Source organism: Carettochelys insculpta, chromosome 17 (genome assembly GCF_033958435.1).
Source record: "Carettochelys insculpta isolate YL-2023 chromosome 17, ASM3395843v1, whole genome shotgun sequence".
Taxonomy (NCBI): Eukaryota; Metazoa; Chordata; order Testudines; family Carettochelyidae; genus Carettochelys; species Carettochelys insculpta.
In genome coordinates, this window is record NC_134153.1 from 24897268 (window position 1) to 25041446 (window position 144179).

The 144179-nt window shown below is 44.5% G+C and overlaps 3 protein-coding genes and 1 pseudogene across 8 annotated transcripts in view; all 4 read right to left on the reverse strand.

The window, feature by feature from the left end:
• Positions 1 to 486: 486 nt before the first annotated feature.
• On the reverse strand, positions 487 to 65329 carry NCOA6 (nuclear receptor coactivator 6). 6 transcript variants are annotated; one of them, XM_075011874.1, is made up of 17 exons: positions 65203 to 65329; positions 55599 to 55713; positions 53946 to 54088; positions 51010 to 51090; positions 50091 to 50369; positions 47649 to 47804; positions 46054 to 46176; positions 43969 to 44097; positions 41051 to 41869; positions 37728 to 37874; positions 35620 to 36739; positions 30129 to 30250; positions 24378 to 27311; positions 20645 to 20713; positions 17181 to 17217; positions 5056 to 5204; positions 487 to 623 (listed from the first exon to the last, which is right to left on the reverse strand). In XM_075011874.1, exons 5-17 carry the CDS (start codon positions 50323 to 50325, stop codon positions 577 to 579), a joined length of 6087 nt encoding a protein of 2028 aa, XP_074867975.1. In that variant the 5' UTR covers positions 50326 to 50369; positions 51010 to 51090; positions 53946 to 54088; positions 55599 to 55713; positions 65203 to 65329; the 3' UTR covers positions 487 to 576. The 6 variants fall into 6 exon arrangements, with proteins under 6 accessions (XP_074867975.1, XP_074867973.1, XP_074867972.1 ...); XM_075011872.1 differs by lacking the exon at positions 53946 to 54088; XM_075011871.1 differs by lacking the exon at positions 53946 to 54088 and having other exon boundaries at positions 51010 to 51142.
• A 6676-nt stretch (positions 65330 to 72005) lies between these two features.
• GGT7 (gamma-glutamyltransferase 7) lies at positions 72006 to 126296 on the reverse strand. The gene is made up of 15 exons (XM_075011495.1): positions 125830 to 126296; positions 114959 to 115185; positions 112352 to 112503; positions 104389 to 104506; positions 103135 to 103202; positions 102044 to 102117; positions 98881 to 99074; positions 93406 to 93493; positions 91412 to 91539; positions 86850 to 86929; positions 85020 to 85172; positions 84371 to 84488; positions 83081 to 83218; positions 80501 to 80600; positions 72006 to 75259 (listed from the first exon to the last, which is right to left on the reverse strand). The coding sequence occupies exons 1-15, from the start codon at positions 126020 to 126022 to the stop codon at positions 75096 to 75098; spliced, it is 1995 nt and encodes a 664-aa protein (XP_074867596.1). The 5' UTR covers positions 126023 to 126296; the 3' UTR covers positions 72006 to 75095.
• On the reverse strand, positions 99427 to 100412 carry LOC142022214 (serine protease HTRA2, mitochondrial-like; annotated as a pseudogene).
• A 15286-nt stretch (positions 126297 to 141582) lies between the features above and the next one.
• RAB5IF (RAB5 interacting factor) overlaps positions 141583 to 144179 on the reverse strand; it is a 7892-nt gene continuing 5295 nt past the window's right edge. Inside the window, exons 3-4 of the mRNA XM_075011956.1 lie at positions 143798 to 143927; positions 141583 to 142005 (exon numbers count right to left, since the gene is read on the reverse strand). Of these exons, the coding sequence (XP_074868057.1) occupies positions 141964 to 142005; positions 143798 to 143927 (172 nt within the window). The 3' untranslated portion in view covers positions 141583 to 141963. The remainder of the gene's footprint in view (positions 142006 to 143797; positions 143928 to 144179) is intronic.

Sequence of the window (144179 nt, forward strand, 5' to 3'; positions counted from 1 at the left end):
TGCTAAGAATAATACAACCCACATTACAGGACAATAACATTTATTTCGAGCATTAGGGATTCCACATTATACAAACCCTTCAATTCATATGTATCTCACTGGTCCTTTTCTACAACAAATACATCAGATCTACTTTATTAAAAAAATTATTTACATTTCCAAAACAAGACAGGGGTTACTTGTAACCCTCTTACTGCTATTCACATACAGTACTTAACAGCACAATACATCATTTTAATAGCTAAAAATGACAACCCTGTAATCTAATTTTTTTTTTTTTTTTTTTATGAAAAATGAAAATTTAGAAATAAGTTTACAACTGCCTTCCCCCGCTCCTCCCCTGCTTTTCTTACAACATATTAGGTTAATGTGCTCACTTCTGGACTTCATCTTACAATAACCCAATTTTTATATCCATTTATTTGTTTCTAGGAAAAAACCTTGCATTTACTGGGAACAGTATATTAAGATGACTTACTGTACAAAATTTTATTCTTTTAATAAAAAAATCACAGCTCAAAATTGCTATTGGTAAATTCACACTCATTTACAAGTCTTGTGTTTCCATGCAGTAATTTACTTGGATTTTCTTCTTTTTGACTGCATTGCACTGGCATTCGTTTCTGAAATTAGAAGAAAAAACCTGTGGATGCTAAGCTAGTAAGTTGTTCAGGAGAGGCCCGCAAATCGCCTTTTTATATTTTAAAAAAAAACATACTGCAGGGGAGGGGAATTCAGACTGTGAGCTCCACAGGGCAGGGATTATTTCTCAATTTAGTTTGTGCAGCACTTAACACAATGGGTCCCTGATCTCGAACAAGGCCTTCAGGGACACTGGACAATCCCAAATAACGATAAAATCTCAGCAGCTTCTCTTACAAGGATGCGGGCAAAGAGCTTCCATGCTCACAGGGGTATTTGAAGGTTTAACATCTGCAAAGCTCTGAGATCCTTGGTTGAAACGTGCTGTGCAAGCCCTATGACTACATCAGCAACGAGGGGTCCTGTGGCACCTTATAGACTAACAGAAATGTATGAGCATAAGCTTTCGTGGGCAAGACCCACTTCGCTCATACATTTCTGTATGACTACATTAGCTCCAGTTACGATTCTGACATCTTACAATGGACTGCCATAAAAACCAACACTAGTCTTGAAGGACCTGAACGTGTGCAGTGCTTAGCTGCAAGGGATGGGGGAGACCCCTGGATTTTGGAATGTCTTTTAAATGCAGAATCTCGGCCTGTTTAACCTAACAGAACAAAGACTGTGTGGAGATGTTTGCTTTCTAGAAATACATCAGAGGACTAAATACCAGGGAGGGAAAGTTGTTAAACTTAAGGGTCAATGAGGACATAAGAACAAATGGACATAAACGGTCCTTCAACAAGCTTAGGTTTGCAATTAGAAGTTTCTAACCATCAGAGGAGTGAAACTCTAAAACACCCGTCCACAGGGAGTAGCGGGCGGCAAAAAGTTATTTGTTTCAAGGCGTCGGTTTGGTTAATTTTTTTTTTGGGGGGTGGGGGGTGAGTATGATGAGTGGCATATGGCCCATCCATGACTGTTAGCAAATATCTTCCATGGCTAGAAATGGGACTCTACATGGGTAGGGCTCTGAGTCCCCAGTAGGACCTCATCCACCCATTCTTCCCCAATCCCTGATGTGGCAGTCAACAAGATCCAGCAGCTAGAGAATTGTTTCCCAGGCGTCTGACTTTTGGATCTTGCTGAAATGCTCACGATCCAACTGACTGCCATATCCAAGCCCAAGAGGTAATATCCCTATGTTTCAGACTGGTAGAAACCCTGGAGGGATTGCCCTTCCTCTGCAGGATGAGACACTGGTCACCAGCTGGTTTGAACTAGCTTACATGGTGGATTCCTGGCAACTAGAAGCTTTTAAATCATGATTTGAGGTGGACAGTAACTCAGCCAGAGGTTATTGCTATATCACGAGGGTGAAATTCTATGGTCCGCAATGGATTAGATGATCAAGATGGTCCCCTGTGGTCTTAAAGTCTATGAGTCTGTAACACACAGTGACAAATTCGTGCCCATGAAATGTTATTGCAGTAAACATGAATAAATTACAAAATGTCATTAATCAAAAGTGACAATGAAGGCTGCAGACAAGCAGGTTCCAATGGTTCTCAACAGTGTAAATTCAGCAATGCTACTCAGAACTGAGCTGCACAAACCAGCAAGATTTATACCAACTAGAATTTTTTGCTCCTAGAAATCCCTACCTGTCAGTTGAGTTTAGCTCATGCCACATTCACCTCCTTCAGCCACAAACAATACTAGCTGTTGGGTTTGTTTTCTGTGCATATTACATAGGATTCCTGGTGTTTGGCAAAACAAATGGCAAACTTCCACCATTATATGGAACACTGTTACACCACTTTTGAAAACATATTGTCTAATGTCTTCTGAACACTACCAGAACTTTAATACCTGTCACACTACCAAAAACTACAAACAACCGTGTGTCTTGCATGCCCCGATCACTTAAAACTGACTCACAGTTTGCCGACTTCTACAACTATACTTAGGCTGCTTCTTCCTTGCTGCATTTCAGCAAGGGCATTCCACACATGAACTGGTCTGTAAAAGTTACAGCCCTCTCTTCATTTAAATCCTTCCAGACGGGAGACTTACACAATGCCTGCAAGAACTGGCTCAGTCATCAGCAGACTTCTCTTCCAAAATATCTTTTATTCCATCTTACTGTCCATGAGTCTGTTTAGACAACAAGCACGACTCTCCTATCCCTCACTGTACAGTCTGAAGTCAGTTTGCATGTTTCTTAGAGTATGTATCATGTTTTTATTTACTTACTAGGTGTCTCCAAGTACACATTCCCAAATGCATCTAAAATACTATTTTTTTTAAAAGAAAGTTCTCATTCCCTATTAAAAAGGGAGAACAGATAGGAGTATGCACAAATGACAAACTGTTTCAGGATCCATCTGCTATCCAGCAAGCTGCACCACGCACAGTGGTTTTTCCTCTCAAAAAAAAAAAAAAAATTTTTTTTCATTTTTGTCTTTGGTCCTAAACTTGCCCCAGTCACCAAAACGGGTAAAAGGAAATCAAGTCCTACATACAACTTGGTAAGCTGGACTTCAATTCTGTGGCAGCTGCTGTATTTTATTATAACAGTTTAAATGTTTTTTTTAAATGTTTATTTTATTAACAGGAAAATGAGTAGTGCAACAAATGAGTGTTTATTCTCATACTAACCCCCATTTATTTTATGCTAGTCCCACATTTTCTGTTTTCAAAATGATATAGTTTTGTCCATCTTTAGGTTTCAGAATTAACACAATATAAGGAATGGGGCAGGTTATATCTCCCCAGGCCATTGTTTCGGGCTACCTCAAACTCATGAAGACATCATTTGTTAAAAGCATCAAAGATAAATAATTCTTAAAATAAAAGATGAGATTCTGAAGCACAATTCTATTACAGGAAGTGAATTTCACAGCCATAGAACTGCAGAATACATAGACACCTCAATTCAATTTCTGATACTCATTACAGTAGCTGGATGCATTCCTCAGAACACTTTGAAGGTAAAAACAAACATTTTTAACTTTCTGAGTATAGGAAAAGTTGCTGAATTTCATTTGATTAATTTCATGTTATAAATCTGTATTATGTTTTATAGATTATCGTTCAAGTAGTGGCTAAAATTAGTACCTCTGGACATTCTCTCTACTGCATTACATGAATCTTATTAGAATTAGAATTTTACTAACATTAGAATTCTGCTAACATTAAATCAGTCTTCACTTAAAAGTTAGGTCAAAGTAAGTTTGTCAGGGTATGAAAAAAAAATACCTTGACAGCTATGCTGACCTAATTCCAGTGGAGATGCTCCTATGTTACTAGAAGGATGTTTAGATCAACATATTGCCTTGTCCACACTTAAAACTTAGGTCAACCTAGCTTCCTCACTCAGGGCTGCAAAAGTGACCTGTGAAATGTAATTAGGTCAACCTGTCCCCTACTTTATACACAGGTTGGCTGACAGGAGAATTATTCCCTCAAACTGCCTACAGCCTGTGGATTTACTACAGCAACGGATAAATCCCCTCCATCGCTGTAGTAAGTATAGACCCACCTATAGCTACTGTCATTTGGGAGTGTGATGCTCCTAAACAGACGGGAAAACTCTGAAGGTAGTTGGCAGCTACCCAAAGTATTCTCCCATGGCTGTAACAGCCCCTGTGCCGGCTTGTTCCAAGTTCTGCTCCTGACCCGACTCGACCCACCCCCCGCCAATCACCAAGGTAAAATCCAGCTCAGACTCTCAGCTCTGGCATCTTGTCTCTAATTTCTGCTCTGACTGATTCTGGCTCCACCCATGCCCCAGTCACTGACACCATGCTCTCAGCTAGAGAACATGTATGTGCCCCACAAATGCTGTATACCCCGTTCCAGACCACAGCCCTTAGAGAAATCAGACATTCTAGCAACTGCTGATGCCATGGGTTAACACCTGTAACTTTAGTGTTTCACACACTCGTGGACAGAAAGCTGAGGATCTGTGTGCAAGCATACAGCAGGCTAAGACGGTCACACCAGGGAGTTTGTCAAGCGTGTCTGAGCAGCATAACAAGATTATTTGGATTTGCAAAAGCTGATCTCACACATGAAGACATAAGCATTTTTCTCAGTTCAGACTTCAGGAAAAATGTCACTTCCTTGCTTGACCACAGTTCTTTCAGTGTCTACCCATTACTGCCCAAAGTACCATAAGAGAACTAAGACTTTTTTTTTTTTTTGAGTACTGTGTTAAGTAGTGCAGAAAACAGTGGTAAATTTGCACACAACAGATTAGTTTAACATACAGAACTATGTAAACCTCATCACTCCAGCCGGTTTCTAACTCATCACTACTAACTACAGGTTTAGGCGCATCAGCTGCATACAATATTTACAGGATGTAAACCATAGGCAGGGTGCACTTATTCAAATACCATTATTATTTTGGAAACTACTCCACTTCCTGCCCACTCCACGGTAAAGATGGCTACACACTTTTACCTTTTGCAGTGCTAGAGGCAGATGACGGCCTGGAGGACCTCTTGCGCTGTCCATTCTCTACAGGCTCCTGTGGAACAGCAGACTCCTCTGTTCTTGAATTTCTTCTGCTTGGCGTTTTAGACTTTTCACAACTCTCTTTTGTCTCATTACTGAAAGTGGGACAAAATATTTCTGGTGAAGTGCAGGAGTTTTTTTTTAAATGCAATTCATTAGATAAGCACACTGGCACTAAATTCTGGACTCTTAGCACTGAAGATATGAAAAGCTAGGGACACAGGAAAAAAGTATATGCAATATTCAAAGAAATTAGGCACATTTTAAATGGACAGCAGATATCACCTTTACTGAAGCCAAGGAAATGCCACGGGTTACGTAAGAAACTGCTATAAGAAAATACAGAACTGAAGTCACAGATGAAGACAAGAGGACTTGTGGTTTTTAAAAAAGTGTTGTCAACTATTTTGAACTAAAAAGCTTCACTAATCTTCCTAAATAATTTAACCCCAGACCAAAATATACTTTATTAAGGTACATTTAATGCTTTAAAAGTATAAACTTAAAGAGCAGTTTTGCCATGAAAAGTTATTCTGCAATGGTATTGTGGCCTCTACATTTTTATCTCACACCAGATTAGCCGTGCTTAATTTACATGTGAAACTGTTTTCTTCTCATTTCTACCAGCCTTGCAAACTCACCTGGTGCTTTGGGAGTTAAGCTTCTTCTCATACATGAACAGTAGTAAATTTCATTGTTACACACTGTTGTTGCAGCTATATTGGTCACAAAATACTTGAGACACAAGATGCAGGAGACAATATCTTTTATTGCACCAAATTCTGTTGGTGAGACAGGCAAGCTTTTGAACAACACAGAGAGCCCTTCCTGAGGTCTGGGAAAGGTATTCAGTGTCCCATCTAAGTACAGAGTTGAACAGATAGCTCAGCATGAGTAGTTACGACATACTCTAAAGGTGAGGTGGCCTGTTAACACTCCTTTTGACAGGACAAAAAAGGGGACTGGTGGGCTGCAGGCTGTTAAAATCTATAAAACCAGTGTCTTTATTAAAACCAGCTATCTGTAGTGTCTAGCAAAGTTATGAAATTAAATTCCCAGGCACTTTGTTACCTTTCCCACACCTGAGTAAGAACTTTTAAGCTGTCTAGCTCGAAATGTTTCCTATCACACCAACAAAAACTGGTCCAACGAAAGATACTTCCTTGCCCACTTCATCTTAGCAGCACATTTCAAGAGGTCAAATGAAGCCCCTTGTGACACCTCTGCAACCCTTCTGCAGGTTCACAAGGTAACAAAGGCCACCTCTACACTACGAAATAAAGTCAGACTTGTAACACCAGATTTTATCATGTCTAAGTTGAGTGTCTGCACTTGCTCAAAGTCAACTTAGTGTGGCCCCACTAAAACATCAAAGTTTGACTGCTGCAGCAGTGCATTGTGGGACTATCCCACAGTTTCTTCAGCCCTGTTGCATTCTGGGTTTTTTGCTGGTGCATTATGGGAAAAATGCCTCATGAGTGGTTGTGGGTATGTGAGGTCACCTACCCAGACTGTATTGCCCTCATTCCCCCCAATGTTGAAAAACAGCCATTTTTCAGAAGTCCTTCCCCATGAGAGAAGCCGTTTGAATTGTCCGCATTAATATATGGAGATATACACCTCTCAGAGCTGAAAGGGACCTTGAAAGGTCATCAGTTCCAGGCCTCTGCCCTCACAGCAGGACCTATCACCATCCCTGATCAATCCTTTTCTTTTGAAATTTATCTAACCTGTCCCACATCCTTGAAAGGGCCCCCTCAAGGACTGAACTCGCAATCCTGGATTTACAAGGCCAATGCTCTAACCACTGCGCTAACCCCCATATTACAGAAAGTCTGCTAGTCTCATGGGAGGAAAGGGGGCCAGTGTGCTAGGCACATGGTGCTTTGAGGAAGGGCAGTCCCTGTAAAATATGAAGTGGATAAAACAAGTTTTTCACAGGGAAGAAGCCTTCAACCCGCAAACTCTTTACAATTTCATTGCTTCATGTAGGAAGTGCACACTATCAGTTACACAGATGATTCTCTGTGGCACTGCATAAAGGGCCTGGAGTAATCAACAACCAGGAGGAGGACATATGGGTCCACAAAAGGCAGGAAGAGTCAGTTAAGACGGGGTTGGGGGTGCGTAACACACTATTTTCCTTGGGCTTTCCTGCTAAATCCTGTGCCAGGAAAAAGCCCTCTCTAGTACTGAAACCCCACACATGGCAGGACCTGCCACTGTCTGGAAGCATGCTCTGCACCGCCCATCAGCCAAGCAGTGGGGGGGAGGAGGCTAGCCTGCCAACCGCATGGTGCATGGGGTGGGAGCAGCCCTGTAAAATGTGAAGAGCAGAAAACAAGCTTCTCAGCCTCTCTGGCTAAATCCTGTGAAGGGAAGAAACCCTCTCAAGCACTGAAACCCCACACGACAGGGCACATCACTGTCTGCTAACACAGTCTGCACAGCTCAGCAGTTATGTGGGGTGGAGGGGTCTTGATTTTCACCTGGGACTGCTGAGCATCCCTGGTGTTTACTCAGCACAGATTCATCCACCCATACAGAAATGACATCCTGGCTCTCCTGATGGCTGAACGCTGGGGCTCTTTTGTGACCCTGAGAAATCATGGGTAGATATGAATTACCACACTGGCCAGAAAGAAAACCAACTCAAATTGCTGGGCTTCCTGTTTCCTACTTCCTACATACCTGGAGAGCAGCGGAGGTGAAAGTGGCCAGAACAGACACATTCGGGGCATTGTGGTATATCTCTAGAGGCCAATAAAAACTGATATAAAGTAATGATGTTTCCACACTAGCATTAATTAGACCTTGTAAATTTGAAGTTGGCATTACACCGCATTGGAGGGGTGGGGCAAGAAAGTCAACCTTAGCACCCCTTAAAATTGACCTAATGGTATTTGCCGTGAAGAGTCACACTGTAAAAAAAAATAGAGTTAAATGCTTATGCTCTAGTGTAGACATAGTCTTTGTAAAACTAATTGAACTCCTCTGTTGACAACATACAGGGAGGAAGAGAATTCACTCTGTCCCCTCTTGTGAAGGCTCTACAGAACTGACAAGCATAAAAATGTATTTTAGTCAGTGGTCCCAACCTCAAAGAAAAAAAAAAGCACACAGAGAAGATCTGTAGAGTACAAAGGTTCTATTTTTACAGTCACTTCTAAACGAAGATCCTCATTTCAAGAGAAAAAACTAACAAGTTTGTAGTTTTCACAGCTAATGTCTGAAAGCCAAGAAATTCCAAAACCAAGTTACAAAAATAAAAAGCCACAGAACATGAGTAAGCATGGAAGTGCACAGATAAGGTAACCAGGCAGGCAAGTAAGTAAGTATCCTCCTTTTACAAAGAGGCCTACAAAAGCTAAATGACTGGCTAGATGCCTGGTCTACACTAGAGATCAAAGCTGATGCCCGCTGTGCAATTCTAGCCATGCCATTTGCGCAGCTAGAATAGACATAACAGGACTGACTTTGTTCCCTGGTGTAGATTAGGCCTCTTTGGGCTCGCATAGAGTAAGGGACGTCCACACGTCAGCAAGAAGAACCAGGGTTGACAGCCAAGGTCAGTGAGATTGATTTTGCCGCACGTTCACATACACAGCAAAAATCGATTCCCGAAAGATCGACTGATCGCGGCGCACTGACAGGTAAGCACAGACATACCCTAACACGTAAAACAAGTGTCAACGCCAGGCTTCTCCAAACCCAGATCACTCAGCTATCCATTACATCATTGCTTCCCAAAGTGGGAGTCACAACCCCCAGGTGGGGTAACAAAGAGTTTAGGGAGTTTCACGCAGAGCCAGGATTAGATGATAGGAAGCAGTAACAGTTTGTGGCCCCCACACCACAGAGGCTCCATAAAGCTAATTTGTATCTTTCAGCCCCAGGAAGAGAGGCGTGAGTCCTGAAGTCCTGTGAACCACGAGTCACGAGGGGGCCAAAGCCTGAAGCACAGAATTTAAGGCAGGGGGTTGCAGATTCTTCTGGCACAGAGGGTCACTTTTTTAAAAAAAGAAGTCCAAAGCAGGTCACCAGCGCAAAAAAGTTGTGAACACTGCCCTCTAAGCTAATCCATTAGATTAGCACTCCATGTCTCAGTCCCTTAGTCTATTTCCCCGTCAGTAGATAGTAAAATAGAGTTATTGATAATTATCTACTTCAGAGAAGGGTGATGTATGACTTCTGGTCACAGGCAGAGATGGAAATGGAATGTTGGGGCTCTGACTCCACAGAACTGTAATTAGTGCCCAAGACTGTGATGTCTGAAGTACCACTACAGCCACTTCCCTTGTTAAATTTAAGGAAACCCAAAACATTCAGAGACAAGCTTCCTGAATTGCAAATAACCTTTAGTCTTTGCATGAGACAGGGCTCTTCTGATGCACATGATACTTGTGCACAGTTCTGGGATTCCACTCAGCTGGGAAGGGTTCCTTAACTCCATAAACACGAACTTGCACCACTTCACCGGCAGTCATACAAAAATACACTCTGTCAAAGAAGGTACAAACTTTCTTCTGAGTAACCGATACTGCAGAAGTTATCTTGACTGCTTTTAGATCAATATCCAAGCAAATAAACCACAAGATGGAGTACTAGTATCCCTCACAGACCACCAAATCACATCAGAGAACAGGATGGCCAGCTTCTTTGTACCTATCTATACCATGTAGGAAAAGCAGCCATGTGAGCACAGGCAACTTCAGTTGGGGTATCACACGTTGGAGGTCTGCGGCTGCCGGTGCCTAAACATCCTTCCAACGTCTAAATATTACAAATGAGCGTTTTCTAACTTGGTGTTGCACCCAACACAGGGGACATTTTATACTGGATCTTGTCTTAACTGAGCAGGGGGAACAGATCATACAATTAAAAATTAATGGTTGAGTAGATTCAGGTGACAACCACATTTATAATATGCACACATAATGAAGTGCAGATCAGTAGTACATACACCTGGTATGTGAGCAAGGCCAGTTTCACGAAAACTGAAAACAATTATGAGACAAATCAGCTAGCAGGAAAAATTTAAATCAGAAAAATGTGAATGATAATTTGTAATTCTTTAAGAACACTTTATTAGATGCCCAAAAAGCCACAATCAAGGAAGCAGGCTGTATTGGTTTAAAAAAAGACCTGGTTTAAACAGGAAATGAAAGCACCTACAATTTTTTATAAAAATAAAGGGAAGTTGATAGTAATGAACATAAATCAGAATTTAGGAAATGTAGAAAAACTGCAAAGGACACAAGGAAAAATCCATGGCCAACAGAATGAAGGACAATAGGAAGGTTTTTTTTTGTTTTTGCTTTTAAGTATATTAGAAAGCTGATGTTTTGCCAATATTTAAAAATTGTGAACAAGGTGACATGGATAATTATAGGCCTGTCATTGACATTGATCTCAGACAAGATAATGCAGGATAATGGGGAAGAGAGACAGGAAGTGGGAAAGAAACAGAGGGATGAAGCATACTTGTTGGTTAATCTCATTTGTTCAGAGGGTTATAGCATTAGCCCCCATCTGGAGCTTGGTACACCCAATGGGTCCAACACTGGCAAGGTATACCATTTGCCTTGACTACCATTCATTCTTTTGTATTTAGGAGAGCATGAAAAACGTGATCAGTAGTCTCAGAAGAAGAGGAAGTCATCTTGTGCAGTAATGATGGTTCGTAGATTTGTCTCCCCCATGGGTGCTCCACTCTGGGTATCTGTGCATCCTCACACCAGTGCTCAGAGATTCTTCTATAGCTGTACAAACGTGTTGCTGGCAGACCATGTCGCCGCCTTGCATATATCCATAAGGGGTAAGTTCTTGAGAAAGGTGGTAGTGGAAGACACAGCCTGGGTAGAATGGGCGGTGAGAGCACCTGGAAGCTCCCTTCAGTGAAGTGCATAGCAAGTGTGAATACATTTGGACAGCCATTGAGAAAACATGCAGACTCTTGGACCTAGAAGACTGGTGCCAGGGCCTCATGCAGTCAATATAGAAGGCCAATGCCCGACCATCTGGAGAGCGTGCCACGCCACATGCGCAGGATTGGAGTGCACCTTCAGGAAGAACGCAGGTAAGTGTATACGTTTGTTGATGTGGAATGGAGAGAGAACTTTAGGAAGAAAGTGAGGATGAGGGTGGAGAATGACCCTGCCCTTGGTCAACATGGTATAAAGAGGTTCAGCCATGACAGCAGTAAGTGCCCCAACCCTCCTGGCTGATGTGATGGCCTCTAAAAATGAGACCATCATCAACAGATTATGCCAGGAACATGTTGCCAGAGGTTCAAAGGGTCTATTCATGAGGCAGTGGAGCACATGATTAAGGTCCCAAACAGGGAGCGGAGGACATGCTGTGGGAAGGTGTTTTGCAGACCCATCAGGAAACATTTGGGGACAGCATAGGCAAGAAAGGACCATTTGCCTTGGATTGTGCAGAAGCCCAAGGGGGCCCCCCACATCCCATAAGGGAGGCATCCCTAGTGAGGGTGACAGATGGGGCAGCTGGTGGAACAGCACCCTGGTGAGAATACTGTCTGGACATGTCCACCACTGGAGGGAGGCGAGAACTTGCAGCGGTACAGCCATGGCCCTGAATAGTGGGTCCCTGGCTGGAGCATAACAGATGGCCGGCCACAACTGAAGATGTTGCATAGGAAGCCTGGCCAGTTTGACTGCGTATGTAGTAGTAGCAGCCATGTGCTCCAGGAGCTTGGGGCAGACACACACCATGATGGTGGGGACAGTCGTACCATTATGATGTGACTGCGCAGAACCTGCGATCTCTGGAGGGACAGAGTGACGCTGGGGGTGGTTGTGTCTGTGTGGGCCCAGATGAAGTCTAGGGACCGTGTGGGGTGAAGCGTGCACTTACTGTAGTTTGTGTGGAAGCTGATACTTAACAGGAGGTCCATAGTGACCCGCAGCATGAAAAAGGCCTCCAGGAACAAATGGTCCTTTTATGAAACAGTCATCCAGAAAGTGAAAAATGATGACACCGTGCCAATGCATGTGGGCAGCTGTGACTGCCAGTGTCTTGGAGAAGACCCTGGTCATGGAGGAGAGCTGTAATGGGAGGATGCAATAGTGATAATGGCAGGACGCCACTGTAAACTGGATGAAACGTCTGTGTGCTGGGTGGATCGTGATGTGGAAATAGGCATCTTGTAGGCTGAGAACTGAGAGCCAATCATTTCTGTCCAGTGCTGGAAAAAATGATCACAAGGCACCATCCTGAACAAGCAATAAAGAATGTATTTGTTGAGCCTCCTGAGGTCAAGGAAGGGCCTCCACTCCCTGTTTTTCTTTTGAGTTATGAAGTATGTGTAATAGAACCCCCTACCCTGAAACTGTGGGGACTGGCTTGATGGTGCCCAGACAGAGGAGGTGCTGTACATCTTGCTTAAGGAGAGGCTTGTGAGAAGGGTCCCTGAAGAGGGACAGGGGAAGGGGGTAAGAGGTAAATGGGATAGAATATCTCTGGGACACTACTTCAGGACCCACCTGTCTGAGGTAATGGCAGCCCAGTGGTGCAAAAAAGGGCCAGAGGCAGTGGTGGAATGGATGGTGCTCATACTATGCAACAGCTGAAGCAGAAAGATCTCAGACTCCCGAGCATGCCCTCAAAACTGCTGTTTGGATTGCTGGTGCCATTGCTTCTTGGGCCTTTGCCACTGGGACCAATGCTGCTGGCAAGGTTCAAAATGCTGCTGTAACTGCTCCTGTGGTCTCTGGTAGGGAAAGTAGCAGGCCCGCCTGAATGTGGGGAGCGTATGTTCCCAGTGTGTGCAGTGTGGTGCGAGAATCCTTCAGAGTGAAGAACCTCATCCATTTTCTTAGCAAACAATTGCTGCTAGTCAAAAGGGGAGGTCCTCCACTTCCTGCTACAGGTCCTTGGGGATCCCTGAGAGTTGGAGCCAAGATGCATGCCTCATGACCACAACAGAGGCCGTGATCCTAGCTGCCATGTCTATCGCGGAATGAAGTGTCACATGGGTGCTGATGTACCCCATGTGGATAACATTCACGAGGGCCAGATGCTATTGCTCAGGCAAGGCAGGGACTCACTCCTGCAATTTGGAATAATTTAGATGGTTGCAGTCGGCCAACATTGCCAAATAATTTGCCAACCTTAGGAGCAATATGCCAGATGAATAAAATTCGTGCCCCATGATGTCCCACTTCTTATTTGACTTGTTCTGAGAGGTGGGAAAGGAAGGACTTTGCCTTATTGCAGACGACATCTGTAGTAAGTACAGGCCCAGTATGAGGCCTTAGGCCTGAATTAAAGTAATGGTCAAGGCTTTGCTAACAGAAAGCAAAGTTCAGCTGTGAGCTAAAGGAATGCATTGCTCACAGAAGTTGGCAAGAAGAGGGTTGATGTTGCATAAACATATCTACCTAGCATATTGAAGTATGAACATGGTACCAGAACACCCTACCCTGGAACATTCCACAGATAAGAAAGAACAGGCCAACCCATCCCAATGACAGGGGCAAAAGGGTAATATGACGGATAAAGTTGTTTTGTTCGAACCAACATGTACAAGGTGAGAGGCAGCACCCAACTACGTAGAAGGGTTGTACCTCAATATGTCAGGAGTGATGTGTAAATTGTTTGTACCTGTGTATAAGAATGTACTCCTGGGGTGTGGTCTGGGTCCAGCCAAGGGGGGCAGTGGAAAGTCCTGCCACCGACTGAGCCAAGTCCATTGATTGTGGGTGCATATTTGTAGTATGCCCTGACTTAGACTAATAAGTCTACAGGGAAGTACTATTGTGTCCAATACGGCAATAAACCTGGCCGACGTGCCTTCGCACCTTACTAGACTCTGTGATCACTGGGGGTTCTCTTCGGGTCTGCTGTGTCGGCTATCTGCAGAGCTGGGGCAGTGCACAGAGGGATCCCACGCACGCAGCCGAGTGATACCAACATTGGAGAGAGCAGAGCACCACACTGGTAGCATCTGACAACAACATCCACCACCAATGAGTTTGGATGCAGGTGGTTAAATAAGAACTCTGTGTCCCTGGAGGTCATGAAGCAGTGCTTCTGGACCCTCTTGTTAGTGGGAGGGATGAATGCTGGTGCCTGTCATATGACATTGGTGGGGTCTATAATGGCCTTGTCTATAGGCATCATGATTCTAGAAGGAGGAGGCTGCAGAGTTTGGAGAAGCCTATACTGTTTGACCAGCACCTCCTACAGGTCCTTTTCCTGAGCCTGGGCCACCCGCTGGAATAACTCTTGAAATTCCCTTGCGTCATCTGCAGGGGGAGGCAACACCAAAAATGACCACGTCATTTGACAAAGATGAGGAATGGTGCAGTGGGGATCCATGCTCATCCTCTGACAGGGAATCCTCAGCCCCAGAATGTTGAGATGTGGGTACATCACCAACACAGGAGGTTGCGGTGACAGAGGGCAATCCCTGAACACCATGGACAGTGCCAACAGGGCATGGAAGTGGGGTGACTGTGCCTGCCATGATGACCACAGCAATACCTGCTTGTGAGGGTATGCACAAACTACCATGGGAATAGCTGTGGGTAGGCCACAGTGGGTGGCACATCCTCCCACTTGGAATGCGTAGATCCTGGAGAGCTGTGATGGAAAAAACCCACTCCTGCGGTCAGAACTACCTCTTCCTGGGCAGTTTAACCCCCAAGCCCTATGAAAACCCTGAGCATTGCAACAGACATAGGGATGCAAGTGGCACTGGGGACACTCAGTGAGGTGAGCTGAGTGGTGCCAGTGCTGCTTGGTGGTGGGTCTTCATGGTACCGTTTTGACACAATGCCATGCTCTGGTGCTGGAGGCTCTGGTAAAGCAATGTCCTATGCCGCTTTGGTGCTGACTCCCGTGCCGTGTGAGAATGGGGCAGTGCCATGGCTCTGGATTTGTGGGGTGCTGAGTCTGATGCCTTGTGTGAGCAGCATGGAGACTTGGAGCGCTGCCACTTGCACTCCGGGTTCGGCACCGAGGGCAGGGTCTTGGTTTTAGAGGACCTGGGGTAGAAGCGGTTGAAGCCAGTGTTGCTGAGGATATCAGAGGTGCCGAGTGTTGACGTCTCAGTTCTGAAAGTGGCCTTTTTAGCAAGGCTGGCATAGATGGTGCCAGGAACACCATGGCAGTTTTTTCTGCTGGCACAGCCTGCAAAGGTGGTGCCAGTGGCCAGGTATGTGCCAGCGAGGGGTCTGCTGTTGTGGATGTGGTGCTGACTAAGGTTGAGGATGCACAGAGTCCGTACCATTGGTTTCCTGTGCTGATTCCTCAGTGGAAGGCTGCACCAGCGCCAGTGTTTGGAGGTATTTTCCACAGCGAAAAGTTTTGAGCCTGTTAGCTCAGTCTGCTGTGAGGCCGGAGCACTGCATGCCGGACTGGGTTTGGTGGCCCTCACCCAAGTACTTGATGTAGGAAGTGTGGCTGTCAGAGACTGACATGGCTTCTCTGCACGTTGAGCATCCCTTGAAGCTCAGGGAGCCTGCAATGGTGTTGACATAGTAGCTAATCCTAACACTAACTAAACACTTTTCAACCCCCTTCTTCTTTTGGTTAATTGAACTTAGCACAGGAAAGAAAACTTGGATAAGGGTAGAACAATGTTAAACTATCTAATAACTCTGCTTTGTCTTTCAGGGAGAGAGCAAACCTCTGTCTGCAGCTGAGGACAGTGGAGAAGGAACTGAGAGGCCCATGCGGTGCGTGGGCACCAGACAGTATGAAGAAGCACTGCTGTGCATGGGTGGAAAACCATGGCTGTAGAAGAATCACCGAGTGCCAGTGCAAGAATGCACCAACACCCAGTGTGGAGCATGCATGGGGACACTACTTGAACTATTTCTCTCAAAGGTATAGCAGTATTTCTAACATTAGATGCCCCATGGTCAACTGAAGATCTCCACTATTAGAAGGTGCCCCCCAGAACATCAATAGACTATCATGAAAATTAGGCTTGATTAGATTAACCAGCACCCGTCCATGTACTCTGCCAATATCAGTTTTCAGCAATAAATAAAACTAGGAACCATATACCAAGTTCTTCTGAGGCTGATACACAGGGGAGATACCTTGGCCTGCATCCAAATGAGGTCTCATGGTGACCTCCCTGAGGTGCTCCCTGAGGCTGAGTGCCCGACCTTCCCTGGGCGTGGCTGGGGAAGGACTGATACTGCTCCTGGATGCAATGTGCCCTCTCTCAAGCAGTAGAAGCTGTACTGATGTTCATCACTAAGAAATGAAGGCAGGAGGCACAGATTTTAAATACTTGGGCATAGACCAGTACCAACATGGGGGTATCAGTGGCAGCAGTAGTGGGAACAAACACAGGCCCCCAAACTAGCTATTGTAATCTAAAAATATTAGAAACAACCCCAAAACAATAAAAACAGTACAAATCCATAAAAACTAACTACATACAAGATTGTTGGAGGAAATGTGTCACAAGCAGCCACCAATCATTCCAACCTGCACCATGCAGTGGTGAGAAGGAACTGGAGATGTAATTGGTCCTCTACCCTTTTATCATTATCTTGGATAAAATGATGAGCCAGGTCAGGTACATGCTCAGACCACTCAGCACTATTACTTTTAAATGCTCTGGATTCATTGTGCACATGCATAAACCCTCAGTGAAATACAATAGGGACCACCACTCAAAAAAGAGCAGGTTAATAAATTACTTTAAGCACTGCTTCGGCAGAGTCCCACTTTGGAGAAGTACACACTCACAATCTGGAATTTTATGGATGGCTGTGACCTTTGTTACCATCGAGGGATCCTCACAAAGAGCAGACATTCAGACCTAAGGGTATATAAGGGAGTACTATCCAAAAGCGTAAGGGCACATACGTTTGTGAGTCTTAAAAATGGGACAGAATCCCACCTAAAGAACACATGGGTCAACCCGCCTCTTTAGTAGAGAGAGATGAGGCCAAGGAGAACAAAGAGGCTGTGGCAATGAAGGATTTATTGAAAATTATACGATTAAGGGAAATTCAAAGAGAAACAGACACCCTCCACAGACAGCTATGCCCATTCTGTATTTACAGTTACTATCTACTTACCTTTGGCCAGAAACTATTGCAGCATTTGCTTCAAGTTCTGCAAAAGAAACAGATACATTTCTAACCTGTTGTGGAAGAGTATACATGCTAAACATTAAGCCCCTGGAAGATGCGTGCTTGCTACCAGTAATATACGGGAAAGCTGAACAGACTGTAGGATTCTCTCACATTTCATGGTAATGTTAAAACACATACCAGAAATATACACAGTCACACCTATATTTTAAGAAATCGAGTCTAGATTCAGATATTCGCATTGTAAAATACAATTTTTTTTTTCCTGATGAGTGTGACTTGATCCCACCCTTTACCTCTAAAAACCCAAGCTGTTAGGTATCATTATTTATCTCACATCACTCACCTTAAACTAGGTTGGTAAAATAACAGTCCCTGCTTTAAGACAATTGTTACTCTCAAACTAAGTAACCCTAAAACTAGGAAATCTCATACTAGATCAAACAGTCATCCAGCTAGCCCAGTAACAAATCTCAGACCACTGGCCATCCCAAGCTACATCATCAAAGATACAAGGAACTCTGCAGAAAGCAATTGTACCATAGCCTGCCCACTGAGGCAGGCTTTCCTTAAACTTCATTTGAGTTCGTCTTTGCCTTATGCCATGAAGCCTTATATCCTTTACAAAGAGTTTTTTTGTTTAATCTTGAAAGTATATGTCAAGATATTCTTCTTATAAATATGTACAATTTTTCTGAGTCTTGCTAAGCTTCTGGTCTCAAAAATAGGGGGTGGCTATGAGTTCCATAGTCTTATTGTATAATGTATGGAAAATTACTTCATTTTTCAATTTGACACCTTTTAGTTTTATTGAATGTCCCCTTGTTCTTATGAGAAAGAATGACTAAAAGTTGCTGATTTACTTTTTTCATGCCATTCATTATTTTGTATAGCTTTAGCATGTGCTCCTCTTGAATGTCCCCTCTCTAAGGTAACCATTTTAATTCTTACAAGAGATTTTCCACATCTCTTACCTTCTTGTTGCCAGTCTCTGAATCCGTTCTCTTGCAGCTAACTCTCTCTTGAGACAGTGTACCCAGATCTGAACACAGTAGTCCAGACAAGGACATGCCACTGACTGACAGAATAGTATAATAATTTAATACTAGCAGGGCCCCCTCCTTTGTGGCATTTACCAAGCCGGGGAACCCCAGCAGCGGCGCAGAGCTCTGCTGCCAGCTCCACCCTGGGGACCCAGCCAGGGTGGGATGGTCATATGGATGACTCTCCTCTTATAATAGTATAGATATTTTCAATATTATTCTGCACTCTATCCTTAAGACATCCTAAAATTATCTTCACCTTTTTAAGCCACTGCTGCACAAAGCATTGACAAGCTTTTCCTTTAAGGATGCTTTAACAATGCCTGGTAACTTTTGAATTCAATGCAATTTTGCCATGCGTTGCAAGAATGACAATTATAAAAATATGTTTTAAAAAAAATCTCATTAACGAATAAGGACCACTGGCTTATCAAATTAACCATTTGATTTATATTTGTCCAATCCATAACAACAGAAGAGCAAAACAGAATAATAGCATAGCATATCATATATCATATTCTAAAGAGGTTGGAGAGAGGCTGTTCTCAGTAGTGGTGGATGGCAGAACAAGGAGCAGTGGTCTCAGGCTACAGTGGGGGAGCTGTAGGTTGGATATTAGGAAAAAAATATTTCACTAGGAGGGTGGTGAAGCACTGGAATGTGTTACCTAGGGAGGCCACGGAATCTGCATCCTTGGAGGATTTTAGGTCCCAGATTGACAAAGTTGGCTATTTAGTTGCGGTTGATCCTGCTTTAGGCAGGGGGCTGGACTCGATGACCTCCTGAGGTCCCTTTCAGCCCCAGGATTCTGTGCTACTATAGAGCAGGAGACTGAATTTTGAAAATACTAAACATTTTACTTCCGGGCAGAATTCTATAACCAAGAATAATATGGCACTGTCAAAATCAGAATAGCAGCTTTTTCATGACACCCACACCCCCAAGGGTATGCTTGCCTGTAATGACTTTCCTTCATTTAAGTGGATGTTTCTGAACAAATCAGATCAGTGTTTTCTTCAATCCCATTTGCAATCACACCTCAATTCTGCAAATGCACATGTGCTGAAGTGTACACATATTAAGGATTCCATTGTTTTGAAACACACTCTCTCTCTCTCTCTGCCCCCTCCCCCCCAAAGAACTGGAAGGGACTTTGAGAGGGGATTGAGTCCAGTCCCCTGCCCTGACAGAAGGACCTACTGCCATCCCTGACAGATTTTTTTTTTAAACCTAACCTGCCCCAGACCCTTGGAAGGCCCCCTCAAGGATAGAACTCACAAGGCCAATGCTATCCCGCCCCACTTTTAAATCTAACCTGCCCCAGACCCTTGGTCAATGGCGCTACTCACATGTGTGTTTTTAGAATTAAGGCCTCAGCAAGGTTTGTTTTCAACAGAATGTAGTATGTCTATTATCTTAGATAATAGCAAACTGTTCTTTCCAAAGGCAGCAAGAAAAGTGAATCAGTACACACACTGTCATGGTTTACTAAAAATTAGTAAAAATAAGATTTTAGGGAGAGAATCTCAAAAGGAACCAGGTACCCACCAGCACATTTAGGCCTCTAAGGATGGGGACAGCTTCTCAAGAGCACTTAGTTTCCCTTTAGGCACCTGAATGGATTTCAGAGCTCCTTAGCACCCAAGAGCTGCTATTCAGCACCACTGAAAATCACCACCCTTTCTGAGGCTGAGTGCAGAAGTTTGACCTTTTGACTTCTATGTACAGACGGAATGCCAGTGACACTTTTTACAGTCACTAACAGTCCTACCTACAACAGCTTCATTAACAAATAAAGATGCAGAGCTTTACCGGTTAGGTGGTCATTGGTAGCATTAGCTCATCTTTTATTAATCCACAGGCTTTGATCAAGCTCTCAGGTGCATGAGGGACGGGGCTGAGCACTCACCTTGCGTGCTAATGAAAGTCAGCTCATGTGCCAGTCTTTGGACCCATGCTGGGGGTTGCTGACTCCTGATCTACGTCTCTAAATTGAAGAACTGAGCTTTTTGGAAGATCCAGCCCATCAAAGTTGATGGTTGAGACTTTAGAAGCTGTCCCGTGAGATTTAAATATACCTCTCATTAAAATAAATGGAAAACGTGTCTAAATCCCTATCAGTAATTCGAAAAATCTCAACCTACATTTCAAAAAACAATACAGTCTGCTCACATAAATTAAAATTTAAATTTTAAGGCATTCAAGACAAACCGTTTCAACAGTAGGACCTAATTGCTATCGTACTGATCAACCCCATCCAGCTATGAAACTTTTTCAACAAAATAAAAATACTGAAAAAAATTTTAATAAGGCGAGTGTTTACATTCAGCAGAAGGCAACTGCTCCCCAGAAACACATAATACCGCAAAGGGGCACAAACAATGCACAGGAGTATGCTGAAGTTACCTGTTCTTTGAACAGCACTTTCTTGTGTTGCAACTGGAGTTTCTTTCTGTGTTAAATGTTGTGATGATGCTAAGATAAAAAGGAGGGAAAGGTCAGCATTGATTCATTTTCCTTTCAAAGGCAATTACAGGATTTTTTTTTTTGAGCCTTGCATGTAATTGGTGTAGCACCTATACTGTAATATGGAAATCCCAGGCTTAGTCTACAGTACACTTTACAGTTGACTGCAGATATGCAATTCTAGCTACAGCAATTGTTGCATAGTTAGAATTGATGTATCTGTAAAGTCTGTCATCACTGAGCATTTTTCCTCATTAACCTCCCTTACTCCTCTCAAGAGCAGGAGTGCAGGGGGTTGACCACAGACCCCATAGAGATCAATTTTAAGCATCTTTACTGGATGCACAAAATCAAATTACAGAAGATCAACTCTAATGGGGCTTCCCACAAGTGTAGACAAGCCTGATCGAACTTAATGACTTCTTTTTTCTAGGGCAGAGGGTGGTGGGGAAAGGTGGTACAAAGACCAAGGGGAAACAAAGAAATTCTGCATGTTTTTTAATGAAGAATTTTGGATTTCTCCAATCCATATAGTTTGGTTGATTAGAAAAGTGGTGAAGTTAGACATCACAGGAGATAAAGAACTCACAATTAGAGGATTTTTATGTAGATTTTTAAAAATTCTGATCTTTCTTTGGTTTGAACTATTATGACTCCAAACACCTTATGAAAGAATGTCGGTTAGTGTTCAACACTTACACTTTCAATTAAATTGCAAGGATTCAAAGTATAGTATTCTTTATACTACCAAGTTCAAAACAAGTAGGGGAAAACAAGCCTTGCTAGAAAAAAGCATAATGGGAATACTTCAAAAAGAAAATAAAAACAAAACCATTTAAGTCCCAATTATACAAAAGACTATACCACTTTAGAGACAAAGTTACACATACATTTTCAGAGAAAATTGAAAACTCATTTCTTCCTTTAACTACATGACAAGACTAAATGATCTGCTGTGTTCTTCCTTCAGCAGCTGATACCAGCATCAAAATCTAAAGCAGCACAGAATATGCTCCTAGCTATGCCTCCCTAAGTTGCTGAACTCAGGTGGCAGGATAATGACTATCTTGAACTCAGCTTCATCACATGTAAAAAGGCTTTTGCTTTCACATTTAAAACACTATCACAGAACTGAAAGGAACCTTGAGAGGTATTCAAGTCCAGTCCCCTGCAATCATGGCTAGATCAAAAACCATCTAGATGACCACCCCAACAGATGTTTGTCTAACCTGCTCTTCGAAATGTCCAATGATGGAGATTCCACAACTACCCTTGGCAATTTATTCTAGTGCTTAAACTTCCTGTTCAGGTGGTTTTCCTGCTGTCCAAGCTAAAACTCCCTTGCTGCAGTTTAAGCACATTGCTTCTTGTCCTATCATCAGAGGTTATAGAGAACAATTTTTCTCCCTCCCTCTTGTAACAATCTTTCAGATATTTGAAAACTAATATTCCCTCTTCCAGACTAAACAAAACCTTTAATAGTTTTTCTTGCTTTAGATATTCTCCAATTTGTCCATGTTTTTTCTGAAATGTCACACCCAGAACTGGACAGAGTATTCCAGCTGAGGTCTAATCAGTGCAGAATAGAGCAGAAGAGGAAGTTACTCACTTTGAGGGGCCTGTGCGGTGCAGGAAACTACACCTAATGAAGAACCTCTGATCAGAGGTGCAAGGATGCACCGATACCCAGTGTGGTGCATCCATGAGGACACTACTCGAAGAATTACTTCTCGTGTTTTCTTTACAACACAACACATTCCAGAATGATTTTTTTTTTTTTAAACAAGCGCTGCCCTGGTGTCTCATTTTTAGCTGGGGGTTCACTGTGACCCCTAGACCCCTAGTTGCAGCACTCCTTTGTAGGTAATCATTTCCCATTTTGTGTATGCACACAACTAACTGTTCCTTCCTAAGTGGAGTACTTGGCATTTGTCCTTACTCGGTGTCACCCTGTTTACCTCAGACCATTTCTCTAATTTGTCTGGATTATTTTGAACTTTAATCCTACTCTCCAAAGCACTTGCAACCCCCTCCTAGCTCAGTATCATCAGCAAACTTTGTAAGTACAGTCTCTGTCATTATTTAAAACACTGATGAAACTACTGAATAGAACCAGTCCCAAAACTGATCCCTGCAAAACCCTGCTACTCATTATGCCTTTCTGGCATGACTATGAAACGTTTTCATCACAGCCATTCTCAACGTAATCCAGCTAGTTATGCACCAGTATTATAGATGCTCTATCTGGATTGTATTTCCCTACAGCAAAGTCACTTGGAAAGTAACATAACATTCTTTGCCATTAATATTTTAAAAGATTGACACGTCTAATCTTTGTTAACATTCCACAATGGCTGGGGGGAAGCTGTTAAGACACTTCCAATGATTCAATAAAGCTATCAGTAATACTTCAGGTGAAATTATGGTCCAATACACATCTGTGGAAAGATTCCCATTAAATGTTGTCAGGGTTTCAAATCCTGGCACCCAAATTTCATGATATGAAGTGCTAATCAGAAATGCTTCAGAGTATTTACCTCAGAAGACATTTTATTTCCATTTCATTTTCAAGGGCATTATCAAAATACCAGCAAAAATTAGCTCAAACATCTCACATGTGTTCAGCTGTTTGATAGATAACAGCAACAAGAACAGGTTAAATATCAAAATACTTTCTGTACTCACAGGACATTCACTCACGTTTACATCACATAGCCTGTCTGAAATATGGGTATTTAAACTCTTAAGTGAAAAAAGTATAGTTTTATAACAAGTTGCTGCCCACTGATGGTAATAAATACTTTCCAGAAAGTGCTACAGGACTGCTTTTTTATCCCCCAGAAAGAATTAATATTTTTAGTGAGGGATCCTGTGCTCACGCTGACCGTTGAGTGTTCTTAGCCTCATTTATTTCTTTGGGACAAAAGTTTTACTTCACATGCTCATTTGAAAGAAAAAAATCATTCCAAATAATACAAAAATGCACGCTCATTCTCTAGCAAGAAAATTTCCAATCTACACATAATTTTCCTGGTTGGAGAACTGGTGGAATTAGATGTCACAAGAGATGAAACAGCAATTGTATGTGCACCTTTTATCATCTTTACTTGTGTTCAAATGCAACTTTTTTCCCCTAAGTGAAATTAATCACACAGCACTTGAAATCTCATGTTAAGCATTTTGCTTCATAACAGCATTAAAGGTAAGATATGTTTTTGAGGAAGAAAACGAGTGTTTTAAAACAAATATATCTTTCAGAACTGCTGAAGATAGCAAGAAAAATTACATATTTCACATAATAAAATAATTTTAGAACTGGGAACGTTTTCACAAGCTCAGACTAACAGAACTGAACCCATGAATTTTATGAAAACACTGTTCCAAGAGGTGACTGAGAACAATTCTCTTATGTAAGAATTGAGTTAAATACAGAACAAGAAGCTTATTTCTATGAAAAAGTGTTTTCAGTATAAAAGGTACAAGCACAATTATATCATTCAGATCTATAAAAACAATGCTCTAGGAGCAGCAACTGGGTTATTAACCTTTGTTGAACTGTCTGGGTTTTATTACATTAACTGTAAATACAGATGCCTAAATCTCCACAAATTAACTGAATTTCTGGCTCCTAATTGTGAGAGGTGTGAGAGAACAGTGCACACAGAATACGTACCTATATTCTGTGGCAATCCCTGATGTGCTCCTTTTTCCTCTACTAAGCCAATCCCAATTTGCTCAGCTGGTAAACCACCACGGTTATTATTAGTGCTTGGAGCGGTGGGTGCAAGCTCTGAGATCACAGGAGTGGTTACTACGGACAGTACATTCGTGGGAGGAGTGTTGCTTGATACACTTGGTGATACAGAAGCAGAAATAGTAGCAGCCGTGTTCACACTCAAATTCCCAGGCCCAGAAGTGCTCTGTCTTAGAAGACCGAGTGCTGGAGGTGTCACAGTTCTGTTGTCTAGTTCTACAGGTAACAGATCTGTTCCCAGACTAGTAGGGGCCGATACTTCTAGTCCCTGGCCTTCAATTTCTCCATCCAAAGAATGCTGTTCCTCCCCTTTTTCAAGGGAGCCTGTAACTTTTTTACATGCTTTGGTCAGCAAAAATTGACCAATCTTGTCCACTTTTCCCTTTCCCTTACCAGATGAAACCGGACTTCGCCTGTTTCCAGAAGAACCTGGACTACTTGTTAGAAGAGATGAAGCCATGGTTCCAGACTGTGTCACTGTTACAGAACCCTGCTCAGCAGATACACTAACTTGAGAACTGGACTCATCTGGGTTAAAATCTTTGACTTGTTGAACATGGGGATGTGGAAGAACATTTGAAGATGCCATAGATGGGGGAGAAGGAAGTTGAATAGAAGATGCCAGTGGATTAAGAACCAGTGACCTGCTTGTTGGTATACTAGGGACAGGACTACTAGATGTGCTAGAAGGAGCAGGCCCTGATGAAAATTTTATGTTCTGTGGAATATGCAGAGGACCAACAACAGCAACTGACTGAGGCATTAAATTAGAGTTAGAGGTCAATGGTGCCGCTGGTATTGTACTTGGCTGAGATCCTTTCATAACCTGAATGATTGAAGATGAGTTTATAAAAACTGGTGTAATGAACTGAGGTCGGGTATTAGACTGGACTGCTGATTGTCCCTCAGAAACCATCACTTTGTTACCTACATTGGGCATTGTGACAACAGTGGAAACTAATGTAGGCTGTAAATGAGATGGCAATGGTGTTGATGTGTTAGCAGAAGATGTAATGGGGTTTGAAGTTACAAAAACTGTTATCTGATTGGGTGGTAAAGGAGTTGAAATCGAGGAGGAGCTAACAGGCCTTTGTATTACTGGTGGGACATTTTGTGGAACATTTAAATTAATCTCTCCTAGTTCTTGGTGCACTTGAGTTGAACAAGCTTCATTATTCTGGGACAAAGTTAAGGAACTAGAAGGCTCTTTGCTCGCAGACGAATCCTGAACCGGCGTAACAACACCTATCTTCTTTAGCTCCTCACCAGAAGTTACCATTGCTGGTAATTCAAGATTGGCGAGACCAGGGGCTTTAATGGTTACATTAGGAGCTCCAGAATTATCAAGAAGTTGACTTAAGGAAGTTGGTGCTTCTCTGATAGCCTTATTTTCCTCCAGACTGGGAAGTTTGTTGGTATCTAAAGATGGCACATCTTTTTTTGGTTGTTCTTCAGGGACCAGCATTTTGATTTCTTGGCTGGGAATGCCTTTTAGTTCAATATTAGGCTGGTCTATGTTACCCTGGACAACATGTGCATTCTGACATTCGTTGTCTTGAGAACCATTAAGGCCCTCTTTGCTATCCTCAGGAATGCCAGTCATAACAGATACAGAAATTGCAGGATTCTGAGTATGCAGCATGTTATTTGGAAAGCTTGCTGTCACAGGCGTTGGCAAAGAAGCTGGACCAGCCACCATGTTTCTTTGTAATTCCATGTTTTGCAAAAGTGATGGGTTTGGCTGAGGTGGCAATGCTAATTTAGGTGCTTTTGAATTTTGTCTTCCAGGACTTGGTGTGGTTTTCCTACTAGATCCCGGACTGGATCTTCTGCTATTGCTTGGACTTGCTCGTTTTGTTCCTCCTGTGCTGCTTTGCTTTCCTGAATTGACAACAACAGTATCCAGCTTATGTGACTGTGGAGCAGCAAAACCAGGCTGATTATTAATTGTGAGATTTGATGGGGCTTGTCCAATGGCCTTCAAAGTCGTTGGATTAAGACCCTGCTGATCAAATCCTCTGTTAAGATTAGGCCTTGGAGGCAAAGGAATATTAATCTGGGGAGGAAAGAGACCTGCAATGGAAGCATTAAGTCTCTCTGGAGATAAGCTTATTTCAGATGGTTCTGTGCTAGGTGGGCGGTTATTGGGAGTCTGAGGATAGTATGGTCTGGGGCTTGCCCTGTTTGGGGTTTTAGGTCTTGAAGTTTGAGATGGGGTGGCAACATTTGGGAAATGGTGCGTGAGAGAGCTAGGCAGAGAATTAGACTGTTGTTGAGGACTTGCACCTTGAGAAGCTGAAAGTGGGGAAGGTCCAGGTTTTGGCCCAGTCATCATTAACTGAGTTTGTGAAGCTACTAAGTGAGAGGTCATATTAATTTGTGCCCCTGATGCTTGTGGCCCCTCAGCTCCATTTCCTTCTGGGATAGAAGATACTGATGAAACTTCTCCCAGTGGTGAATTGGAAGGATTCTGTACATTATCTTGGTAAACCATCTTTCGCGCACTATTCCCCAGAGGAGGATTGCCTGGCAAAGAAATTCTTTGTTTATCTGGAGATGGAGGTACTGATCCAGGGCCTTGTAAACTAACCATTACTGGCATATTACCAGTCTGCTGCACTGGCATTCTCTGAGTTTCTGGGTTTAAGGGGCCTCTAGGTTGATGTGGCACAGGAAGCCTGACTGATTTAGCATCCTGCTGCATCATAAGCATCATCATCATTTGTTGCTGTTGCTGCTGGTTCTGTGGCTGTGCCTGGGGTGGTGGTGGTTGCTGCTGCTGCTGCGCATGTTGCATAAGTTGAGGTGGCATCTGCTGAAGAGGTCTTTGTTCAACTGGCTGAGATGGATAACCTAAAAAAAAGACATAAGACCTAAGCCAGTCATTCTTAGAAACTGCAGAAAAAACAGTATGTGTGTGACCAGGTCTAAAACACACACCGATACAAAAATGTTTTAACACAACAGCAGTCTCTTTAATTCATATATATACTTTTATATTCATTCTTAGGTTACAGCTCCCATGCCAAGAGTTATTTCACCAAGGCAAAAATTTTAACACACAGACACCACTGCTACCACCAGTGCCCTGAAGAGACATATATAACGCTATCATTCAATGTACAGCTGACTTTCAGAAACTTGAATTGCAGTGGGCATTTAATTTCATTACAGTGGTGGCTTTTTTTGGGTCTACTTCATTTGAAGAATAAGCCTCTGCAGTGACTTTTATAGCTATGTTTTTGCTGACATGCGCAGAGTTGAACATTGCCTCCCCCCGCCCCCCGTTTCAAAGACATAACAGCAACTGTGGGACTCTGAAGAGAAAACATGAGACTGGAATTTGACAGCTTCAGGAATACATTGCAAAATCCCACACTGTGTCACATAGTCAGGACCACCATTTTTGCTGTTTAAGAGGCAGCATGGTTTAAAATCTGAGAAGTCCTCTAGCTGTAGTCTCTCATATTAGTGGGAGGATAAAACTAAGTATGTCTTTTACTTATACTCGTTATTTCTCCATGGAATCATTTAAGAAATACATCTCAGTCTGACAAGCCTAAGGGGTAGCCATGTTAGCCTGTATCTGAAAAAACAAGTTCTGTGGCACTTTAAAGACTAACTGATTTATCTGGGCATAAGCTTTTGTAGGTCAAACCCACTTCACCAGATGCATCTGATGAAGTGGGTTTTTCCTAGGAAAGTTTATGCCCAAATAAATCTGCTAGTCTTTAAGATGCCTCAGGGCACCTCATTGTTATATCAATTTGTCGACCTTTAGGCCCCAATGTTAACAATCAGATGTCTTCTAAAAAGTCGTATGTGTCCTCATCAATAATATCTTTCAAAAATTAAAATAGACAAAATCTTCTAATTTTAGGCAAAGAGATCAGTCTTTACAAGATAAATGTTCTGACTCTATGCCACATCAACCAGCAAGATTTAAAAACATAAGAACCAAGGGGGAAAACAGGTAAAACAATAAAAGCAAGCCCTAAGAGGAGCTCCAAATCAAATACAAATCTCTTCATTTATGGTACACACAAAACCAGGGTAAAGGATGTCAAGGTATAGGACAAACCATGACAAAAATTCCAACCCAATCCAATCAAATGAGAAAAGTGTAGGAAGAGAGATTTTGGTAGAAAAACGAAAATATTCAAAAAATGGTTTTATTTGCGAAAGAAGTGTTGAGATGGCACTACTGTTTAAAATATACAATGAGAATTTTATTACACCTTTGCAAACTTCATTTAGCAGATATGACCTGATGTGGGCTAAATATGCTCTCAAAGAGCTGATCAATTAATTCCTGGCAATCCTCCTCCCTCCAGTGAAACTCATCCTACAGAGAAACAACGCAAACTAACAGTCATTTAAATGATATTTTGAACACTAAGCGATATGATGTTTTGGAGATAAAATGTGACAAAAAGCTAGTCATTTAAAGTAATGCTATCTGTCCAAATTTTTAAAGAAAAAGGGCAATTAGAGTTAGTTTGTAAAACTAAATTTCACGAGAAAAAACACAAAAAGGAAAGTGAATATTGGCCCAGCAATTATAGTAAATTTCACAGGTTAAAATGTTACCCCTCTATAATCCTATTTAAATAAAAAAGGATACATCAGATATAATGCAGAGCAGAATTTGGCCTTAAGTGTCTATTCAACTACAACTTAAAGCTTTAAATAAAACAAAATTATATAACAAACACCTATTTGCCAGTCCCTGATGTCAGTTAAGAAACAATACTTATCCCCAGATATAACATTCCCATTGTCAAAAGATACCATATACCACACTTGCATATTACAATGGTTTTCCATGCCAGCTGGGACTCAATCAGCAAGGATGCCTGAGTCCCAGCTGGCATGGGGTTCGCCAATGCTCCCCCTGAGGTGGCTCTCTCCAGAGCCACAGTGGGGGGGAAAACGCTGACCCTTAAGGACCCCGTTTGAACTGGGAGGCAGCTGAAATGCTGCTTCCCAGCCCAAACAAGCTGGCGGAGAGTCACCCCCATACCCTGCTGTGGCAAGGGAATGAGGAAGGGAAGAAAGGAGCCTGTTGGAGTTGGGAAGTGGTTTAAATGTCATGTCCTGGCTCCAATGGGCTGGCAGGGAGGGGAATCTTTTTTCAGTGGTTACTCATTTACTCAACATCCCTAGCACAGCACTGAGCAGATTCTGAAAGTGTGTGTGCTCACTGTCTAAGATGGTGTATTCTGTGGTGGACTTGAAACATTAATGCATTTGCTCCTTGTTCAGCTTGTTATATGCACTACTACATCGCAAACCTCTCTAGTAACACCGTAACCATAATAAATGTAAGTGTGATATTTTTGAGCAATCAATTCAGCTGAAAAAAGTGGATGTGACATGGAATTGTCTCACTGAAGTGTGCCTGGGGGAGAGGAAAGATAGCTCAGTGGTTAGAACAATGGCCTTGTAAACCCAGGGTTGTGAGCTCAATCCTGAAGGGGACTTGTAAAGGTTCTGGGGCAAGACAGATTTAAAAAAACCATTGGGGTAGGTCCTGCTGTGAGTGCATGGGACTGGACTCGAACTCTCGGATTCCTTTCCAGTTCTAAAATGTGTGTGCGTGTGTTACTGAAAAGGTTGCTGACCATTGGTATATTACAATAAAGATAGTCATTAAGAACTTGTTATTACCTGGTTGTCTATTTGTGAAATCTGAAAGTTTGGGGCCAGTGTTATCTAAATTTATTCCTTGCTCTCCAGGCAACGGCGGCTGATCAGTCTCCTCCAGGCCAGCTGATCGTGTTTCCGAAGAACTTTAACAGAAATAATCATAATTAATGAACATTCAGTGGTTCCAGAGCCTATGCTACATTTTGTTCAAAATTTGCTTCAATTATTTAGGACTGAGTAATCCCCCCCCCCCCCCCCGCCCTCACTTTTCATTCATAGATCCCAAAGAGCCTTACTTAAGTGAGAAAGCATCCCCATTTCACCGATAGGCAGATATGCACGTAGGTCAAATGACCTGCCCACAATCACACAAAGATAGAGCGGTACAGAGGAAAACTGAACCGATGTGCCCAAAAGGTCCGTCCAAGTGCCTAATAAACAAGATCTAAAGGAGGCAACTTGGTCTAAAGTTCTATTGATCTGTGACACTGTTCTTATCTTCCATATTAAAGTCAGGTGCTGAAAGGAATGCAAATGTGTATTACAAACACTGCATTATATTTGCTTTATTTGAATAGTTCTCTAATACCACAACGAAAGCTATAGCGTAACCACATATGGTTAGAAGAGTAATTTTTTTTAAAAAGGGCCTGCACCTTGACTTCCCTTATTAGACTTGTGACGGACTTGTTCCGTATCTCAGTCCTCTACCAAGACTCCAGAAATAATGACTTGAGATGCTAGGCTTCAGAGCCTATTTATCCAGAATTTAAAGATCTGTGGAGAGTGGATACAGAGGCTCTGCTACTTGGTCCCAAAGGAACGCAACTTATGCATGTTTAAATTCTGCAGAAGCAGTATCAAAACAGTCAGTTTGGCCATTGTATCTAATCTCTTCACAGACACTGACAACAGTCTTTTTCTAACACAGAAAAGAGCCAGATCCATGGAAGTTTCATTCCACCACTATCTGCACACACTCCAAGGGACGGGGTCAGCAAAATTACAGTGCTTAGTGGAAGGATATTTGGCACACCCAAGTCCACTCTAGCTATGCTGTCCTTTATTTCAGTGAAGATTAGGCTAGAGGAAACAAATTATTAGTTACACAAAGAATTACTGAAATATGGATGGTAGAGAGGCAGGATGAAATATTGGTTATTTGAATTTCACTCACACTCATTTGGATTTAAAAAAACAGCAACAGATCCAAAAATCTGAGTCTAATGTTTATGTGGAAATCCTTCACCACAGAGAATCAGTTCAGAAACAAGATTTACCTGCAAAAATCCTATTCTGAGAAATAAGAGGCAGGGTGTGCTTCTCCATAAAGAGAAAGAAGCCAAGGTAATAAAATCAAACTCATTTAGTGCTTTTCATCAGTAGATCTCAAAATACTTTATGAAAGAGCTAACAATTTCTTTATCTCTATTTTATTGGGAATTATTGGGGGACAAATATAGTGGGGTAAAAAAAGACTTGACCAAGATCATCTCTGCCACTGGACTGCTGAATGATCTCCCAAGCTCAGTTCTCTATCCACTAGACCCCTTTGGCCCAGTCTCACTTTGGCTTACTAGGCATTACTCAAATAGAGAGTAGTTTTAAAAAAGTTGAATCAGGACATGCAAAAAGTAACATTGGACATGGCTCTAAAGTGACCCTTTTGTACAAAGGTTCACACTCGCATTTCGTGAGGGTAAAAATCTTTGGTTCTTCCACTCATTCTGGGTCACCAAGACCTCCCCATACCTGTCAACTTGAGTAACTAGGAACATTCCATTCCACCTCCCAGTTTAAAAGCACTCCGACCCTTATCTCAAAATGACAAAACCTTACCAAATGCCCTTTTGCCCCACAGTGCTGATAACACCAGCACCTTAGGTTCTGCAAATCCTAGGGTAAGCCTAAGGTGCAGGATTTACACAATGCCTTGTTTGCATTCTGTTAGTTCACTCTCCCTACACAGGGGAATGCATGCGGAGCTGTAGAGCAGATGTCTAATTAAACATATGCTTAATAATACTAAGCCTATTTTAGAAGTTTGCACTAATGAGCAAAATTTGATATAAAGACCTGACTTTTTTTCTTCTGCTACACCCTTTTAAACTGACCTCTTAAGATTGCAGGTTAACTATTTCTCTCACAATAGATCTTCATTTAAGTGTTCTGCTCACTCATGTACCTATCCTCAATTTTTTATTACCTAGTAAGGCATTTTCATACTATATTTTCAGTTCACAAAACCAATGGCTATTATAACTTTTAGTAACTCAATTATGACAAGCACAATTACCAGAAGAAAAATGAAACCTGAAAAAATTCTAAAGCCCCTCCTTGTGTTCTGGTTAGTATCTGGCATCACAAGGTCCTAGTATATGAAGATTCCCGTAGGTGCCCATGGTAAATATTGCATATAGATAGAAATAATTTTAACATGCTCATCGCAGTAGTACTATTTCTAGTCAAAATTCGCTGCTCCAAATTCCTCCCTATGACTTGTACAGAAACAGCCCTGTAATTTTTAAAGAAAAACTCTTTGAAAAGAGCTTCTTATTCCTGGTGCAAAAAGAGTTAACACAAGCCACATATGTTAAAAATTAAAACTACTTAGAATACTAAGAATTAAAGAATCTGAAGAAGTGAGTTAACTCACGAAAGCTCATACTCTAAACTTTTCTGTTAGTCTATAAGGTGCCACAGGACCCTTTGTTGCTCTACAGATCCAGACTAACACGGCTACCCCTCTGATACTTAAGAATTAAAAGAATCACTGAAAGAACTGCACAGAAAACAAAGCATAAAGCATCGCTAAACAGCATCATATATCCAGATGGAGAGGAAGGGCAGAAAGAAAGAATCCTGAGTAAGACTATGAAGTTTAGCAAAAGCAACAGTTTAGAATAAAAAGGGAGTACAGCAGCATTGTAATATAGCCACACTCTTACAATACTGTTCAATATTAAGCCACCCAAAATTAGAATCAAACTGCTATGCTGTATAAAGGGTTATAAAATAGTAGTTTGTTAAAACCAGGCAATGACATTAAAGTACTACTGCTATAAAAATATAGTATTAAAACAAATACAAACAAGCTGCAAGTAGAATTGTTCATTCCCATTGTCAAAAGAACAAATAGTTTTATGTGGCATCATAAACCCAGCAGACGGCTTTACAAATCCATATACTGATGTCTTCTAGGCTCACAATGAAGCTGGGTGACCATCAAGTGGCAACTGCTGTAAACAAAATACTAACCCTGGTTTTCTTTAAGTATTTTAATTATTAACAATTGTACTTTTCAAAAAGCGTGCCACTCTTTTGTTCTCTTCTACATTATTTTATTGCCGCTGTGGGAAACAAGGCAGGCAACTAAAGTTTTCATTATTTTAAATTACTATGCAATGCAGGTGGGAGCTATTAAACACCTGCTGTACTTTATCTGAAAGGTGGATGAAGTCATACCAACAAATTCCTTTCTTACAGTGAGTAGTTAGCTGTTTGTAAAACATTTGGAAATCTTTAGCTGGAAGGTGATGGATAAAAATGAAACATTCTAATAAGAGAAAAAAAATCAGATCCTTTTCAAGAATGTAATTGATATGACTGAATACATGAATCTTTCTACTAAATGTGTGAAGATACAGTTATTTCTTAAGGCTGTTAAGAATGTTCTCTGCTCCTGGGATAGGGTATTTTTGGGACACAATTCTGCTACAAGCCATCTTTGTGGCAACACTTCAGTTGCTCTGAAGAGCACATCAGGAGGTTGGGCACCATACAAGCAACATACTAGTATATACAGTAAATCATTAAAAAGATACATTGCAAGGGCACACACTCAGTCATTAGAAAATGACAAAATTAAAGTTGACAGTGCAGCTTAATTTGTCCCCCTCGTGCATATGCATAATTATACACTATTCTTTCTACAGGACCCCCGTCTCATTCTTTGCACCTGATGAGCCTGTTTTAAGGCTATATTAGGACTGTGTATTGAAAGAGACTTGTCTGTAGGAGCAATGCTTCATTTGTTAGTGAAGCTAGAAAGCAAGAATGAAGCAGAGAATTGTAGGAAAAGAAAGGATGGTCTCATGGATAAGACAGTTAAATGCTGTCTTGAAGAAACTAATTCTATCCCTTCCTTAGAACTCCTATGTGGTGCTGGGCAAGCCACTTAAACCAATAATTTCTCATAAGTGGTCACTAACTGGGTGCTCCTAAATTTCCGGGTGCATGATTTGCAAATATGGAGTCTAAACTGCAGAAATGGTGAGCACTCATAGCTGCAACTGAAGTCAATGAGAACTGTGCCAATGAAATGCTTTATAGTGCCAAGCTACTGAAAAATTCATGTCCTTACTCTCTCAGTTTGGGCACTCAAAACTAGGGCACCTTAATCAAGGAGTGCCTCAGCGCATGTCCCTGACACAAATACTACGTATGTCAATTTCAAACCCCTGCTCCAAAAAATGGGGGCACTAAACCTTTTTCAAAAAAAGGCTGCCAGAAGTTTATTTTTAACATGAGCAAAACAATGTATTTTTAACTTTGGTCTTGGAAAGGGCAGAAGCATTTTGGCTGAAGTTTTCTAGACATATTTCAGTTAGACATATAGCAAACTTGCCAAATTGTAAGTGCTTAAGCTCAAACTGATATGTGACTCTTAGAACAGAATACATTGGACAGCCTTAACAAGCTTATCAGCCCTGCCTAAAATATGTAGTCAGCCAAATTTTAAGATTTGCTGATCACAATATTTTATAGCTATAAATGAGTGGTTTATTGATTAATGAAGCTCAGTTTCTAAGATGTCTGTTCCACTGTAGTGGAGGAAAATGCACTCAGTAGAACAGCTTCAAGATAGTGATTGTTATTTTAGGTGAACCCCTAATGCTAATTAGGAGCACTCCTGAAAGGGCCCCTCAACCCCTCTCACATTATGGAGATAAACCTATCTCACAGAACTGAAAGGGACCTTGGGAGGTCATCGAGTCCAGTTCCCCACACTGACAGCAGGACCTAGCACAATCCTTAGTTTTTTGTTTTTTTTTTTTAAATCTGTTTGCCACAGACCCCTAAATGACCCCCTCAAGGACTGAGCCCATAACTGTGGGTTTAGCAGGCCAATGCTCAAACCACTGAGCTATGCCTTCCCCTGACTGGGTAATTAGGGATGCTCCCTACAGAGCTGCTGCTTCTGTTGCTATTATAAAACAACTTCTACACCTTCAAGCCCCCTAAACAGTTGAGGGCACTGACAGCAGTCTCACATAGGCCCTTCAACTGGAAAATGCCAACATTTAACCATTGTGAGCGACGCACATAACTGGGATGACGGCAAATTTTTATAACTTCCCCTGCCTACACCTACACCCACCACCCCCAAATGAAGCAGAACTGCAATGGCAGCACTACCATTGCTTCATCATTTAATCAGCTCTCTCAAAAAGAGTTTTATAGCAGCATGCAAAATTCTGTTATTCCTCCCGCATGAGAATGTTTAACCTACTTTGATTGTTCTACTTGCTGATTATTTTTCTTCTTCCTTGGAGGCTTTTTCTTTTTGGGTTTATTGGCATTCTGATTGTTCTGTTTGTTGTTCACACCAAAATGCCCTGCAGATATATCACTTTGTAGCAAATTTACCAACAGTGGACTTGTTAGAGTGACATCTTTATTGACTGGAAAACCAGGATTTTGTCCACAGGAAATCTGATTCCCATTTGGTGGTCCACTAAAGGAGGCATTAAAAGGTAACCCATGTCCAGTAAAATGACTCCCTGAATTATTGTTGTTTCCTTGCATTGCCTGCAAATGGGAAGGTACCATATTGGACTGCTGTATAGGAACTTCAGGTAACATCTGTGTCAAGTTTACATCACTGTTCCCTGTAGTAGCAGAGTCCCCATGTTGCTGAGGCATGTGGGAGCCAGGTACTGTGGGTCTTAAAACCTGTCCTTGAATTCCCATAACCTGAGAAGGATTGCCGTTTACAGAGCTTTGCTGTGCCATCATCTGGCTAGTGAACTGCACCATATTTCCTTGCATATTTGGGGTTGGTCCTCGCATTATTTGAGCTGGCCCCGTCATAACATTAGACTGGTTTTGAGAATTAAATGGTTGTTTATTGCCTTGCATCTGATTGGTCATCATCTGTTCCATCATTGAGTTTTGCTGTAGCAAGACCTGGCCTTGAGGTCCCATCATTTGATTATGTGTTGCCATCATCTGTTGGCCTTGCGGGGGAATCATTTGCTTGGGTGGAGTCATCCGTTGTGGAGAAGGACCAAGATTTTGGTTTTGGGATGATACCATCATTTGGCCTTGAGGCATGAGCTGTGCTCGAGAAAGTATCATTTGGTTTGGAGGGTTTAGAGATCCTTGAGCCTGAATGTTCACCATTTGGGCTTGGGAGGATACAATCTGCTGATGCATTCCCATAAGTTGAGACTGTGTTCCTTGTGGAGGCTGTCCCTGCATATTGCCCATATTAACTTGTGAAACTCCATTAGAACCAGCCTGTGAGTTGTTTATATTTCCATGAATTCCCATTAAACTGGTCTGCATCATATTTGGTGGGCCATGTGGTACCTGTATCTGATTTTGAGGAGGGCCAGATCCTTGACCGCCTTGTAAAATATGAAAATGTAAAATTAAACATTACAAAACTGCATTGCCATTTGACACACCACTTAACTTAATTAAAAGAGAAGCACCCCAATTTACTTTATCATTTATTTTACCAGTGATTTAATGTGTTGGTAAACACATTCACAAATTTCTGCCACACGCTCTGACGCTATGTGCGAAAGTGTTATGGAATTAAAAAAGGACTAGGACTTAATCCAATCCAGTAAAAACATGTTTGCTCCTACATAAATACGCTTCAGATCTTGAAGCTATTCCATAACATGTTTCGTAATAAAGACAGCAACATATGTGGAATTCTGACAAGATGACATTATCAGAACTTGCAGAACTGTGAACATAAGTCAGCCTGGAGGATTATATTTTTCAAGGGATTGATGCATTAAAAAGGAAACTGCCTGTAATCAAAAGAGACAAAAATGTAACTGTCCCTAAACAGAAGTAGAATTAAAAGTTTTCATATTCCAATAAAGTTTTACTAATGTTTATGCAGACATATTTATTCTAAAACAAAGATATTACTGAGTGTTATAAACTACACCAAAGATTCTTCTTGTGGGGACAACATTCCTTATAGATCTTCCCTTTACTACTTCTATACTCAGAGAGACAGCAATGAGGCACAATTTTCTTTCCAGACAAAGAAGGCTGGATGCTGGTACCTCTGGAGCCCATAAGGAACACCACTCTGAGCAACCAACCATGGTTTGTTTGTGGATTGCTGTCGTGGGATTTTTTTTTTTTGTTTGTTTGAGAATGCTGTGCACTCCCTGCCACCTGGAAGCTAAGCATGCTGCCTTTGCAGTATTCCCGGCCCCAGCTAGCAGGTGTCACATAAAAACAGGCAAAGGCAGAATATTTTTACTGTATAAAGCTGCCCACGTTACAGGAGTAAAAGAAAATTACAGAACAATTAAAACAAATACACCAATGTTAAGGAATACAGAGAGAAATACATTTCACACAGACCTGTATGTTGCACATTTTGACTTGTTTGTAGCTGAGGGGCTCCACTATTCACAGATGTACCTGGTGCTGTTGACGGCACCTGACTTTGCATAAAGTTTTGATTAGCTTGCCCTCCAAGAAAGCCAGGCGGGAGGCGCTTGGGCATTCCTTAATAGAAAACAATTATTTATTAGTCAAACGTACTTTCTGTAATTTGGTTGTGTGTGTGCAGACTAACAGAGGAGGTCTTCCCATCCGGTTAGCAAGGACGTTTGGCAAACAGGAACCGACGAAAATCAGAATATTCTAGCAACCCAGTTCGTGACCCATTTTCATTTTAGGAATTTCCAAAAAGGCAATTTAAATTAGACTAAAACACAAAATTATAGCTACTTTGACTTACTGAAACAAATGCTTGTGCTGGTGTATTTGTAATCTTGAGCACAGTTCATAAAGAGCTATCTACCTGAATAAACCTGGTTAAGAAACGACTGTCTTGAACCAAGATGTGATTACATGTGCTGTATTTTCGACATACACTATTATTTATTCACAAAGGAGAGTCAAAAAAACCGAACACAAAACTATTAATACTTCACAGTACTCGAATTTCCTTATTTTTAAGGCTAGTGGGGGGGTTGGGAGAACCTTCTCTTTCCTAATCACACTCGGTCTGCAGTCCACACACATATTAAGTTTGTGGAAACTTCTTGCATTCTTTATTATTGGTTATGAACTCTTTAGAACACTTTGCCTATAAAGCATCATGCACACACTTTTTGTCACTATTTGTGTGCTTGAAGGGAGGGTTTTTTTGTTGTTGTTTTTTAAACACAACCTCTAGCCTCACAAGAAGATATGATTTAGCCACAACTGTTTTCCATTTCTCTCTGTATAGCAAAGTAAGAACACTAATAAAAGGTCTCAGGAACAGATTTGACCATGCTGACAACTGGTCTTTCATCTCCATAGCCAATTATAGTAACAACTGTTTCCTGACTGATCAGGCAACAATATCAACCTTTATACAAAAAAACAGCCAGAAAATTAATATGTATTTTATTTACAGTGAACAGTCTTCCTGCTATGTTACACATAACCTTCAGACTGTGGGAATCAGCAAGTTCTACTAAATGTCGTCATGATCTAATCCCATCGTATGGAATAGTGCAGCACAATGCGGCCCCTGGAGTAACCTAGGAGGGAATTATAACTCAGCAAGTCACAATCTTCTTCCCGATTCCCCTCCAATTCCCGGAGGGAGTTATGGCGCGGAGTTTACACCTGGCACAGCGCACATTCACTGGTGAGCCAGCATAGGTATGCCAGTTGGTGTATTGGGTTAACAGAGCCAAGGCTTTGCCTAGTTCCTGACCCATTCCCTCCCACATTAGTGAGCAGTGGTGTAAATGGCTCTGCAGTGTCCACTTCCTCCTCCTGTGCGTCCTGTGATGGGAGTAGCTGGCACAGAAGGGCATAAAGAAGAGCCTTGCATCTCTATAAGCCTCTGTACCAATAAGCCAGCAAGCCACAATTTGACACTCCGCTCCCACAGTTCTTCACAAATTAGCATTCTAGAACATTTAAATAAATCACATGTATAAATTATATATGTGCAAGTCAATCGTTAATAGCTCATGACATCCAAATTATTGGTCCTGTCTGAGACCCAACTGCAAATTTTGCACACACTTTGAAATTACCTATGGAACTACCGTCAACTCTTAATGGTTAGCAGGAGTTAGTGGTCATTCAGAAATCAAAACACAAATAAAATCTTGAAAAAATTTACTGTATAGTAAACCTAAACTAAAATGCTTATGGTGGTAAATTAAGTAACCATTGGATAAAATGAAGATATGTACATATCTGAATTACCTAGAAAGCAGCAGACATGTGCACGATGCTACATACCATGTAGACAGACCTCTTAACCCATTTCATGATGGGCTTATAATTTAATTCAGGGATAATATAGCAAGAGATAGCTATGAACAAGAAAAAAAAAGGCAGGATCCCCAGTATAAATCAGTAAGGCTTCACTGAAGCCAATAGAAGAACGTAAATTTAACTCACACAAGGATACAATAACTCACACCTCCACTGTCAACAATAATATGATCTGGAAATGCATTCAAATTATGTACACATATTGCTAGTTTACAGGATCTCTGTGAGATGTTTAGTTATTAGAAAGAGTTGGATTTTACATTATTAGGCCATTATAAGAATGGAAAGGACTTATTGGATAAGACTGTAGGAGTGGAGGTTTGTGCGAAGGAAGAAGTGAATGTGAGGAGGAATGTGAAAAAGGAAGGCGGAAAGACCTCACTGTGTGGGATCACAGAACCATTCCAAGTAAAAAGCGATCTGTATCAGAAAGGGTAAAGAATTGCCTGTGAATGCTGAAGATGAGGGAAGTTACAAGACACAGACCCATGAACAGAGAATGAAGAATATGAATCTGACACAGAAGGAAATTAGATGCAAAGTGTGAGGGGATGAGAGACTGATTGGAGCAAAAAGCATGGTACAACCTATTGGCTAGACTTGAGGTGTATGATCTGAATGCCTAGGAAACAAGAGTGGATGGTGCATTAAGAAAAGGACAGATTACTAGAGCAAAAATGAAAGTTTTAGTAGTAGGGACGTAGTTAGATGGATTTTTTTTTAAATTAAAAAAACAGCAGGATTAGTTTGAACGTTGAAGGGAACAGAGAAAGGATGAACTGTGTGCTACCATTCAAGGAAATACTAAAGGAATGTTCAAAGAAAGTCTAGCATGAAACTATCAATGGCTGAAGAGTGGCAAAATCTAGGACGATGCTGTTGAACACAGACAGAAGATAACAAGGAGACAAAAGGCCTTTCAGATTTGCCCAAAAGTAAGTCCTTAGCAACCCTAGTTAGAAACAATCACTGCAGTGATGCCACAGAAGCAAAAAGGATCAAGGCAGAAAATCAAGATGACAGAGGACTAAAATGAGGCAGCATGAGTACACCAACAGGAAGGAAGCAGGCAGGTGGAGAGGCAGATGATCTCAAAAGGAGGTCTGATTTAATAATAATAAAGAAAAAAATACAGCAGCATACCCTGAAAGCAGAATACAGCAGCATACCTTGAAGGCAGAGAGAAAATAATCAAGTGTGAGGAAGTGGGGAGGACAGGGAGAAGATCAGAAGGATACATCAACAGTCTGGACAGTGGGGACAAGTTATGGACATACTCAATGTACAGGGTTTTTAAACTTACTTCTACTTTACATAACTATCTGACAGAAGTTCTAGTAGTCTTTTTATAACAAGTTTTATTTTTGATGACACAAGAAGTCTGAAATTCTTACCTCCTAAGCCAGGATGTAAACCTTGTGGACCTTGGTTTTGTTGCTGCATCACCATGAAGTTGGGAGGAACATTTCCCTGTTGCACCATAGGATTACGACCAGGAGAACTGACAGGCTGTTGAAATCCCTGGGGAAGTGTATTATTCTGAGGAGGCCTTGGTCCCAGCTGCTGCTGTGTTTGGTTAACTGTTGGAGAAGATGCAGGAGATCCCTGCTGGAACGAGGAGGGAGAAGAAGCAGGAGATTTGCTGGTCAAGTGGGGTTGCTGTAGTGGTGTAGGAACCCGGGAGGGTCCTCCCTGAAGATTCTTCATCTGAGGAGCAGTAAATTGACCAGGATTGTTCATCTGAGAAAAGTTTGGGTGAGCCTGAGAGGCTTGCTGACTTCCAAAAGGGTACGGAGGTGGAGGGTGAGAGGGAGTCTGGACTGTTGCTAAGGGTGGCCTTGCTTGAAGTTGTTGCTGCATTTGCCCAGGCAATGGGGCCTTTTTCCATCCCTGGTTTACTGCCAATGTATTCCCCATTGTTCCTTGGCTTGGAGGAGGCTGAAGTGCCCCTGGAGGCAGTTGGTTCCAACCAGGAGGAACTGGAACCTGAGTTGTGGTGGTAAATGAAGGTCGAATGCCCTGTTGAGGCTGCTGATGTTGCTGGGGAGGACGTGGTTGCAGCTGTGGCTGTTGCTGCAGTTGTTGAAAATTAGCTGGGTTCATTTGTCTGTTTACAGCAACTGGCTGCATTGAATGGATCTGAGGTGCTAAAGAGCCAGGAGGATGATTTTGCTGCTGGATAGTTAGTCCAGACAAGAGTGGATCCATTGAATCTATTAAAACAGTAAACAAATGTGACAAATACTATATTGCAATCAAAGATAGTAAACAAGAAAGAGTAAGCTACCTGCTTGCATTTGCTTTTTCCTCTGATCTTGAAGGTCAATGAAATTTCACATTCCGATTTCCTAACATACACAATAACTGGTGCACTAAAAGAAGCCAGAATTTCTGGAAACCTTACGAATGTAAGCCTTACGCATTGTGAAAGGTATAAATATAGCCTTATACCCTCCAAAAACCTGTTCTTCTAGACAAATGTAAGCCTTATATTTACTGAGAGCAAAAAAATCTCCCAGCCATGTAGGGAATGTGCAGTAAGAATAAGAATGAAATAATGTGATCTAATTACACAAATTTCCAAAGAAGTAGATAAAGTTGTCTGTTTAAAAAAAGTTTTGCTTTTCTATTGTGCCTTACATTAAAAGGATTTTACAGGCATTTTATAAAACTGAGCAAGAATAGTCACTGTTTTACAAAACGGCAAATTACTTCACTTCCTGTGCCTCAATAGTACTAAACTCACAACTTGTAGTGGCAGAGAAATCATGCCATCAACTTCAAGTCAACTTGTTTCGAAAATCAAAAAAAAAAGCAGTCAAGTAGCGCTTTAAAGACTAACAAAATAACTTATTAGGTGAGCTTTCGTGGGACAGACCCACTTTACTTCCCAAAGAAGTGTATTGGCTTCTCATTTTACAGCTGCCTCAGTCTACACTTCCTTTTCTTAGCCCTGCCTACCAAAGTGTTCAAGATTGTTCATTTTATTATAGAGTAACATATAATTGCTCCTCAGCATGGGGCCTTATTTTACCACTTCTCTAAGCCCACCAATTGCAATATATAAAGAAACAATTCTATTGCAAAAGGGAAAGGAAGGGAGACTAGTAGGAAGCACACCTGAGGCATGGATTAAAATCAGGCCACCTATTTAGGTGGCTACTTTGTCTTATGTAGCTAACAGCAAAGGTGAAAATATATTAGATGTTTCCAAACACCCCTACCCTGAAGAGTGTACAAAGACAAATCCATGGCTCTAACTGGTATCCTCAGTAATGAAACTAATGGTATCTCTGTATACAAAACAAAAAATATCTGCACACACACCATGTGCAAACAAAAAACCATGGCAGCAAGTCTCAGAACCGAGGTCTACACAGGTGGATTTGCGGGGCTCAGGTTACAGTGATAAAATAACCATGTGGATGTTCTAAGACAGATGGGTCTCAGAGCCCCAGCAGGAAATCAACATTTTTATCTTCAGAGTTGTAGGGCAAACCAAGTTTGTAGACCCAGAATCAGGGATGCAGTGCCGTGTGGGTGTTTTTGCAGTAAAGACATATTTTAAGAACTATAACAGAACGCAAAAACTATATTGTTCTCCGACTCTGAGCAGTGATCTCTCCAGGCAGAGGAGAAACAGTATGGGGAAGCTTTCCTTTCCCAACACAATTAAAAATATTTTAATAGTTCTTTATTAATAAACAATTCTGAAAATGGTTGTCAACATTTGTGTTATTAAAGTATCAGAGAGGTAGCCGTGTTAGTCTGTACCTTCAAAAACAACAAGACGTCCTGTGGCACCTTACAGACTAACAGATCTTTTGGAGCGCAAGCTTTCATGGGCAAAGACCTGCATCATCTGATGAAGCGGGTCTTTGCCCACGAAAGCTTATGCTCCAAAAGATCTGTTAGTCTATAAGGTGCCATAGGACTTCTTATTGTGTTAAAGGTTGTTCTAATGTTTAAAACCTGATACAAGAAACATTTCCAAGTAATGACAAGCGATATGCTAAAGGAAGCCCAAATTTTTAGCAACCTCAAGAATCTACGCCATAAGGTAGCAAGAAAAATCATTGAAGGAGAGGCGTGTTAGAAAAATAGGGGGACAACCCTGAACCAAATTTTGATGACATCTCTCAGTATATCCAACTGTCTGTATGCTGAGGGTAAAAGAATTCAGAAGTACTTTGCAGTAAAAACTGTGGAAAGCAATAACTGTATGCAATGTTGTTTTAATTTTCTATTCTACCAACTTCTGTAGGTGAGGGAAATAAGCTTGTGAGCTATTACTATACATGCCCTTTTTTACCTGACTGTGAAGCAGGTCGAGGTGTCCTGGGCTGCAGCTCTGCATTAGCTCCACTTGCCATGATAGAAGAGGAAACATTTCCACTCTGGGACATCATAACAGTTGCAGGACTGTTCATTCTTATTAGCCCTAGAAAATTAAAAATGTGTCAGATCTTACATGCAGTTGATCACATACTGTAACTAGAATGGAAAACATTTTTTTCAAAAAGAAAAAAGTTAGAATAGCATTACTAATTTTAATTAAATGGAAACATTTCTTTAAACAAAGAACTCGTCTCCAAGACAAACCGGACTTAAGGAAACCTCCACTCATCTTCCTCAGCATATTAGTCTGAAGGTTTCCAAAGTAAGAAAATTCTCACCAAGAATAAAAGGGGGTCTTTATATGAAGAATATTTTGGAATTTTTGACTCTACTACTATTGGCATCTATACCGCTGAAAAAAGTGGTATTGACAATGGCAATATGAAAGCTTCACATGAGAAATCAAACAAGATGCTTACCTATCAGAGTTAGGCACATGACTCAAAAATAGATTACATGAATATTTATCTAGGACAGAAACTTAAGCGGCATAATTTTTTTTTTATTAAGTTTCATTGCACTTTATGAATGTTAAGCTAATATTCTACTGGGATGGAAATATGGTCTCAAACAGGTGGCTACAAATTGACACGGAGTTGTTTAATTGCTTTTTCCAGCAAGATGATCACCCCATTAGTGTATTCAGAAATACCAAAAGATAATTCAAAAACATGATTTCAGATGTGTATATCTGTAAATAAGACATTTACTTTCTCTTTCGTTTTGAATAAGTAGAAAAAAAATCAGTGACATACTAAATCTTAGAGTGAGTGAATTATTAACCAGCAAATATATTTCTCCTTTTATTTCTGGTGAGAAGCATTTCCTACCCTGAAAATTTCAGACTCTAGGATAAGCTGACACTTTTATCCTAAATGTATTCATTATTTTCTCTTAAAAGAAAAAAAAATTACTTCAATTAAAGTTAATTTAACTCAGAAGATCTTTGAAAAATTTGCAGCTGATTTTTGGTAATATTCAGCCAAATGATAATGTAGAATGCATTTTATTCATTCAAAAAGCCGTACAAACATTATCCAAGTATATCTTGTGAACTATTCATAAGTGTTTTCTTTGGTGCAGATCAGAGGCATAAAAGAAAGTGACACAGGCTAGGTGTACATTACAAAAGAAATTCAACTTAAGATATGTAACTCCACCTATGGGAATTGTGTAACTGCAGTCAGTGTACCTTAAATCAAATTTCAGGCATAGCCCCACTGTGGGAGGCCAATGGCAAAAACTCTTCCATTAACTTCCTGGACTTCTTGCAACTATAACTGTGAGGGGTACCGGAGTTAATAGGAGCACCCTCAATGCTTGATTTAGCACTAGATGCTACATGGATGGCTACATTTCTCTTGTCCTAATCCACTTACTTTTAGAACATCTATGAAAGCTCTCCTTTGGTTAAATTTTTAAGAGGTTGTATTAAATTCTATTTAAATGATTTACTTTGTAATTAAATACATCTATTAGAACACTTAATTACTGAACCATTTTTTCTTTTATTTATTCAATATGCTTACCTTCTAGCATGGTAAGACAATACATGGCATACGTGCAGTTTTGTTTAAGCATACAACTTAGATGGGAAACAGTTTTCCATTAGAAGAATCTATTCAATTCAATTGTCGACATGGAGAAAAAAGAGCCATACTAAAGTAGAAGAAGAACTGGGTGAATTCAGCAAAAAGTGTAGTGTGAAAATTTGTGCTACTTTTAATTCAAATTCACTTTTCTGTGCTCATGCATCTTCACCATCTGGACAACCAACTGAAATGTACTAGCACAGATGCTTATGAGAAGTAGTAACATACAACTATTCACATTCTGGATATTTTACATAGGAATGGACACTGACCCCCCAGGAAACTGGTATGCTTGTTGTAGTTACACCTCTGTTACCAACTGTTGCTACAATCAGTGAAGTTACATGAGATTAGTAATAAATTTAGTAGTGAAATAAAACACTAAAATTTAACAAAATTGAACTTACCTTGGCCACCCTGAATAGGAAATCCTGTCTCCATTCGTACTGAATTTCCAGCTCCCAAGGGTCCATTAATCCTCACATCTTGACTTCTATTTTGACCTAAAGCCAAGTTGATGGCACCTTCACCTGGAAGTAATATACAACGTGTGGATTCACTTATATACCCAGGGTGGGAGGTTAAGGGAAAGAAAGGAACCAACCTAGAAAGCAACATTTACAGATGGTATCAAAACCCTCAGGCCAAAAATTTTGACCTGCGGTGTACAGAGTGAAATAGAGGGATATTATTTAACACGTCATACTCTTGCCCACTCGAGTATGTGGTCAATTTATTGAAAATTGCATTGTAGCCTTTAAGAAGCACAGCAGAGAGCATCCTGATATATATCAGAGAGGTACCCGAGTTAGTCTGTACCTTCAAAAACAACAAGAATTCCTGTGGCACCTTATAGACTAACAGGTATTTTGGAACATAAGCTTTCGTGGGCAAAGACCCGCTTCGTCAGACGCATGAGGAGGATTTAAAGAGGGAGTCTCAGAAGAGGGAAGGGCCAGAGCTGACAAGGTCTACTCAGCCAGAGTGGATGTGGCCCATTATCGTCAGTTAATGTGGAGCTGACTTCTCCTCTCGATGTTCACAACTCCACATTAACTGCTGAGAATGGGCCATATCCAGCCTGGCTGAGTAGATACTGTCAGCTCTGGCCCACCCCTCTACTGAGGCTCCCTTTTTAAATCCTCCTCTGAACCCCACCCCCACCATGCATTTGACGAAGTGGGTCTTTGCCAACGAAAGCTTATGCTCCAGAAGATCTGTTAGTCGCTAAAGTGCTACTGGACTTCATCCTGGTATAGAAGTTTTGAAATGCTACTTGCCCCAGGTTTGAACCTTGCATGCTATGCTCTGGGCTTTTCCTTGTACGACCATCCAGGAGTGAAATTTTAATTATGAAAGTCACTGCTTTTAAGAAGAAAGCTTCACCTTAAGCCTCAGACAACAGCATGAACATGCACTTCTTTTTAAACAAAAGATAAGCACAACTCTTCACTAAAAGCGCTATAGCAATGCAGCTGTGCCACTGTAGCATATCTGGTAAAGACTCCATGCAGATAGGAGAGAACTCCTCTTCGGTTGACATACTAAATCCACCACCACGAGAGGTGGTAGCTATGTCAGCAAGAGAAGTTCTCCTGCCAACACAACACTGTCCTCACTGGTGCTTAGGTGGGTGTGAATTACATCCTTTAAGTCACTCAGGAGTGCAAATCATTTCCACCAATGTAACTAGCAGTGCGCATAGAAGTGCACTGTACCTTTGGTACAGTGTTGGTAATGACATTCAGAAACACCTTTTACAGAATTTCAAGCTCTTCAAAGTCACGTAACTTGCTTCTGAAGGAACAAAGTGTTGCTTCAATACAGCTAATGAAAAGTTCGCTGCTTCAGAGAATAAATTAAAACTTTTTTTCTAAACTGAGTTTCGTGGGCAAAAACCCGCTTCATGTCAGTGAAGCCCATTCTCAAGCACAAAAACTGCTTCCAGACTGCAGTTTTAGCACATCCCCAATTTTAGTCATATTAAGCAGATGTAATGTACCTTCAATCTGAACAGACAGAATTCCCAAGTCACGGAGCTGCTGGTTGTTGTTCTGTGCCAGAATTCGGAGGCGCTCTGCTGCTTCTCGGGGAATATTAAATGTAACACGTACACTGTTCCAGGGTTCGACCTTCTGCAATTTTAACCTGTTGGAGTCTTAGTTAAAAGAAAAATAGAATGGAATATTAAGTCCTTTTCAAACAAACATGTAGCAGAACAAAGAGGAAAACGGTGCGATTTGGCTTTCAAAATTGTCAATGGCTGTTCCAGTATGGGGAAATAGGAAAGATCTGCCATACAGGTATGTGCTCATGCTACCGCCAAACCATACCAGTTATTTCCCTTATAAGTCAATCTCATAAAGAGCACACATATGAAAACCAGTACACCACAGCCAACACAGTGAAGTTATCCAAAATTTAAAACTTTATTGTGTAGTCTGGGTTGGAAGGGTGTGACTATATAAAGCAAATGGCTATACAGAGGAGCTCAGTTCCAGACTGAGTCAGGTTTTCATTCCTGTAATCTTCTTCATGATATATGTGGTTCTGAAACTTTATAAAAATGTTTTAAGAGGCCAGGTGAGACTCCCCTGAGGCTTTATCAGGAGTCTCTCTAAAAAACACACATCCTTAGCTTCAACTAAGTTGTGTAACCTCTTTTGATGGTTCTAGTCAATGCATATTTAGAGAGCATATATAATAAACAAAGCTAGTGATGTTGAATCTATTCATTCCTCTCAGTGCAGATCCAAAGTAACAGATGGGAACCAGAATATGTGAAAGACAAATCTGCCTGGATACATTCAGTTACAATTGTATCAAAAAAATGTCATTAAGGAGCACATTAAAATCATCTAACAATTATTCCTAATATAGATTTACAGAGTTATAATTTTAACCTCTTCAAGAAAGTCCCCTTAATTTGACCCTATAGTTGCTATTTCCCAGTCATTTGATATTTTCCACAGTAACAAAAGACTTACTAAATTGGTTAACTTTATTCCTTACTACCATCACTACCCCATGCTGTGTGTCTTGGCATTGTAGCCAAATGTTTATTGTAATAGAAAAAAATCTCTGTTGCCCTCTTTAGTAACCCCGAATATTGCCACAAAGGGTAAATTATTTAATATTTAATTCTCATTGCCACATTGATATAAAGCAGGAGCTGGCAAAATGCAACCCACTGAACACTTGGATCCAACCCGCAGTCCGGGGGATCCTCGGGCAGGTTCCTTGGCTGCTGCAGCTCCATACACACAACTCAAAGTAACCAGTTACGGGGGCCAGTGTCTCCCTACATGGCTCATGCTCCTTCAGACGAGGAGTCTCTGATCGGAAACTGGCCAACGGCGCCTGCAAGGGTAGTGCTTCCAGGTGCATGCAGCAACTAACTCACAGTTACTCTGGCCCCAAGGAGTACATGTGCCAAGGACACACAGCTATGTGGCACCGTGGCAGACAGGAAGCCTGCCTATGGGTCCCATTGGGCTATCAACTGGGAGTCAGCTACAGTAAGTGCCTCCTGGCCAGAGCCTGTATCTGGCATCCCACCCATGCCTACACATCTCTAAAAGCAGAGAATGTTTTAAAGCTCTCTTCAAAGTATTATAGTTAACTGTAACCTATTTCCTTTTGGATGCTTATCTAAAACATGTAACTAATGACCAACAACAAACAAATAGCGTAAAGTCTTGAGCAGTTTTTCCAGACACAAATAATTATCCAGTCTCACTCAGGAATAGCAAAAAGCAGCACTTTACTGGTTTTAAGAACAGCCACTTCGAATGGATGCTATCAGAAGTTTTCACAATTTACACAATTCCTGGATACCTCAGAAAATCTCTGGGTACAGATGGCACATGCAGCAAAATGCTATAAAACAAAAATGCATATAACTTTTGAAAGAAAGTGAAAAAGCTGACAGGGGGATAAGTAAATGGGAGAGAAAATGCTGAATTAGTAATACAATCATAATGCTTTTAAGCAGTGCTTTTTTTTGTGCCAGTACATGCTCGCACCCAGTACTGACACCTCGGTAGCCCCAGTCACAGATCCCCAGCCAGCAGGTAGAACATCCCTTGCAGTCCTGCAATGGGGTGCCAGCTGGGATGCAGAGCCCTGCTGGCAGCCCCAGCAGTGAGGACCCAGGCCTGGGGTTGGTGTCCTGGCAGTCCCAAATCAGGGAGCTGGCTGGCTACCAGTTCTTTCCCTCACCCCCAAAAAAGAGCACTGCTTTTAAGGGGCAAAAAAATTTCAGAGCACGTTTTCCCTCTCTGTGTGCAGAGGAGAAGTACTGTAAAATGTTTTTGAAAAAATAATCCTAATTATTGATCACACTGTAAAGTAGCTTAATTTAGAACAATATTTGTGTTTGTTTATAAAGCAGTAAAGCAAGTCAAGGAAGCAGAAGTTGAACAGTGACAAGAAAGTGAATTACCCATGTGCAAAAGACTAGGTACATTCTTCAATATGAAACCTAGTTTCTGTTTAAAGTCTTTGTCCTCTATATTTCCTTTAAAAGCTACGAAGATGGTGGAATCTTCAGGAATACCGTCCTGTCTGAGGTCATCTTCCTCCAGTTTGGAGTCAAAATCCACCTCCAAGCCTTCCATAGTTGAGGAGAGCAAGGAAGCATAGGTTTCTTTTAATCTATGTAGGTCATCCAAAACCATGGCTATTTTCCAGCAATGCAAGCCAGTCAGACGTTAAAGAGATGCTTTGAAGGAAGGGAAAAAAAAGCATTAAAAAATCAGTGCATCTAAATCATAACCATTTGAGCATTAGAAGTCATGTACTAGAGAAACAAGGACACGCAACTGCTACATAGATCACATTTCTACGTGATCCCAGCATAAGTTATTCTAAAACACTGGTTTAATAGTAATAGTTGGTTGGTTCATTAAAAGATGTTACTTCAACTTCCTTGTCTCTATAAAAGAAAGCAGAAATAGAAGGGATATAGCCCTGAAGCTGCTGAGAGGATCACCAATAGCCCTCTAGCAGCTGACACTGCCCCTCCAACCTGGTGCCTCTGACACTACTAAGACTACCACATACGTTATCTTGAACAGCCACCCAATAAAGGAAACCAAGGATTCAAATCTGGAGGTAACCATTGAGAAAGACTGTCAAGGTGTTTTTGTCAACAAATGTTTTGGGCTGAACACCACACCTTGGAAAAGACTAAATGCAAAAATAAAAGCACCAGATGCCAAACCAGACAAGGCTACAGAGCTATTTGAAACACTGGCAGTTAAAAAATCATAGAACATACAGACAGAATAAACTGACCCACGTTTTCCACTGCAACCATGGAAAGCACACAGAGGCTGCCAAAAAGAATATAAATAACCCACCAGATGACCCCATATCAGGGGCTTCAACACAAACAAGTTGATCTTGAAAATCGCAGCCATCGTAATATCCAGATTGTTGGTCTGCCAGACAAAACAGAAGGGAATTGGTTCACAGAATTCTTCACCACTTGATCTGCAAAGGTAACCAGTTAAAGAATCAACTGCTCTCTCTACCCAGTACCAGAAAAGATAGAGCATCTGGAATTGATACTTATGCACTACTTTGCAACCAAATACTTGTAGACAGACACTGCCAGGAAATGGTAAAATTTAAAAATATTCCCTCATTAGGTAGTTCTCCAGTACTTTTACATGCAGGCAGAAAGAAATGACAAGTTTTTAACCAAGGCAAAGGCAATCTCAGGGATCTGAAATTTAATATGTACTCCTTTATCCAGGAGTTATAGTTACGACTGTAAATTTGTCATGGAAGTCACGGATTCCATGACTTTCTCCGATTTCTATAGCAGCTAATGTGCCTGACCCAGAGAGCCTGAGGAGCTCAGGTAGCCTCTGAGCCAGTAGCATCAGCTGCTGCTGTGGCAGTCTAAGGCCACCACATCCCCCACCCCAGCAACAGCAGGATTTGGGTATGCGAGGGGCAGGAGGCTTGGGACACAAGCTGGAGAAAGGCAGACTCTGGGTGGTGCATACCTCAGGAGGCTCCCTAGAAGCAGCAACATCCCCTCATGCAGCCCCTAGACAGAGGCATATCCAAGGCAGATCTGCACACTGCCTCCGCCTGTAGGCAAAGCCCTCGTGGCTCCCAACCAACAGGAGCTGCAGAGCAGGTGTCTGGGGCAGAGACTGCACAGAACTGAGTGGCTATGCATCCACTTAGGAGCTAAGGCAGGGGTATGTCACTGGTTCCAGGGAAGCAAGGAGCCCAAAGATTTAGTCAGAGGTATAGAGAGGCGGTGCCCCAGTGCCCCAGCATCCATTGCAACCCTGGACCTTCTCTCCCCCAGAATTTAGTCAGGATTCTACAGCAGAAGTCATGGAAGGTGAATTTTAATTACTACCTGTGACCTAACCGTGACTTTTACTAAAAATATCTGTGACTAAAACACAGCCTTGGTCATAATGAAACGTAAAGCAGGTAGCTGATGGCAGAGCAGGCTGCTGTCCGACAGCTCCGGCTGCCATGCTGAGTGCCTGGGGGCCCAACCCCTACTACCATCCTGCACCAAGGTAATCCCTCAGGCCATCCTGAGCCCCACAGGCTAAACTCAATATGGGAGACTATGCTGTACCTAGGATGGTTGGGGTGAGTGCTGCAGGCCCCCACAAAGCCTGGGACTCTGGTTAAACAAGAGCTCCCGTGGACTTCACGTACATCTAAGCATGCAGGTCAAACACTCAGAAAATGAGCACTGCACATACCATACCCATTTGGGAAAAAAGTCTGGTTTAACTGAATTACTAGCATTACATAGGAACTCTGCTAAAGGCAGGGACAGAATCCAGTTCTTCAAAGCAGCACTGCACTTCTGGAACCATGAGACCATCTCTTCTCTTCCTACAGTCCCCTACCTGATTCACTACACACTTCCAGCTTCCGCAGCCAGGCCCACTGATGAGTGCGTGGGGGGGCACAACTGCACTGGGGCTGGGTCATTCTAAAGGGCTGCTATTGAGGCAGCAGGGGCAGCTGAAGCCACAGGCCCTTTAAATTGGAGTTGAAGCCCCACGGCTTGTGGGGAGAGGCCAGGCCCAAGCCCCACTCTTTCCACACAAGGCCCTGCCCCTTCCAGGAGCACAAAGCTAGACCCCCACCCCTGCACCTTACTGAGGGGCCCTGTAATTCTGCCTGTCCCCTTTTTTGCACCAAACAAAGCATGAGGCCTAAAGATAACATCCTCTTTCACTACACAACCTTGATTGCTCCCCAGAACAGAACTATACAAACCCCCGCTGTACACAGCTTCATGTTATACAAGACTCACTTTAAACACAAGTTTCACACAATGTGAAGCTACTGGGCTCTCAGCCTGCCTAGCTTCCCACAGCGGCCTGCAGTGGCAGGCTCACAGCCCCCTCCCCCTGCCTTCCCAGAGCTACCCTAGGGACACAGTATGAGGAGGAGGAGGGACGGCACCTCCAAGCCCCTCCACCAAGCCGTGGGTGCTCCTGGCCCTGGAGCCCCAGTGAAGTGGTAGCTGGCAGCAGCAGGAGCTCCCGGCCTGACCCCGAGCCCCCAAAGGCTTGAATACGGGACAATCTGTCCCTTTTAAAAAATAAGTTGTAATGCCTTTTTCGCATCCAAAATATGGGACTCTACCCTCTACCCAGCACCCCTGCGGCCCCAGCTACAACCCCCGGTCGGGCTCAACCCTCATCCCAACCCCTGCTGCCCAGATCCAAACCCCTGCACGTCCCGTCTCAACTGCACCCTCCTACCCCTCTGCAGCCCTCACCTACCCTAGGCTTAACCCCCTGCCACCTCCCAGGGCCCCAACCCGTCCCCCAAGCCCTCCCTGACTTATGCAAAATTCAAGGTATGCGAGGGTTGCATGGAACTCAACCCTTGTGTACCCTAAGGGATTACCGTACTGTGCACTTAATGAGGCAATGGGCCTGTGGAAAATAGTATGTGACAACATAACTGATGACTTTATCCAAACATATACTCACAAAAGAACTGGATTAAGGAAACACAGACAACTGTAAGTCTATCATTTCTTAACTTTGCAACCTTATTTTGGTATAGCTGTATGTGTGTCATATAATGTGCTCACATACGCAGTTCTGGTTTATACTCGTCTTCCTGGAAGAGAATATAAACCAGCTGTTCTCAACCCACAGCCCAATTAGCCCATAACTGTGAGTATCAGCTTAGTGCTCTTGAAGCAAATAATTTAGGCAAACCCCCCCAACATCCCTTCTTAGCAAATCTCTTTCAATAGGCAACAGGAAAAGGTCTTAGAGGTAATTACAATGATGCAGGCACAGAAACCGTGATGGTGTTCAGTCAGTATTATATGATCTCTGGAACTCATTCCAATCTCAACAGTGGTTTAATCCTCTGATTTCTCTTTCAGTCTCTCCCATTATATCTGAAGCAGCAATCTTTCACAGACTGTGAATCAAACAGACCAAAGGCCTTTTTAGACTGGGGTATTAGAATCTTCAGAAGAATGCTGCAATCCATTGCCTGATCTTAACATGTCCAGATGTGACAGGATTTGTTAAAATTAGAAGCACCACAACAAAAAAACTTCACAGGTGCTAATATAATGTAGTTTGCTAAACCTAAAGGATTGCAGATATTGTTTCCCTTGACGAGGAAAGCCTTTGAGCACACTGAATTGGTGTTTTGAGCTTTTCTTTACATTTGGATTGTGTTCTAAAGACTACATCTATACTGTACCAGAGTGTGGACTACGGGGTGTGAGCTGCTGAGGGCACCAACGGGTGGTGTGTTAACTGCCCTGTGGGGCACTGCTCATGCAAACTAAAAGTACCTGGTTTGCATTAATGTTGTCCTGTTTAAAAGAGAATGAAGATGACGGTTTTGTTAAGGATAAATGTATATACAATTACTGGAGGCTGTAGTCCCGTAATTAGGGCACCCACCTGGAAGGTAAAAGATCAAGGGCCCACTCCCCCTGTTGTAATCACTTTTTCATTATTTAGCCAGAGCGGAACAACTTCAGCATGAGGAGGAGGAGGGGGCTAAGCCCACATCCCACAGTAAGTGATTCCCATTGGCTAGGTTAGGCCAGTTCCCACCTAGCATACTGATTTGTAGATCAAAGTTCTCAAATTCCCCTCTCTACTCTCGCACTGCATACAGAGCCCAGGTGCCTAATCCAGGCTTTGTGGATTGAACTGTTGTTCCTGTGATACTGTAGGTTGTAAACTACAGATTGTAAAAGTAAAATATTCTGATGTTGAAAGTTGTAAGGCCCAAGTCCCTTTGTGGGCCCCACCCTAACTAACCCAGTCTACAAAAACACCACCTTTAAACAAAGGTCTGTAGCATCAAGTGTCCATGATGACACTGGACAGCTTTATTTCAAGCATTTAAGAGATCCAAAGAATGATAAAACACCTAATCTATTAAAACTTTTCTTTCAATACATCGTTTTTGGCACAAGTCCTGTAAAAACTCTGAAAAAACAAACTGCAGTCTGCTGTGAGTTAACATAACATGCAGGCACAGAAAGCAGAGGTGGTGAGGAACCAATGCTGTAATGCACAGAAACCCCTGGGGGCGGCGGGGACAAAAACCAACTCAAGTATATACTACATTTCACTTTAGGGAAAAAAATGTTAACCAGAGTTTCAGGAAGATATATAAACTGTCACCCATTCAACTCTGATCATTGTTTGCCATGGCAACAGGGGCTGGGAACACCATGCAAGCAGCACAGCTCCTCTAACTGAAAGGTGTGTGTAAAGGTACATACTTCATGTTGATCACAACGAACCCTATGTGGCAGACTGAAAAAATAACTCCAGAGAGAGCAGACTCCTGACTTCCAAGTCACCAATGAGACCAAGGGCCTCTGAGGTAATAAGAGGTATTTTGTTTTTAAAGAAAGTAAAATAGGTCGCCAAAGAAAAGCACACATTCTCCTACTTACCAAGATGACCACCCTGCAACTTCCTTAATTTAGGCCATTTATTCAGCTCTTCGCTAACCCCACACTAGGAAGCATTTTTAAACAAGATTATCCTCCTGCAGTTCCTGAGAAAACTCTAAAAGAAAAACAAATAGGGTCCATAAGATAAAAGCAATCTATGAGATACAAATCCATCCCAAAATAATCAGTGTTTCAGTGAATACTTAAAAAAACATTTGCTGGAAAAACCAAATAACTGTTTACCACTTGTATTTACAATACCAAGTATTTATGTAGGTGGTTGGAACAACTATTTGTGCTATCTGAATATAAATGGTTACAATTCACACAAATTAAAACTCAGTAATTATGTCAATTTCATGATAGCCTCTAGGAAAACTCTGTGCCTGCCATTATGGTTTCCCTGGAGCTGCTCACTGGGGGGGTGACCCCAAAAAGAGAAACTGAGGAAAGGGCGGGAAGAGACTAAAAGCTCTGGTAACCAGAGTGTAAACACAAAACAGACTCAGGGATACCATCACACCAAAACAGAAAACCCAAACCTCTCCCCTTCCTAGCTGCTAGTAGCAGAGAGATGAGAATCTCACCAGAACACTGGCCTGGAAATTTGTTAGTGGAGCTCTGGTCTCCCTTCCTATCTTTCCATGTACCTTTGACACTTCCTCTGGTAGACACCTTGTAATTTTTTCAGTCTCCAAATATGTAGAAACATGAATTAAACACTGCAGAAGTTAACATCTTAGCCTTGGAGGTGATGTAATGTTAAACATGAATTAAGACTTGAGTGGCAAAAATCAGTACTACACATACAGTGTCCCCCATTACCTTAAGACAGACAGACCTCTCTAAACCTCAATGTGGATACCAAACTGACCAGCAGAAACAAATGGTTTTTGGTTGAAAGAGGTTATCCTGTACCTAAATTTAATTATGAGATATTGAAATATTAAGATCAGACTCATACCGCCTTCCAACATAGCCATCATCAGGACATTATTATTTGGGGATTTTCTCTCTATTTCTGTAAAATAAAAGAATATTTTAGCAACCATTTACATCTAAAAAAAAAAAAGGGATCTTGGAAAAATTACCTGGATCAGTTACTGAGGGTGCCTCAGAAAGAAAACCTGATCTAAAGGGAACACAGAGCCAGGATTAAACAGCAGCTTAGGTGAAAGATCACAAGCATAAAGGAAGATTTTCTCTAAGTTGCACCATAGGAGGGATGGGCAGAGACACTGCAAGACAGTCAAATAATCTTAAATATCTTCGTATTATAATCATTTGAGAGAAGTGCAGCTGATGTTTAACACTTTATTTTAATACACAGCATCAATATTGGGTGTAACATCACTTGTCAGGAATTTACTATGTAAATGGCATAGGCTGACATGAACTGCTATGAAGTTCCCACAAGATAAGTTTTACACCTCTCCTGTATGCCTACTATTAACAGTATAAGACACCATCCACTCTGCCTACTTTGCCTAAAATACAGGGGAAAGACAAGTTCTTGGCAGCTATACAGCAGTTAATGGATACAATTACAGTTAAAACTATGTGGCAGTAAGTATTAAACAGGCTTGAGAATGGTTTACGCTTTACATGATTCAGCCAACAGCTCTTCCCACAATCCTGAAACAATGGGACCCCTTGATAAATCTTTCCTCCATATTTTTCACAGGGTGCCAAAAGATTGTTAGGTTGTAGGTCAGGGATAGGCAACCACAAACAGTGAGCGGTCTGCATGACGAGCCCTCCTTCACCTCAGTGGACTATAGCAGCCCATGGACTAATGGGGGTCCACCTGTGGCCCTGTAGCCCCATATCTATGTGCTCCCACACACACCTCTCAGGCCCCCAGGTACCAGAGCCCTGCATTTACCCGCTCTTACTTCTCTCCCCGTCAAGACCGGAATGCTGCGAACAGCTGATTCATGTCATTCCAGGTCTGGAAGGCAAGTGGGGGACGAGGGAGAAAATCCAGGGCTCCAGTGCCCCAGTACGTGAGAGATGCCTGGGGGAGGGAGGCAGGCAGGGGGCCCACAGTTGCAGAAGGAGGGCTGCAGGCTGCTCACCACTGATGTAGGTGATCTTGGGTGTGAGGCATATTGACATTAGCACCACAGGCATGACAGAAGAAGAAGAAGAAGGAAGAGATGATGTAACTTCAGAAACAAAGTCCAACTGCAACTAATCACTTACCTAAAAACATTAAATATTTTTATAGGTTAGATCTCAAATAAGGAATATTCCCCAAGCCCTGTCCATTTTTTACAAACTAATCTGAAGCGTCACCATTGTTCTTAGAACTAGCATCCTGTAAGATTTAATACCTGGATGGTAAATTACAATTTTCCAAATTGTTGGTCTCACATGAAAGTGAACATTTCCATTCGGAAACAATATAAAGACAAGTTTCTGTTCCAGACGAACGCCGGAGTTTTATAGTAAGGCAGTATTTCATTAACATATACAAGCATTTTCAGTCATTAAATATACCCAATGAAATAGTCAGATAATCAAAACTACAGGTATTTTTCTGATAATAACCTGTGCTTTAGTTTGATTTTCCAAGTGCAGAACTCATTTTTATTTATGGTGAGACATTCCATAGTTAATGCTGTGAAAAGTTTTCTACTGAAAGGTCACTTTATCCACAACTAAATCAGTTTGGCACAAGATTCTCATAATTACCTCTGCCAGAAAAGCCTTGGCAGTATTTATAAAATTTGGGCATAATCTGACCAGGAATTCATATTTTGAAATAAGTGTTTTAACTGCAAGTCTCCTGCCAACTAAAATCCTGGCTGAAGATCTTCAAATCTAATTTATTCTGCTGTGAAAGTATTCACTGAACAAATCTTCAAAAGTACAGAACTTCTGAAATAATCAATGTTTTATAAGACAAAATATAGCATAAAATACAAACAATTGTAATATCAAAACTTCTGCATGTGACTTTGAAAAATCTGTCAGAATTTTCCATAACAAGTAAGAAGGCGTGTCAATTTTTGTACAATTTTAGATTTCATTTTGAAATATATGTATGTTTAACCTTCACAGTTAAGATTTTTGGGTACCTGAGCCCACACACTGATGTTTTGCATTCTGCAAACAGTTGTGTCTTCTACTGGTTCAGCTTTGTCAAGCAGAAGCAGAGTGAAATTAACAAGACACTTCTTAGGGACACTGTTGCTATTAAGAAAGAAGTGCTCAACAGTGAAGCTGAGAAGAATCATGCCAACTTCATTTTGCTACTATTTGGGAAACCTATGACCAGTAGGAGTGGCAAACACTAAATATATGCATATGGAAGGACCAAAAGATGGAGGGTTAAAAAAATGTTCCATGCTGAAGCCAAGAGACTAGGCAAGGAGCATCAGAGCAGAAAGCTCCCTACAAATGTACAAAAGTCAATATGATCCTAAGAGGAGGAAAAAGTGCGAAGTCTCTTCTAGTAACCAGGGGCATGTCTGAGGACTGAAAAAGGTATGTGGAGGGGGAGCATCAAAGTGAGGATGCTTAAAATGTACCAGTTGCCTATTAGTGCTAGCCAGAAATAGATACCAAAGTCACAATCCTTGTATAGGACCCAGTACAACATTGGTTTTATTGTTCTGAATTATTTTATTTACATTTACCTTAAATTGCATATCCAAGGGTTGGAGGATTTGCATGATGCTTAGTAGGCAGAGTGGAAAATATCTATAGTACTCCCTCACATGCAAATATGGCATCGAATCCAACACAACACCCATGAGCTGTGCTTATTGCCATAATTCAGTAATCAAATTGTATACAGTAAAGGTCACACTGCCTTAGTCTCTCTCTAGCTCTTTGCAAACTCTTCCACTGTTTCATGATTCCCTTCCCATAGCACATCACATGCAAAGCTGTATCAACCTGAAGGTGGTGCAGACTGCAGCAATCCAATCTTCGAGTGGAGGGTAACAACAGCAGCACATTACCCTAGCAGGTATTAATGTTAACTTTTTAAGTTCTAAACAAGTTGGCACCTGGTTAAGTAACAAAATACTCTTCTCCCTTTGTCACATTGACACAAAAGTCAATTGAGACACAATCTGGAGCTCCCTCATGATAAAAAAGGAAATTGTTATTACCAGTCTGATATTCATATGCATTCCCCTTCACTTAAACTCTCGCTATGTCCACCCAGATGTATTCACCTTCCAGTTACTTCACAAAAAACAAAGGAAAACAGTAGAACACTGAAGTGCATTTATCAGGAGTTGCAACTAGAAATTTGGCAATTTATCCATGATAGAATGAGCATGTTTTTGGATTAAAGTAGGATACTGTCAACTGCACAAGTGCCCCAGGTAAAAGAATGGGGGCCTGAAATCCCCATCTACACATACTAACCATAGGGTCCTCATTGAATGAATAAAATAAATAAAAATTGAGCTCTAGTGGACCAATGTGTTGAAAAGTAATTAAAGAATCAAGGATCTCACTTTAAGAACCCTGCCACCAGCCCTCCTGTTAAATCAGATCCTTGGCTGATCTCTCAGTTCCAGCAGCATCACACAAGGAGAGAGACTGATTTTAAAAGATAGTCAGGATCCAAAATTGTTAAGAGGTCACTAAGCTTAAACACAACACCTGGGATTATATCTAAAAAAATAATTACAAACTAGCATGGACAAAGAAGCATTTACCAAAACACACCTTCTGCAAGCAAAGCAGCAGAAATGTAGCACTTTAAAGACTACCAAACTGCAAAAATGCAAGCAGCATTGCTACTCTGGAGATCATAAAAATCAAGAAGGGTGGCAAGCTTAACGCTTGAAAGAAGTCTGATAAAGCAAAAATTTTGAAAGTACATGTTTGGCTACTTCTATTATCTAGACAAAAGCTGGAGGGCAAGAGGCTTGGTTTCCACCTCCATTGACATATTTGTATTGGCCTCAGGTTTATCAGGTCTAGTATGTTTCAGGACAGTCTTTCCCAAATCTTCCCACAGGTCATCAAATAACCTTATGCCTGCACACAGTAACAGGGTATCAGACTCATTTTCAGTGTTGAGTACTATACCATCCAACATCCAATATACTGACATACAGGGGTCCTTGTTATAAGTCCAGGTTATGTTCCTATATAATGTCACTTACAGTGAAATAACTTATAAAGGGGAATCAATACTCAAAAAATAACGCAATTAGATTGAGATACATTCCCTACACATACAGTTCATTATACCTGGTACATACAATGTATCTATAACCCACAGAAAACAATAAATATAAATAAGTAGAAAAAGATAAGCCAGCTCCCTGCCAGTCCCCAACAGGCTCCCTGCTGGCTCCCCATCTGTCCCTGCTGGCACCCTCCAGTTCTCCCAGCTTCCTTCCAGCTCCCCACCGGTCCCCCATGACTTTAGGGCTCACTTCCAGGGCCCTTACACTACAGCGCCTGCCACCTGGCCACCACAAAGCTCCACTAGGTTCCTGGCTTTTTGTCCCTTGGCTCCTAAACGACATAAGTGCAGAACAGTGTGACTTACAATGAATACACTTTCCTGAATTAACGACTTATATGCAAAACAACTTATAGCAAAGCAACTTATAACAAGGACCCCTGTATGTATAAATTCACTGTGATCACAACCTACATAACTAAAAATGAGCGTCTAAAAATGCAGTCTCTCTTGAATAAGATAGAAACAAAAATGTCTTGCCTACTGCACTTCAGACACACACACCAAAAATCTGTACAACACTTTTCCCAAGACAGTCAAGTTGTATTAGAATCTTACAGCCATATTAACCCTTTCATATCCTCAACAGTATGATCCCCTGCCACCACGTATCACATACACAACTCAACTATGATTCAAACCATTACCTAAAATGAAGCAGATTTAGTACAAGATGCCTAATATTATACATTTTTAAAGCCCACAGGTGAACTAGCAAAATACACAAAATAATGTGTTGAACATGCATAGTCAAGGCAAACAGGGCTTAGTGTTGTCATCCTATCTTATTCAGACTTTTACTTCTCTTTCAAAGCTTGCCTGGGCTTTATCCAAAGCAGCACTGAGGTTCCACATTTTCAGATATTTAGGCCATCAAAAGTTTACTCATTTTAGAAATGCCTATCTTTCCAGCATATTTGGTTTGGTTTTGTTTCTTTAAAGTAAGTAAATCAGATTTGGCACTTTCATTAACATAGATTTAGCACTCTCGTTAAGACAAGATTACTTGTAAGCAGCAAGGCTGTTGCAGGCAGTCCCTCCCCTGTAACTTCCACCACAGGGCAAATTTGTCAAATAAAGCATAACTGACCACAGGAGCAGCAACTACGAGTCTCACCACAGGATAAGTCTGAAATCTGCTGAGGGACGCTTATAATTCACAGAGCAATAGTGACTGAGCAGAAGCCAGGGCAAGATGCAGAAACAATGGAAGATTATCTTAATAGCAAAGTACTATCAGGAAAAAATGTCAGGACATTCTAAGTTAATAATAAAAGGAAGCAGAATTGTTCAATGAATAAGGTAGTAACCTAACGAGTCGTGAAATTCCTGTTCTACTCCCAGCTCTGCTATGAATTAGCTGCGTAACTGTAGACAATTAGCTCAAAATAATCAAAAGCAACCATTAATTCTAGGTGCCTAACTTCAGACATCTATATTCCTGAGGTGTTAACACATGCAACACCATGGGAGGTCGAAGTGCTCACCACCACCTTCAAACAAAAACAAGAAAAAAAATAGAGCATATGAGGCTAAATTTGAGCACCCACTAGTTGTTGCTTGCATAATTAGAGGCCACTTTTGAGGCTGATTTCCCCCATCTGTGAAGGAGGAAAAATTATGGCCCTGATTACTTTCAGAAATATCATGTCTGTAAAGCTACAATGAAAAATGCTCAATGTTGGATTAAATGCCATTTTGATAACAGATGCAATCTTTCCTATACCTGTGAAGTTTGGTAAGATTTTCCATTAAAACTAAGTTATGATATTGCAGCTTAATTAAGGTGGGATGGAGATTGTGTGTGTGCAATATGCAATTCCAAAATTCAGACAAAGCTCACAGGGGTAAAGTTAAGCCTGTAATCTTTGCTTTATGTCTAAAGCAGGGGTATGCAGGCTGCTCTCTAAGGACTTCTTTGTGGTTCCAAACTCAATAAATGCAAAACAAAACAAAAAAAACCCTCCTGATTATTTTCAACAAACAGTGAACCTCTAAAAGCCCAGAAGTGAACAATTCACATCTAAACAACAAACAGTGTGCAATCTCAAAACTCTGGATAACTCCCTCTACCATCCCCCAGAGAGAGAAAAGGTTCAGGAGTGAAAGACAGTGTATAGACACACATGTAACGTGTGAGGAAATAGAATGTAAGAAGTGTGTGAGCTTCCTGCAGTAAATATGTATTGCATTACAAATCATTGTGCATGCGCTGTTCTTAAAATAGGGGTTACAAAAAGTATGGTTTGATGTTATTTATTTAGGACCATATCATATTCACATGCACTGAGACTCTTAAATTACTGAGTTTTTTTTTTTTTTAAGCCAAATTGGGGGGAAAAATGGTTTTTTCGCTACTTTGTTTGCCAAACCCTGATCTACAGCATTCTTGTAATTTACTTTTTGCAGTTTACTCTCAAAACCAGAAAAAAAGAGCACAACTGGCCAGGCAAGACACCCCTACGAAATCAGAGAAACCCAGGAAGAACCCACCGTTTTCTAGAGTTAGGTCACTTAACACAGTTGAATAGTAACAAAGAGGAAGCTGTGCTACTCTATACACTACCAAAACAAAAAGCAGGCAAGTAGCACTTTAAAGACTAGCAAAATGGTTTATTAGGTGAGCTTTCGTGGGACAGACCCACTTCTTCAGACCATAGCCAGACCAGAACAGACTCAATATTTAAGGCACAGAGAACCAAAAACAGTAAGCAAGGAGGACAAATCAGAAAAAGATAATCAAGGTGAGCAAATCAGAGTGGACGGGTGGGGGGGAAGGTCAAGAATTAGACTGAGCCAAGTATGCCGACAAGCCCCTATAGTGAGTCACTATATTTGGCATACTTGGCTCAGTCTAATTCCTTGACCTTCCCCCCCCACCCCTCCACTCTCTGATTTGCTCACCTTGATTATCTTTTTCTGATTTGTCCTCCTTGCTTACTGTTTTTGGTTCTCTGTGCCTTAAATATTGAGTCTGTTCTGGTCTGGCTATGGTCTGAAGAAGTGGGTCTGTCCCACGAAAGCTCACCTAATAAACCATTTTGCTAGTCTTTAAAGTGCTACTTGCCTGCTTTTTGTTTTAACACAGTTGAGTTTTTAAAAATAATGCAGACCTCACAAGAGGCCAGAAAGTTGCACTTTTAGTTTATTTTTAAGAAGGGGTGAGGGAGAATGAAAACAAACTCATGAAACATTGCCTGCATTTGTTCAGACATTAGAAATAGGAATGATAGTGGACAAAGTAAGAAAATTACAAGCTCTACAAGTCCCTACACACGACAATGCCAATGACACAACTGAAGGCAGGATTATTCGATCTGAGCATTACAGTCTGTATCAGCTTAGCAACAGTATATTCTTTGGAGTGAACCATCTATCCAATTCAATACCTTCCTCCTGCCGCCCCTTCTGCTCTTCTGATTTGCCAACCTGAATAACAATTTTTGGACCTCTGTACTTTATCTATCGAGTCTGTTCTGGTATGGCTACGATCTGAAGCAGTGGGGCTGTCCCACAAAAGCTAAAGACTAACAAAATAATTTGTTAGGTGGTGAAAGTGCTACACAGCTGCTTTTTTGTTTTGACAGCGTACAGACTGACACAGCTCGCTCCCTCTCTCTGTCACTCCTCTTGAGCTGGGATCGATCCCGTTTAAGGGGTGCCCTGCTCCTAAGTGCCGCTCTAGCAGGCCAGAAGGCAGGCTGGCAAGCCATGCCCACTCCCAAACACAGCAGGCCGGGCTGGCTGCGAAAGCTGTGGAGCTAAGCTCACCCCCTACAGAGAATGCTGGGAAGTGACAAAGGTCTGCAGCTCCCAGGTGGCGCTGGCTCGGACCTGGGAGCTTTGGAGCCGAAGCAAGCGGGCATTGCTCTCGGGGGGGCGGGGGCGGTCTTCTGCCGGCTTCGCTCCGGGAGCGTCATGACAGCAGAGGTGCGGGCGCTGCCGGGGCTCCGGGCCGGCCCCATCTCTGCCTCGGCGCTGCCAGACCCGCTGGGCGCCCCCAGGGAGCTCGGCAGCCAAGCCCCCTGACGCCCCCCGGCGGGAGGGTTCCCGAGGTTCCGCGTCCCCGAGGAGCGGAGGCCCCCGCCCCGCCCCGCCCCGCCCCGCTAGCCGCAGCAGCCCCAGCCAGCATCAGCCGGGCCCGGGCGCAAGAGCGGGACCAGCCCCCCCGCGCCAGGCCAGGCCTCGGGCCCTTCCCCCGGCCCCACGAGCCCTCTTTGGTGGGCCTGGGCGCCCCCGAGCCCGCCCCGTTCTCCGGGTCCGGACGGTCCGGCCCAGCCCCGCTCCGTGCCCGGCCACTGCCCTTCCCGGGCCGGGCCCGCTGCCCCCTCCGGCCCTGTCAGGCCGCCGGCCCCCGGGCGCGCGGCACGGCCCCGCCCTCACCTGGGCAGCCTCCGCCGAGTGCGCAGCGGGCTGAGGCCCCGGTCTTGGGCCCGTCGCACCGGGGGGAGGGGTCGGCCCGCTCCCTGCCCAGCGCCCAGGACACCCACAGCAGCCCGGCCACGGCTCCGCCTCCTCCCGGCCACGTGACCGAGCGAGGGCGCGCCCGAGAAAGGGCAACGCGCGCGCCGCCACGGGCCGCCGAGCCTGCGCCTGGGCGCGGCAGAGACAGCGGCCGAGAGTCAGGCCCCGCCCCCGCCCGGCACCGCTCGGGTACTGCCCGATTCCACCCCCGCCGTCCCGCCGAGCCACAGCCCCAGACCACCCACCCTCCGGCACCACAAGGGCACAGCCCGACCCCTCGCGAGCCCCCCGGGCACAGCCGAGCCCCCGCTCCCGGCACTGCCAGGGCACAGATCAACCCCCCCATTCAGATGCACCAACCCCCACAAGTCCCCATTGCAACATTGCCACAGCACCGCCTGACTCCCTCTGAGAGCGCCTGACACCCCCCAGAGCACAGCCTGAGCCCCTGACACCCCGCCAGGGCACAGCCTGACTCCCTCTGAGAGCGCCTGACACCCCCCAGAGCACAGCCTGAGCCCCTGACACCCCGCCAGGGCACAGCCTGACTCCCTCTGAGAGCCCCTGACACCCCCCAGAGCACAGCCTGAGCCCCTGACACCCCCCAGGGCACAGCCTGACTCCCTCTGAGAGCCCCTGACACCCCCCAGAGCACAACCTGAGCCCCTGACACCCCCCAGAGCACAGCCTGAGCCCCTGACACCCCGCCAGGGCACAGCCTGACTCCCTCTGAGCGCACCTGACACCCCCCAGGGCACAGCCTGACCTCCTGTCCCACTAAGACTGGGGGCACCCCCATGAGGAAAGATCACCTTGCCCCCCACTGAATGTAGAGATACTTGCCGCTGCTGCTGGCACACCTAGTGGGGAAACTTACCACCACCCCTCTCCCCCGAGAGACTGGGATGCTCCCTCCTAAGCAAGACATCTCTTGGGTTGGGGGACCTCCTTCCAGCTACTTGTGAGGGCCCCTCGACCCCCACTGTGGGGAGGAGCAGGAAGGTGTATCATTTCTCTTCTTGAGACAGCATCACCACACAGTACCTGTCACCCACCAGAAAACCCTCCTCCCCCATACACCACCCCATCCCAATCCTCCTTTCCCAAGGGAAGCCTAAAATTATGAGAAATTCCCACCTCAGCCTTTCTGAGAGTCTGCACCCCATTATCCATCCCTTCACTCCCAGGGTACCAGATTTACCAATGAAACTCAAGTTAAAAATTCTGCCCATCCCACAAATGAATGAGACTTGGGAAGGGCACCACTCCTGCTGGACATCCCTAATGACCACACCACACCCCGTAGCAGAATTGTAACTGTAACTACGTAAGAAAATCTCTGTCCCTCTCACTGCCGTAACACAGGTTTTTAATACTGCCCTGAAATGTAACTCCTTTCAGGAGCATCTCCCCTATCCCTGAACTCCAAACCACCGATAATTGCCTCACACCTCATGACTTAGGACGCTCTTGGTTTTATAACCACTTATGCAAGTAAAAGACATCCTGGATCATGCTGCTGGAAAGGAAGACTGAGATCCCTACAGGAAACTTCTAGGTAGTAATATTTGAATACCTATACCATGTCCCTCTGAGGATCTCAAAGCACTTAATAAACATTATAAAATCATGGCTTACAACATCTCTGTGTGGTAGGTATTTTTAGCTCTGTTTTACAGATGGGTAAACTGAGACCCTTAGGCCATGTCTAAACTTCCACATTGTCAGTATAACCTATGTTGCTCAGGAGTGTGAAAAATACACCCCTGAATGACGTAAGTTATACTGAGAGAAGGGCTGGTGTGCACAGTACTGGCAGTGGGGTAGCTTCTGCCAACATAACTACCATCTCTGGTGGAGGTGGTTTTATTATGTCAATGGGAGAGTTCCCTCCCACCAGCATAGAGACATTACATGAGCAATCTTACAGGAGTGTGCCTGCATCAGTACTGCTGTGCTGCTGTAAACTCACTAGTGTAGAAATGACCTTAGACTTCTGAACAATAACCATGAGAGTGTATCTATAGCTAATGAGCAGGGCCTCAGTACTGCAAGGTATTCCATGCGGGCAGATCTCTGCCCCTGTATAGACAGCCAGTGATCTCAGTGGGTGTTTGCAAATGATAAAGGTTCAGCCATGCGGAATAGCTTGAAAGATCATTAGCTATAGGAATTTATGCTCGGTGCTACAAACCTATATTCATAAAAGTTGTGCTCAGGTGATATAAAACATCCTTTGTGGGTCTGGGCCTTACAGCTCTGAGTCTTTATGGAGGTGTATCTTGGTGCTTTTCATTAAAGAACATATCCAGTGTTAGACACTTTGGATGAGATACTGGCATTGATTTAATCAGTTTTCTTCATGAACTTAGAAGAGTAGGACTGGAAGGGACCTCGAGAGGCCATCGAGTCCAGCCCCCTGCCCTCATGGCAGGACCAAGCACTTTCTAGACCATCCCTGAAAGCCATCTATCTAACCTCTTCTTAAATATCTCCAGTGATGGAGATTCTACCACCTCCCTTGGCAATTTGTTCCAGTGTTTGATCACCCTGACAGTTAGGAACTTTTTCCTAATGTCCAACCTGAACCTCCCCTGCTGCAATTTAAGTCCATTGCCTCTTGTTCTATCCTCAGAGGCAAGGAAGAACAGGTTCCCTCCCTCTGCCTTATGACACCCTTTTAGATACCTGAAAACTGCTATCATGTCGCCCCTCAATCTTCTCTTTTCCAAACTAAACAAGCCCAATTCTTTCAGCCTTTCTTCATAGGTCATGTTCTCTAGACCTTTGATCATTCTCATTGCTCTCCTCTGGACCCTCTCCAATTTCTCCACATCCTTCCTGAACTGCAGTGCCCAGAACTGGACACAATACTCCATCTGAGGCCTAACCAGCACAGAGTAGAGCAGGCAAATGACTTCTCGTGTCTTGTTCACAACACACCTGTTAATGCATCCTAGAATCATGTTTGCTTTTTTTGCAACAGCATCACACTGTTGACTCATACTTAGCTTGTGGTCCACTATAACCCCTAGATCCCTTTCTGCTGTACTCATTCCTAGGCAGTCCTTTCCCATTCTGTATGTGTGACACTGATTGTTCCTTCCTAAGTGGAGCACTTTGCATTTGTCCTTATTAAACTTCATCCTGTTTACCTCAGCCCATTTCTCCAGTTTATCCAGATCCTTTTGAATTATGACCCTATCCTCCAAAGAAGTTGCAACCCCTCCCAGCTTGGTATCATCTGCAAACTTAATAAGTGTACTTTCTATGTCAATATCTAAATCATTAATGAAGATATTGAACAGAAAGCCATGCTAGTCTATATACTATCAAAACAAAAAAGCAGTAAAGTAGCAATTTAAAGACTAACATAATAGTTTATTAGGTGAGCTTTCGTGGGACAGACTCACTTCTCCAGACCATAGCCATACCAGAACAGACTCAATATTTAAGGCACAGAGAACCAAAAACAGTAATAAAGGTGGACAAATCAGAAAAAAAAATTATCGAGGTGAGCAAATCAGGGAGTAGAGGGGCGGGGGGGGAGGGAAGTCAAGAATTAAATTAAGCCAAGTATGCAAAAGAGCCCCTATAATGACCCAGAAAATTCACATCCTGGTTCAAACCACATGTTGATGTGTCGAATTTGAATATAAAAGAGAGTTCAGCAGCCTCTTTCCAAAGTAGTGTGAAAATTCCTCTTTAGTCAGACGCAAACTCTTAAGTCATTAACAGAATGGCCCACTCCATTAAAATGTTGGCTGACTGGTTTGTGGATCAAGAGTGTTTTTATGTCTGTTTTGTGCCCATTAATTCTTTGTCTAAGAGAGTTTGAAGTCTGTCCAATATACAAATCATCTGGGCATTGTTGGCACACAATGACATATATGATGTTAGCTGAGGAACATGAGAATGTGCCTGTGATTGTGACTAACCTGGTTGGGTCCACTGATGGTATTCCCAGAATAGATATATGGACAAAGCTGGCAGCGGGCTTTATTGCAAGGAAAAGTCCCAGGACTGGTGTTCCTGTGGTATAGAGTATGGCTGTTGGTGAAAATCCTCATAAGGTTGGGAGGTTGTCTGTAGAAGAGAACTGGCCCGTCACCTAGGGCCTCCTGGAGTGTGGCATCCTGGTTAAGGATAGGTTGTAGGTCTTTAATAAACTGTTGCAGTGGTTTGAGTTGGGGGCTGTAGGTAATGACCAGTGGTGTTCTATTCTTGGCTTTTTGGGGCCTATCTTGGAGTAGCTGGTCTCTCGGCATTTATCTGGCACTGTTGATTTTTTTTTCATTTCTCCTGGTGGGTAATTCAGGTTTATGAATATTTGGTAAAGATCTTGTAGTTTTTGGTCTCTGTCAGTAGGATCAGAGCAAATGCGATTGTACCTAACAGTACCCCTCTTCTCTCTGATTTGCTCACCTTGATAATTTTTTTCTGATTTGCAACCTTGATTACTATTTTTGGTTTATTATGCCTTAAATATTGAGTCTGTTCTGGTCTGGCTATGGTCTGAAGAAGTGGGTCTGTCCCACGAAAGCTCACCTAATAAATTATTTTGTTAGTTTTTAAATTGCTACTTTACTGCTTTTTTCTTTTCTTCCATGTAGACATAGCCATAGGGCCTGGCCGTGCAGCGGCTAAACAAGGCTTTTTTGCCCTATTAGCCTCACCCCATTCTACCTGCTGCCAGTGCCAGGCTTGGAGGGAGAATAAAAGGAGGGAGCCTAGCTCAGTTCAGAGCTGACCAGCAAAGAGGCAGAAGCTGGTTCTGTTGCCTACAGGCCCTGAAGCCAGAGCTGTCTGCTGGGTCAGCCGCCGGAGGACACAAGCCTCCAAACCCTACCCCAGACAAAAAGGGGGAGAACCACAAGGAAAACCCCACTGAGGGGGAAATTGGACTCTTGGGGTGATGCTCCAAACTGAAGGAAGAGACTTTGGTAAGCAGCCGGAAGTCCTATGCCCCCAGGATCTCAGTTAACATGGGGTCCTAACCACTATGCCACTCCGCTGCCTAGGGGACCAGGCTACATGTGTGATTAAGATTAAGCAATCTTTTTTATTATTAGATTTTACAAGAACCAGTCCTTAATCTAAAAATGCAGCGATTAGCTACTCCAGGCAGGTGAGTGGGTAAATGTTTCCCAAGCTGAAGTGGGCAGAGCATCAGTGTGAAAAGGGTTGATATGAATGGGAAACCCCTTATGCAGGACAAAGTGAAAGGAATCTGTTGCTGGCAGTCCAGCTGTGATCCCTGGTCGACAGCCTCAGTTTGTCAGACCAATATATGCAGCCAGCAAGTCAAATGAGTTTCAGCAACTATAAACACATGGAGCAGGAATCAGGCATTACAGGAGATTCACAGGAGCTTTAAGTGGGGAAATAATGAGAAGTAATAGATGGAGGAGAAAGTCACCTTTTTTGCCTTGCACTAATAGCCTGTCAGTGAAGTTGGCAAGCTGAGGCAGCTGTGAAGAATAATAATTTGTTTCACTTCCAACAGCACCTTGTTAGGCTCAGATAGGCCACCTCTACAGTGACCTGGGCATTGTGGGACAGATTCCCAAGGTGCATTACCACTGAACTGGTCTGCAATGCATGTCTTCTCAAAATGGTTCAGCATATTTAGTGGTGCCAAACAGAATCGTAGATTCATAAGTCTGGAAGGGACCTCAGGAGGTCATCTACTCCAGCCCCCTACTTCAAGCAGGATCAATCCTCACTAAGTCATCCCAGCCAGGACCTTGTCAAGCCGGGACTTAAAAACCTCGAGGGATGGAAAATTCACCACCTCTCTAGGCAATGCATTCCAGTGCTTCACCAGCCTCCTGCTGAAGTAGTTTTTTTCTAATATTCAGCCTACACCTCTCCCTCTTTAATCATTTAAGTTCTTGTGTTTGAAGTACAAACAGCTCAGTTATCTATTATAGATCTATTTAATGGTGTCACTTCAGTGACAGCAGCAAAGCCTGCTGTTCTGCTTTTCCCCAGTAGCTAAATTTCACTCATGAGGCTGTTCTAATTTGAGCCAAGGCAACCCAAAACATGGATAGGTACAAAAGTGGCCTACGGCTCCTCCATTCTGTTCTTGTGCTGAGTACTTCTTCCGCTCACGGGATTACTAGGGTTACCCCTGATTCATCCAGGTGTGAGTTAGATCAGTGAGTTAGGACCAGTGTTTTTAAGAACAACCCCACAGGTGCACATAGAATGGGAGGGAAATTTGTCTCTCTCTCACCAGTCTGTTAGGGAAAAAAATTCCTTTTTTAAAAAATATTAAGAGTACTAGTCCTTTTAACACATCTGACACATACAATTTTTTCCATTTGAAACAAATATTCCACAACACTGGAAAGACCTATGTGATATCACAAATAGAAGTGCACATATATTAAGTTTTCAAACAAAATTTTATTAAGGATAGCTGAAAAAGTAGAGCCACAAAATGTGGCTCCAAGGTGGGGGTCTTTGGATCTGGGCCTACTCTGCTGGCTTCTTCTATAAAATACATTGAGGTGTAGGCTCGTTGGTTGGGAGGGGTGGGGCAAGGATTGTTTCTTACTCCATAGAGTGCCTGTTGCAATGGGGCCCCCTGCTCTGCAGTTGGGGCCTCTTCACCCTGCAGTAGTATAAATAGCAATGCAATGCAATCTATTGAACACTGTAAAGGATGAAACAAATACACTGAGTGCATAATACAAAAAGAAAACTGCATTTATTTCAGACTTTTTCCATTTTATGTGGGGAAAAAATGCACAAATACATGTGATAGCAATACAATCAAAGTCATGGCTATGATTACAATGCATTTTCATAGGTCAGTACTTTCAAATAAAAATTATCCTGTACTATAAATGTGGCATCATTACAGTTGTACTCATGACCATATTTGAATTTTCCAAAACTAAATATTATACAACAATCGTGTTATAAGAATTTAAAATCCCCCATGCTCCCAGTGGAACTGAAAAAAAAAAAAGCTTCTTCATATAGAATCTGTACATGATCTCCTTGACAAATGTGGGGAGAGGGAATGGGACAGACATGTTCTGATGAGATTTTAATTGCTTCCAAGAACTGACAGGCTGGTTCAGTAGGAATTTTCTAACCACGTTTCAAGGACAAGTGACTTCTTGGGTATAGCTTAGAAATAATGCTGCTATGCATAAAATGCATTTCAAAATAGCACTTAGCTATTTCAAAATACAGTGTCTACACACATACAGCCTACTTTGAAATAGAGTCATTAGACACACTACGGCTTATTTCGAAATAGGCTCTACTCCCTCTCTTAACAGCACCTATTTTGAAATAGCTATTTCGAAATAGACGCCATTCCTCAGGCAGTGAGGTTTACCTATTTTGAAATAAGCCAACCACTATTTCAAAATAGCAGTTGCATTGTGTAGATGCTACAATAGTTATTTTGAAATAACTGTGCTGTGTAGACATATCCTTGTCAAATATATGCTCGTCTGACATCACTTTTTGAATACATCAAATAGGAAACTATTCATAAGATCTTTGTTCCTGTTGGATGTGGCCTTTGGGTAGAATACCTTTGGTTTTTCTTCATTTTCTAACTTTCTCAGTATGGACCATGATCCAGCAGAGCACTTAAGAAAATGCTTAACTTTACTCTATTTGAATAATCATACTGAAATTTCACATTAGGGCCTTTAAGTTCTGTGTTAGATCAATGCCAGTCTTGTAAGTGGACCTTCAAGGCTTAGTGTCAGAACTATACTGGTGAAATGAAGAATTTAATTTGCAAATCGGGCTTTTATCTTTCCAATTGATTTGTAAAGTAATGCGCACTCTTATGGAGCACTGTAAATAACAATCACTGGAACACTTGTTTCACCATCATGTTCAGTAAAGCTCCATACATGGGACACCGTTATTGCTGTCACTGTCCTAGAAAAATCTCAGATTTCAACCCATGAAGATCAAGGAACAAAAATGCCTTCCTCCCCTAGTAACCCTGCTCCAAACTATGCATAGTGTTATGAATGCAGTGTGCTGCTTTCACTGGAGCACTTCTCCTTTCTCCTGCCACTTGACTAGTGTGATGGCTGACCCACACTGAGTCCTGGATATTAGACTAGATACCCTTCTAACTCTGTGATTTTATGATTGTCAATGGAAAATATTTTAGCTTACTCATATCTGCTGAATAGCCACCTCGTTTTACCTTAGAAGTGTCTGTATTTCAGTAGTGCACAAAAGGGATCTCTCTGGTATGTCCTTCCTACCTCAACAGGGTCTTGTGCGACTTTATTAGTTAACATTTATACAAGTTTGAGATCCTCAGCTGACAGAAACGACATAAATGCAAAGAATTATTAGGCTGATAATCTGCTAGTTCATTGATCCACTTAAGACACTGAATATCCCCCACTCCCCCCCACCATTAAACTGCATTTGAGCCATAAAAAGCTATAATATAACCAACACAGTATTCACAAGATTCCAGCTCATTTGTTTTTAAAGGCTCACAAGATCTGAAATTCTTTTCATAAAAGCATGACAGGAAATAGCAAGACAACCATAAGCAGACATACATACATACATATGTACAGTGGTCATAGATATACCAACATCACAAAGGAAACCAATATATGATAGGCTGCGAAAACAATGACAACAATAATTTAAAAAAATCTTAAAGTGCTGGATGACTGTCTATCACTTTGTGATCGACATAAAAGGAGGTGCTTGAAGATGACCAGAATGAAACTGTGCAGTGATCACACTCCTTAGTTCCTCTTTTTTGCCTGACAAGTCAAATGTTGAATTCCTCCTTCAACCTGTCTTGGATGCTGGGGACTCTCAAAATATTGTCATTTTTCCTCTGTTTCTTGTTTTATCTATAATAATTTTTCTACTGCACGCATGACAACAATACCTAAGCACTGGTTTGAAGCGTGACATGAACTGGGTGCTCGTGAAAGCAATGGGCTTACCTTTTCAGAGCAAGGTTAGAGGAGACCATGTTATAAAAGCTTTGAATCTATACCAATTATTTCAACATTATAAGCTGCACTGTGCCCACCCCAGTGTACCTCTTTGGCGAGGCACCAGTGGTGACTTCTGGGTGCCATTTTTACCAGCATAGGCATAGTCTGACTCCAGGTCCAGATCCCCAGTGAGTCTACACAATAAATTAAGAACACTGAGGGTGAAGGAGACATACGAGCATGAAAGATGTCTAGTGATGCATGAACGGACTTGATAATGGAATGTCCCTGCTAGTAAAATTCAGCTGGCCCATGGGGAATATGGAAGAAATCCCTGAAGTTCCAGGTCTGACTGCCTAGAGACATTGCATCAATCTGTATTATATATTGATTTATACGAGATGAGGGTGCCAAGACACAGAAATAAAGAAGTTGAAAATTACAGCAACAGCAGCATTTGTCTGGTTGGCACACAAAATTTTGTTCTCTTTATCATCCGCTTTGCTAACATTTCGGCTGATTACATTAAGATGTTTAAGGCTGGCACGTGAAATGACAAAACCTGCTAATGAGGCGCTGTCAAAGTAAAAGTGCATTTCCAGCATTCCTTTCATAACAACCGAGATTATTAGAACTCAGATTATTGTTTACAAAATCATAGGGCTATATCGCTGCCTTCCCAAGCCACTGTTGCGTTGTTTGGGGTGGGAAATGCAAAAGGTCTATTCAGCAGTGCAGAAACCCACAGCATACACTACTCGTTCTGCCCCAGGCCATTTCAGAACATGCACATAATTTTTGTTGTTTTTGTTTAAAGCCTTATCCAATGAACGCACCCTCTGGAGGCTGCTATAATATTGTGGCTCCTGCAGCATCCATGCTTCTTGGGTCTTTCACACCTATGATGAAGTTGTTGGTTCTCCTGGCTCCATGAACGAGGGAAAGCACGTCAACTTTATCTACTTGATAACCCTGGGCTTCAAGAAACTCAATATCTTCTTCAGAAAATTCACCTGTCAAGGTTTTAGAGGAAGTTATTTTAACTGAAGGCATTGTAACATGGAGTTCCAAGTTCTTACTTTAAGTTTCTAATGCATTGACACAATGAAACTGCCCTTCAGTGTCCTGTTCCTAGGGACCTGGGAAGCAAAGAGACATCACAAGAGTACAAATTCAATGGCCTAGTGAGAAGCAGAGTCTCAAGAGAGCACACCCAGTTCTCAGCAGCAAAGACTATGTCTACTGGAGCATTGGCAGGGTAGCTAGTGTTTAGAATAGAATGTATGGAGATACACATCTCAGAACTGGAAGGGACCTCAGGAGGTCATGGAGTCCAATACCCTGCCCTGTTGGCAGGACCAAGCACCATCCCCTCCTCTTTTTTTTTTTTAAATATAATCTATTTGCCCCAGATCCCTAAATGACCCCCTGAGGGACTGAACTCACAACCCTGGGTTTAGCAGGCCAATGCCCAAACCACTGAAAGTCAGAGGCTTGTGGGGGTGGGGGGATGGGAGATGTGTGAGGATCACTTAGGAATGTGGACAATGCTATGTCTCATCAGAATGGGTGAGTAAATTGCCACCATTGCAAAAATTGCCAATAGGATAAACGTGGGATTGGAAAATGAAATCCAGCAAACAGAACTTCACTGTAGGCCTCATTGTAGACCTCTGGAATTTAATTCAGGATAAAATATTAGGGCTACCAGAATTAAACAAGAGTGTGTGGAAAGCTGTAGTCCAGCTTAAAAATAGATTAGAAACAGCGTGGTTCAGGTTCTTCACATAACCCAGGGAGACAAGCACCCTATTTCCTAAGTACAAGAAAAGTCTTTCATGCCCTTTATCAACTGTGTGGCAAAGAGTACCAAAGGGTGAACTTCAGAAGGTTCATAGGTTTGGGTCCAAAGTTGATATGCTTCTCTGACTCTCTTGAGCCTGTAAAGATGATATATAAATCTCTCTGCCTGGAATGAGAAAGTCCTCCCTACTTGGCATGCTTAAGGTTTTGAGTACCCCATGTAAGATATCTCAGACCTGGTTTTCCAAACTGCCAACTACTCACAACTGCAGCTGAAGGCAGTTGGAGCTTCAGGTGCTCAGCACTTTCCGAAAATCAAGGATCCATTCAGGAGTGTCAGGTGGGCCCCTGAAGATTGAACCACCCAAATTGCTTGTCATTTTTGATCATTTAAACCATATTTTTGTACACCAAAATTATTTAAGAGTAGACAACATGAACACCCCTGAGAATTTATTTCTGTTGTGGCAGTGCTTAAGGGCCCCAGGCACAGAAGGATACCTCACTGTACACACAGATAACAGAAGACAGTCCTTGCCCAAAGAACTCCGTTACAAAGGCAAGACAGACACACAACAAAAAATCCAAGTAGTACAGTCCTTATAAAATACAACGCCGTCTATTCCCTGACTCCCTTCCCATAGCCATGCCTTTCTCAGCTTACCTCCCCTACTTTGCTGCTTGTGCTTTCAAAATTTTAATATAAACATTGATCAGGATACACGATCACAAACTCAGCAAGTAAGTAAACATCTCATGCTAACTATAGCTTTATAAAGTGTAGGTTAGAGTATGGTTTATAAACATAAAAGTATTGTCACTGTGAGGCATTCAAAAGTCACAAATACACTACTACAAACACAAGTTTTTTTTTTAAAATAGTAAATTTTGCGGGGGGGAGGGGGTTTCTTTGTCTTCTAGTTCCTGAGCTTCTAAATTACATTCAAGTCTCATTTTCAGGCTCTTCTCTGCAATTAGACGACTAGAAATTGAGAGGGGAGGCAGGCAGGATACTTTTTAAAATGAAAGCAGAGATCTGCACATATTGACATGATCCTAGAACACGATGCCTCAAGAAATGCACCAAATAATGTAAAACCCTCAACAAACTTTGAAGAGTTGGCAAAACTGCTTTGAGGACATTAGACTAGTAGAGCTCTGGCCACACAAGAAGCAGAAAGCTATTTTCATTGGCTTCCCCCTTCCTGCCAGCTGGGTGGCAGATGAGCAGAGCTATGGGCAGGGGAAATAGAAAGTAAAAGAAACCATACTTGTGGGGCTAACACTGCTTGTAGCTAGCTCTAGGAAAGGCAGGCGTCACTATGTATAAAGGCTCTGGCTGTATTAAAGGACTGCCAGTTTGAAAACATGTTTGTGGTCATGCCTCACTCAGTAGTACACATGCAGTGCCACAATCTCAGTACACGAAGTGTTTTCAAAGAAGAGGAAACAATTACAGTAAGGACTGGACATTTGCAAGTGCAACATTCGCAAATTCAATTATTCGCAAATGCTGCTTCCCTGAGGTTCCGAGAGGCAGTGGGGAGCGTCAGCAGCTACTAAGTTCCCTGAGGTTCCGGGGGGGAGTGCCAGCAGCTGCCACTTTCCTGGGGTCCCTGTATTTGTGAAAAGCAACATTCACGAAGGTTCTGAACACAGAACCTTCGTGAATGTTGCAACTCTACTGTACTGAGACCTGGGTGAACAGTTTATGGCTGAAAGACACTGAACAGATAGGCTGTGTCTACACTGGCACAAATCTTTGAAATAGCCATGCAAATGGCCATTTCGAAAATTACTAATGAGGCGCTGAATTGAATATTCAGCGCCTCGCTGGCATTAGGATGCTTCCAGCTGCAGCGCTTCAAAAGTGCCGCTTTTGAACACCCACAGCTTGGCGCAGCTACACGGGGGTCCTTTTCAAAAGGGCCCCGCACATTTCGAAATCCCCTTATTCCGGATTCCAGGGATTTCAAAATGTGCGGGGCCCTTTTGAAAAAGGACCCCTGTGTAGCCGTGCCAAGCTGCGGGTGCTCAAAAGCGGCACTTTTGAAGCGCTGCAGCTGGAAGCGTCCTAATGCTAACGAGGCGCTGAATATTCAGTTCAGTGCCTCATTAGTAATCTTCGAAATGGCCATTTGCATGGGTATTTCGAAGATCTGTGCCTGTGTAGACACAGCCATACTGTTTGGCCAAATGATGGTGGAGAGGCATATAAGCATGTGACCACCAAGAAGGGAGAGGACTTGGTGAAAATAAAGAGGCGTCATTGGAAGGAATATGAGATTAAACCAATGAAAAATATCATGAAAAATATGGTGGTGGTAAGGTCTACCAGACTACAGAAAAATCTCTACAGGGGTGTGTGGAAAACCCACTTGTGTTGGTATATTAGTGCTGGACAAAGCACTGGAGAGTATTCAGAAAGGACCAATCCCAAACTGTCTGTGAAAGTAATATGTTAGCCTAGTTCATCTTTGCTCTCCCTGGCCGTGTCTACACTAGCCCCAAACTTCAAAATGGCCACGCAAATGGCCATTTCGAAGTTTATTATGAAGCGCTAAAATACATATTCAGCGCTTCATTAGCATGCGGGCTGCCGCGGCACTTCGAAATTGATGCGCCTCGCCGCCGCGCGTCTCGTCCCCACGGGGCTCCTTTTTGAAAGGACCCCGTCTACTTCGAAGTCCCCTTATTCCCATGAGCTGATGGGAATAAGGGGACTTCGAAGTAGGCGGGGTCCTTTCGAAAAGGAGCCCCATCAGGATGAGACGCACGGCAGCGAAGCGCGTCAATTTCGAAGCGCCGCAGCCGCCCGCATGCTAATGAAGCGCTGAATATGCATTTCAGCGCTTCATTAGTAAACTTCGAAATGGCCATTTGCGTGGCCATTTCGAAGTTTGGGGCTAGTGTAGACGTAGCCCCCAATGGCTAAGATCCCTTATTATAGCTTTATTTCAATTCATTATTCTATCGTGCTGCTCATCCTATATGTGCGGCGCTCAAAAATGCCAGCCAAGAACTACTAACTCTTTGGGTACACACTTCACAGGGGCTTGTATGTGACAAAGACTTAGAATGCCTAAGTATGGTGATGGAGAGATGCAGGAACAGAAAGCACATCTTCTGTGTAAAACTCTCAGCTTCATGGGATGTTTGTGCATCACAGAAGCCTCCCAGCTGTTGCAAAACTAACACAAGAGCACAGCTCTCCTAGGGCACTTGAGGAGCAGTCTTGGTATGCAGAAAAGAGATGGCAAGTGCCCTAGGAGAGCTGTGCTCTTGTGTTAGTTTTGCAACAGCTGGGAGGCTTCTGTGATGCACAAACATCCCAGGAAGCTGAGAGTTTTACACAGAAGACGTGCTTTCTGTTCCTGCATCTCTCCATCACCATACTTAGGCATTCTAAGTCTTTGTCACATACAAGCCCCTGTGAAGTGTGTACCCAAAGAGTTAGTAGTTCTTGGCTGGCATTTTTGAGCGCCGCACATATAGGATGAGCAGCACGATAGAATAATGAATTGAAATAAAGCTATAATAAGGGATCTTAGCCATTGGGGGCTACGTCTACACGAGCCCCAAACTTCGAAATGGCCATGCAAATGGCCATTTCGAAGTTTACTAATGAAGCGCTGAAATGCATATTCAGCGCTTCATTAGCATGCGGGCGGCCGCGGCGCTTCGAAATTGACGCGCTTCGCCGCCATGCGTCTCATCCTGATGGGGCTCCTTTTCAAAAGGACCCCGCCTACTTCGAAGTCCCCTTATTCCCATCAGCTCATGGGAATAAGGGGACTTCGAAGTAGACAGGGTCCTTTCAAAAAGGAGCCCCGTGGGGACGAGACGCGCGGCGGCGAGGCGCATCAATTTCGAAGCGCCGCAGCCGCCCGCATGCTAATGAAGCGCTGAATATGCATTTCAGCGCTTCATTAGTAAACTTCGAAATGGCCATTTGCATGGCCATTTCGAAGTTTGGGGCTCGTGTAGACGTAGCCCCCAATGGCTAAGATCCCTTATTATAGCTTTATTTCAATTCATTATTCTATCGTGCTGCTCATCCTATATGTGCGGCGCTCAAAAATGCCAGCCAAGAACTACTAACTCTTTGGGTACACACTTCACAGGGGCTTGTATGTGACAAAGACTTAGAATGCCTAAGTATGGTGATGGAGAAATGCAGGAACAGAAAGCACGTCTTCTGTGTAAAACTCTCAGCTTCATGGGATGTTTGTGCATCACAGAAGCCTCCCAGCTGTTGCAAAACTAACACAAGAGCACAGCTCTCCTAGGGCACTTGCCATCTCTTTTCTGCATACCAAGACTGCTCCTCATCAGTCCACAACAAGCTGAGAACTGCAGCCTGCAAAGTAATCCCAGGCGTATATGAAAATTCTTTTTTTGACATGACAGAAATGTTGTCCACCAAGATCAGTGCTAAGCTTCATACTCACTGTCAATTTGCAGGACGTTGGATTGAAGCTGTGGGTGCAGCCGACCCAGGGACAGACTCTCACTCAGGTTCTTGTTAAGTGTTAAAACGTTTACTAAAACCTGCACAAGAGAGAGACACAGATTTTACAAAGTGGATTCAAACACTAAGGAATATGCCTCCAAAGCAGCTTCCTAATTTGCAATCCCGCCATTTTCAAATACTAACTTACACAGGAAAACAGACTTTTTTTAAACTAACTTTAAATGAACAAAATACATGTTTTTATCCATGTCCATCTGAATATCCTGCAGGCATGCTTTTGGAGGACCTTTTTTAAAAAAAAAAAACAAAAAAAAAACAGTCCTTAAGGGGCATTTTTTTTTAGAATTCCATGAGGTTTTCCACATATTTTCTATTATATCAGTGGGAGTCATAAGGGTGAAACTCCACAGAAATCTCTGAAAAGGTATTTTATTTTTATGACCAAAAAGTGAATCCTTCTGATAACTTTAGGAAGCAAGTGGGTGGCTTTAATCTTTCTCTGACTAATACCTTCAATGAGGTGAAGTCAATCAGAGTAAAGTTTAGTTCTGCCCTAGCCTTTTAATAATCCAGCACTATTACATATATAGTCATGCCATCAGCAACGGCTCCATCACATTACAAATTACAAGTTAGGAAGAGTTATTTGCAAAGCTCACAATATGAAGGATTTCAGGAAGGCATTTGCTAACCTGAACTTCTGCTGGGGATCAGAACCAAATTCCACTCCCATGCTCCTGCAGTTCTCACACCAGTTCTGTTATTTTAATTCTTTAAAGAAGAAAACCTTTGAATAAGTTGTGGAAAGTCACAAAGCCTTCATGGATGTTGCTAACATTCCATCTCCCTACATTTATGAGAGCCATCCTCAGAGAAGGCACGCGGCCTCGTCCCAGGGCTTGTCCACACAGCTAGTTAGTGCTCAGCAATCCAGGCGGTGGAGAAACAGAACACTAGCCTGTAATGCTCTAAACTGGCCACGTGGACCTTGGTACCATACACTGAATATTCTGGAGTCCTGAATATTCACACCTTAACTTCATCATCAATAACCGTTGGCTCAGCGCCCGTTGGTGTCCGATGCCTCCCTCACTATTTCCTTCCATCTTTCCCCGTCCAGTGAGGAGTGGCTTAGTTTCTGTCGACTAGTTCCACACCAATCTACTATATCATCTACCCACTCTCTATGGGGTCTGCCTCTCCTGTTCCAACCGTCCATTACGCCGAATACCAGGGTCTTGATTTTTTGTTCATTGTTCATTCTGCAGATATGCCCAAATAGCTGTAACTTCCATTGTATAACCTTCTGCAGTAGGTTCTCTTTCTCCTGTATCTTCCTACATAATTCCTTGTGGGTGACCTTCTGCATCCATCCTATTCTCAGGATCTTTCTATAACAACTCCTCTCAAACACCAATATTCTTCTCTTTGACGCTTTCATTATAACCCATGTCTCACATCCGTACAAAATGCTGCTGAATAGGCACATTTTCAAGACGCTCAGCTGCATTGCTAAGCTAATTGCTTTGCTTTTCCAGATCTTAGTCATCGCTTGCCTAGGTTGCCACATACTAAATATCTGTGTAGACCAGCCTTTAATGAAAAGAATGGACAACAGTTATAGCTTTAGATTATCATTTATCTGGAACTGTATGATCTGATCACTTCTAGTTCACCAGTTGGGATCCAGGATGCCTAGGAGCAACAGGAACTTGTTATTTATTGATGCTGGGTAACATTTTTGTTAGCAGCCTCAGCAGAAAGTCCACAGATTGAATGGGGAAAACAGAGCTCCCCACTTTTCCATACTGACAATAGCCTCAGAGGAGTAACTGTGCTAGTCTGCAGCTGCACAAACAACAAGCAGTCCTGTAGCACATTAAATACTAGCAAATTCATGAGATCATGAGCTTTGGTGGGTAAAACCAACTTCTTTGGATTAACTAAATAATCTGAAGAAGTGGCTCTTACCCGTGAAAGCTCATGACCTAATAAATCTGTTAGTCTTTAAAGTACAGACTGCTTGTTTCCATGCTAAGAGTCCATCTAGGTAAGGTGCTTTGGCACAACAGGTGTGGGGAAGGGCAAACTTAACTTATCCTCACACTATGCAGCTTGACCATATGATGAATGTACCGCTTCCCTTGGACAATCAGACCAGCTTCTACAGAGTTACTAATAGGTGCTCATGCCTTTAAGGCCCACAGTTCTTGCATCCATTCCCTGCAGGTGACCCCACTGAGAGCACTGTTACAAGGAAAACACATCTTCCATGTCAGACCACTGCCTGTATTTTACTGGAGGACATACGTCTTCATGGGCTGTTAGCTTGAAGCAGAACCAAATGCACATGACAACAGTATTTCAACCTCTTCAGAAACACTTCCTTTTTTTTTTTTTTTTTTTTTTTTTTTCTCTCTGATAACCACCATGTTTGTGCAGGAAACCCTCAGGTGGTGACTCCAAATGCCAACATGAAGAAACAGCGAAAGACAGTTTGCACCTTCCCTGTTGCAAGGGATGCAGCATATGCTCAGAAGCAGTACTCCAAACTGACCTGCGTGATGCTGCTCAAGGCTTTGTCCCCATTGTTAGCTCCCAGACAGAGATAAGTTCCACACATCCCTTCTGATGGTCGAACAATAGTGGGCAGTAAAAAGGAGAGGGGTCGTTTTCCAGGCTGAATAAGATTCTTCTGTTGATGAAGAAAATACCCCCGAAAATTATTAAATGGATCAGAACAAAGATTTTCCATCTCCCAAATCGCTCAGGTTAACTTGTTTTTCTTTTAACTTCCGAGTCAATATTCCTAGCATGGCTCGATTATGATGCCATTTGCACTGCTATGTTAACACTACTTTACATTTATCTAATATCTCTCTTTCCAAGGCACCCAAAGCCTTTTACAAACTGTATACAGAAGCCACTTCACCCACTACTAATATGCAGCTATCTCTGGAGCGGAAAGAGGCAACTGTTTAACGGTACATAGCAACACCACTCAACAGCTGAGCCTGGGAAGTGACCAGGAGTGGTCAACGATGATCTCTGTCTGAGATCTCAGGATTTGGCTTCCATTGTCCATCACTTTTTCAAGCTGAAGAGCAATAATTATCAACTATAATCCTTAATTTCAATCAACAGAGTACATGAGCAGCATGAGGGCAGTGTGCTTTCTACATGGCAGCCATGCTAGACTCTACAGCGGCATCTACACTATACTCCCCTTGCAAAAGGGAATGCAAATGAGAGAGATCAGAAATGCAAATGAGGCACAGATTTACATACCTTGTGCCTTATGTGCATATTTTCACACAATTGCACTTTCAAAACAAAAACAGCAATGTGGATGGGGTTCCTTTGAAAACACACCTCCTTTTTGAAAGAGCCCTTCTTCCTATTTTGTTTCAGGAAGAAGACGTCTTTCGAAAATGGGGTTTGTTTTCAAAGCAACCCTGTCCACACAGCTGTTTTTGTTTCAAAAACAGTCTCTTTTGGAAGTGAGATAGCATGAAAATATGCAAATGAAGCACGAGATGTAAATCTGTGCCTCATTTGCATTTCTGATATTGCTCACTTGCATTCCCCTTTTGAAAGGGGAATGTAGCATAGACACAGCCTACATGGTTTCCTTGCAATACTATACTTCACATAGGCAGATCACAGACAGAGATCATCTCCTATAGTCTATATTCTATTTCTCTGCTGGACAGACAGCATGAAAGGGAAGAGATAACTGAAGAGCTCAGCCTGCACAAATAGCTTTTTTATTTTCCAGAAAATATTTGAGAATAAAAAGTCAACACCAGAAGAGTTCAAATTCTGAATTCTTTGTGGAATTCATTACCAAGCTGGAAGAGGAGTGGTTTGATGTACTATTCAGCCAGGAAAAGTCCAACATCTGACTGTTTAGAAGGATTCCAGAGGGTGTTATGATTCCACTTCCAAATGGGCGGTTCAGAGAACTGAAGAAGAAGACAAAGAAAACTTGTGAAAACCCAGCCAGTGATTCCTGTAACACTCTAAGACTTGGTACTGTCCCAGTACTGCAGATTCCCCTTCTAACTTGGTGGAGACTCCTCCTTTGGTTTTTTAGTGTTGGTGAAAGGTGTCAGCCTGACAATCCTAGTGAATGACAGTTTCTGTAGACCTGTGGAAAAGGTACAGAATGGACAGCAGCAGTGTAAGCTTCTTCCACACAACCCTGTCAATAGGCCTGGAGCTATCACCTCTAGGTCCAAGCTCCAGTCATCCTGCACTCGCTGCCAAGGATGGCAACCAGAGGAAGGAATATGTGATGTGAACACCTCTCCACTAGGAGACCACCCCATCATTTCAGATAGGCCACTAAGTGGCCTTAGAGGGCAATGACTTCCAATCACCAACAGTCTAGGCTTAGCCACTGAACACTAGGTGATAGGAAAGGTCTGTCCTGATGGTTCTCTGGATTCATTCCTCTCACCCCCATACCAGGGCTGAAAAGCTAAATCCTTTACCTTACAACAGCGACAATGTAGTCATCGGGTCCCATCACAAGGACTTGGCTAGCCGGGGGGCCGCTCTCCATGGAGAAGTGTGGAATATTGCTACCAGAAGGGGAGGACTGGGAATCATTAATCACCTGACGCAGAAAATCTGCCTTTGATTTACTGCAATGACATGAGAGGATATGGAGAGCAAAAAAGCAGTGAGCTTAGAAAGTAGGAGCTTCTCCCCTTTAGGGTACATCTAATAGACAAGCCCAGCAGGTAGTATTCATCACTGGCACACTGGACATGCCTGGAAGGAATGGAGGTTATTCAATGACAGTGTGAAAAGTAAGCTCCTCTGCCACATCAAAATGGCAGGAAGTAAGACATCTCAGACACTGCACAAGGGAGGCAACTCTGTGGCCATTGGTTAATCAGACTGCAGGCAGAAGCTCCTGCCCTGGTGCCTGGAGTTCAGTGAGGTTCAACGGACATATAGGCGGGTGAGAATGATGGAGCATCACTGTGACTTTACCATGGCTCCCTGGTCCACAATTAGGTCTCCTGGGCGCTACCACAATACATGAGGCTGGCAAAAGGAAGGAAGGTGATGGATGCCTCAGATCTCTGTCAGGACCCGTTACAAATGGATACATAAAAGCAGCCAGCATGTGTTGTGAAAAAGGGTGCCGTGTTGACCCCTACCAACCCGGAACACTTCTTAGCAGGTGTTGATCCTGCTTCAGGTTAATTTATTTTCTACTGACTCAAAGAGACAGACATTGCTATGCTTATCATTATTCAAAATGAGGTAGGAGGACCTCTGGAGAAAGAAAACCTAGGGTGTGAGCTGAGCAGCTTTGAAGGACGAATGTTAGGAGCAGTCAGGTCTGGGAAGAAGTTCTGAGCTAATTTTATGTGGTATGATTGTTCGTTTCTTTGTTAATAAAGCCAAACTCCAGGAAGGACTTGGCACGGTTAAGAGGCTTTATTTTCCAGCAGATTCAGAAAGACTTTGACTGACAGGGGTCAGATGAAAACATCGTTCTTGGTTACAAACACAGTTTTATTTGTAGTGGAGTTGGGACCTTAGGCTATATCTTAAGGAGTTTGTAAACAGATTATAGGATGTCTTCCTCCTGATCAAATTATGTCCACATACCAGGTGGTTTAGGCATAGCTCCTAATGGTGTCACTGTGCTTTGACCCTATTCATGGAAGAGCGGCAGCATGTCTGTCTAACAAGAATCAGACCTCAGCACAATTCTGCTGCTGTGCAGATAAGAATTTAGAGCCACTTCACTGTGTTCTTGTTACACAGAAAGACCTTGTCTACACTAGCAACATTCATCTACTGCTGATTTGAGATGAGACACAATGTTTCAATCCCGGATTTGGCAAATGGCATTCAGGAGACATCATGAGCCATTCTGGGTGCTGAGGGAAGGAGGAATCACAGACAGTGTCCTCACAGGACAACTTCGGACTGGCACTGGGTAGAGTCAGGTGCTGCCTCCTCCTGAGCCTTGGAAAAGAGGGGTAAAAATGGATGATAAACCTCAGGATTTAGTCTGTTACAGAAAGAATCTAAATTAGGAAGACACATTGCAATTCCCCATAATCTTTCAGGGCCAAATTTGTTTTTGCCCATGTGAACACAGGCTGTGAAATAAATAGATATATTGGTCACCCCTGAATACAGCACCCTTCATGCATCTCAAGTCCCTGTGGGAACGGCCGTTTCCTCAGCAAAACCAAAAGGCACAGGAGCAAGGATTAGCTTTTGTCATACAACAGGAGTATAACAACGATTCATATTCATCCATTCACCAAAGCATTCCTCATACTCGGACGTACCTGACCATGTCTTCTACATTGACTGAGTCAAAGGCTGGGTCTCCCAAGCTGTCAGCTAGCTCCAGTGCTATTTTTAATGTCTAAATTGAACACAAAGAAAGAAACAAAAAACCATTTAGGTGGCCCTGGAAATCTCAAATTCCATGGTCAACTGGGAGAGTGGAAATTACTCTCCTTGGCATGTTGTATCCAGCTTCTATTCTGCCCCCAGCTCTCTGCCTAGTAACCACCATCTTGAGCAGCAAGCTTACTCAGGTAGTAGTATAAAGTGCTGTTACCTCAAAGGCAGATCTAGATAAGGAAGGCTGCTCTTCTGCAGGCCAGGCGTGTGAAGTCAAGATTTCCTGCTATTCCTTGAGGAGCAGAAGCAAAGTGTACAGGACAGAAAGACCCAGGACATAAGCTTTATGTCACAAGTGGCACGGCATGTAAGCCCAACCATATGTGTACAGCTGGTGATCAAGGTGAAATGTACATAGAGACTATCTGTTCCTCTGACTCATGCTAGCACAGTCCCATGTAAGAACCACAACCATCACGTCCCTCCCCTCTGCCTTCCAGATGCTAATTACTGAGTTTACATTCATCACAATACCAAAAATCTTGCTGGATTCCCATGAGACTGCTGCTGATGGAGCTGCACATGCTCATAATGCACCGTTCCACCAGCATCCTACTGACACAAAACAGGAATCTTTTATTTAATTTATTTTGCTAATGATATGTCATCCCCAGGATCGAATAGAACATTTTATCCCCAGGCCATTTAAAGGGCCAGCATTTTAAAAGCACAATGGACACATGCACAGACGGTGCCTGACCCTTGCATTTGAAGCTGGGCATGAGCACTGGAAGCTCCTGGGAAGTGGGAAGGAAGGTCTTGCCAGTTCCTGGACCACGGTCTCACACCCTGAAGCCCTCCCCCAGCTCAGCATTCTCCCCCATGAAGGGTTTGCCCATGCTCCACCCCCACGCTGCTCCAGGCCCCTTTCCAACTCAGTGCCCTCCCACAAAGCTTCCCCACCCATGGGCCTCCACCCTTTCTGCCAAAGCCATGCCCCACACTGCTCATACTTCTCTGCCCCCTTCCTCAAGAATTCCCCCATCTATCAGTCTTTGGAGAGTGGGGGAAGTCTCAGGGGCAGACTGGCACAATTGCTGTATGTGGGGGTGGTCCTTGGAGGAAGGGAGAGCAGGGGCAGGGTATTGGGTAAAGAGGCAGAAGAGGGATGGGAAAAGAAGAAATGCAGGCAGGGCCACAGTGGAAGAGGATGACCAGGAGCTGGGTCTCAGAGCATAGCCTGGGCCCTTTGAGTGGCAATGCTTCAAAGATATCTAGGGGGGAGATGCACCACCTCTTAGCCTCCTCTGGGCTCTTTACCTGCTTCCTGAACACAGAAACCTGCTCAGTGGACCAAACGTTCATACACGGACAAGGAAGATGTACTACCAAGAGCCAACTTCTCTGCCCACGTTTTACAACGCAGCCCTGTGTTTTTAGATCAATAAACTGGTTTTAGTTAAGAAATGTTAACCCAGAGCTAGGGCACACGCACATTTTGTTCCCTTCCACAAGTCTTGTGATTTGGCTTAGTATGATTGACAGCTCCTTAGGATCAGGCAGCTTTCTGATACATTGCTGAAGGCAGAGTGACAAGAACAAACGTGCTTTTCAGTCAAGCAGGCACAGGACTAACACAATTTACTGGGAGACTTCAGTTTCAAGGTTCAAGTAATTGCTTAATCCATTTGATTTATAGCCCAAATGTCTTATGTTTTGTCATGTGTGGTTCACAAACATTTCCTCTTTATGAGCTGTAATTTATTTTCTGATACACAATAAAAAAACTCAATGTTAAAAAAACTGCTGCTTTCCACTAGCCAAGGCATTAGGGGAGAGCTTTTCCTTTGTGTAGGCTAGCAGCAAAGGACAAGAATTACAAAAGCCCCTTAGGTGCCCAGAGAAGACATCCCCTAACTACAAGATGCCTGAAGACACATGAAAGTTCAAGCCCAGCTGGCAAGCCTTGCTCAAAGCTGCTTAACCTTCTGCGCTGCACTTCCAATGGATGTAGCACACAATCTCAGCCAACAGCTTAGCAACCTTGCAATTTGCTTGAAGGCCACAATTCAAAAATCACCACTAAGTGTGTTTTAGACATCTACCAACATACTCATGCTCACAGATCAGGTAGTTAGGTGTCTATGTTGCTTCATATGAACCTGTACTTATTTGCAGGGTCCAAATGCAGGCATAAAACAGTACTAGCAATGCCAAGCACACAAAACACGACTCAGGTTCCCAGCATCGCGAGATTCGCTTACTAAGTGAGATTTTAAAAATAATAAAAGTTGGTTCCTTTATTTGCCCTCTGGTTCTGCAGTCCTTGAGGTGCACCCAGTCACATTTTTAGACTTTTCTCCACAAGTAGGAGGATTAGAACTCTTCTTTTAGGCTCTCAAACAATCACATGACTCCAGAACCTGTGGCTTTAAGGAAAAATAAAACCACACCAAATATTTCTAGACTCTCAGTAAAATGGGAAGAGTTAGTACCACTGGAACAAATTAAGACCCCTTTAAAAATCAGGCCTCAAAATGTCTTTGCACTGCCATCAAGAACAGAAGAGCTATGTTTTAAATGTAAACTGCAAAGTCTTAGAAAGGTTTTTAAAAATTACCCATTGTCATATTCACAGCTACTTTCTGAGTATAGCTGCATTTCAAATATTGTCTAAGATGATTCTACTCCACATGCCTGTTACGTCTCTAGTAGTGCACTGAGTATGGATGCAAACCCCACTTGTGCTCTGCCTTAAAAGTCTAATGCTTCAGACCTTGCTCGAGACTTCTACAGGTCAAACCTGGTAGTTTAGATCAATGACTGCAGAATTTTACACCTAGGGCTTACATAGTAAGGAGGGTCCTTAGCAAGATGGTGAATTCCAAACAGTATGAGTATCCATCTACACCAAGGGCAGGCAGGTTAGGCCTCAGGGGTGGAATCCAGCCCCACCAAGCCTTTTAATCTGGGCTGTGGCAGCTGCAGAGGGTGCAGAAGTTCAAATGCTGCTCCCACACCCTCAATAAATTCTCTCAGATCCTATTGGTTGGAAACCAGCCAATGGGAGCTGAAAAATTGGGCTGCACTGCTCCACCCCCAGTAAAATCTCACAGCTCCTATAGGCCGGTTTCTGGCCAATAACAGCAGGAAGACACCCCAGCCCCCCCACCCCCCAGCACAGATTGCTACATGGAACAGCCCTGGGGCTGGGGCTGCTGGCAGTCCGGGAAGCCTGCCTGAGAGTGCTGCTGGCCCTAAGAGAGGCTTCTTAGTTAAGCATATTGGGGGCCAGAGACACTTCTGGCACCATACCCCAACTGCCTCCCAGTCCCCGTGCTTGGTCCAGCCAGGCGGGCAGGGGACTGGACTGAATGACCTCCCGAGATCTCTTCCAGCTCTACGACATGTGTATCTCCATTTATTATTGTAAGTGCTTCTTAAACTTTCCAAGACTATGGAACACCAAACAATCATATTTTTAATGCAGAACACCTGTGAAAATGTTCTTCAAAATAATTGTCACATCAAAACCAAACCAAACCAAACCTACACACAGCAATGTATGCAGCAAAACCAAAACGATGGAGTTTAATGAGGTATCAAAGCAGTGAAGAAGTAACATTGTGTCTGGTTTTAACAACAGAAAATATAGCCCATCCGTGTATTTTTCCAAACACTTGTGGCACAACTGCCAGCTGTTCACACAACACTAGTGTTCTGCACAGTGCTTTGTTGGTTAAAAAAAATGAGAAGCCAGTATGGCTCCTCACCCCCAGTCCCCTACCCCTGCTAGGTTCCCATGGCTGCGGCTGCCAAAGGGACGGTGGGGGCTCCAGCTCCTGCTGCTGCAGGGCAAGTGGGGACTCCAGCTTCCAGCCCCGCAGCAGCATCCCAGCCAGTGGAGGCTCCAGCTCATGGCCCCATGTGGCTGCAGGCCTAGGAGGGCTCTGGCAGCCCGGCAGCTGGCTTGGGCGCTGAGCCCTGCCAGCAGCCCCAGCCACGGGAACCCTGGTAAAGAGGGGCCAGTACACAGTACCGCCAGAAAAAAAGCCCCGGTTCCACAGAACATAGTTTAAGAAACACTGCCCTATAGTACCTGCAGCTATCTGATACAACAGCAGATCCCAGTTTTAAATGCTAGCAGGCTTTTTGCCTGCTAACCTCTGTGGGAGTTACCGAAGTAAATTCTCTTTTACATCATCAGTCTTCAGGGCAGCTATCCATCCTCAAGAGGCTCAAAAGGGCAAAACCCCATGTTTTCCCCTCTGCAGCCCACTTTTAATGACCATTTGCAAGCTGTGAAAAAACTCATGGGCTATGACACAGCATGGCTTACCTCAGGCATTGACACACGGTCAGATCATGGCTCTGTGCGATGAAACTACGTCAGAATGTTTTTACAAGTCCCTAAAGGCAAATAAAGTCACCCGTCTTTAGGCAAATAAAGACCCTTTGACATCACCACACAAAGGCAGCCACATGGTTAGCCCAGTCTTACCTCTGCTATCCAATGGAGGGCATTTTCCCTGTTTATCTGGCTTGTGATATTAAAGCCCTCCAGGATATTGAGAGCTGCGATCAGTGCAGGACCTGCATGTGGCGGTGGAGGGCTGAGAACCAGGTGACCTGTCAAGGTGAGAGAAGACACATAAGGCCACTTGCATTAGAAGTTGCTTTGTCAATGTTCTATTGGGTGGTTGTATTTCTAACCCTTTTCTGTGAGCTGCCATCCCAGGGAAGGAAAACAACTATTTCAAATGTGGGGAGGTAATTATGGGAGATTTTTAAAAGCCGTCTTCAAAGACAGGTGCCGCAGGAGAGTGAGTAGACCAGGCCCAGCTCTCCTGTGTCAGAGCAGCAAACTCAAGTGAGATTGAAGGGACAGAGCTACACCTTAACCCTAAAGCCCAGTCAGAGGGTAAAAAGACTAGGAGGAATCAGGGCAAGTTGTGCCCATGGAGAATCACAGAGGAATGGGGCTAATTCTGGTGGTGGGTTTCTGAGAAGGGAGCCATGGAGCTGGTGTTCCAGAAAGGAGAATGAGAAGCAGAGGAACCACTTTGCCACCAGGAGTACCTGAGCGGCTGCTACCCTATTACAATAATGACAGTGATCCATTTTTCTCCTTTTTGATGGACAAAGAAGGTTGGAAGGTTGTTTTTTCCTTGCTCGTTTCTTACAATCCGAAATTTAAATCTTGTCTCCGTTGGGGAGGTTTGTGAAAGACCCTGGATGGCTGGGAAACAAGTATGTTTATGACCTCACGGACCCAAAAAGGTTAAAAAAAACAAAACCAAAACCTGAGTACAAGGGAAGGGATTGGTCTTCGGTTTGTTTAAAACTCTTATTGGTCAGGTTACCACTTGCTGCAAAGCAACATAACTCCCAGACTTCAGGGAAGATGCACTGATCTACACTAGCTGAGAATCTGACCCTTTGCCTTTTGCTTGTTTTTGTTAAAAAAACCTGTATCGCAAATGCCTGAATGAGCGGCAGCTGCAGAAAGGTCACTTGTTAAAGATTAAACACCCTTCCCCTTTAATTAAAGAACAAGGAAGTTAAGAGAATGTTCAAGAAACCTTCAGCAATACAGAATAACCAGATTTCACAGTTCTGTTATGTTTAAGACTAAAATGATGAGGGAAATTTAGTCTTCAGGCATCTATCCATCCTCAAGAGGCTCAAAAGGGCATAACCCCATGTTTTCCCCTCTGCAGACCACTTTTAATGGCCATTTACAAGCTGTAAAAAACTCATGGGCTGTGACATGGCAAAGCTTTCATCAGGCTATGGCCTCAAACCATGGTCAAATTATGGCTTTCTGCGATGACACTACATCAAAAGGTTTTCACAAGTCCCAAAGCTATCTGAGGGTCTTGCTAATATCCCACAAGCAAAGACCAGAATCTACAACCTTGTTCTGTCAAGAAAAACAGGAACCTGTTTCAAATGCTGGAAGCATCCTTAACTTACTGAAATGTGCACCAGGGCCAACAGTTTCTGTGGCCCTGAAGCAAGATGTGTGTGTGGGGGGCAGCTTCACCTCCCCAAAACTGGTGGGGGGGCTTAGACAGAAGGGGTGGAGCCGGGGTAGCCACCCTTCAGTGCTGTCCAGACCATGGCACTGCCTTCTCCCCTGTCCTCAGAGTCATGAAGAGCAATGGGCCCCTTTGAATTGCTGGGCCCCAGGGCAACTGCCTCTTCACTCCCCACTGCCACCCTTCCCCTGTGGCAGGCCTGGAAATGCACCACAGGCTCTACTTTGCAGCAGTAAGGTAACTGGGACAGTCTCAATGTGCTGTGCAGATCTGTGGCCTGCCAACATAGCCTGTACTTTGGCGGGGTTACAGCTCAGTGGGCTTTGCTTCCTCACACATTTCTCCCTTGGCCTCAGGGGACAGTTCAGATGTACAGTTGCTAACTGACAGTCTCTCATGCCATGGGACGGAGCAGCCTGCGCACCAGAGAGGCAGAGCTGTCAAGACACTTTACCTTGAAACACTGTGTAGACTGGATCATCCACTCGGGCGTTGTAGTTACTGAAGTCTTCTTCTAACAGGACTCCTCCATAGTGATGAATCTGAACAAAAGGGCAGGGCCGAGCAAGTCAGTCAATGAATTATTCCAGTCAGCGAGACACCCCACTGAATAACACTGTCCTCCAACTGTGGTTAAAGAGCAATTCCCTTCTAATTATGATTTTTGGCATTGAGCCTAAGGGAGTTAGGAGCCCATTGGGTTTCAATGGAATCTGAGTCCCTAACTACCTTCGGTTTCCTCTGGAAATCCCATCTTTTATGACTAAAAACCTCTGTGGCTCCCCCACCCCATACCCAAAGCCCAACTGTCAACACATTGTGCAGTTCTGTAGCTCATCTCCTCTAGCATGCCCGGCTGTTGGACACTATGACACAGTTCTGCATCTCCCTCTCTGACAAGATGGGGCAACAGACGCTGCTACCGCCCTCCAGATTTCAGTGGGGGGCCCCAGGGATGAATCTGGCCCACTGCCTTTAATCTTCCTCCTCACATTTTCTGGAGCAGGCACTTTGCTTGACCTTTCTCCAAGAGACCTCTTCCCCAAGGCTCCTTGCAGCGCAGGAGTTCCTTCTCCTCTCATCTTTGGGACTTTCCCTGTTTATTGTTCCCAGTCTCCCTTCCTCTGTGGCAATTCCCATGAAAGGTGGAGACACGGATCGTTTTATTTTTAACTCCTCCTCCTGACTGCTTGCCGTACATATCACTTGGCCTAAGCAACCCCATGAAGCAGTGAAGCCTGTGTCTCAGCCCTGGAGCCCTCTAGAGACCTCTGCAGTACAGTTATTACTTGGCCCTCCTCTAGTGCTTCTCATCTCAGGATCTCAAAGTGCCTGACCAATATTAATGAACGCACTGTAGGTCAGTCACCTGTGTTGTGGGCTCCTCCCCTTCCCCCAGCCCGCTACCCAGCTCGCTTTGCTGGTAGGTTTGGAGTTTCAAAGATGCCATCACTGTCAACTCAGCTGAGAGGCAGGAGCGTTGTGATGTATGAATGACAACATTGAAGGTTATCAGAGAGGAAGACAAGTTAGTCTGTATCTCTGAAAACAACAAGAAGTCCTGTGGCACCTTACAGACTAACAGATATTTTGGAACATAAGCTTTCGTGGACAAAGACCTGCATCTGACAAGGTGGGTTCTTTGCCCACGAAAGCTTATGCTCCAAAATATCTGTTCATCTACAAGATGCCACAGGACTTCTTGCTGTTTTTAAACACTGAAGGATGTTCATTTTTGTCCTTTTGAGCCATTTTATATCATGTAAGAATGTGCCCGTAAAAAAATATGATTGTCCCAAATTTTTTTCCTATACAGTCCATAAAAACCATCTTCAGCAACTGGCAACCCTGCCCAGGCCCATGGCTGCTCCAGCTAGTGCTTTGGCTGTCCACCAAAAAAATCAGACTAAGCAAACTACAGAAGCTCTGCAGTTCCTGGATCTGGCTTTTCATAATGAAGCACTTCATGTATCAAGAGGATACCGCCACAGGCTAAACCATTAAACCATGAAGCACAGGAGCAGAATTGTTACTGCATTCACATGTTCAACTGGAGCAGAAATAGCTTGAAGGGCATATGCACATCAGGGTTTGTACTCACACCCAGTAAAGCGGGTGTAAGCATCATCTCATCTGCCTAAGGTGTGCAAATTGCCATCTGCGCTTCCCCTTTGAAAATGTGGTCAATGGTTTTAATCCCCACTCTCTGCACAAAGCATTAGCTACATCCAAAAAGACACCTGCGTTACTTCAGTAGTGCCACTGAAATCACTTGGCCACTGACTGGCACCAAGTATCTAGCCCAACGGAGATATACCAGCATAAAACCTTAGTACAGCAGCTGCTGAACAGGCAAAAAGGTGTGTGAATGACATGAAAAGGGAACAGACATCTGATAAACAAACAGAAGCCAAATCAAATTCCCAGGCAACACTTCCCACCTGGACCTTTTTTCACTAGGAGAAAAAAGGGATCCAGTGTCCTGCAGACTTACCCCACAGCACATCTGAAATGTCGTTTGCTCATACAAAACAATAAACCTCTTAAAACTTATCTGGGAGTTCAGCACTTGGCTCTTCTCTGCAGAATAGGCTGAAACTGGGAGCTAAACCCCAAGGCCGGGCATATTTTGTTGTGCTCCCAATTCTTTGCGAGAGAGAGAGAGAGAGACTGTGTGTCTGTCTGTCTATGCATCTGTCCATCGGTCCATCCCTGCTTCTTGGAGCTAGGGAGAAAGGCTCCAGACCTGGTTGAAAGTTTTGTGTCGTGACTCTACAAACAGCAGCTTTCCACGGTCAGGCAATGGCATCTTGCAAGCACTCGCAAAAGGAACATAACTATGGGAAAGGATTAACTTTCAGGTCCTATGGCAGAGATCACCACTCTCCAGCGAAATGGGGAAGTCCGACTTAACAGTCTGCTCTCTTCGTTAGTGCTTATTTGAACCCAGATGACAAAGATAACAAAAATAGCAGAGAGAAGACAGGTATCTACACTGGAGTAGAGCATTGATATCCAATTTTAAAACAAGGTAGGTAAGATCAAACATCTTAATGACTGAAAGTGAAGAGTGAAATATACCAAAACCAATCTTTGCTGGGTTAAAGAGTTTTCCCTACATTGTGAAACAATGGTCATTTTGCAATTCAGCACCAGTTTGGAGTTCTTTGTAAAGAAATGTCATATGTGAATCACCAGAATTATTCCCTTTCAGGAAAAGGAAGAGGAAGAAAAAGTCCTAAGAAAAGCCTGAAAGCTAAATAAAGGAAGGTAGGAATGGGAGCAGTGATAGGGCAGAAAGGAGGGAGAGGAGGGAAAGCGGGGGGAGATAAATTGGAGAGATGGCACAGGTGAGGCTCTCAGGATTTCTGCAACGTCCATGACGGACTCAGAGCCAAGTGGTGAGCAACTTAATTGACTGTTCTGATAATTCCAGAAATGGAGACCACACATCCATACATCTATCTTGCTTATTTCTGCCACAAACTGTCACTGGTGCCACTGCTGCCAGACTCCCCAAGTTCGAGTCCCAGTCCTTGGCAGCTGGGGACACTTAGGACTTCAGCCAGGGTAGAGTTAGACATTCGGCTCTAATCAGAGCCCTACCCAGCCCACATTTCCTCCCTGAGGATTTTGGAGTCCCAGAGGTACTGATTAGGACTAGCATGGTGCAGCTCATCTGCATTCTCCTGGGGTGGAGAGGGAAAAAAAAATCTCTATTTACCTCTGTCCAGAAAGACAGATCACAGCCCCGTCCCATAATGCATGGCGTGAGTTACCACTGCAGTGCTGCAATCTTAAACACGAAGTCACTTAGAAACTGGAACTTTTCATCTTTGTTCCTTTTCTTCAGAGGGGACTACAGAGAACTTTCTGACCATGGTAGCCTCATCACAGCAAGTGGAACACAGCTCAGAGCAATTCAAAATGGAGACTGAATAGCTGAATGAATCACTGAGGACAGGTTCTAAGACTACTCATGACTACTTCCATATGTATCAGTATGATGAATAATACACGCTGCTTCCACGGTGCCATTTGTTGACAATCCCAAAGCCTTTTAAAGGCATCAGTTCAGCACTGCAACATCCCTGAGATTTGGCAAGTACGAGCTCCCTTTTACAGATGGAGAAACTGAGGCACAGACCCTCTGGTCTGATTTCCAGAGGTGCTAAGCATTTCTACACCTCACTGACCTTAGCTGAGGATGCAGGTGTCCTCTGTATGTCAGGCCCTATGTATACAAAGCATCAAAATTAGAGGCCACTTTTAAAAGTTGGTGCCTGAGTGACTTACAAAGGGTCACACTATGAGGCAATGGCAAAGCCCAGGAGAAAACCCAGACTTCATGACTCCTAGTTCAGCTTTCTTACCAAAGGTGATGCTCCTTCCATTATAAATCAAGCCTGTACTTACAGAACTGCAGGAAGCTTCTGTCTTTATTAGTTACTAATATATCAGAACTAAAGTGGAGCAGCTGAGTAATGAATTGTGAGTGTCGGGAAAGACCTGGGTAAAACTGCGACCACTGTAAACAGTAACTGACACAAAACTACCAGTGCTCGCCTGCGAAAACCAGTCTATATTAACTATGGTTGCGACTTTGATTTAGCTGCTTTGAAAGGGTTCAGGGAATGGGGTCTTTATTGACAAGGATATTGGCAGCAAACTTTCCTCTCAAAGTCCCCCGTTCAGATACATCCAAGACTGGTGCTGACTGAAAATCATCATCTGATAGCTTTGTGGTGTACACATTATTAGGAGCCTAAGGACGATGATGCTTTTTGGTGGCCAAATGGACAACTGTTCTCCAAGGCCTTCTAGCATCTTTCCTAAGATCTACATTCACTCAAAAACCTGAACTATTGAATCCTTACTGTCTACTCCAGGGGTCAGCTCTTTAAGGACTCCTTTGTGGCTCCAGATGCTACAATTGCAATGTTTAAAAAAAAAAAAAGAAAAAAACTTCCTGATTATTTTTGCTAAATGGTGAACGTCTAAAAGCCCAAAAATGAAAAACTCATATCTAAATATGAAACAATATGTGGTCTTGTAACATTGGATAGCTCCCCCTTTAACATGTGCAGTGCATTGTGGGATATAATACCATATCTGTGTTTTGATCATGTTGCTAATAACGTCTTAATTTTGAAAAGGAAGTGGCATTCCTGCTGTGAAGGGCAACACGCATTTTAAGAAAGAAAAATTAAACGTGAAGTAAAATTGGCATAATTAAAATAGGTTTAAGAGTGAAAGTCAGGAAGACAGCGGTACAATCACACATGTAAAATGTCAGGAAATAAAATATGTAAAAGTTTCTGAACATCCTGCAGTAAACTTGTATTGCATTACAAATCACTGTGTGTGTAAAGTTCTTAAAATAGGGGTTACAAGAAGTCTGGTTTGGTGTAATTTATTAAGGACCATCTCCTATTCACATGCACTGCAGCTCTTGAATTACTGAGTTTTTTACCAAATTCAAAAAAAAGGGCTCATTGCTATTTTGGTTGCTGACCCCTAGTCCTATCAAATGTAAAAAGGGTTAAACAAATGGGTGAGCTACAGAAATGGCTGTAAATAACCTATCTAGTTTAAGAGAATTTGATCCTTTCTGTGTTTTCTTGAAGGCTTTTCAACAGAGGAAAGAACAGATTTCACTTTCATAGGGGAAATTAGTTTTCATTAGTCGCTTGTACGGGTCTAAGTCAGGATTAACTCCACTGACTTCAATAGAGTTACACATATGTGGGAGAAAGAGTGAGTGCAAATTTTTTTTATTTTCCATCACTCATGTAAAAATGCCCGCTGCTCACCCTCAGCACATGTCCACTTTGAAAACAAGGAACAGCTAGGTGGCACTATTACCTGTGCTAGGTTGCACTATGCATATGCGATAATCCATGTGCAGGTACGTACAGGCAGAGCTCACCTCAGAAATGATCTCTTGGGTCACGTTTCCACCATAGAAGGCGGAGACTCCCTCTGAGCCAACCAGATCCAAAATGGTGGCTAGATCGAGTCGCCTCATAAACATTCCAGGCAACAAAGGCTGGCCATCTGGAAGGAAAGTCTCTCTGAATTTGTCAGAGTAGTTCAGCTCCTTGAGTTCAGTGATAGCTCTGGCTGTAGGGCAAGAGATGTAACAGTATTATTACAGGAAGAGACCACCTAGGACTTACAGCTCACCCCCAGAGACCAGCTGAAGAAGATGGCTGCCATTGGTGCCTCAGCAGCTTGTATAGCTCTGCTCGCTGGCTTGTGAGCATGTGCGTGCATGTTGAATGTAAGAGGGATTCCCAACCAATGCTCTCTTGACAAGTGACAGATCACAGATCAGTGACAAGTGATCCTCATGGATCATGAAGGCAACAGAATCACCATGTGACTGGTCAACAACAGGAGATGGGTTGTCTTGTGGCTATAGCAGATTCAGATTCGGGGTCAGGACTGCACTGCAGGATCTGTCACAAACTAACTAGCTGTCCTTGGGAAAGACACACGGGACTGTGTTTTTGTGCTTGCTTGTGTGCACACAGAGAGGGTTTGATTCACAGACATAAACCTCAGGGCTGTCATTCGCCAGCACCATGTTATAGCTGCACTGCACCAGCACAGCCAGGCCATTCTGCATCCACACAGCCTTATAGATATCCACCACACACCGCACCACCTGCCCACTGATCTCCTGTACGACAACCCCAGCCTTCCAGTCTGCCCAATGGGCTGAAGAGCCAATGATCACCTTGTAGATCAGGACCCCATACGTGACATCAGAGAGGCTGGGATCTCACAGCTTCAACTCGGCCAGGATATGGAGGGTCAGTGTTAGCATCATCACCCTGACATAGCCGCACCTCATCCCCACACTGCCGAACCCGGAGCCCTTGTGCTGCTTCCCCTTCTGTAGCCAGGTCTGCGACCATCCTGAGGGAAGGGCAAAGGAGACACCTTCCCTGTGTTCACCCCAATCATCTCACTGCCCAGACTGGCAAGGGGCCTCCCTGAGCTCCTGAGATCTATGATGGCTTTGGTCTGGAAGTACTTGGTGTGGGAATTGGCCAAGCCCAGCTGCTCACTGCCTTGCTGGGCATTGCTGGCAAAGCCAGAGGTGAGGGTGTTCTGCGGCACATAAGGGCTGTCCATAGCCACCACGCACTCACGTTGGTGCACCTCTGAGAAGCAACCCTGGGGCGGCATGGGCAGAGGTTGCTTCTGGCTGATTTTGATGGTGACAGTATCTGCCACCTGGTCGACCTCAGGGACCGAGACACCATAAACACCAGCATAAGCGTGCAAGTCTCTTGCCTCACCTTGGAACAGCAGGTCCACATGCACATGGCTGACATTAGGAGGTCTAATTTGCTCCCTGCTCCCCCAGCTTGGCCAGTTGCATTCTCTGGCAGTGGTGGACAACCTGCGGCCCATCAGAACTTCTGATTGCCCCACACGTCTCTCACGCATTGAGGCAATGGAGTCCCACATTTCCTACTCCTCCCGCTCCCTCCCTGCACTTTCCGAGCACCAGGAATCACCTGATTCACACTCCATCCCCACTTCTCCCTCTCCCTCCCAGAGATGGAACACTGTCAATCAGCTGTCAAAAGTGTATAGACCTCTATTGTACCCCCCTCAGTCATCTCTTCTCCAAGCTGAAAAGTCCCACTCTTTCCTCTTTTCAGACTGAAGCTGTTCCATACCCTAACCATGCTTCATCCCAGCAGGTTGGCTTTCTTGGGTATGTCTGCACAGCAGCTAAGAACCTGCGGCTGCCCTGTGCTTACTGATTCACACACTGGGGCTTGGGCTGCAGGACTGTATAACCAGCAACCACAGGCGAAACCACAATACTAATTCTGGAACTTTTCCTTGCAACAAATCCCACTGCCAATTTTGTCCACATATTTATTCTGGAGATACCATCACTGGACCTAACCATGTTAATTACAAGACCAGGGGCTCATTCTCCTGTACCTCAATCAATGTTATATATGCCATCATTTGCCAGCAAAGCTCCTCTACAATGTACATTGGACAAACTGGGAAAGCACTTTGCCAAAGAATGAGTGGACACAGAGCAGACATCAGGAATCTCAGTAAACATAAGCCTGTCACTGAGCATTTCAATGGAGTGGGCCATTCTGTTAACAACCTGAGAATCCGTGTTCTACAATAAAAAGACTTTAAAAGCACATTACATTGGGAGATTTGTGAACTGGGGTTCATACTCAAATTCGACATATTAACACTCGATATGAACAGAGACAATAATTATCTCACACATTACAAGGACTGCTTCCCCTTCTTTGATGTTCATAATCATCTCAGGCAAAACACTTACCATCCCTCATCCTTTACCCCTCTCCTTCAGTTCCATGTATTTGATTTGTCAGTTTTTATAGCCATTCTTGGACCTCTGCTTTGAGTCTGGGCTGGAAATGCTACAGATCTGAAGAAGTGGGCCAGTCCCACAAAAGCTCATCACCTAATAAATTATTTTGTTAGTCTTTAAAGCGCTACACGACTGCTGTTTTGTTTAAATGCAGCGCAGACAGACACTTTTAGACCCAGTCTGACAATCTGCAGCCTCCCCACCAAAGGGGCCCTGCTCCAGTGAATGTGCTAGGGCAAAGTGGACCAGGACTCCAGCTTCTGTTCAAGAAAATCTAATATTAGCATATGCTGAAAAGTTCTGGGAAAGATGCGCTTGAACATGAGGATGAGAGGTGTCCCAGTAACAAGACAGCTTAGATCAGACAGATATATTGATTTGCCCAGCACCCACCTGAACTACCAGTGGGAGAACTCCAGGACTCCAATAATGCAGGAGCTGACTCCCATGTTTCCAATGTGCTGTTTCTAATGTGAGATGAGCCCAAACCAAAGAAGCCACCTAGGAAAGATCTGCTGTGGATCTTTCATACTCTGTTGTTCAAATCTAGATTGATTTTTATCCCTGACACAGTGCATTTCCCTGTCTGATGAGCATTCTATTCCAAACACATAAATGCAGTCCCCTTTTTCCTTAACATGCAGGAGAAAATATTCCCTGGAACACAACACCTGGGACCCCTTAGTTACGTTAAGGTGCTCACCCAAGTCATGCGTAACATTGAATCCATCCTGGGCAACATTTGCAACAAGGCCCAGAAGTTCTGACCACGGGAGTCTGGCAAAAAAGAAAACACAAAAAGAAATCTGCATTTGAAAAAAAGTATAGTGAAAGCAGAGCTGTCTTCAGGGGGCTAGCACTGGGGCAAGGACAGGGGTACAGTGGGTATGTTTCTTTGTTGCAGCCAGAGAACAGAACTGGCACACTGCTCTCCTTTCTGTAACCGTGCAAAATCACTTAACTCTTCACCTCCATGCTCCAGCCATAGAAAGGAGGTAATGATACTGACTGCTGCACAGTGGTGGGTGCAAGGTTCACGCTGTAGAGCGGATCCAAACCTAAAAAACTTCCCAGGAACATTTGAGAAAGAAGTGAGAAAAAATTAATTTGAAAATTTTTGCAGAATTTTTGACAAAATGAAAACCAAGGGGAAAAAAAGCAAGTTTTGACATTGTTTTTCATTTTAACTCACTTCCTCTCCTTTTCCCCTTGTAAAGGGCAGAGAGAAGGATCCCAAACTTTTCATTTCTTTGCTGAAAACCCAGAAAGTATCAACCAAACTGAAATACTTTGTTTTGGCCAAACTATTTTGTTTCCCTCAAGCAAAGAAAATAAAAATATACTCAATCTGTTCTATTAGCTCAGCTTCCGTCTAAGTTTGTGGTGTAGTTCTCAAATGGCTTGAGTGCCCTTAACTCCCACTGAATTTAGTGAGAGTTGGAATGCTCAGGTCATCTGAAAACTGGGCCACAGCCATGGGACCCATGCAAATCTGTGATAATGGCACATGCAAATAAGCCCTGTGACTGCACAGGTGCAAGTCTGAAAACCAGAACCAGTGAATCACTAGCCTCTCCGAGAATATCGGGAGAGTCTTGTGTCATGGCGAACTGGGCAGTTTACAGGGCCCTGCCACCAGCAAGGCCATAGAGCTAAGGAAGGCACACGAGAGCTGAATCTGCCACTAATTGGAGCATTACAGCCTGGGCAGCTGACAAGTTGGATCAAGTGGGTGTTTTAACCTTTCAGGAGAGTGCACTCTGCACAGAGCTAATGCACGTGAAATACTCTTACCTTCCATGCGACTCATGTGCTTTGTGCATTCCGTGTATCATGCCTGGCACCCCCACCAGGAGACCCGGCTGCACAAAAGGAAGCACAGAAAGAAAGAATCAGATCTCTCTCCATTTGCTGTGAAGGAAAGGCTGCAGCTCATCACGCAGGAGGGAGCTAGGATGTTTTCCATACAAAGTGAAAGGCGTCAAAGACGCCAGAAATTTAGACACAGTTTTGGTGATGAAACAGTTTAGGTGTAAAAGCTTTGGGAAGAAAGTGAGGAAAATTCATTCCCAGTGTAACCCCGTTGAAGTCAAGGGGATGAACTCAGCCTGTCACACACAGGTTGGTTATCAATCAGTTTATCATCTTGACTATCTCTAAGGGTATACTTATGTGACAAAAAACCAGCGTCGAGAGTCTCACAGTCGGGGTCCAGAACCTCTGCCTCGCAGTGCTTGCGTTTAGGGCTAAAAATGGCCATGTAGGCACTCAAGCTGGCACTCAGGCTCTGAAACCCAACCCCTCCCAGGATTCAAAGCCCAAGCCCATATGTCTACATGGCCACTTTTAGCTCCACAGTGTGGTCCCAAGTCTGCAGACATAGGATCTGAAATTTGTATCGCTGGGGTTTGCCGTGTAGCCGCTCTCTAAGGCACCGGTCACGCTCTGAGTTAGACAGCTCTTACTTTATCCCTCTAATCCCCAAGCACAGCTTTGTTTTCCCAGTCAGACTCACTGGCCCAAGGGGTTCCTAGGTTGCACATGAAGCATTTCCCCTCTAGCACACTAGTGCCTATCGGGATTGGCCCAGTAAGGGACTGATGGCTGTCACCATGTAAGTGTTGCGCCTCTTGTGCAAAAGAAGTCAGTGAGTCTCTGTTCAGCTCCTAGTGGACAAAAGCCTGGAGTTCCTTGTAGCCAGCTACAGAAAACTGTGGCCAGAACTGACAAACCCTCCTGTCCTACTGGCGGGCTCGGGAGGGCAGGCCCTGGAGACTAATTTCCCCTCTCAGCCCCGGAGCAAATTGCTCTGGAGTGGGACTGAGGACTGCAGTGGAGCTGGGCATACTTGACCAGCACCTGCTCTGTCAGTTTAGTTTTCAGGACTGATATGACATCACCTTTCGCCAGGGTTAAGTTCCCCTTGGAGTACCAGGCACCCCGCCACTTACCACACCTACATTACTGATGGGAATCTGGAAAGAGAAGCTGCTGAAACATTGACTAGCAAGCCCCCCAAAAAGACAACATTCAAGCTCTCTTGCCCACCTTCATCTCCCAGGCCTTCGGAAGGCTCTCCTCCTGGATCCCCAAGGGGGCTGTCTCTCGGAAGTCAATCACTTGACTCTTGTTCTTCCGGATGTCGTGGACCAGCATCACTCCCCCTCTGCAAAGAAAAAGAGTGCCCTGGGCATGCGCAGCACCTTCCTATCCCCCCGATTCCTTGACCATGTACTGCTGCAGCCCTGAGCCAAGGGCAGAGGAGGAAGATTGACCAGCAACTCACACCCTCCACTGCAGGGAGCTGGGGGAGCAAAGGAGCTGGGGTTCGGTACCCCTGTGCTTGTGCAAATGGAGTTCTCTCGCTTAACATTTCGGTTCCTTGCACACTGGGTCCTACCTGCTGGCTTCAGCGGCACACACGAGCACTCACTCCTGGCAGACAGGCAGAGCCAGTACAGCCAGGGGAGAGTGACCTGTTCAGCCTGGTGCAGCATCACCTACTCGGCCAGCTGATGCCAAGGACAGAATCTTTATGGTAGGGAGGGGCAACCGAGGGCAGTGAGTGGCAGCATGAGTGGTCCTCCTCCCTCAGAGTGACTGTTGGAACCAAGTCAGTCTCCTGGGGTAGGGTAGCATTGCTAACTGCTCGTAAGTACCTAGCGTTTGCAAGGTGTGCCAACTCAACCACAGCGGTGCTTTGACTGAGGCAGAGGGAGTGCATGGCTCTCTCTGCATGCAGTCAGAGCGCACCACACTTCATGTGCCCCCGCTGCGTGTGTCACTTCTGTAATACCGGTAGGAAAAACGATGAGGACGGAAACCAGAAGAATCTGGCAACCCTGCACATGGGCAATGGCAAACAAAATGTCTCACAGGCCACACCTAGAAGCCCAATGGGTCACATTCTACTCTTGGTCCAGAGGTTGCTCACCACTGTGTTTTGGTGTAAGAGGTGGAAGGAGCTGTCTGTGTTTCAGATCCTCTCATCTCAGATGTGTAAACCGAGTAGATTTGATCCACAGGTGAACACAAGTCAATACTTGGAGAGGGGGATTTGAAATCTAAAGCAAGATGCACAATTTGCAAATGGTCTTATTGTCATAGCAGGCAGACTGTTATGGACAGTCTCTGTGGACATGGGGAAGTCAGTGGATGTGATATACCTCGACTTCAGCAAAGCTTTTGATATGGTCTCCCGCAACATTCTTGCCCATAAGTTAAGGAAATATGGTTGGATCCTTGGACTATAAAATGGATAGAAAGCTGGCTTGACAGTCAGGCCCAACGGGTAGTGGTCAATGGCTCAATATCTGGGTGGCGGTCAGTCTCAATCAGAGTGCTGCAAGGCTCGGTTCTGGGGCCAGTGTTATTCAACATCTTTATTAATGACCTGGATGAGGGACTGGATTGCACCATCAGCAAGTTTGCCGATGATACAAAACTAGGGGGAGAGGTAGATACGTTGGAGGGTAGAGAGAGAATCCAGAGTGACCTGGATAAATTGGAGGACTGGGCCAAAAGAAATCTGATGCGGTTCAACAAGGAGAAGTGTAGAGTCCTGCACCTGGGGCGGAAGAATCTCAGGCACTGTTACAGGCTGGAGACCAACTGGCTCAGTAGCAGTACGATGGAAAGAGAGCTAGGGGTTACGGTGGATGAAAGGCTGGATATGAGTAAACAGCGTGCCCTTGTAGCCAAGAAGGCTAATGGCATGCTAGGGTGCATTAGGAGGAGCATTTCAAGCAGATCTAGGGAAGTAGTTATTCCCCTCTAGTCAGCACTGGTGAGGCCACATCTGGAATACTGTGTCCAGTTTTGGGTCCCCCAGTATAAAAAGGATGTGGATTTGCTGGAGCAGGTTAAGCGGAAGGCAACAAAAATGATTAAGGGGCTGGAGCACAAGACCTATGAGGAGAGGCTGAGAGATTTGGGCTTGTTTAGTTTACAGAAGAGAAGACTGAGGGGTGATTTAATAGCAGCCTTCAGCTTCCTGAAGGGGAGCTCTAAAGAGGAGGGTGAGAAACTGTTCTCAGTGGTGTCAGATGGCAGAACAAGGAGTAATGGTCAGAAGTTGAAGAGGGAGAGGCGTAGGTCAGATATTTGGAAAAACTACTTCACCAGGAGGGTGGTGAAGCATTGGAATGCGTTGCCTAGAGAGGTGGTGGATTCTCCATCCCTCAAGGTTATTAAGTCCTGGATGGACAAGGTCCTGGCTGGGATGACTTAGTGGGGGTTGATCCTGCTTGAAGCAGGGGCTGGACTAGATGACCTCCTGAGGTCCCTTCCAGCCCTAGGATTCTGTGATTCTCTCTGTGATATCAAACGTCAGTAGAGCCCTGTGCAGGAACAAATTGGTATCCACATCTGCATCTGCAAAAATGATCCATGGATATCCGCATCCACATCTGTGCACGCAGATACCCACACACAGTGCCTTTTCCGTTAAAGAAAAGAAAAAGAAGTGCTGGTCCTTAGCCAGTTCCCCGCCCACTTTCCCCAGCCAATCCCATGGCTGGGGCTGCCAAGGTGCTGCTACTCAGTACCAGCATGTATCTTCACAGAAAGAAAAACCACTGTCCTCACATATCAAGTGGATTTCCTGGATGCTAAATACAAAATTTGTGTTAACTTCCACACCTGTATCCACAAAAACGAGCCAAGGGTATCCGCATCCGTAACCGTGCATATGGATAGCCATGGACATAAAGATGACAGCTGAGGATTTGCAGGGCTTTAAAGATCAGCTCAGGCATGGGGAAAAATGAAACCCAGGTCCAAAAGGAGCTCCACTGGGATGAAACTGAGAACTTCCATTGTTTTTTTTTCAATAAACAAACAAGCCAAAGAGAGAGAGTGTTCCACCCAGCCCAGAACAGAACAGTTAATTGCTCTGTGCCTATCTCACCACTTCTAGTTTTAACCAGCAATTCCATTCTGGACCTGACAAAAGTTTCCTTGCAACTAATATGTTCCTGTGAAAAATTTTGCTTTCTTCAACAAAACAGTTTAGTTCCATTTTATACAGATTCATCCTCCTCACATGGGATCTTTTAAAATAGAAGTGAGAGCACTTTGGCGCAGTCTTTAGCACTGTCTGCACATGCAAGTAAGTACCCCAGGGCAGCAGAAGGGTCAGACGGGCTTGTGCAACCTACACTGAAGGTGGTCCCATGTCACCCTCACTTCTATTTTCAGTGAGCAAGGCAGAATACGGTTACATGGGTACGTCCACACGAGCTGCCATTCTCACCCCAGCCAAAAGACAAAACATATCAGCGGAGCCCAGAGGCAGCCATTAGGAGCAGAAGATTAGAGCAGCTTCAGAATTGATGTCATTTTCATGATTAAATAACCTGTCCCAACCTTGCTCCCCAAAATCACTGCTGAGGAAAACAAATATGTGGTAGTATACTCGGGTGGACAGACCTTTATCGGTATTATCTTTGGGGAAGAATACACACAGCCCTAATTAAGCCCAGGGAAAGAGGAGCAGCAGCACAGACAATCTGGAGGACTGTAACTTGCACGAGAAAGACAGGCTGACTCTCACTTTCTCCATTCATGGGAGCAGGAATGAAAGTGGTAAGATGAAAATAGCTTTAAGCAGTTTCAAAGACACCACAACAGAAGCCCAACTTAAATGTGTACCTCAAATGAAGAAACACAGTAAGAGAACCAAAAAAGTGCCAGGTAAAAGAAGCAGTGAGAGCTAAAAAGACATTGTTTTAAAGATGGAAATTAAATCCCAGTTAAGATAATAGAAAATGTAAAAACATAATCAGGAAAGCCAAAAAGGAGTTTGAAGAACAGCTAGACAAAAATTCAAAGGTAACAGCAAAACATCTTTTAAGTACATCAGAAACAGGAAGCTACTAAACAAACAGTGGCACCACTGGATGAGCGAGATGCCAAGGGAGCACTCAAAGATAATAGGGCCATTGCCAAGAAACTAAATGAATTCTTTACTTCGCCCTTTGCGACTGAAGATGTTAGTGTGATTTGCAAACCTGATCCATTCTTTTTAGATGACAAATCTGAGAAACTGTCCCAGACTGAGGTGTCATTAATGGAGATTTTGGAACAAATTGATAAACTTAACTGTAATAAGTCACTAGGACCAGATGGCATTCACTCAAGAGTTCTGAAAGAACTCAAATGTGAAATGGCAGAACTGTTAACTTTGGTTTGTAACTTATCCTTTAAATAAGCTTCTGTACTGAATGACTGAAAGGTAGCTAATGTGATGCCAATATTTAAAAAGGGCTGTAGAGGAGATCCTGGCAATTACAGACCAGGAAGTCTAACATCATTACTGGGCACATTACTTGAAACTATAGTAAAGAATAAAATTGTCAGACACATAGAAGAACATAATTTGTTGGGGAAAAGTCAACATGGTTTCTGTAACAGAAAATCATGCCTTACTAATCTAGTAGAGTTCTTCGTGTGGGTCAATAAGCATGTGGACAAGGGGGATCCAATGTATATAGTGAACTTAGATTTCCAGAAAGCCTTTGACAAGGTCCCTCACCAAACTCTCTTGAGCAAGTTGTCATGGGATAAGAGGAAAGATCTTCTCATGGACCGATAACTGATTAAAAGACAGGAAACAAAAGAATAAATTGCAAGTTTTCAGAACAGAGAGTGGTAACTTGTGACGTCCACTAAGAGTCTGTACTGGGACCAATCCTATTCAACTGATTTATAAATGATATGGGGGATAGGGCTAAACAGTGAGGTGGCCAAATTTACTGCTGATAATAAAATACTCAAGATAGTTACAAACAAAGCAAACTGTGAAGTGTTTCAAAAAGATCTCACAAAACTAAGTGTTTGTGCAAGAAAATGTGAAATGAAATTTAATGTTGATAAATGTAAAGTACGGGAGGGTCTCGACATTTGCGAGTGCCACATTTGTGAATTTAATTATTCGCAAGTGGCCTCACTTCCCTGGGGCTCCGGGGCTGGGAACACCTGCGCTGCTGCTTCCTGAGGCTCCAAGCCCCGTCCCACCCCCATTCGTGAAAATCAACATTCACAAGCTTTCTGAACACAGAACCCTAGCGCATGTTGAGACCCTACTGTAATGCACATTAGAAAAAAATAATCCCAATTACGCATACAAAGTGATGGGGACTAATTTAGCTATAACCACTCAAGAGAGAGAGATCCTGGAGTCACTGAGTGGATGCTATCCACAATGTGCAGAGGCAGTTAAAAAAAACTAACTATATTAGAAATCATAAAAAATGGGGATAGAGAATAAAACAGAAAATATCTTATTGCCTTTGTATAAATCCATGGTACACCCATAGCTTGAATATTGTATCCAGATGATTCACCTCATCTCAAAAAAGATATATTGGCATTGGAAAAGGTTCAGAAAATGGCAACAAAACTTACTGGAGTTTTGGAACGGGTGCCATTTGAAGAGAGATTAAAAAGACTGCGACTTTTCATCATAGAAAAGATGAGACTAAGGGGGGAATATGATACAGATCTATGGAATTATGACTTTTGTAGAAAAAGTGAATTATGAGAGTTTATTTACTCTTTCCCATAATGTAAGAACTACAAGTCACTAAATTAAATTAATGGGCAGTAGGTTTAAAACCAACTAAAGGACATTTTCTTCGTGCAGTGCATGGCAGGCCTGTGGAACTCCCTGCCAAAGTGAAGGCCAGGACTTTAATCGGGTTCAAAAAAGGCACTACATTCTTGGAAGTTAGGTCCATCAATGTCTATGAGCCAGGATGGTGTCCCTAGCATCTGTTTGTCAGAGGCTGGAAATGGAGGACAGGAGAGGAATCACTTTGGTTATCACCTGTTCTGTTTACTCCCTCTGGGGCATCTGGTATGGGCCACTGTTGGTAGACAGGACACTGGGCTAGATGGACCTTGGGTCTGACAAAGTATGGCTGTTCTTATGTTCACCTTACCTGTCTCTGTATTTAAAGTTTATGCCAGGGACCGCCTCTGGCGTAAATTAGAGCAGCTCCAGGAATACTCTCATGCATCTGACGAAGTGGGTCTTTGCCCACGAAAGCTAATGCTCCAAAATATCTGTTAGTCTATAAGGTGCCACAGGACTTCTTGTTGTTCTCGAAGATACAGACTAACACGGCTACCTCTCTGCTCCAGGAATACTGTAACTGATGCTCTGCTTCCCATGGCCAAATAGGGACCTGGGAAGTACAGAACAGCCATAGTGCAGTGTAATTTAACCAGACCTGTGACATGCTCCCAGATCCACCTCAACACCAGGCACCAGGAGCACGACAGGGCTAATCTCTGCTCGGGGGATATCCTTAAGCAGAATGTTTCAGCCCGTTTTAAGGCTGGTCTGGGGCAGTAAGAGACCTCCCTGTAAATTAGAATCAGGTCTGATGCGTGAATGCTGGTTTAAAATTTACTTGTTCACTTGTTACTTGAATCCCCGGTTGGAACGTGGGAATTTTGTGCCTTGGAAGTCTTGGGTAAATTGCACATTTAATAAATCCATTCCCAGCTAGTCCATCCATTTGTGGTTTGTTTTTCTTTGTTTTTTTAATCCAAGGCAGAGATTGAGTAACAGGCTTTGGGATCGAACTACGGTTTCTACTTACAAAGTACTCTGAAATCTGAGTTGATGAGCTGTTATCAGGTGATGGCGGTTATGCAACATTCTCAGGGATGTCCTGATTTCCTGGTGAGTGGAAGGTTCACGTCTTGCTTGCATAACATCTTTCAAATCACCAAAGAGAGGCAGCAGGTCCAGGGAGTGGGTTAGACTCAGACGAGGGCCACAGGGAGTCCAAGATGGTGCGGCTGGCACTTTCCCTCACTTCACATGTTCCTCCAGTTTAGATTTCCTTACATTCACTTTGTCCCACCAGGAGCCGAGGGAGCCGCATACAGCCCATGATGCTGTGGCCACTGCTATTGCAACAGGTCCATGATTTGATTTACAAGTGTAACAAATCTTATCCTGTTCTCCAAAAAACAGCATATCAGATCCATTCCGCATACCTGTGGTGGGGGAATAGGGAGCATTCCACCACCTTTTAACCTTCCCTGGTCCTGGGGGACAGTTTCACCTCTTCACATGCTAGAGCAGGTGCAGGGCTGCTCTAATTTGTGCTTGCTGGAACTGCCTTTTAAGGACCTTTAACTGGTCCTGGATCACCAGAGTGCAACACACTCCAGCCACACCCCACTCCCAGCCACAGGCACCTGAGCAAAGCAAAGCAGCCAGAAGGGTAAGAGAAAGGATCTGACCCACCACGGTCACAATGATTTGATAGCCACCATTGCCTACCTACCAGCATGAGAGTTTAAACTAAGGGCTCACCCGCACCAATAAAGCCCCCAACCTGCATGTGGGAGGAGGGCACTGCCATGGCAAATCTCCCCATCAGGAGTTCCTATAAGCCACAGGCACGACTCAGGGGACACGTATCAGACTGGTTCCCAAGGACCCCCCCATACATTCACCCAGCTCTGCTGGCTGCTGCAGAGAGTGTGACACCATAGCAACCCCCTTTTGGGGGGCACTAGCCCTGAGCAGTCCTTGTACTCAGGACAGCAAGGACAGAGTGTGGCCAGCCTTGTTTGGAGGCACACAGAAGATAAGGACCCTTGCAGCCTCTCTCCTGCTTTCAGGGCTATGAAGGGCACATCAGGCTCCACCCCTAGAGTGCTGATGCTGCAGAATCATTGCTCCTATTTTGTTGCCCATCTCCAGCTGGCAGGTACACAGAGAAGCTTGAATGAGTAGAATGACAGTTTGCGATCCCAATTCCTTCTGTGCTGGAGCACAGGGCAGGCCTCGGGCTGCAGCACAAAGAGAAACTCCCTTTGGGTCCCCTGAAAAGCCCCGCCACACCTGCCTGACCAGATGCTTGGCCCAACACTGGCCCCACTGTCCAGACCCAGGTACCTCCTGTTTCTCTCCAGGCCCCCTTCAGCCACCAGTCACACTGAGTGAGCCCTCTAAGCAGAGGGGGCAGAGTGGCTGGTTTGCACCTACCCGCCAATGCCTGATGTGTGGGGGTTGACTATTCCCGCACACAGAGCTGCGGCGATGGCTGCGTCCACCGAGGATCCCTGCTTGTTGAGCACCTCGATGCCCAGCGCTGTGCAGCGGGAAGCGTCGGTCACCACGGCGCCCTGATGGAATATCTAGAAGCAAAGGACAAAGCTTCTTAACCAAGAGTCCAGAGCCGCAAGCAGGTTTCAGGGGGGCCACTAAGCAGGACCAGTATTGGACTCACTGGGGCCCAGTCCAGAAATCCTAAGCCCTGCCACACAGGTCTGAACCCCTAGAGTGCTGAGACCCACTGCCCAGGGTCTGAAACAGAATCCTAAGCAACTCAGCTTTGCATGAGCTCCTGTGGGGTGCGGCCCTGAGCAATCACTTTGCTTCCTAACCCTGAATTCCCACCCTGGCTTTTTAGGGCAGAAAACAGTTGATATGGCACAGCAGGGATGGGAGTTTTCATACCAGAGGGGGAAGGGAGGGGCTCAGAAAAAGAAGTTGAGAACCCCGGCATTAGGAGAAAGGCAGCCCCATCTGCTGGTGGACAGAGCATTACCCACACTCACTTTCAAGCCGGCAGCAGGGCCTGGTCTGGGCCACAACAAGCACAGGCCATGAAGATGGTTTGCATCTGGTGCAGTTCAAAGGGTGGGCTTTGACCTGTAAATGGCTGAGCAGTGAGATTCCTGACTAGGACTTTTCTCGGGCTGGAGCCGAAACTGTGCCCAGCCTGCATTCTCCTCAGATAAAAAGGCCTTCGGCCCCTGCTGCTGGTGAAGTGTCCCCTGGCGTACAGCCCCGCAACGTCCTAGGTGTATTACGTTATGCTATGATCACAGCTGGCACCTGGACAGGGCTGGGATCAGCCGACCTCTTTATTCTACTCAAATTTCTTCATCTTTTGTATGCTTCAACCTCCCCCAAAAGCTTGTAAGAAAACACTAAGGCAGACACCATAAGCAATCCCCAGGAGCACAGTCCTCATCCTACCCCCCCCACACAACACAGCCCTCACCCCCCCACACAGCTAAACACAACCCCCCCACAGCACAACCCTCACCCCCCCACACACCTAAACACAACCCCCACACAGCACAGCCCTCACCCCCCCACACACAGCACAGCCCTCACCCCCCCACACCATAGCCCTCACCCACACACACACCTAAACACAACCCCCACACAGCACAGCCCTCCCCCCCACACCTAAACACAACCCCCACAGCATAGCTCTCACTCCTAGCTGCACACACCTCAGAACACACCCACACAGCAGTGCCCCCCATCACCCTCCTGTACCAAAACAAAACTCCTTAGCAGGGCCCCCATCTCCCCCTACATACAGCTAAACACAGCCCTCATGGCATGTCCTGGCTAGCAGTCAACAGTGATCAGGAAACAGTTTGCTTTGACTCTGCTCAGCACCTGGCACTCTCAAAATACCTCATAGGCAGACAGACATGGCTGGACAGACTGTTTCCTAAGCAGATAACTGTTGCAAATGAGTTTTGAGCATCAGGCATCGTCCACATAACTGAATGAGAAAGGATGCTCCTTTCCCATCCCGAGACCTGCCCCAGCACACTGAACCAGGACCTCTCTTCTCATTGAACAACATGGGGAGCACAGCATGCTCCTCACCCACTGACACCGGATTGAAGCACATGCAGAGCCTTTTTTTGTGCTGGTACTTGCTGGTACTGAGTACTGGCACCTCGGCAGTCCTAGCCGTGGAATTGGCTGGGGAGGAGGGCAGGGAGCCAGCTGAGTACCAGCTCCTCTTTTGCTTTTGGGTTTTTTTTTTTTTAATGCAAAAAAGGCACTGAACACATGCATCCCGGTGACAACACATCACAGCACACTAGTCAGTGTTCTGTAGTCTATTTTGTCAAAGTCTTAGCAAGATGGGTCCACACAGCAGCACTGCCTCTGCTGGGAAACCCTTGCAGTGACGTGGGGAGAGACTGCTAGTGTATAAAATATAAGGCCTGGGCAGGAAACAGTAGGGGATTCCACTGTAGTTTAAACAATTACACTGCCCAGTTAAAAATTACACCCTTCAATGACAGGTGCGCCACACAACATACAGACCAGCCGCACTATCATTTCACCCTGGGATGGTCAGAAAAGTGACTATGTACCAATGATGCCTTCTGACTTATTAACAGAGCAGTTCTCTGCATTCTTGTCCTGCTTGAACCACAGAGCCAGCCGGGGGAGGATGAGCCGGACTCTCTTCTCTCCCATGCACCACCACGAAAACCTCACAGACAACTAGGGTTGCACGGTCTCTGGCCGCAGCCATGGTGCAAAAGCAAAGAGAACGCCGCTTGACCCTCAGACCCCGCTAGGAGCTTTCAGCACTGGCTCTTAGAAAAAGATTTTCCTGTGTAAACGGACGAGATTTTATGTGGAATCCTGGAGAAGGAATCAGTATGGAGATATCAGTTCTGCGGTCGCTCTTCAGCATTATCAGCATTTGCGCTGCAGTGTCTTAATTGCCAAGAGCAATGGAGGAAGTCGTAGTTCCCAGCAGACAATTCTTCCCATATCTTGATTATAGGCCATTAAAAAAAATAAAATAAAGCCTCTACTTACCTGTGGGTCCCCAAAGTAGATCTGCATGATCAGGGCCACGGTGACGCCCATAGCAAAAGTTAAGCAGGCAGTGATGATCACCGTCAGTCCATCCTGGCGGCAGCTGCAGTCCCCAGAAAATGGGTCTTTGCTGGTCTCCCGCAGTGGCGAGACATCCTGACTGCCCATCTCCGATGAAGAGGATGGCAGGCGCTGGAGGCGAGCTGATTTCAGGAAAGAATCTGGATCTTCAAAGGCAAGGAGGAAAGGGAATGAGTGTTAGGAAGGGAGGCTGCTTGGGTTCTTATGCCAATGCAGATGCTGAGCCAGCATTACACTTGTACCCAGGCCAACAAAGCTATTCTCTTTCCTATTTAGTTGTTGGTACATTTCCTGGCTCAGTCATGGCTCTGGATCTTTTTACTCCTGCCATCCTTAACACTTCTTAGCCTCAAGGGAACTTATCAGACAGGTAGCTTGTCTGAGTTTTCCTTGATGCAGCAGGTGGATGGACGGACCCAGGGCACCAATATTTCCAGCAGTCATGCCACCCTTACTTCCCTTTTGGGCTTGGTTGCAGTCCCATGCTATTCTGCTTGCTGACCAGTCTCAGGAACGCTGCAGGAGATGCAGTTAAGACCAAAAACTCATTGACATTACTTGGGAGCTGTGCTTAAGGTAAAGCAACTTAATCAAACATATCCACAGCAAAATAGTAGGCACCAGCATTAGAATGACTGTGATCAAAAGCCGGCAAAGTGCTAGTAGACGGAATAGGGAAACTCTTCTCCCTACCTGTCTAGGGTACATTAGTGGTTCACAGCAACTCAACAAAACCTAAAGGCATTTGGGAGGCAAGGAATCTGCTTCACTCTCCCACCACTTAAGACTTTCAAACAATGATGAGCAGAGATGCAAAATGTGGTGACTCAATGTAATTACAATCTCAGAAATGATCCATCTAACACATAAGGGTCCTGCATCCCAGTGCCAGGTATGAACTGGGAGGAAAAGACCAAAACAGAAAACAGTGCACGTCACTTCCAAGTGACTTTGAAAACCGTTCACCGTACCATTAAATGTTCTTCAAATCTCTATTTTTTTCTTCTTCCATTATTTTCACAGCTTTGATGACTCTGAGAAGAGCCTGAACCCAGGGCATTAGTTAGGAGTTAACAGTGATGTGGGCCTGACTCAACTGCTATTAAAATCCTACTTCAAATACTGTGCAGAGATTTATAGTCACACTGACCAGAGGTGTCCCATCACCAGCCTTCCCTGCTCAAATGCACTCCACTGGGCTGAGATGAGCTCGTGTGCGCTCTTAAAGGAAATTTTACACCATTCTGAGGTTGGCCACATTATTTGCCGCTTAATCATCATTGGCTGTGGGGGCTTTTTGTGTGTTTTGTTTTATTTTGACCATGCCCTTGCCAATGATTGGCTGAGATTGATTACATAGCCCTATTGCACCCAATTGGATTATCTATGGTTATCTAAGACTTTGTCCACACTGCCAAATGAGCGACAAAACTTCTGTCCTTTATAGGTGCTTAATCTCCCTCCACCCCAAAAAGGGTTTTGATGCAGCAAGTAGCAGCGTAAACAGCTTGTTGCCAGCAGGAGCACTCTCCTGTCAACAACGAGAATCCTGCTCGTGAGGGGTGGGAGTATTTTGTTGGTAAAAGTGCCGACAAACAGCGTTTACACTCCATGACTTCTGGAGACATGGCTCATCCAGGCTGGCCAAGAGTCTTTCATAACAAGGGACATCCCTTATTTTTCCATCTCTGTACAACAGAACAGGAGTTTTGAGTGCCACAAAAGAACAGCAAGAAATACACCAGGTGAAAGCAGGTGAGGAATGCTTATTAACTATTAATACTACTACTACTACTAATAAAATTGATGATGATTACACATAGGGTCCGAGTCTCCTTCCACTTACACCAGGTGTTCACCACTGAAACTCCCTTGATTCAAAGAGGATCGTTCCTGGTTTGCTCTGGTGTGAGAAGAGAGTCAAGCCCAGAGATGCCTTTGGAGAGTGACTGTGTAGCACTGCAGCAGGCACAAAAGGTCCTCGGCAGCATCCCAGCTTGGAGGATGCAGCTCAGCGAGAAACCAGCATGAGAGCTGCAAGAGGTGTTCTGCAGAAGGTAATTAGCATTTAGAGTGGAGACAGCACGTGGGAGGGGGACTGGGGACAGAAGGGAAGAGCTGTTCTCTCCCCCTGTGGTAAAAAGGCTGCATTTTAACTGGATTTGGCGATTCACAAGTAAAATGATTGAATGCACGCTCTGCAGGTCTCCTGCAGCCAGGTACCATCTGCAACTAGCAGACATTTTAATTAACCCAAGGAGCAGCAGGGCTCCATGCCTCTCCCTGGCAAAGACAGAGGGGCTGTACACAGCTGTCACCAGTCACCGCAAGAAGACGGGACTGGCCGAGAGGGGTTTCTGTTCCCTGCCCCTGAGGGCTCGGCCAGAAGCTCTGAGACACCCCTTGCCAGTCTGTACCAATAGCTTTTTCTTTCCTCTTGAGCCAAAAGCTGTTTCTGTGTAAGAAGGGGGCCAGACTGGGACAAGGGGAGCCCAGGTCAGCAATGCTGAAGCAGGGTGGGTGGGACAGCCTAAGTGGGGAGGGGAGGGGGTGACCTGGAAAAATCCCTCTGCCCTATTATTCCCCTCGGATGCTGTCTGCCTGGTACACTCTGTCAGGCTTGCCAGCCCACATTAGAAACTCTTTGAGGAAAGGCCTGTCTCTGCCTAAATGACTGTACAGCACCCAGCACAAGGTTTCATCCTAACTGAGGCCCTTGGGCACTGCAGTGATATAAGTGATTGATAAAGTATATGCAATAGTATGCCTCACCTCCATTCAGTAACTGACTCAATCAGCTAAGAGGGAGAATGACCACTGGCTCCCGAGTCTCTGCCCCATCTTCAGCCCCATTTGTCAGGGCAGCAGGAGCAGTCCCGGCCTGGGGTTGGGCCGTCCCTGCTCATCCTGTGCTAAGGATGCATTTCCCCATCCTCGCTACTGGGCGTGGCTCACTTACTAAGCTAAGCTGAACAGGTAGAGAGGAAGGCTCCAATCACCCTCTAAATATCTCTCCCAGCTGCCACCGGAGCACTGCTGCTGAAGGCAGGTCTGCTCTGAGTCTCCAGGCCTGGCCTCATTCCTGACATTGTAAAACCAATTGGCCACATTGAGACATGGTGTAAACATGGGGAAAGTCCACTGGAGTCAGGATGGGCCCCAGTTGTAATCTCAGACACCGCAATAAACCAGGTGTGCAATTGGAGTCAATAAAGACACATCTTACTCCGATCTCATTTACTCTGGAGTAACGCTACTGCCAAGGCAGAGCAACAGAGACCAAGCTTGTCCTATTATGTTTATTTACCAGCTTATTAAAACACCTTGACCCCCTACAGTGGACAGTGCCCAATCTGCAGCCTAGCAGAGAATTTCATAAAGACCCCACTGTCTTCTGCACAATACACCCATCCCTCGCTACACAAGCGCAATTGGTTCCCAACTTCCTGCTCGTAGGCAACAACTCATAAGGAGGACACTAAATTCCCATTAAAACACAGGTAAACGTCTCTGATTGGTTCCTAGTGCTCCTAACTCGGTGAAGGAGTGGCAGCATGTGGCACTGCTTTTGAAAGGTAAGTGAATCTTGGGTTGAGGAGGGTTAAAGGCTGGGGGCAGTCTGGGGCCACGAGTGGGAGGGAGGATTAAAACCTAGTGGTGGGTTGGGTCCATGGTGTGGAGGGGGGTGGCTGAGGGTGGGGTTAAGGCTGCAGCAGGTTGGGTCTGTGGGGTGGGTGGGTGGGTGGGTGGGGGACTAAGGCTCATATTAGCGGGGGCGGGGAGAGTTCACTCGTCTGATGAACAAAGGTAAGTATATATGTCCCTCATTTTAGCAAGTACTGGTAAGTAAGGTACTCATTTAATGAGGGATGAGTGTATACCAAGTCATTAGAATCATTTTACATCATGTTTACATCATTTTGAAACCTGGTTTATGCACTCTTTCCTTTATTTTTAAATACACAATACCAAAGCTGGGCTGCTTCTATCCAAATACATGTGAAACAAGATGATCTTAAACTATAAAATCAGTACAAGTGACTTTAAACCTTATGGAAACAGGTAGAATCTGTTTGACCCCCACAAGGTGGCACTTAGGTTTATATGGCCCTTGCGAGGAGGCTGAGCATCACCACCTGAAGGTCTAAGCACATGCACAACCTTCAGCTACAACATGAGTCGTTAATAGTACCAAACGGGAAGAGCAGCTCAGTCACAACCCTCCTGCTGCATTTCTGTTTCCAGAGACCAGGGCTGCACACCTGCCTCACGTCACCTATGGAGCCACGTATGAGGTTCTCATCCGAGTCCCCAGTGGTTACTCCCCAATAGCAGAAAAACCCCACGCGGTGCAGCACAGCTGAGTGCCTCATCAGCAGGGGCTCAAGATGGACAGGGCAAAGCAGAACAGAGATGGGTAGGCTGTGGCTGCATACAGACTGGGGCAATGGGAAGGGAACCAAGACTGGAACTTCAAGGGGTGCTGCAGATCAGGACTGGGGTGCCTCAGATCAGGACTGGGGTGCTTGTGCAGAGCCACATGGCAGTCCAGAGTAGAAGGGCACAGCTGAGGAGTGCAGTCCACAAGCTGACCTATATGTGGGGCCCACAACTGGATTAGGTGGGGAGACAATTACCCTTGCAGAGCTGGGGCTCAAGTGGGGAGCAAACTGTGCACATCTCCTGGCTCCAGCCAGCATTCGCACTTCCCCCATCCCACCCACTACCACATTTGCCCACAACCAGAAAAATCAAATGAGAAGTACTGATGCTCTCTACTTAGAGCCAAAGCAACAGGAATCTCTATGCCAAGTCATGGGTGTCTCCAATCTAAATGCTAAGCCGTGCTTCTCTTCTGCTACCGTAGAGCTCTGGAAACAGAGGCTGCGGGACTGAAAACTAGACCTGAGCCACACCTGTAGAGGGGATGACGGAGCTCATCACATTCTTTCCCCAGTAAGCCCAGACCCTCAGCACTCCTCCAACTCCTGCTCACCCATCACCTCAGAAGACAAGAGGCTTTCACAGCAGACAGTTACACCAGGGTGGGCCACTTGTTCCTTGAGGTCCCAGGCATGCTTTGACAGCCCAGGTGGCAGACACACAGGACTGGGGAGGAGAGGTAGGCAGTTGAAAGTGGGGAGGCATTACAGCTGAAAAACAGGGTTTGAGCACATCAGTAAGGGGAATTTCAGCAACTGATGGGGCTTTGGCATCTGCCATGGTGGATATGAGGGAGTCAGGCTGAAGAGTTGGCCCCTAGGGAATGCGCCCAGGTAACCAGCATTCAGAGGAAGTTGAAGGTGAACGTATGGAAGGGCAGCACCCCCCAACAGAAAGAACCTGGTGTAGCCACCTGTTAACCCAGGGGGTCTCAAACTCTGGGTCATAACCAGAGGTTGTGGAACTAGGGGTGCTGGAGGCACTGCTGCTGCACCCCTTAACTTGAAGAGGTTTCCATCACACACAAAGTGTATAGTTTGATTTAGTGGTTCTCAGTCCCCCCACAGCCTTGATCATAACCCCGCAGGGGACCCTGAGCTAGTTACATGGGGGGTCGTGAGCTGTCAGCCACAAGCCAACCATGTGTGGGGCTGGCAGCAGAGCCCCTCCAGCCTAATGGTACCTTTACCCCAGTTCACCTCCAGCCCTGCTCCTCCTCCAAAGAAAGGAGGCTAAATTAGAACTTTACCCATGGCATCATTTTCACTAAGACCAGATGTGGAAACGAAATAACCTTAGAGGCCTTAATTAATTCAGCTCTTCAGCTGCCGAGTAAACTGCATGAATGTGCTTTTATTTTAGGGGAGTAGCACTCAGAGGCTTGCTGTGTGAAAGGGGTTGCCCCTACAAAAACTTTGAGAACCACTTCTTTAGTCCATAACGTATTGGCCTGGTCCTGCACTGCTCAGAGTTCGTGACCCATGTCACTGTGCAGCTTTTAATCCTTGTTTGATATTTTATATTATTATAGTGACAGGGAAATAATCCAAATATTCAGCTAGGGCACTTTGCCTGCTCCTCAAGGATCTCGGAGACATTCACAGACATTAATGAACTCAGCCTCAAAACACAGCTTGCAGGAATGCATTTGCATCTCCTCTGTGGAGATGAGAAAACCCCAAAAGCATAGAGATGACAACAATCGGACAGGCACATTACGCAGAAGGTCCATGGCAGAGCTAGGGACACCAGCCTGAGAGAAAGAACACTCCAGCAGTTTGGGGTCTAGCCTACATGCTGGGTTTGAGTTCCTGTTCTGTCCCAGACTTCCTGATTGAACTTCAGCAAGTCACTGGGTCTCAGTAATTCCCTATCCGTGAAAAGGGACTACAGCAGTGCCCTGCCTCCCAGAGACATTGTGACAATAAACACATTCATGGTTGTGACGTACTCAGAAGGTCTAATAACTGGTGGCCATATAAGAACTTCTACGCAGACCCAATCCTCCTTTCTCCCCACTGCTTGTGTATAAACTCAGAAATACACCACCGGGTCTGGTTCCATCTGATTCTTACAGGAAGGTGACCTTTAAAACCACAGGCAATACAGTCTTTCATTAAATGAAAGCTTATATTGCACAGAAGGACCTACGTTACCGTCTTCTTCCATTTGCCAAATAACATCTCCTACTCATTACTCGTGAGCGCGCAAGCAGATATTCGAAGCCATTTAACATTCCATTCTTGTAAGCTTTTGTATTATTATTTATACAATGGAATAGGTGAGTAAGAACCTGAAACATTCAAAAATGTCAGCTGTGCAACTGTATAACCGATCTCTTCACGAAACCGCTGCAGCGTGGTGGAGAACTTCAGTACCTGTGCACGCAAAGAGCCAGGACTGCATGCGCCACCAGGATAACTGCACACGTTAAATCACGGAACAGTAAAGGTAGAAGGGACCTCAAGAGGCCACCTAAGCCAGCCCCTGCACTGAGGCAGCACCAACTACAGCTAGACCATCCATTGCAGGTCTTTGTCTAATCTGCTCCTCAACCTCCTTTGGAAGCATACTTCAGTACTAAACACCCTTTGAGTTAGGAAGTTTTTTCTAATATCTAACCTAAATATCCCTTGTTGCAGTTAAGCTGATTACTTCTTATCCTGCTCTCAGTGGTTCTGGAAAACAACTGACCACCATAACACTCCTTAACTTATTAGAAGACAGTGATCAGGTCCCCTACAGTCTCATATTCTCAAAACTAAACATGCCTGGTTCTTTTAAACATCCCACTGTGGTCGGGTTTTCTAAACCTTTGTCATTTTGGTTGCTCATCTCTAGACTCTGCTCAGTTATTTGCCCACATCTTTCCCTAACTATGCCATCCAAACAGGGCACAGAAATCCAGCTGATGTCTCAACAGTGCTGAGTTGAGCTCAGTAACGACCTCCTTTATCTCAGTTACGGTACTAGATCTGAAGAAGTGGGTCTGCCCCATGGAAGCTCATCACCTAATAAATAATTTTGTTCATCTTTTAAGTGCTACATGACTGCTTTTTAATTTTGTTAGGATACAGACTGAATGTCTACCTCTTTGTTGCTATACGGTGCTTCTGTTAACACTCACCGCAGGGATGTTAGCCTTTTTGCAATTGCGTTACACTGGTGACTCATATTCAGTTTGTGAATATAAACTATAATCCCACACCTTTTCCTGCTGTATACAGTTATTCCCCATTTTGTAGCTGTATATTTCACTTCACTTTCCTAAGCGCAACACTTTCCATTTGTCTTTACCGAACTTCATTTTGTTGATTTCAGACCACTTCTCCAACTTGGCAAGGTCATGTTGAATTCTGTCCTCCACAATGCTAGCAACCCCTCCCAGTTTAGTGCCACCAGAAAATTTTCACCATTACACTCTCCACTCCATCATTCAAGTAATTAACAAAAATATTAAACAGTATTGGACCCAGGACAGACCCTGTGGGGCCTCACCAGGTAACTGAGGCATGAAATTGTGCTAGCATTTTGCACACACAATCATCTACCTAAAGTTTTTGAAAACTCTTTCCCATAGATTCCAAGGTAAAGTATCAAAGGAGACATTTCTCTCCTAGACCTGAAAATGAGAGGGACATGGAATGAAAACCAATGAGGAAAAAATCTTAGTCATTTATTGGAATGTGATCAAGGGACTGAGGAGATGAAAATGGTAATTGCTTGCAAATTAGCTGTCAGTCTGCAAAGTCAAGGGCTCAAAAACCTGACTGGAAGATACACAAAACAGTCCTTGACTTGAGAGATATCTACATGCACAGATATTGTTCTCAGTCTGGGAGCCCAGTGGAAGCATCCCTGACCTGATACTGACCAGTCATCAGATCACACAGAACCAAATACTTTGCTGGTCTGAAAAAGGACCCACAGCAAGCTATTTGGATCACTGTCACATCAGGATGGTATTAAGGGACATGGGACCAAATTAATCCCAAATGTAAATCTACCAACAACAGAGTCTACAGACCTCTCTATGGAGTTATGCAAGAGACAAATCTGACCTATAGGCTGTATACCACTAGCTTTCACTAAGCCATGAGTTGGAGTTGTGGCGGCAGGAGGACAGGCATTAGGTGCAGAGGAGACACTGGGTTAGGTAAAGGGAGTCAATTTGGATCCACTGGAGAAAGATGTTATTTAATCATCTGTGAAGAAAGTTTTTAGAAAAGGGTTTAATCCAGAATAATTTAAAGCCCAGTTAAATTTCTGAAACCGTGCTGCTGGCAGGTACAATCCATGGCTTTGTGCAAGTATTGATATGTCTTTGCAGCTGGTACAGGATGCACCTGCCAGATCTGGTACTCTCTCCTCTGGCAACATTTGTGGTCCTTCTGGGCTACGGATGTTCTCGGCAGAGAGAGCACTGGGCTGGGGCTGTGTCGAGTGCAGGACCACTGCCTGCCCCATGGCAGTGGGGTCAGGAATGGAGCACTCCCCTCCCCTGCCTGCCCTCGAGCAGCGCTGGGTGGGAGCTAGAGACACACAAACACCCCTGGCCTGTGCCGCAGCAGTATGGGGTGAGATACGGCACATCCCCCCAACCCCACCATCCATGCAGGGATGGGGGACAAAGCTGGAGCTGCATGGCAGCCCAGGGAGCCCAGGGTGGAGCTGCAGCACCCCTGGCAGCACAGGGCTGCCTGAGGGCAGAAGACCTAGACTCCCCCTTGGCCAGCAAACTTTCTTGTTCAGGATCTGCCAGGTTCCGAACATGCCAGACAAGGGAGGTGCAACCTGCATCGCGCTTGCAAACCAAACTAAGTGCTTGGGCGAGCTAGGAGACCCCAGCAAATTAAAGTGGGCAACTGGGCAGAAGATGGTGACACAGTATTTTAACAAGACCCTTCTCAGCCTAATAAGATACACCAAAACCTCGATTTAACAGAGCCCAATTTAACGGACTTTGGAAGTAACAGACACTGTCTGCTGGGCCCCCTGAAAATAAACGCCAGTGAACTCACCAGAGCCATCACCACCAGAGCGGCTGGGGCTGCAGCACTGAATGTGCAGAGGGCCTAGGGAGATGGAAGGAGCCAGGCCTACATGCAGCTCCTCTGCCAGTAATTGGGAGAGGAAGGTGTGACAGGAAGAATAGGGGAGGAGGGGAGAAGCGGGGGGCAGAGGACAGGAGTGAGTGATGGGCTGGGAAGGTTGGTGCGTCGACATACAGTATAACCATTCGGATTTAACAGACTTTTGGCGTTAAAGGACACCTCTCCCCCCATCAGTCCATTAAATCGAGGGTGTACCGTATAGGGAATACTCATCACTGCCAGTAAGAAGGGTAGTGACATTCCTAGTGGTCAGTGTGAGTGAGAGGCAGAGGCAGGCAGATGGACCAACACATGGTGTGAGGATACTCGGATGAAGGGGTAATGCAGGGCAGGAATGAACTAAGTGGTGAGGCTGGGAAAAGTGAGGGGAGTTGAGGGAAAGAAAACCTATGGGGTGTTCCCCTTGGAAAGGCTGAAAGGCCACGTTTAGTTACCTAACTTCCAGAAGAGCCCAAGTGCATGAGAGAAAAACCCAGCATGGTAGTTGTGGGGCAAATGAGCAATACGACATAACTGGGTTTAATTATCACTCCAATCCACTTCCAAGGATTCAGCCTGGCTCAAGGCCATGGGTCAGTCTTTATGCCCCAGACCACGCTGTACTTCCACCGTCTTGGGAGATGGTCACGTCATAAGAAGGGGGTCATCTGGGCAGTTTCTACCATACCCTGGCTAGCCAGGGGGCAAGGGGGAGGGCCTGCCTGTACTGTGGGAGGACAGAGGGATGGAAAGGGGTTGAGCCCCTTAGCAGTTTGCTGAAGGTCGGGCAAAGACCAGCCAGCCGCACCCCAAAGCCAAGTGGTGAACATACCCAACCTCGTTCCCCTAAAGGCTCCCAATGTGACCCCAAGTGGAACCAGGGCCCAGGGCTTTCAGGGACCTGAGAGTGAGAAACTGAGGAGGCTGAGGAGGGCTTGGACAGCCTGGTCCAGGCTGACAGGGATTTGGGGCAGCTGAGATGGGAGCAATTTCGGGGAGCCAGGCCCAGAAAGGGGGGCAGGTAGCACAAAGGGGGTGAGGCAGCAGCAGGGGGTGCGGAGCAGAGAGGGGGGTCTGAGGAACTGCGGGGATGGGGAGCAGAACACGGGAGGGGGCGCTTGGGCGGTGGCGGGGTTCGTCCCGCAGGGGGCTGGAGGGCAGCGGGCTGCAGGCCAGGCCAGGCAGGGACGCCTGCGGCGGGGCAGGGGGCGCTGCAGGGCGGAGGCCGGGAAGGATGCGGCCGGCGCCTCTCACCGGTGTCCTGCTCTCCCAGGAACGCGTCCTCCTCCTTCCTGGTGCGCAGGCAGCCCTCGGCCGCCGCCGCCGCCGCCGCCGCCTCCTCCTCGGGCAGGCGCGGGAAGCTGGTGATGCTCATGTAGTCCACGGGCGAGTAGGCGCCCAGGGTGCTCTGCTGACTCGCCTCCTTCTCCACCGCCGCCGCCGCCATCCCGCCCGGCTCGGCTCGGCCCGGCCCGGCTCAGCCCCGCTCCGGAAGTGACTGAGGCCAGCGGCGGCGTGGCGCAGGGCGGACAGGTGCCCGGGAGCCGCCCCTGCCGCGGCGAGGGAAAGGCCCCGGAGGGCGGATCCCCCCCAGCCCCTGCAGCTGCCGCGGCTCAGATCCCGGCCGGGGCCAGTGCCTCCCGCGCGCTCTGCACCTCCCGGGAGCCTGGGCGCCCACTGCTCCCGGGGCGTCAGTGCTGCGGCGCTCAGCGGGCGCCCTGGCCCGGCAGCGGGCGGTGGGCCAGCAGCTGCAGGGTGCTGGGATTTCAGCTGCCGCGGCTACGCGGCGGGGGCTGAGCGGATGCGGCCGCCGGGCAGAAGACGACAGGCTCCAGCGTCCGCACCTTTCACCGGCACTAAATTCACATCCAGAGGGCAGGGTGGGGAGGGAGGAGAAGCATTTCTGGCTGGGGCCCCAGATCCCAGCCAGTGCGCGGCCTGGGAAGGCGCAGAACGGGCGGCAGCATCAACAGGACAGGTTGTAACGTTACCAGGGAAGCAGAAGAGCTCCCTTCACGTCTTTCTTGGTCCAAAGGGTGCACAGCACCTGTGAAAGGCCGGCAACACTGGGGATATTGTACCTGGCTTACGTAGAAACCGAGAGCTTTTTTTAAAGGAATGGAATACAATCTAGGAAGTCCGAGCCCCGTTAAGCAGCGCTTGCATTTCAAGTCCCGAGATAGTCATCTGTCCAGAAATCTGCATACACCCCTTGCACCTGTAAAATCCTCTCTTTGCGTGCACAAAAGCAAGTTTTCCTTAGAGCCCCTGTTTTTGCAGGTGCCTCACTGCATTAGCTTTGAAATTTTGAGCCAAAAAAGCAAAAAATGGAGCCTTCCCAGGCTGGCACTTTTTCTTAATTCACACTCACCTGTCCCTAAACTGGGGATTGCAATTCATGAAGTGTAAGGATCATTTCCTCTTCCAGGCAAAGCACCCAGAATTTATGAGGCTTTACTCCTGTAATTTGCTCATAGTGGGGATTCCACCAGGGTTCTTCTCTCTCTCACAAGATGTAATAGCTATGATCACTACACCTGCCCTACACTCTCTGCAGTCACAGCTTACAAGGGGTAGGTGGGCTTTAAAACAATGGTGATGGTTATTTGAAACCTGAAGGGGACAATGTCTAGCTAAATGTAGCCACTGCTTCAGGTTCTGCAAAAATAAATTACAAGAAACAGTCAAAATGTTCAGCAGGGAAGGAGGACCATTTCTACAGGAAGAGTTTTTGTCAAACAAATAAACCCTGCTGTCCAGCATTTGCAGCTCAGACTTTGCAGTGTCTCTTGAGATAGGAGAATCTGACCAAAAAACTGACTAGAAATTGATTATGAACTGACTGAGCAGCACCCCTTGGAAGCAATGCAGCATCCATGCACCAAGCAAGGAGACAGTAGCAATCTTCTCTCTAAACTGCTGAGCTGAGAGTACAGATGTATCAAAATGACTGCTGCATCCTGACTTCTTCAGAAGCCTCCCTCACCACTAGGAAACTAAGCCCAATGTGGAGAGCCAGCATAAAGTTTACATGCTACGTAAGTCCCATATAAGAACTCCAAGTGTATATCAACCCCTAGAAAATTAGGTGAAATTTATGAAGGTCAATGTTGTAGCACCCAATTTTGTAAAGTCATGGGTGCATGTCCACAATGGCACATGAAGTCAATGGAGTGCACCCCCATTAGGCTTGGTGGCTTTGACTTTGTCAGGCTACCTATCCCACCAGTTCCTTCTGTCCCATTGTATTGTGGACTTTTGTCCCAGAGTCTGACAGAACAAAAAAGTGCCTCAGGTTGTTCTGAGGGGGTGTGGTCAGCCTTCTGTGGTGCACTTGTCTCCTCCCCCTCCTTTGGAAAGGAGCAGCAAAAAGTGGTTTCACGCCTTTTTTGTTTCTGTGTGGATGCCATTGTAAGGCTAGCATGGAACCTGTACAGCTTCATGCTGTTGTGGCAAGTACTATGAGCATTTCACACATTGTGCTGTGGTACTTGCAGAGCCTAGGCAGCCTTTAGAGTGAAGAAGAATTCAAGCAGGACGCAGACATACATGAACGTGAAACACTAGAGAGGAGGAATGGGGAGATGCCGGCTGCACTGGATGCCTTGTACACAATGGAGGACCTGTTCTAGTACTGTGAAGCAAGCTCAGACTGGTAGGACCACATTGTTTTGCAGGCATGGGATGATCAGCAGTGGCTATGAAACTTCCACATACATAAAACCACTTTCATGGAACTTTGTGAATTGCTTTCCCCCAACCCTGAAGCACTGCGATACCAAAATGAGACCTGCTCTGAGAGGTCAGAAGCAAGTGCAACTGGTCAATGGGCAATTAATTCAGAGTGGACAAAACTACGGGGTGGGGGGCTGCTGTCATCCAGATAGCCAAGGCAATCAATACACTTCTGCTACAAGAAACAGTAACTCTGGGAAACGTGCAGGACATAGGGAACTCCATGGCAGCAAAAGCATCCACTGTGTTGGGGCACTAGAAGGAATGCACATCCATATCTTGGCACCAGACCACCTTGCCAAAGAGTACATATACCACAAAGGGTACTTCTTTATGGTGTTGCAGCCATTGATGGATCGATCACAAGGGTCATTTCACTGACTTGAATATGGGATGATCAGGAAAGGTACAGGAACTCTGGTCTGTTAAGAAAGCTGCAGGATAGAACTTGCTTCCCAGACCAGAAAATCATCATTGAAAATGCCAATAGTGATCCTGGGTGATGCAGCTTACTCCTTGCTTCCTTGACTCATGAAGCCATACACAGGCAGCCTGGACTGCTGTAAGGAGCAGCTCAACCACTGGCTGAGCAAGTGCAGAATGGCAGTATGTGCATTTGGCTATTTAAAAGCCAGGCTCAAGAGCCTCCTGACCTGCTTAGGCCTCAGCAAAAGCAATAATCTCCCTGTGGTGGCAGCCTCCTGTGTGCTCCATAACTTGTGAAACCAATGGGAAAAATGTCATGTAAGTCTGGAGGGCTGAGGCAGATCACCAGGCCAGTAATTACAGGCATCCAGATAGCAGGGCAATAAGGAAACCCCAGCAAGGGGCACTGCTAATTACTGAGGCTTTGAGGAACAGCTTTTTGAATGACCAGACAGAGTCATGTCTGTTGCTGTTAAGGAGGTGCCTACTCAGTGATGTAAACCCCCAGTGAACTCCTGTAACTCCCCCCTCCCCGCCCCAAGCAACACAAGTAATAAAGACAGTGTTTCGTGAGCTTTCTCCATTTTTATCCAGAGGGTGCTAAGGAAGTTCACAGCTGGGACTTTGGGGGTGGGAAGCTAGGGCAAGAGGCATTTCACCATCACAGGTGGAAGAATGTTAGACTTCTGCTCTCAGAAGCATCCTTGGGAGCAAAATGCAAGGCTGCCCTAGGCTTACCCTCCTGCCCCCTATTTTGAAGTGCTGCCTGGGGACAGTTAGGGAACATGATGAGGAGGGCATGTGGTTCACAGTGATCTGCAATGGGACTCTGGGCTCCTGCACCAAGCACCTCAGGAGCTCGGTTTGTTGAATCATCAGATCGCCATCTTCAACGCCTCCTGGTTCTGTACTTCATGCGTTCTGAGTGCTCTCCTCTCTTCATGGTCCACTCTCCTCCAGCGTGGTTCTCCTCCATGCAATTAACTGCATCTTGTCCATGTGCACATCTTCCACATGCTCTAGGCATATCCTTCAGCATTCGTTTTCTCCTTTGGATCTGTGCCAGTCTAACAGCTGGTTGTGGGGGAAGGGGATGAATGGTGGTCAACAAGCCTACTTTTGCACACACTGCAACAAGACTTACGTGAAGACCAAACATTAAGGAGATAACTCATCTACAGTAAATGTAACAAAGCACAAAGGAATTTCATCAAATTACCTCTGTAACACAATAGGGGAGTGTTCTGTGCAAGGACAAATTTTGACTTAAGTGTTTTCTGTGCAGCAGGTGCTACACAGAGATCTTAAGGGACCTGCATGACTTTGTTTCCAGTCCTTGTAAGCCACAGATTGATGCATGCTTTCATGCCTGTGATTGCAAAAACAGTTTCTGTGGCCGTGCATGCTGCAAACAGGTGTGTGTGGACAAGTGTGCCTATGGGCTGTGGCAGTCACCACATGCTTCACCTTCCTGCTTTTCTGGGGCATTGCTTCTCTCTCATTTCCCCCGTCCCCAGGGGCCCAGGGAAAGGAAGGGAGGTGGGGGCAGGCAGGCATGGCATGGCATGGCAGTGTGGCTTGTGCTGTTGAGGCTGTTTTTATCACAGTTGCCACATGCTGCTACACCCTGCTCTACTGGGAGAGTGAAAGTTTCACTTCCCACAGAAACCTGGGGAAGAAAAGGAAGAGGGATGGTCCAGGCATGGGGGGGGGGGGAGCAGCTTGTGCTATTATAATAGCGTAACACTCCTTCCTCCGAGTTGCAAAAAGAGATGTTAGCCTCCATAGAGTAACCAACACTGACAGGGAACAGATGCTGATTGAATGTGGGCAGATGGCTGGTTGGTATGCTGTTCTGCTCTGTGGTGCAATGACACCAGATTACTTACTGGTGGCTTGGTGTGGAAAGATGACCTATCAAGACGGTTGGAATAAGGGAACCTCCCTAGAAACCTTGTGAGACAAATTAGAGTACGTGTCTGAGAGCTTTATGGAAATGTGCAAGGAGGATTGGTGCTGCATCCCCAGAAACATTAACAACTTGTTCCTGGAGTCTCCAGCTGTGTAGGTACAACTCCCACCACAGATCACACCCAATTGGCTTAATCCATTTGTAGCGCCATTAAAAACGAGAACTCACTTGAGGTGCCCTCCCCTGCCCATCATGGTCCAGCTGTGAATCATCCTGAAAGGAGGGGAGAGATCCAAAGTTAAAAAAGGTCCTGGCTGTTGGTGAGATCAGCTGCTCTGTTCACCTGCTGAACATTGTCGTTGTTGTCCTCGTCTTCATCCACGAGGTCTTCCCTGCAGTTGCCAGAGGAACCTCTTGGGAGGCATCCACAGATTATTTGGGGACAGTGGTTGGGTCCCCCCCTAGAATCCCATGCTGCTGCTCATAGAAAAGGTTTGGTTGCAGTGATGACCCAGAATGTCTGTTTGCCTGCCTGAGCTCCTTTATTTCCACATGGCACTGCTAGGTGTCCCTGGTGTCTACTTGTTCCACCATGCCATATGAGATTGTGGCATAGATGTCTTTTGCTGCTTTGTAGTTTGGCACGTACAGATTAATTGCCCCAGACAGTATTCTTTAGCTCATCTGGGACCTTGGGAATTCATTGCCAGATGGGCTGCTTGCTCCATTCACCACACTAGTCAAAAAAGGAAATGAAATTCAAACTTTCCCAAGCTGTTTTCTGCACACCGGGAGAACAGCAGAGATGAAAGCTGTAGCCAGAGCGATCACAAAGGGGGCACTCTGGGGCACCTTCAGGAGGCTAAGAACGTCAAAATTTCACAGCGCTTCATCTGCATTAGTCTCAAACCAACCACGCAAGGTCAAATTTGGCATTACTCCTCATAAAAGGCAGGAGTACAGAAGTTACCTGTGGAGCCCTTGAAGTCGACAGGATAAACTTGATAGCGTGGACTGATTGCTTAGATAATCAACCCAAGTCACTGAAATTTGACCTAATCTCCTAGTGAAGGCCAAACTTTAGTAAGCATGTCTCCTTTAGTGCAATAGAAGATACGTCACCCACTTGGCCTAATTTCCTAGAGCCAACACAGCGACACCACAACAGCATTAAAAGGGCAATGCATTTCACATACAACCCTCGGGATTTCCTACGCACAGCAGAGGCGGGATGAGGAGCTCTGACATACTACTGCAAAACGATACTGACGTTTCATTGGTTGGGAACAACTCAGCAGTGTTCTGCTGTAATTTCTTCAATAGTCCACAGCTCATCCTTTGATATGTCAGCTTTTCTCTGGCTCTTCTCACTAGGATCTCTTGTGAACTAGATGAGGCTATAGTGGAAGACAATGCACCTGTTCCTAGACTGGGATCAGAGCACTAGAATGAGCAGTGGTGCTCATTTCCCAGGCTCATCTGCAAAACAGGAGTAACTGTATTTAAAAGACAGGAAGATTTTTATCTCCACTGGCTAGTGGAGTAGTAGTGCAGTAGGCATCCTTCAGTCTGCATAGACTATGGATCGCGCCCTTTAAAGTTTCAATTGAGGACTTCATTTACAGCATCTATTGTGACTATGAAGACCCACAAGAGAGTGACAGTCCTTGCTGCATCTCTTGCAGATGTAGTGGGTGTCTGGCAAGTCCTTATTGTGCTTTCTGTGCACTCGCTTCTCCTCTGCTAGCTGTCTGATCTTCATCTCGCCCTTCTGAAGGCCCTTGTGTAACCCCTGCCTCCATCTGCCGCGGTCGTCTGCTAATTCTTCCCAGTTGTCCAGCTCGATGTCTACCTCTCTGAGGTCTCTCTTGCAGACATCTTTGTAGTGCAACTGGGGGCGCTCGGGAGGTCTTTTGCCAGAGGCTAGCTCACCATACAGGATGTCTTTTGGAATCCTTCCATCATTCATCCTGTGGACGTGGCCAAGCCAGCGGAGTTGACGCTGCCTGAGGAGGGTGTGCATGGTTGGGATTCCAGCTTGCTTGAGGATGGCTGTGTTGGTCACTCTGTCCTTCCATGATATTCCAAGGATGCGCCTGAGGCAGCACAAGTGGAAGACGTTCAGCATCTTTTCCTGACGGGCATTCAGGGTCCAAGTCTTGCTGCCATAAAGGAGGGTACTGAGGATGCAGGCTCTGTAGACTTGCATTTTGGTGTGAGTGTACAGCTTGTTGTTATTCCACACTCTCTTGCTGAGTCTGGACAGAGTTGTGGCCGCTTTTCCGATCCTCCTATTTAGCTCAGTGTCCAACGACAGGGTGTCAGTGATGGTGGACCCGAGGTAAACGAACTTGTGGATGACCTCTAACGTATAGTTGTCAATGCTGATTGATGGGGATTCAGCAACATCCTGACCGAGTATGTTTGTCTTCTTTAGGCTGATGGTAAGCCCAAAGTCCTTGCACGCTTTGGAGAACTGATCCAGCAGTTTTTGAAGCTGGTCTTCTGTGTGAGACACTACAGCAGCATCGTCTGCGAACAGCATGTCTCTGACGAGGACTTCCTGCACCTTAGACTTAGCTTTCAGCCTTGCAAGGTTAAACAGTTTCCCATCAGATCTTGTGTGCAGCAAGATGCCCTCTGTTGAAGATCCAAAGGCATGCTTCAGGAGGAGTGCGAAGAAGATCCCGAACAAATGTCAGAGCAAGCACGCATCCTTGTTTGACGCTGCTCCTGATTCTGAAAGCATCCGATAATGCGCCGTCATATTGGATGGTTCCTCTCATGTCTTCGTGGAACAACTGGATCATCTTGAGTAACCGTGGAGGACAGCCTATCTTGTGGAGCAGTTTGAACACACCATCCCTGCTGACCAAGTCAAAGGCCTTGGTCAGGTCGATGAAGTCTATGTAGAGTGGCTTCCTCTCCTCCCTGCACTTCTTCTGCAGCTGCCTCAGAGAGAAGACCATGTCAACGGTAGACCTCTCTGCACGGAATCCGCACTGCGATTCGGGGTACACCCTCTCAGCAATATTCTGGAGTCTGCCAAGGATGACGCGAGTGAACAGTTTACCAGTGACGCTTAGGAGGGAGATTCCACGGTATCAGTCGGTATCAGTTGTTGCAGTCGCTGCTGTCTCCTTTGTTCTTATACAACGTTACAATGTTAGCGTTTGGCTAGTGGACTAATATTTGGAAATAGATAAGGTGCCAATAGGGGATGCTCAAGAACATATTGCACCGTTTTCAGGTTCTGTAGGACAAAGCAAAGGTTTTAATGCTGGTGTCTAATGTTTGAACCCCCCTGCCATGTACACAAGCACTTCCCAAACTGGATTGGACTCTAAAATGGTGACCAGGGCCATTGCTGCTCTGATGTCCATTTCAGAGCTTAGAGCCAGATGAGTCCTCAAAACACTCCTCTGGGAGAGCCTGGTTGTCAAACACTTGCTAAAAGTCAGGTTTGCTTTGTTAGTTAATTCATGATTGCCCCCCTCCCTTGTCTTGCTCTTCCCACCCTATTGCTACACATGGACTCCAGTGAACAATGGATTCTCTCTGGTGTCTGAAGGAAAATATTCGAAAAAATAAAAGGTCTGTGTTGAGTCAAAACTGAGTTTTATGCCCAAAAAAGAAAATCCCAAGGAGGTGTTCATTCAAATAGAACCTTTAGATTTGAAAATATCATTTGCAAAGGGACCTCTCCAAAATCTCCAAATTCACAAATAGTTTCATGGCTCCCAAAATGCAACTGTAAGACTCATCAAAATAGTTTCACCCCCACCCCATGCACAAAGGCTGGTGATTTCAGAACAAATGTTACACAGGTAAGATACACAGGCTCTTTTCAGGGGACAAGGCAGTGTGCCACATTTGTTATAAGAATACGATTTGACTGATAACCAATACCTAATACCCACACACATACTCTGCAGCTGCTATATAGTTACCAGTCCTGAACACAGCTTGAGTCTGTGGCTTGACTTCACAGCTTGTGGTGGCTAGCTGACCAGGAAAGCCAGGCGCGAAGAAGAACCGGGTCTCTGTGGGGCACACACTGATGCCCTTCAGTGTTGTAAGCAGAACATTACCCAAAGATCTTCCCATCTCATCCCTTCTTTTCATAGGCTTCAAATTAGATGTAAGCCTATGGGTCCTGCTGCCTCAGTGTTCAAAAGCAGACATGACTTTCATCCTATCCTTAATGGGACTTTGTTCTTTTCTCATCAGGATGGAGCTTTTAAATAGTATTCTTATAATAAACATGGCATATGGCCTTGTCTCCTGAAAAGAGCCTGTGTATCTTATCTGTGTAACACAAGGGCTGCTATCTCCGGTAGGGGTAGAAACTTAGCCTGAGTGGCAGATTGGGTGGCAGAGGCACCGCTTTTGTCCATGTATTGCAGGAAGGCTATAGCTTGCATTGCCCAGGATTGGGATCACAGATTTGTTAGTGGGAGATCTGTTCTTGCTGTTTCACGGAGCATCCTGGTGTCACCCACACAAAGGGTGTCCGTGTCTTTACCCGCCTTTGATCCAGGTCAGAAACTGGAGTCTACCACTCCTGCAGGCACGCTTGGAGCCATACTTTTAATGATATTTATACATTGCTCTGCTCATTGCTGATGCTCTGAAATGCCACCCAAGACATTGCTAATGGCAGTTAGGAGCAGGTACATAGAGCCGCCAAAGGAAGGCGCTACTAGCATGCAAGGACCTATTCCACTGATCCTGCAAAACCCAGGAGCTGTGCTGGACAGAGCAACATCTACTGGAACCTGCCCTATGAACTCTTATTTACCACTGACCACTTGTATCACCTGTAAGTCAGCTTGCTCCCCACATGCATCGCATATGCCCATACCCCTAACACAAACTCTCCTTCTCCTAAGAAGGTGTAACATTGGGAGTGGGGCACTTCTCCAGTTGCTATTAGCACCTTTCAGCTTCTCCCTCTTTTGGGGATGAGAGAGGAACCAATATCCCCTTGGTATAGACCTTCCTTAGATTGGAAATTACCTGGCTCCAATTCCAGAAGGGTTTGCCACCACAGAGCTCAAGCAGGGAAAGCAGTTCTCAAGGAGATTTGAGAGGCTCCATGTGCAGTAACCTGCACTCTGAGCACTGCTTGTTCAGGCAGCTCTCCCAAAATCAAGGTCTTCTTTTACTGCCACCAAACAAGTTCATGGGGCTACATGTACTACGATGAACATACACCAGCCCAGGCACCAAACAGCTATGGCAATGCAGCAGAGCTCACCATCCCTCTTAGTGGTGGGGGCAGATCAACAACACTGCAGCCCTACAAAGCTGATAACTCCCTACAGCTAAGAAACAGGCAAAGACAATGCTTAACACAGATTTATGCTTCACAATTAGAAGGGCCTTTAGCATTCTGAAGGCAGCTCTCACTGCTTGGGTCTTGGCTGGAGCTCCAGTCATTCACACAAGGCTATCTGCAACCATTGCAAACAGACCATTGAATTCCCTTTCCTACCAGACTTGGACAGGACAGCTTGTTCACCCCTACCTAAAATGGTACAGGAGCGGGAGAATGAAATTTTCTGTCTCAGGAATAATTTTAATGCTGTATGTTTTGATAACAGGCCATGTTCAGCACTGGCACCAGCTGCTGTCACTCCCATAATGACAGTGCAATGAGTGGTGTAAATTTTAGCTGGTGCAAAGTAGCATGAGACTGGAAGAGCTGCGGCCTAACCTGGCTCTGTCACTCATCAAACCTGGCAGACTGGGCTCAGTCACTTAACCACAGTTGGCTAAATTCATGTTCATGGGTCTGAGTTCCAGTCCAGTGCTCTCTCCATTAGGCCACATTGCCCACCTGCTATCACAGGAGTGACACTTTTAAAGGTAAGCAGGGTCTCAGTTAAATTTCAGTTTATGAATTCAGGGCATCAGCTGCTTGTGGAAATAACGCAGGGTTGAACATCCAAGTTAATCACATCTGGGCTGTGAACCTGAACTGGATGGGCTGCTGAACTATTTGCCCCTCTTTGCACAGGGCTGTGCGATGCACAGAGAGATGCACTGATGAAGGGCTCAGGATTGTGATGCAACTCCTGAATCAGTTTGTGCTCTTCTGTAGCCAGAGGCTGTGATGGGCCTTTCCAGGCGTTAAGACTTACAGCTCAATTAGAGATGCGATATTGCTCAAGGGTAGGTTGGAAGTTGATTTGGTAAAGGTGCCGGCATTGAGCTCCAAGTGCCAGGAAGGGAAACTTAGTCTTTCAGGGGGTCCCTGCCCACCCCGATGCCTCAGGGTGAACCAACACAGCTCATTCTCTTGGCAGTAGAAGCTCTGACAAATATGGGACAGATCCATCCCTGCTGCACAAACATTTACGTCAACAGACTTACACTGGGGTGACCCTATTGTCAGGGTGTAATTGCCTAAAACAGAGCTATGCCACGACTATAGTGCAGTGCCTCCCTGCCCCCTCACCCCCCCGGTGGTCTGGTTGTTGCTTGGTACTGCACAGCTTCTTACTAGATATTGGCACAGACCTGGGCTAACTAGAGAACTCCCCACCAGAAGCATTAACAGATTTACATGATTTTCCAGCAGCTGTCCCTGCCCATTTCAGCACATTGGGCTGAGTAGGAGGACATCACCTGCTTTCATCTCCTAACACAAGTTGAACTGGGCCCTCATGTCTTACCCTTCCCCTTCCCTCCCCCAGCAGTCTGCTGACTTCAGCAGCAGCACAGTCCCAAGACCATGCAGCTGGAGGAGCAATTCATTCCACAGACTCATCCCAGATCCTGGCTGTGTTCACAGGCTGGCTGGAAGCTTGAATGCAGAGAGCCAGTCAAGGCCAGTGAGACTCACTTCCATGAACTCCCCATCTCATTCCCGCTGCCCATGGAAAAGGACATTATTCTACTGTTAACTCCGTTTTCAGCTGGGCCAGTATTGCTCCTGCCTGTAAGTCTCATGCCTCACGTGGCTGTTACATACGGGAACATGCACAGCACTTAATATGGAACCGATAAATGCAAGTTTCTTCCGCCCCTTGCTGTATCTGTTACAAAACAAGATAAAGAATCAGAGACTGCTCAGCTTCTACGATCTGCTTTCGAAAAAGTGTAAAAATCCAACTCACGCTGACCTGCTCCACTTTGCCTCCTCACCAGGAACACTGCTGCCCTTTACTGCTGTCATTACTTGAGGACCTCAGCAATACAAAGAGAAGCATTAGGCTATGGCTACTACTAGCATAGCTGCTTCGATTGGAGCAAGCTCTCCCATCAACTTGATTAATCCATCCCAACAAGCAGCTGTATCTGCGCCAATGGGAGAAGCTCTCCTGCTGATGTGGTGCTGACCACACTGACGTTTAGGCCGGTGTAACCACGGTGCTTGGGAGGTGGCTTATTCACACCCCACGTGCTGAAAGTTATCCTGAGGTAAGCAGTAGTGTACAAGCTGCCTTAGCCCTATGTTAGAGGCACAGACGCAAAGGCCAACATTTTCCAAATTTGGTGCTTAAAGGTGGACGTTTATCTAGAACACCAAACTCACCGGAGTTGCTAAGTAGTCCCATTTCACTGGGTTCTGCAGGTGCTCTGTCACTGAGAAGGGCGCTATTTATTCAGCACTGAGCATTTGGTGCCCACACTGAACTATAGTCAGTAGCCTGTTCCCCAGCCTCTGCTCCCTCTTCTCAAGCCTCCTTCTCCACCCAATCTTCTCCCCAGGCTCCCATCCTGTCCTGTCTCCCCTACATTTCCTTCCTCTTCCACCACACAACTAAAACAGAGCTCGATTGCTCCTAAGACCTCTGCATTGTCAACATGCCATCCCCCGTTTGCCAGGCTCACATTTCAGGGTTTATTTTTATTCCTCTCCGCGCACAGATCCGGCCTCTTGTCAAATCTCTTCATCACATATCACTAGCACATCCATGCCTAACTCATCCTCAGTTAACAGGTACTTGAGTTATTTCCCACTTAGACTAGGGTACCCACCTTCCTCATATCCATCCAACTGCAGCAGCTGAAGTCAGCTTCATTGCCAGCTGCTGGACCAGGCTGTTCTCCTCCACTGCCTCCCCATCACCTTCTAAATCTGCTGTAACTAAAACAGGGCACAAAGCCACGCAAAGTTCTCGTTGTTCTAACCGACCACCACATTCTCTCTTCTCACTGCTACTTCCAGCCACTAAGAGCCTCCTTTTCCTTCTCCCACTGATATTCATGTTCTCTTCCAGGCTGTCCTCTATGCCCAGAATGACTCTCCCTAGCCCCATCCTTCAGTATTTCTCCTTGAAATCTCTCCTGAATTCCCAGGACATGCACCCCTTTCTTCAGGCCACATAGTCCTCTGGGTCATTCATGGCATTCTTATTCATCTTCCAACTTCTGTGTCATAAGCTTCTTGGGGAAGGCTTCTCCAGCCAGCTTTTCACTGAACTGCACCAAGAATTTCAAGAGTTGACAAGAGGACTTGCATGTCTGCCTGCTAGCTCTAACCACAGGAGAGCACCAAGACAGACAATAGCGACTATCCCCTAGCATCCCACCACCCTGAATGGAATAACCCTGTCAAAACATTTCAGTCCATTGGCATTTGAACCCTCTGGATTGTATCTGGCTGAACCATGTTTTTATTTTTTGCACATCACATTTCTCTATCTATTCCACTTAGAAACGTCAAAGCACAAGTGTTCATAACAATCCCTTCCCACATTTACCTCACTTTTATCATGAGAATTCAATGGCCAATTTTCAAGTGTTCAACACTTAGCAGCCATGACAGCTAGTCACATTCACTCCCAAATTAAATCCAAGGGCATCCTTTACAGAGGGCCAGCTGCAATTACCTCTTCAATGACTGGAGCATTTTTAACTGTAATTTCAGTTGCCCTCCAAACCAGGAGTCAGAAATGTCTTTTTAGCAAGACCAGCCTGTTTTATTATTTCCTGGAAGTCCTACCCCACAGTTGGAGTGGCCTGCTGGCCTGTCCACAGGGAAATTCAACCCAATTTTAACCACCAAGAGAGATTAAAATAAAGAAATGCCATGGGAGCTGAAGACAGCACATCTTTAAACTGAGCTCCCCAAATGTCACCAGCTCCTATCTTCTCCACTCAGGATGATAAAAGTCACTTCTGAGGGTCAAGGATAGTTATGCACCAATTTACACTATACAAGTACTTGGAGTCACAAACAAAATGCACAAACCTGGGGCAGAGAACCCAGGCTGCAGGGCTCTCTCAATGCTTCTGTGCCCAACTCCAGAACGCAAGAACTGGCATGCTACAGAACACAAAGCTTGCACTGAGGAAAGTGAGCAGTTCTCTTGTTTCATTACCATGAAGATGGGCCTTTAAATCCCATTGGCCACCTTGCCCTCTGGAGGATATAGGTCAGCCTGTGCCACAGATCCAAGAAACAAATATGATGGGCTATAGATCAAGATTAGTGGTCACAAATAAGGGTACTGAGAAAGCCCCATGCTCCCAATGTTCTGTAATAATCAGAAGACAGAGGATAGAAGCCACACAGCCAGTTATTCAGGTGATGTTATTTAATAGATTACTTTCAGGTATACAATGGTTTATTTTTATTGAGTGAGGATAGTTAAGGAAATGCATTAACTGATGCTGATAGCAATGAATAATTTGAAACTTGTGGACACTGCATTTCTCAATGGAAATTAATGCTCGCCACTGAGGAGCAGGAGAAACTCCAAGGAGGGTTTACATCTAACTCACATAAGAGCATAGCATGTTTAGGAGACTGCATGAGCTCATTCACTTTTCACATTTGCTGCTGTTTTAGTCAGAGTTGCCAACCTCAGCTCCTCTTTAACCCCACAGTTTGCTACGACCTAGTAGTTAACCATCTTTCCCTCTCCAAAGCACATCAAAGTATGTGGGGGTGGGGGCAGGGGCCAAGGGAATACATGGGAAACTCTCCTTCTTTCACCACTGAGAAAACAGTTATTTGCAAACTTAATATGCAAACATATGAATTCCAGGCTCTTGAGTGTTCAGAGGAGAGGGACAAAGTAACAACGCACGGTTTCAAAAACAGACTATGAAAAAGTAGGTCAAGTTCTCACCATAAGGCAATCTTGGTACAAACCTTCCCCCCTATTTACTTGAACTATAGGTTAGAACAGCAGGGACTATTCTACAACCAAACCACAGAATGACGCTCCTTTCTGAATATCAAGTGTATAGGCGGCACTGTGCATATTCCTGCTCTCAATACAAACTGTAGAAAAATATGGAATTGAGCATTTGAGACATGTAAACAGCACACAGCTTACCTCTGTGGCAGCATTCAGGAGTAGCTCTAATTGACAGGATAGCTCAGCATTGTCTGATGTAGATGGTACTTTGTTCAGTTTCACAAAGAGCTTAACAATGAACTCTGGAAGCTATCTGCTCCTGGGAAAGTGCTTCTTTTAAAGAGTGAATAATTTTGCACAACGTTAGCTGCCTCAGTTGCATTTATTTTCTCAGTCCCCTACATTTGTCAATGAAGAGAATTTGAATCCCCTTAATTTATATTCACACACTCTATTAAAATAATTAAGATTTTAAGCAGTTAAATTCAGACATTTAAAGTTATGCCTCTGGAATTATTTTGTCCATCTAGACTACTGAACTCTGAGGTAGGCTCTGGGAACTGAGTAGCCCTCAAGGCTACCAGAAACATGATGGAGATCCTAAGCATGATGAATACTGTTTAAATATTAAACATTCCCAAAGCAGATCACTAACTCTCCCCAGCAAAATTATATATATATATAGTCTCTCTGGTCAATTTCCTCAAATAAATCACATCTTTAATCACCTTCAAAAAGGCAAGGGCAACCATAAGCTCCATGTACTGCTTGAATGCTGAAAGTAACAAAGTGAATTCTGTTTTAAGACTGTATGTCTGAAGGACAACAATGGAAGACAAGTCACAGTTTAATGACAGATTTCATCCAGAGGGTGAGGTAACTTACACAAATTAAAGTAACATTCTCTTAGCACACAGGAAATTGTTACACAGTTATCGAATAAAGTCATGGAAAAAGTTCAAAAGTTGAACAGTCCTGAACTGCTTTCAAAAGTTTTGATGGCTTTTTAAAAAGTTCCACTAAGCAACACTTGTATAAAATCGAGACGGACTAGCTTCTCCGTTAAGGGAGCCTGGCAGAGCCCCAGGTCCCCGGACCACCAGTACAAAAAAAGGTGGCTGATTAACTCGCCCAGCAGTCCATTACACACTCTGATTTATTAAAATGGTCTTGGATTTATTGAAGACTGGATAGGGAGCCAACAGCTGCAGACCGTCAGTCGTAGTGGATGGCAGTGTAAAAGATTATCCAAACAACCTGAAGAAGGAACAAACAGGAAGGAGAGAAAGTGGAAGTTAATCAAGCCCCTCTTGAAAGGTTTCAAACATTTACCGCCCTCCCCCTTAAAAAAAAAAAAAAAAAAAAAAAGTAACACGTTTTACCAATAAGTCATCCTTATGCACGGAGTGCACTAGACACACACCCATAGACAGAATCCAAGGTGCAACTTCATGGGGAAAGTCACTTTGACTGTCAGAAACCCCTCTCTGTTTTCAGTAAGAGGTCACTAATTGGACACTAAACTTCAACTTTGGGGCCACACTGTGGACAGCTATAAGTAATGTCATGTACCACAGGCTGTTGCAGTCTGCTTTCTGATTGGCTTGGAGTCTTATCATGCCCCACACTGACATGCCACCAAAGCATCTATGGCAGCTTCAAAACATAGATGAGGTTACATGTACAGCGGGGGCGGGGGGGGGGAAGAAGGACGGAGGGGGAGTGCATAAAAGAAAAATATCTTTAAAATGCTATATTACCACATCACAGCAGAGACCCTGACAGATAAGAGCAGTGAATCTGACATAACAAATGCTAGTGGAATGGACTACACCATGCTGGAGATGGGGAGCAGATTTTAAAAATAAAATTACACTGCCATCATCATAGAACCATAGGGTTAAATAGGACCCCAGGGTCAAGTCAACCCTCCCTGCTAAGGGTAGAATGTGTTGTGTCTACATTATCCCAGACAGATGACTGACCATCCACCCTTCTTTTGAAAGGCTCCACTGAAAGAACTTCCACAAGCTCCCTTGGCATCTGTTCCATTGTCTTGCTGTTCTTATCGTTAGAACATTTGTCTTGAGGTTTACTCTAAAGCCTGCTATGCGGTAATTTTGAACCTTGTCCAGCCGTCTGTGGCAAGAATGAACAACTTTTCTCCATCTTTTGGCATCATTTCACGTATCTGAAGACTGCTACCACGTCCCCCCTTAATCTCCTCTTTTCCAAACTAAACATACCCAGTTCCTCGGCTTTAGGCATGTGCTCCACCCCTTTGATCTTTGCTGCTCACCACTGGATCCTGTCCAGCGTCTCTACAAACTTTCTACACACTGGTTGTGAAACCTACTCGCAGTACTCCAGGTGAGACAATACTGCTTTGTTCATAACTGGTTAACAGCTCCTGTAAGTTGCAACCTAAAATTGATTTTTGGGGGGTGGGGGTAAGACCATAGCATTGCTGATTCATGCTGAGGCTGTGGTCCACCAGAACTCTAAGATCCATCTGAGCAGTGCTGCTGACAAGACAGTTATCCCTCTGTATTTGTGCATTTGTTTTTTATTCCCAAGCACAGCATCTTCTGGTTTTCGTTTTCATTTTTTGGTCTCTAGCCCAATTCTCCAGTTTACCAAGATCCCTCTGAATGTTAGCTCCATCCTCCAAAGCTGTGGTGTCCAACACACTAGCCACATGTGGCTATTTGGCCAGTTCAGTATGACTAGTTGGCTTGAACAATAAATATATTTTTCAGAATAATTTGACTAGTTTGCAATAGTGAAGTGGTTGGATACCACAGCTTCAAAGTGTTAATTTTCCTAACTTTGTGTCATCTGTTTGCCAGAAAGAGGGGGAACAATAAGAATTAGCTGACCTTACAATGGCTGAAGTAGAGCTTTTCCCCAGCTGTGAAGTTTCTGCCCCTTGGCCCTCCCCTACCTAGGATTCCATGGCATATTCCTACTCATATCTCACTACTGCTACTCCACAGGCAGTAACTTGGGCAACTGGAAAGGAAGTGAGGAGCAGGAGGGGAGGGATTACCAAAAACAGCGCAAACGATGTCATGAATCCTTCTTTTGTTAGCTCCCATGTGCCTCCATATTCCTCTTCGTCAATCTGCTGAAAGCTATTAAAATAGAGGTACAGGACACCAGCGTTGATCAGGCAGAATCTGGGGACACAGATATTAGGAGCCATCATTTCCCGATTACAGGATAAGATGTTTAATGATGTTATCAACATAACAGCCAACGAGTAGGATAGTCTCTTCATGTCCCCAGCTTGCTAGAGACTCCAGTTCAAACTCTTCTGCCTTCTGGAAAGTAAGCACGTTCTCTCTAGTGCAAGAAATGTTAAAACTACCCGCCCTTTTACTAGCCTGTCAAGTGCTGGATCTACAAGTGCACCTGTAGGCTGACTTCAT

Bases quoted from the DNA above. Each gene is read 5' to 3' on its own strand.
- GGT7 (XM_075011495.1), bottom strand. From the start codon at position 126,022: ATGGCGGCGGCGGCGGTGGAGAAGGAGGCGAGTCAGCAGAGCACCCTG. The intron at 104,507-112,351 runs GTAGGTGCAAAC...TTTTCTTTGCAG, and splicing joins CACACATCAGGCATTGGCGG to AGGGGGAGTGATGCTGGTCC. The intron at 99,075-102,043 runs GTGAGCACCTTA...CTTGCCCTACAG, and splicing joins CAATGTTACGCATGACTTGG to CCAGAGCTATCACTGAACTC.
- NCOA6 (XM_075011875.1), bottom strand. From the start codon at position 50,325: ATGGTTTTGGATGACCTACATAGATTAAAAGAAACCTATGCTTCCTTG. The intron at 47,805-50,090 runs GTAATTCACTTT...CTTTTAACTAAG, and splicing joins ACCTAGTCTTTTGCACATGG to ACTCCAACAGGTTAAAATTG. The intron at 41,870-43,968 runs GTAAAAAAGGGC...CTGTTTTAATAG, and splicing joins TCGACCTGCTTCACAGTCAG to ATTCAATGGATCCACTCTTG.